This window comes from Peromyscus maniculatus, chromosome 8 (genome assembly GCF_049852395.1).
Source record: "Peromyscus maniculatus bairdii isolate BWxNUB_F1_BW_parent chromosome 8, HU_Pman_BW_mat_3.1, whole genome shotgun sequence".
NCBI lineage: Eukaryota > Metazoa > Chordata > Mammalia > Rodentia > Cricetidae > Peromyscus > Peromyscus maniculatus.
The window spans coordinates 28,502,432-28,624,327 of record NC_134859.1 but is presented as its reverse complement, the minus strand read 5'-3'; the positions used below and the strand labels follow the sequence as shown (position 1 = coordinate 28,624,327).

The 121,896-nt window shown below is 43.6% G+C and overlaps 3 protein-coding genes and 1 pseudogene across 11 annotated transcripts in view; 2 read left to right on the top strand and 2 right to left on the bottom strand.

Annotated features, from left to right (window-relative positions):
- Positions 1–1,648: 1,648 nt before the first annotated feature.
- On the bottom strand, positions 1,649–50,236 carry Rnf145 (ring finger protein 145). 5 transcript variants are annotated; one of them, XM_076578191.1, is made up of 11 exons: positions 50,102–50,236; positions 43,132–43,344; positions 35,704–35,812; positions 24,835–24,926; positions 18,314–18,549; positions 14,962–15,137; positions 11,949–12,089; positions 9,716–9,898; positions 7,240–7,387; positions 5,367–5,723; positions 1,649–3,283 (listed from the first exon to the last, which is right to left on the bottom strand). In XM_076578191.1, the coding sequence occupies exons 2-11, from the start codon at positions 43,313–43,315 to the stop codon at positions 2,918–2,920; spliced, it is 1,992 nt and encodes a 663-aa protein (XP_076434306.1). In that variant the 5' UTR covers positions 43,316–43,344; positions 50,102–50,236; the 3' UTR covers positions 1,649–2,917. The 5 variants fall into 5 exon arrangements, with proteins under 5 accessions (XP_076434306.1, XP_076434307.1, XP_006971663.1 ...); XM_076578192.1 differs by lacking the exon at positions 50,102–50,236 and adding an exon at positions 49,899–49,994; XM_006971601.3 differs by lacking the exon at positions 50,102–50,236 and adding an exon at positions 49,498–49,630.
- On the top strand, positions 49,618–101,715 carry LOC143274554 (uncharacterized). 3 transcript variants are annotated; one of them, XR_013053233.1, is made up of 4 exons: positions 49,618–49,934; positions 51,983–52,200; positions 59,667–59,768; positions 97,963–101,715. XR_013053233.1 is itself a non-coding variant. In XM_076578193.1 (2 exons), the coding sequence occupies exons 1-2, from the start codon at positions 49,618–49,620 to the stop codon at positions 52,038–52,040; spliced, it is 375 nt and encodes a 124-aa protein (XP_076434308.1). In that variant the 3' UTR covers positions 52,041–53,048. The 3 variants fall into 3 exon arrangements, 1 of the variants encoding a protein (XP_076434308.1); XR_013053232.1 differs by lacking the exon at positions 59,667–59,768; XM_076578193.1 differs by lacking the exons at positions 59,667–59,768; positions 97,963–101,715 and having other exon boundaries at positions 51,983–53,048.
- Positions 98,177–99,349, bottom strand: LOC102914580 (adenosine kinase pseudogene; annotated as a pseudogene).
- Positions 101,716–114,154: 12,439 nt separating the features above from the next.
- Ublcp1 (ubiquitin like domain containing CTD phosphatase 1) overlaps positions 114,155–121,896 on the top strand; it is a 17,290-nt gene continuing 9,548 nt past the window's right edge. Inside the window, exons 1-6 of one of the 3 annotated variants that reach the window (XM_006971602.4) lie at positions 114,155–114,290; positions 117,252–117,449; positions 118,234–118,325; positions 118,667–118,752; positions 118,831–118,946; positions 120,316–120,414. In XM_006971602.4, coding sequence (XP_006971664.1) covers positions 117,296–117,449; positions 118,234–118,325; positions 118,667–118,752; positions 118,831–118,946; positions 120,316–120,414 — 547 coding nt within the window. In that variant the 5' untranslated portion in view covers positions 114,155–114,290; positions 117,252–117,295. The remainder of the gene's footprint in view (positions 114,291–117,251; positions 117,450–118,233; positions 118,326–118,666; positions 118,753–118,830; positions 118,947–120,315; positions 120,415–121,896) is intronic. The other 2 variants (XM_042283862.2, XM_076578190.1) reach the window with 2 other exon arrangements.

Sequence of the window (121,896 nt, the reverse complement as noted above, 5' to 3'; positions counted from 1 at the left end):
TATTGCTGTGAAGAGACACCACGACCACGGCAACTCTTACCAAGGGAAACATTTCATTGGGGCTGGCTTACAGGTTCAGAGGTTTAGTCCATTATGGCCATGGTGGGAAGCATAGCAGTGTGCAGGCAGACATGATGCTAGTCGGGCAGGCAGCAGGAAGAGAGAGCCACTCAAGTTGACTTGAGCATCTGAAACCCCACAGTGCCACGCTTCCTCCAAGAAGGCCACGCCTCCCAATCTTGTCAAGTGGCACCACTCCCTAATGACCAAGCATTCAAATACATGAGCCTGTGGCGGTCATTCCTATTCAAACCACCAGAGTGACCCTGCCTGGGAGAAGAGTGCAACCGTAAAACCTTTCAGTCCTCCCCTTTGGTGGGACCATCAGGAAGGTTCAGGAGTTGCCATTCTAGCCAGCATCCTTGAGCTCTGCCAGCAACACAGATGCATGAGGGATAAGCAGTGTTTTATAACCACTGTAATGCTCAAGTTCGTCTTACTGCAACTCGAAGCAAAGGCTGCTGAAAGACTTATCAGACTTGGTACAGTGTGGTATATGAGCCTGACACTCAAGCCTTCCTTATGACAATGGGAGGTCCTTCAGGCAACACGTTTCGGCAAGTTGTCATAAAGGTACTCTGTGCGCACAGATAAGCAAGGTTGGCATGCCAGATATGACTTCAACTTGGGGCACCAGTATATCCCTGAACATGTATGTACCTTCCACAGAAACACTGAAAATCATTCAATTCCACACCAGCCTACCTACTTCAACAGAAACTTCACCACCACCACTAGGGGGAGCCATATGCTTTGCTGTCTAACATGCTCTCTCTCTAAAAAGATGGAAGAAACTCGAAATGTTGCTGGATTGAATGGCCTGGGAAATCGCCACTGCATCTTACATGCCTCCATGGCTGATTCAGTAGTTTTGAAGCAATGACAGCACTTTTTTGGGGGGGCTGGGGGGGGGCAGAAGTTGTCAGACTGTTGTTTTTTTCAAAAGCTCCCAAGTGCTTCTGATACACATCACTGAAGAGGGAGCAGGGAACATGTCCGCAACAGAGGGAGAGGAGGGGTGTGGTGAAATGCAGCCCCTAAATGTGAACTTAGTATGGTTGTGGTTACCTGCACAAGATGAAGCCAGCAAAACAGCCACCATTCCAACAGGCAGTGCTAACTAGACTCAGTGGGCTACAGGAAAAAATAGAGACCATGAAGGGGTGCAGGTTGGGAGTACCTGGGGGAGGAGGTAAGGGCTGGGATGCATGTGATCAAGATACACTGTTTGGATGTATGGAATTCACAGAATACTTAATGGGATATTAAAACTATTTCGCTGGTCATGGCACACACCTTTAACCCCAGCACTCGGGAGGCAGAGGCAGGTGGATCTTTCTGAGTTCAAGGGTAGATGTTCTACCCTTGACCTTGATCAAGTTCCAGGTCACCCAAGGATACATAGCAAAAAGCTGTCTGAAATCAACCAACCAACCAACTGGGTCTTCTCAAAGGATTCTGCCATCCACAGAGCATTTGTGGTGAGGGAACACATGAAGTCCAGTTAGTTCAGAAGAGGAACTCCGTGGAAGCGAATCTCACCAGAACACCAGCTACACAACTAACGTATCACAGGGACACAGCACAGTTATCTTCAAATTTAAATTTATTAAGACATTCAGCTATGTCTGTCAGTCTACATCCAAATTTGCTACTTAAAAAAAAACAAACAAAAAACAGAAAAAAAAAAACACATCCCACATTAGGAATACCAAGTCTGAAATACATTTTTTTGAGCCAAGCTTATTGTATAAATAAATGACGAGTTTCTTTTCATATCAAAATCCCATAAAAAAATTACATCCCCCCCTCCCCAGTTCTACCTGTAGCCATGATGAATGTAAAAATTTAAATATGACACATCCTTGTCAAAGAAAGGGTGCAAAGTCTATTAACAGCTTTAAAAGTGGCATTTGCAGGGTGGGATCATACAGTTCAGTACTCATTCCCAAAGTGCAAATGTTGCCATAATTTAACACTGCTTTTGATTCTGTTTCGAGAATTAAACATTACACAGGATTGAACGGTACACCCAGGGCCTTCATCAGTGCCCTAAAGCCCCTCCCACTTTGGCCTCCTTTTTCAAGTGGACTCCAAAGTGTTCATTAGAGTTTTAGTTTACTTCACACAGCCAACAAAGTATACGACATATTAACAAAAGTTCCATATACATCAAAATATGAAGACGACTCCAGCATCAAGTTCAAGAGTCTCAGGTGACATGAATGCCCCCAAAAGGCCCAGTGCCCACCCACCCCTTCTCTGAAGCACATGGTGACGGATGTGTGCCTCCATCTTGAATACAGTCAATGCTTCTACATCTTTGATTTCATTGCAGTGTCGTAGAAAACGCCAGAATCACTTGGTGGTTCCACTCAACTGGGGGAGAGAGGAGCGGAGGCAGGGCTGCTCATTACCCACACTTGATAATCAGAGTGCTCCTGTCCCACGGGAAAGGAAAGGCCAGTTCCACCTCAGCTGCACCTTTCCACGCTGACCTCCAGATCTTTGTCCTCTTAACCCCTTTCAAACACTCAAACCTGATTTCATTATCCCTCGCAAATCAGGGGCCACTCCTGAAGTTGCTGAGGTTGAATTTTCTTGGCAAACCTCTACAAAACATCAGCATAGAACATATAAATACATTTTGATTAGTGTACATTGCAAAATTTCTCCTACAACACCAAGTGCGGTGGGAAGCTGGTGGTGTCCACTGAGTACCCCTGGAATAGATAGATCCTTGGAATGTCAGGTCCCTGCCTGATCCTCTCCTATACTCACTCCTCAGATCTGAGCGTGAACTCCACCCTGGGCGGGCTCCTCCACAGGGCAGAGCTCCAAGCTTGCTTCTTCCCCTCTAGGCAGACTCAACAGGACACATGTCACCTTTTGCACTCTGAGGCTCCTCTCTAGGCTCCACAGCCCCTTCCTGGCTGACCGAGCTCCTGCTGACGTGCTCACTACTGTCCCCAGAACCTTCCTGTGTGCCGGTCCCCGGCGGACGCTCGTGGTCAGGGGGTTCAGGACCTTCCTGAAGTGCAATGTTCTGCTCAGCCCCTGCAGGAGGCTGTGGAGCCGGTTCTGTCCCCAATCCTGGAAGCTGGGAGGAGTTTTTGAGGTGGCAGTGACACAGAGGGCAGGTATCCTGGACATAGAGCCATTTCTTAAGACATCCTGCATGGAAGAAGTGACTGCAAGGCGTGATCACAGCAGATTTCATGTCCTAAAAGAGAGGTTGAGAGAGGTAGCTCAGAAATGGCAACCATTTAACCAACATCTCTTTGGTACAAACAGAAAACCTGCAGCCAAGGTCTTTGAGTCATCTGGCTTCACTGATAAGGCTGCAATCAGAGATGCCCTTCTACTGTAATAAGAGCCACTGTGGATACTAAAGCAAAAGGGAGTCAAAACCAAAGTGAGGAAGAAACTGTCTTCTAAACAAGAAACACAAAGGTTACACTATACAGTACGAAGATGTGGGCCATTGGTGTAAGACAAGAATAGTTACCACCTCAGAAAACTCTACCACAGACAGGACTTGTTCCACAATTATGCACCAATGCAGCTAGAGACTAGTCCACGATGAGACTATGTGCAAGGAGACAGAGTTCAGCCACGGAACACCAGAGTGTTGGCAAGGAAGCGGTAATTGTATCGGGGCTAATGCACAGACATTTAAAATTGCTCTGTGTAAACCAGCGCTCCTATTCTTGGACTGTCCCAGACCCACTCAGTTAGGAACTCTGAACCAGGATCCATAACTCTATACTTAGAATAAGTCCCTCATATGACTTTGAGGTGCTCAAGTTTGACACTCATAGGAACAGATGGTGACACCTATTTTTGGTATTAATATTCCCTGGGGAGGGAGGCCCTAAGACAGGAATTTAAAATCTGAGGATTTTTTTTTCCACTACTGTTTAATATCCACAAACAAGGAAGTGTGAACATCCCCCAAATTCCTTGCCAAGAGCTGGTAACACCCAGGAGTCAACTCAGAAGCAGGGAGCCATCCACACAAAAGCAGCCAGCCGGGAAGCTAAGCATGTTCTCCACTCTCATGTTCATGTATGAGCGGCAGGTAGTTCCAGCACCTCAAAAAAAGTGATGTGACAACAGAGGATACAAAAAGAGGACTCCTGGACCCCGACAAAGGAGCTTCAGACACTGGCTGCAGAAGTGACTGTGCCAAACTTGGTTGTTCTGTGCTTTGCTGAGGACAGTGGGGCTACAAGAGACATGGAGGTCACTTCAGAAACAAAGAATTATGGACCACGACTGGGCTCAGGACCACGCTCCTTCTCAGAGCACTCAAATGTTGGCTAGTATACAAAAAGATATTCTCAACACACTTTTAAAAAGTGGAAGCTTAATGTTATGATGAGAAAAATTCCTATCATTGGTAGATACTCACACACACCAACCCCTACCCACAGCATCTGAATTACAAGGCAGCCCTGGAGGACAATCCTTCTGCACACACACGGCCACTATCTATAGCTGTCTGCCACCAGCCTACACTCCCAGTGATGCTAGACCGAGTCTGGCCGCAGCAGTTGCCAGGTAATTTGGTCCACACCTCCAGCAGCTCAGCTTAATACTAAATGCTGCTACTCAGTCCTCCCACAGGTGACTGGGGACCAAACTCTAGGCTTTATACATTTCCAAGATGTATAAAATTATCTTTCATTTGCACTAAAGGGCAAGCATCATCTTGATATGAGGCAAGTGCTATGGATAGCAGGTCGTCCATCCATCCATCCTCAACCGTACTCTGATACTCTGCCTCTACCAATGCTCCGCAAGCCCCACAGGACTGCAATTCTCTGATGGAGAACAACACTCACTCTTCACCAGCATTACGTCCCGACACTTCTTTCCCACCCAGAAGATACTAGGAAAAGTCACAATTTTGGCACACCACTTTTCAGAAGTTGCTGACTACTGGTTACTAGAATATATTTAATCATACATATTTGTGAACACTGTGTCTCTGTGTGTATTCAATAGTAAATATAAAATACACTTAACCTGTTTTTCCTTTATTTATGGGTGAGCAATAATGTTGAAAACAACAATAATTAGAACTCGAAAGACTACATTAAAACTGAACTTAGAAGTTAAATGGATACATTTTATCAGGTCTTTAATACTCTAATCTATGAAACCCATTATTTTTTTCCAAATCTAGACGTTAATTGTGCCTGGACATTTTACGTTGAAAGTGGTTCATGCTGTAGTCCCCAAAAGTCCCCAAAGGCTACCCCACATCATCCACCCAGGCAGATTCCCACTGAGCAGGTCACCTGGTAGCAGATGGCACAGATATCATTGTGCTTCTCCAGCTGCTCTTTCGTAGCGATGGGGAGAGACTTAATCTTATTCACAGCATCCCTGCGGAGTAGGAAGCTCTTCCATCCTAGCTGGGCACGAAGCCACACATTGTAATAGGAATGGATGAAGATGATCATGGAGCCCATCACAGTCCACTCTCCAAAGATGGTCTCTGAGACACCGTAGGCCACCACACAAAGGGCCACAAGAAACTCCAGCAGGCGGTAAGTGCCATTCACATAGTAGATGACATCATCCATGTTTTCCACGGGCTCTTTGCGGAATTCTTCAACCATAAATAAGACATAAATAAAAAGTGTTCCAAGAACCTGGAAAAAATGAATGTATCTTGTTAGAACGTGATCATAAGAAAACAATTCTCCCCAAGTCTAAAGTAGTAACACACTCTTAGTTCTTTTGGGGTACCATATTTAAAATCTCAAGCGTACCCAGGGAAGACTAAAACATAAAAACACGGTCTAATGAGACAAAGGGGACATGTGGGTGATGGGCCCCAGGTACTGAGACAGCAGACGGCAGGCAGAGCGGCATTCTTAGAATGATTTGGGGAGTAACCAGTCTCCTCAGACTCCTCCATCAACCCTCCCTTGAAGACCTTCCTCCCTCATCCTTCTGCCCCTCTTCTCTCCAAACACTTCCCTTCTATAAGGAACAGCACCGAAGGGTCATTTCCAGGACCACATTTCCTTTTCCTTCTTAACTGACTGGGCAGCACAGTCCTCCGTAAGTCACGATAAGCTTGCCATGTCCGGGCAGTGCTACTCATATGTATGAACACCTGTCTCTGTGAGGTACACACATTAGCTATGAATGTTTATAGTATATATCACGTGTGCACACATGAGTTATATAGATATAGACTACAAGGGTATTTTTGAGTAGATGTTTACTTTGAAAAGCCAATCCTAAACAAGCTCCAAGACAGTTTAGTGATACAGTGTCTTAACAATTTAAGATTTGTATGACAACTCTGTATCACACCATTTTGAAAAGATAAACTGAAAGGCTTAATTACATTGGTTTTAAAAACAAAAACAAAAACAAAAAAACGTACTTTTGCCAAGACGGTACCGAAAACAAAGGAGGCCGCCCCTCCCAAAGCCAAAAGGAAGGCCCTGAAAGCCAAGAAAATAGACAGTGCTGGGCAGCCCCCACACCCTCACCAAGAGCTCGCCGCCCAAGAGAAACAGGCTGAACACTACGCCACTATAAAGTTCCCCTGATCACTGAGTCAGCCATGAAGAAGACGGAAGGCAGGGCATGGTACCCTTATATTCACTGGGATGTCAAGGCCGGCAAGTGCCAGAGCACACCAGCTGGGTAACCTCCGTGACTCTGATGTGGCCAAAGTCAGCACCCTGCTCAGTCTGGATTAAGGGAAGGCCAGTGTTCAGCTGACTCATGATTATGATGATCTGGATATTGCCAACAAAACTGGGATCACCTAAACTCAGTGCAGATGGCTAATTCTAAATATAATTTTATTTTCACCATGAAAAAAGCAAAGCAAAATGTTTGTATCATTACCACAAATGGAAAACCACATAGTTTAGGTAACATGCAGTAAAACAAGTATCTTCGTGGCATGTGAACTTCATGTCTGTAATCATAAAGAAATTTTTGCCCCCTCCTCAAAAAAACCCCAGCAGGACTCAGATGGGTCTATCTAGCATTTTCATAGCCAGCTTTGCCCATAAACACAAACTGCTCTCGTTAAGAGTGCGAAGTGATGGCCACCTGAACCCCCTCACTCATCTCGAAGAGGTCTGACTCCTTTGCTGGGAAGAGCAAGCAGCCAGGCGGTGCAGTCTGTCTGAATCTCACCTGCAGAGAGGTCAGGATGCTGCTGGAGATGATGATGAGGAGCCAAAAGTCCATGTGAAAGAATTGGCAGATCATGTAGGCCATGTATGCAGGGAACACGAGGAGGAACAGGCAGAGGCTCACAGCACGGAAGTGTTTCCACAAACTCCTGGACAAGACACAAGATTCCCTTATAGTCAAGGCATTCACCAGCTGCCTCTTCAGCACAGCGCTGGGCATACAATGGCCGCTCCTTAGTTCTGCGGTCACTTTCGGTGCGTTACAGTTCTCTCATGACTTTTCCCACTCACTGTAGCTACTGGCATCCTCTTACTACCATGGACCACTGGGGGTGGGGTCGGGGGAGGCCCAGAGCACTAGGCAGGCTTCTCCCCTAAGTTTCCTTTGCACTTGGTTCTGGTAGAGGAAGAAACAAGTGCGAGCCTGGTTCAGCATCTTGAAGGGATACAGAACCACACCGGCTAGTCAGTTCTTGTTGCAGTGCAATTAGGGGTCTTTTTCATCTTTTATAAACTTTCTATAGTAGTCCACCATTTCCATTAATATGCAAAATTAATGCAATCTTTAAAAGACACTGCAGAAACAACATAATATTGGCTGTAGCTAGGTCAAAGCACCCTGATTTTTAGCTGTGTGCAAAAAAAAAATTCATTTTAACCAAGCCCACCCTTAAATACCTGACAGAGCTTTATGGAGAAACCTTGAACTTCAAGATCAAATCTCCAGTAGCTGTAATTAATGATAATCACTAAGATTAACTGAGACCCAGCTGAGAACTCGAACACCGGCCGACTGACTTTTCAGCCACAGTACCTTTTAAGAGAATTTTACAAAATGTTTGTCCATGCAGATGATGGCGCACTTGAGCAAAGCTGACACACTGGAATTAAAATGCTCATCTGAATTGTTTTATAAATCTGCTCTCACAGTTCTACCTCCCAAGAGACTGGTTCCTCCGAGCAATAGATCCAAATGTAGTTCTAGAACCAATCATCAAAACGTGGATGGAAAAAATACTGACCCTGAATTTTAACCAGTCTTTTATGGAATTTCTTTGCATGAACCACAAACCATAATAGTATCTTTAGTTTTGTGATGCCAGATATTGAATTAAAGTCTCCAAACATTCTAAGTGAGTCCTCTACCACTAACCCAATACTCCCAGTATGCAGAATATGTCTTTGAAGAAAGAACAGTTTGGGTTTTAGGTTTTAAATACATTCGATGGCTGCAGCCACCGCTTCCTCAGCTCAGTTGTTAACGTGCTTGGCTAACAGCTATGAAAGGGCATGCTGGGGCCACATGTCTGCAATCTCAGCAGCAGAAGTGGAGACAAGAGGGGCTGGACAGCCAGGCAGTCTAGCCAATCAGTGAGCTACAGGTTCAGTAAGAGAGCCTGCCCCAACAGCAACCTCTGTCTCACACACAAGCACACAAGCACAAGCACGCGCACATGCACACACACACACACACACACACACACACACGCACGCACGCACACACACGCACGCACACACACACACACACGCACGCCCGCCCGCACGCACGCACGCACGCACGCACGCACGCACACGCAGACACACACGTGCGCACTTAGGTACACACACGCCCAGACACACTCAACACACACACACACACAGAGACACACACACACATACATACACGAAAGACACTGATCCGACATCAACCTCTAGCCTCTACACAAGTGAATGCGTACCTGCATATACTCCACACAAGAATAAACAATAATTTTTTAAAAAATAATAAAAATAAATATAATTTAAAAATTTTTTAGTACCAGATGTACACAGATCCAGCTACTAATTTTATTTGGTCCCATATGGCATCAAAAATCTCCATTAGACCGTCCCTCCATATGTTGCAACTTCTTAAAAGACCGTCAAAGATGGCTACAATTCTGTAGGGACCTGTGTTTATAAACCTTATCCTTTCTTCTCCCCTTGTATTCTCCCCTAATGCTTCATCTCCTTTAACTAGCATTATGTAGGATAAAACCACGTTATACATTTCCTGGGCACTCCTCTACACAGGTTGGGAGACAGCACAGTGGATAAGGCAGCGGCCTTGCAATGAGGACTCCAGTGCTGATTCCCAGGGAGGCAGCTGCCTGTAATCAGTGCTCAAGAGATGGAGACCGGATTCCCCAAGGCAAGCTGGCTGCTTAGACTAACTCAATCATCAAACTCTCATTCCGCCCTGTCAATTAGGCGGACAAGAACCTAGGAAGATACCTAGCATCCACCTCTGGCCTCAACATGTACAGGTGCACACACAGGCAAATACAAAACATGAACAACACACAAACACAGAGTCAAACCTTCCTATCAGGAAGTAAACACCAAGTGAATGGCACATTTCCATCCATGCTCCCCCTCTAAACACTCCTTTGATCTACAGGCATTATGTGGGAAGAGTATTCTATCAATAGAATTGAAGAGGATAGGGTGGTCCTTACTTGTCTCTGGATGCTCCCAGCGCCAGAACAATGGGATCCGCTATCTCTAGCATGGACTGCAGGATAGAGGCAACGACGATGAAGAGGATGATGCTGAGCAGGAACGCACGGTGAACCACCTGAAGTTCTATGAGGCCAGTCTGCACTGCCAGGATCAGCAGAGTGACTCCTTCTGTCATCCCCCTGATAGGCAGACATGTGCACAGGTCAATTCATAGTCCAACCATCATCTAATTCCAAGAAGACACTCCAAAGGCTGATTCCGTATTTTAAAATCTATTCTGACATTTCAGGCTAAAATCTTATCTGTATGCAATGGGACATGTAGTCACATTAATGTGGCAGTACACACTGATGTACACGCATCCTTACATGTTCAAAAGCATGCTGAGTTTACCATACAACGAAAGAAAAAAGAAATTTCTAAAACAAACAATTTCTAAGCAGACTGTCACTGAAACAGAGCCTTCTGCTACCAAGATGGAGTATGCAGATTAACAGCATCAGTTATATACTGCTCGTGCGCGCTCTCTCTCTCTCTCTCTCTCTCTCTCGCTCTCTCTCTCTCTCACACACACACACACTCACACACACACATACGCTAAACATAAAAGTATTTATTTAAAAAAATATTTGCTTCTTGGAGAAGAAAATATTCCTTTTAAAAAGACAAGAAGCAGTAGACAGCATAGATAAAGACTAATCTTTTGCAATTAATATTCATATGGAATAATATATATACCAAAAGTCTCACGACTTTATAATATTCTCTTCGTTTGGTTCATGAAAATGAAACAAAACAACCTCCTAGGAGAAATGATAGGCATCATTTTTAAAACTACGTGAGGAAATACTTCAAAATGTGCCGCCGCCGCTGCCGCCGCCGCCACCGCCGCCGACAGTGCACAGCACGGTGGAATGTGTGAGAAGGCGGGCACAACCATTTTGACAATATATACAGGTAAAATCTTAATGGAGAAAACTTGCTAAGAAATCAGTTCTTGAATACTGAAGTACAACATACAAACCTGCCAACTCAACAATCCTACTGGTAATAATTGACTTTAGAGATGGTCTACACAAAAATGAAAACCTATGATAAAAGAAAACAGTGAACACTGGGATATGCTAACACCACAGGAGCACCAAGCAAAACCAGGATTCTGAACCCATGAGCCAATGACCTGGTGTCTTCAACCAATGAAACACAGCAGGAAAATAACAACACCAGGAATCTAAACAGTAAGGAGGCTTAAAAATGGATCAGGCAAGTGTAACATGATCTTATTTGAATCTTAACTGAGCAAAATATTTAAAAAAAAAAAAATCCAGTAGAGGAATGTGAATAACTGGATATGATATCAAAGGCTCTTGTACCAGGAACGGTGATTTGACCCTAGCTATACCTTTGTGAAGACATTTACAGGTGGGGCTGGAGAGATGGCTCAGTGGTTAGGAGCACTGGCTGCTCTTCCAGAGGACCTGGGTTCAACTCCTAGGACCCACATGGCAGCTCACAACTATCTATTCTTTTTTTTTTTTTTTTTTTTTTTTTTGGTTTTTTCGAGACAGGGTTTCTCTGTGTAGCTTTGCGCCTTTCCTGGAACTCGCTTTGGAGACCAGGCTGGCCTCGAACTCACAGAGATCCTCCTGCCTCTGCCTCCCGAGTGCTGGGATTAAAGGCGTGCGCCACCACCGCCCGGCTAACTATCTATTCTTTTAGACCTAGGGAATCAGACACCCTCTTCTGCCCATTTTAGGGATTGGACATGTACATGGTACAGACTTGCATGCAGGCAAAACACACACACACACAAAACAGTAAACTCTTGGGTTAAAGTATCAAATGGAAATCAGATTTTAACAGGAGGATACATGCTTCAAATGGGAAAAAGCAAGCTTTCTGAATTCTCAAAATCTAATATTTCACTCAAAAGTGAAATATCCAAGTCATCATTATATATATATAAATATAAAATTAAATATTTTTATATTGTAATTTTGTTATTGTTTTTCATAGCACTCAATACCAATATTGCAACTAACTAGTCAAGAAAAAGAATCCTAGGGGGGAGGAGAGGGGAGAGCAAGGGAATCCGTGGCTGATATGTAAAATTAAATTAAATTATAAAATAAAAAAAGAATCCTAAAAACTCCATTTTCTCTCAAACTCAACAAAGACATTCATGATTATCACTACATCTATGATTAAGATCATACATGACCAGTTTACCTATTCATGGCAGGGTCGTTCATGAAGGCGCGATATCCCTGCAGGTAGAACTTGCAGAGTGTCAGAACACCCAAGGCAACAAAGGACACCGTGAAGACCAGGCCCAGAAGGGAGTAGGGTGTACTGCAGCACTCCGCGATGCTGGAAAACAGGAGATGGGCAGGCTGAGTTCTCTATCTGCAGTTCAGTCATCTTAAATCATCAGCAATCATCCAGGACTCAAATCTGAGGTAGTGTCACCCATCACTCCATTAAGAAGTCCGTTTTTCATGTTGCTTTTACTTATTTATTTACTGGGACAGGATTTCACTATGTAGCCCTAGCTACCTGGCTGCTTGGAACTCACTATGTAGACACGACTACCCTAAAACTCAGAGATCCACCCACCTCTGCCTACAATTAAAGGAGTGTACCACCACAACTGGCTACCACAAGTAATTTAAGCCATTTTATCACCTGCCATTCTAAACTATTAAGTCTTCTACCTCTTCAGCAAACATCCAGTACACAGTAACAGGTCTCAGCAAGGTCTGTTCTTCTATTACCTATCATCATCAAATGCAGTAAATACCAGAGTTTAAACTTTGTTCACACCTCCAGAACCATGTAATTCACATGATGGTAAATATTCCAAAGTAACCTGTGCTACATGCACTTTGTTATGGCGACTGTTGGCTGCTCAAAAGCTCAGACTGTACCCATCACATAGGTACTTGTCAGAACTCCCTACATGACCTTCTTACTACCCAGTAACCTCACCCAGTGAACAGCAGTATCAACCACACCATACCACCACTGCCTCAAATCTTAATTTTATTTGGGGATACAAAATAATGTAACTTTAAACAGCTACTTTACAACCATACCCAGGAAAACAGTTCAAGATCATTTAAAGACTGTTACAATTTTACAAATTAAAAATCAAACTTTGATTAGCATAAAAAGCATTGAGCTAATTTAATATTGAACCAGTTATTAAAATATATTTTTATAATAGTACATGTTTACAGAAACTACTTTTTTTCCTTTTTTTAAATTAAGAGATTTTCTATTCATTTTACATACCAACCACAGATTCCCCTGTCCTCCCTCCTCCCACCCCCCACTCTTCCCCCCAACCCACTCCCCATTCCCACCTCCTCCAAGGCAAGGTCTCCCTCCCATGGGGGGTCAGCAGAGCCTGGTACATTCAGGTGAGGCAGGTCCAAGGCCCTCCTCCCTGCACCAAGGCTGCACAGTGTCTCAGCACAGACCCCAGGCTCCAAAAAGCTGGCTCATGCACTAGGGATGGGTCCCAATCCCACTGCCTGGGGGCCCTCTAAACAGTTCAAGCTAAACAACTGTCTCACTTATCCAGAGGGCCTAGTCCAGTATCATGGGGGCTCCTCAGCTATTGGTTCACAGTTCATGTGTTTCCACTAGATACTATCTTACACCTGTCAGAATGGCTAAGATCAAAAACACTGAAGACAGATTATGTTGGAGAGGATGTGGAGCAAAGGGAACACTCCTCCACTGTTGGTGGGAATGCAAACTTGTACAGTCACTTTGGAAATCAGTATGGCAATTTCTCAGAAAACTGGGAATCAATCTCCCTCAAGACCCAGCTATACCACTCTTGGGCATATACCCAATGAATGCTCAATCATACCACAAGGATACATGCTCAACTATGTTCATTGCAGCATTATTTGTAATAGCCAGAACCTGGAAACAACCTAGATGCCCCTCAACTGAAGAATGGATAAAGAAAATGTGGTACATATACACAATGGAGTACTATTCAGCAGAGAAAAACAATGACATCATGAAATTTGCAGGCAAATGGATGGAACTAGAAAATATCATCCTGAGTGAAGTAACCCAGACTCAGAAGGACAGAAGCTACTTATAATTAAAACACTTTGTTTTTACTATGTACACTCAAGCATACATGTGAACACACCACACACTCATACACACACACACACACACACACAAAGCAAATAAACCTGGAACCTGTATGTATAGAGAGAACTGAGCATATCAAATTCACTCTCAGTGGAAATGACAAATGAGGACCCAACAGAAGCTCACAATAGACTCAAATGACACACAGGAATCAAAACAGAACAGAAACCCTAACGTAGGGCCAGAGTCAGCTCAGTGGATAGGAGTACTTGCTGCACACACGAGGACCTGAGTTCAGATCCCAGCACCCACCTAAAAAGCTGTGTGGCTGTATGCACCTGCAGCCCTAGCACTGAAGAGAGGTGGCAGGCGGAAACAGGAGGATGATCACTACGTCTTGCTAGCTACTAGCCTAGCTCTAAGTTCAGCAAGAGATCCTATCTCAGGGTAATAAGGCAGAGAATAATGAGGCCAGACACAGATAATAACGAGGCCAGTACCCTCCTCTGCATGTACACACTGACACACGTGTGCACACACTCCCACACCTATACAAACAACCTTAAACCCTGAAAAACAAGTGTTTGAATTACTTGGGGCTAAACAGAGAAGTGTTAGGATATACCCATTTTACCAATTATTTTCTCAGCACTGAAGCAAACCATGAAGAACATGAGGATCTGGTCCAAGTACACAGAACAGCCACAGGTGCTGAGCTGAGCTCTGACTTGAGTGGCAGCTGTGACTGTTGTCACAATGTCACCAGGGAGATGCTCTCCCGGAGTCTCCCCACTGTAAGTAGGAAATGGTGACCAAGGTCCCTGTCTCTCAAGGTTGCTGGAAAGACTAAATGGGAGGAAGGTGTTTAGCATGTGGCAGGTAGGAGAGACTCAACATGACCATCATTTTAGTACCATATCCACAAATCACTTGCTGTACCCTGGTCCCCAGAGCAGCCGAACACCCCCGGACTGCGCTTCAGTTCACATATCCCTTTACTACGAGATCGGGCCCCCTCCACTGAAAAGCCTCTCTGGATTAAATATAGTCCTGTGACACTGCTAAGAGAAACGGGCACACCTGACTTCCCAGAGCCAAGTTCTCTCTTTCGAGGGTGAATTACCTTGTCAGGAAAAGGAAGAGCAGCCTCTCTCGGGATGCGGGCTGATCGCGGGTGCTGAAGTAGGAGTAGATCTGAAGAGCAAATAGAACAAGCCAGAAGACCATGAAGAGCACAGGGACGACCAGCTGGTTCCACAGGGACATTCCCAAGGCCAGGAGGCCGTACACCTCCACGACCTAAAGAGGAGAGAGAGAAAGCTGCCTCAGAGCTCAAGGACTTCAAAACTAACCAGCTCTTTTTTCTCCCAGGGTTGTTCTCACTCATCTTTGTCAAAGGCGGACAGATGCACAGTAATCAGCACATTTTCCCATGTACTCAATTTCACATTCCTATTCACACATGACATGCGTGCACAGGCTGGCAATGGCATGTTGCCCCAGTAGTTCAGAGAGGTCGGATTCAAAACAGTGACCTCAATGGTGCTTTTGAAGATACCTGTTTTACATTCATGTCTAATGAAGATGATCAGAATAAGCATGAAAACCATATTGATTAAGGAAATGGGGGTGGGGTGGGGCTGGAGAGATGGTTCTGAGGTTAAAAGCACTAGCTGCTCTCCCAGAAGACCCAGGTTCAATTACTGGAACCACATGACAGCTCACAACTGTGTCCAGTTCTGAGGTTCTGATGCCCTCTTCTGGTCTGTAAGGGCAATGCACAAACGGGCGGTGCACAGCATACATGTCGGCACTCATATTCATAAAATAAAATTATTGGTATTTCGAGACAGGGTTTCTTTGTGTAGTCTTGGTTGCATTGGAACTCATTCTGTAGGTCAGGCTGGCCTCAAACTCACAAAGATCCACCTGCCTCAGCCTTCTGAGTGCTGGGATTAAGGGCATATGCCGCCACCACCTGGAAGTAAAAATTTGAAAAAAGGAATTGCTCAGGGTTTCCTCATGATTGTCACACTTGCAACAGAGAACTTCATCTCCATTGTCCTCACTACTGAGCAGCAGAGAACTTGGTAGCATGTCTTTCCTACAGACAAAATGATTCCTCTGGGTCTCCCATCAAGCACCATTTTCATTTTATTTGGGGTGCCAAATGCATTATCGCCAGGCAAAGGGTACACCTTTAAAAGCTACTAATCTCAGAACTCACAAAGTTTCTCAGTTTATAAACATCTCTCATAAACCTCATTAACTAACATGAATTATTAATTATTGATTATTAAATCTGAGATGACACACGTAACCCAGCTTCTAGAGCTCCTAAGTCAAGCATCAGACCCAGGTGAGCCAGCAGCACTCTATAGGTGGCCTACAAATCCTCAACCCGGCAGCCAGAGGAATCTATCCATGTGAAGGCGGGGCGTCTCAATGAAATACAAAAAGCTTGAGGTATGATGTTAAAATATACTCATTTGCACTTATTCTTTTTTCAGATTTTTTTTTTTTTTTTACCAAAAATGTATGTGTATGTGTGTGAGCTTACATGAGTAATGTGGGCCATTAAGAGGGCATCAGATTCCCTGAGCCACCATATGGGTGCTGGATTTGAACCTAGGTCTTCTGCAAGGGCAGTAAGCTGTTAACCAGAGCCATTGCTCCAGCCTCACATTTGTGATTTTTCTAAATTTAAATTTCTCATCAGTATAAAAAAATGCTTTTTCTACAACCCAGTCAAAATTAATCTCTATTTTTCCCATTTAGAAAATATTTAAGTAAGCCAAGCAGTGGTGGTGCAAGCCTTTGATCCTTTAAACTCAGGAGGCAGAGGCAGAGGCAGGTGATCTCTGTGAGTTTGAGGCCAGCCTGATCTACAGAGCGAGATCCAGGACAGCCAGTGCTACACACAGAGACATCCTGTCTTGAAAAACCAAAACAAAAGATTATTATTTTATTTTATGTGTATGAGTGTCGCCTACATGTATGTTGTGCACCACCTGTTCTGTTCGTAAGATGCCCTTGGAGACCAGAAGAGGGTGTCGGGTCCCCAGAACTGAGGCAGGAGGATCTCTGTGAGTTCCAGGTCAGCCAGGGCTATATAAAGAAATCCTGTCTCAAAAAAGCAAAAAAGAAAGAAAGGATTTAAGTAAACTGTTTAACTAGCTGTAACATTACTATTAGAGGCAAACTAGTTATCAAAAGTAGACAGTAGGGTGCCTCTTTTCCACTTAAGGACAGATGACTTGGACGTTTTCCATTTCTTGCTTATGTAATTCTGAAGTCATAAATTTTATAACCTGTAATTTATGCTCACCCATCTCATCCTAGTGACTTGTGAACCACATAGCAACCAATAGGTGACCATGACCTTGAGAAAGAGACGCTGTCTTATGGCCATTAAATATTTAATGTACTTAAACGTTTCCAAAATGGCCACTGTCTGTTATAAATTAGAATTGCTCCACACCACAAAGAACCAAAGATAAAATGCAGGTCTTGAATTGAACTCGCCCTTCTCATCCTGAATACAAACACAGCCTTTTCCCATAAGGCAGCTCTACACCGAGTGTGTACAAATCTCTCTTTAAGTTCTACTTCTGGGAGACCACCCAGGTTAATCACTGTATGAGGAAAGAAGGCAGAATCAAGTTAAGGTCCAGAGCTTAGGGAATAGTACTCAAAGTTCTGCTGGCAGATCACAACACACCACCTCTCCAGCAGGGGTAGGAATCAGGTCCATCTGAGGGTTTCCTGAATGTCAAAGTCACACACAGTCAAGAGATAGAAGAGAAAACAGACCAACACTGTTTATGTACAACGAAGCTGATTAATTAGATCCAACAGAGGCCCTTCTCTTCCAAATGTCTAACCTGAGAATCATCAGTCTTAGAGCAAAGGCCAAGAAGAAGAGAAAGACAACTACAAGCAGCAGGCTTTGTGTGCCAGCCTCCGACACTACTTCTAAATGAGACCCAATCACACTGCAACCCCAGTTTAGGGAAACAAAGGGAAGAAACTGTAGACACAGTAGGACTAGAGTCAGAAGGAAGGTCAAGGGCGGCCCGCCAGCTACTTGCTTTTCCTTATTTCTGCCTTCGGTATAATAAATAGATAATCATTGGAAAGGCACAGAGCTCATCTGAATCTCACAGCTACTTTACGAGGTGAGTACAGTGTTTCAATGGTATCAGCTCCATTTTACAGAAAAGGGAGAGAGGTGATTACACCAAGGTCATTTAGGTGTTCAAGAGCAGCCTCAAGGTATGAACCCCAACGCTCTGCACCCAGAGAGCCGCTCTGCCACAGAAGAACTTCCTAGGACAAACTGGATGCTCCTCACAGGGCTGGAAGAGGGGCTTCTTCTAAGCTGTGAGGAAGTGTCACCATGGTCAGAGCTTGAACGCCAATGAACGGATCTTCACACAGAAACTTATCAAACTGCATGTGCCCAGCAGGCTTACCTGAACTAACTCCCTGTATGCAGACTTAGCGAGGTTATATGGTACCAAGAGATTAGATCCGAGAAAATACAGGACTTCCAACCCTGTAAAAATCATAGCGAATTTGTTGATGATGACGATGGTCTCCAGAGGGACGAGGCAGAGGCGTGCCAGCAGAGGAAGCATGTGCGCCGAGAAGAGCCAGATCTGCTTCGTTTTCATGACACAGGAGCATAAGGTACACACCACTAGCTGACCTGAAATGGGAAACAGATGGCATTTAACCCTGAGCATCTGGATCCACAGAGAAACATGATCATGATGACAATGATGATGATGATGCTATAGGGCCAGCCTTGTTGTCAAGCTTGATGACCTAAGTTAGCTGGACCATCATGGTAGAAAGAAAGAACTCCCAAAGCAAATCGTCCTTTGACATCAATGTGCCCACATATATTACACACACACACACACACACACACACACACACACACACACACACAGAGAGAGAGAGAGAGAGAGAGAGAGAGAGAGAGAGAGAGAGAGAGAGAGAGAGCAAAAAAAAAAAATAAAGCGAAGCTTCTGAAGAAGTCTAAAGACTCTTCAACAATATTTTTGTTGTTCAAGACAGACAGGGTTTCTCTGCATAGCCTTGGCTGTCAGGAACTTGATCTGTAGACCAGGCTGACCTTCAGGCTAGCCTTGAACTCACAGAGATCTACCGCCTCTACCTCCTGAGTGCTGGGATTAAAGGTGTGCACCATCACCACCCGGCTCTTGAATGATATTTTAAATCAGATTTTAATTTCATCTGGATATAACCACATATTTGAACATCCCATGAACTTGGAATATTTATCCCCTGAAGCTAATTTGGAAAAAAATAAAATAACTCTTTACAATTCTTGGTCACATTTGTGATGGCTTGAGCAACAGAGAAAAGACTTTTTTTTTCCTTTTTGGTTATTTGAGACAGGGTTCTTCTGTGTAGCCCTGGCTGTCCTGGAACTCACTCTGTAGACCAGGCTGGCTTTGAACTCAGAGATCCACCAGCCTCTGCCTCTCGAGTGCTGGGATTAAAGGCATGCATCACCACTGCCCTCGAGAGAAAGCATTTTTAAATGTCTATTTTAGAATCACAATAATTCATCCGCTGCTATTTACACTGTTTCTTTTTCAAAGATATTCAATACTGAGCAGCCTGCACTACACACGAAGTCCAAGATAATGGCTGCCTGCCCATCACCGGACTGTGCCAAGACGCCATCTCTTCTGAGCCTCTTAATCTCTAGCTGAACCATGTGAACCTCCCAAGTGACTCAATCCCGAGAGTAAAAGCTGAAAAGTGCATCCTTCATTCTCAAAGAGGGCTAAAGATCACCACAATCACAAAAGAAAGAAGAGCGGAGAACCAGGATGAGAGCTTTCAGTCTCTTCTGCTCCCGCCACTCACCGGCAGCTCCCCAGCCACAAACGTTAAGTGGAATGTGAAGCCCACTGTGAGACAGCTGCTGGCGTTACTCATTACCCATCCAGATGTATTCTGTATATGAGCAGATGTTAATATTTGGGGTTTTGTTTTTAAAATATTTTTATTATACTCTATTATTTATGTGTGTAATGTATATGTCTGCATGTGAACATACATGTGTGTGCCTGAGAGGGCAAGAAAAAGGAGTCAGAACCCCTACAGCTAGAGCTGGACTCAAAAGATAGTAGTAAGCAGCAAGATGTGGGTGTTGGGAATTGAACCTGGGTCCTCTGCAAGAGCAGCAAGTGCTCTGAACCACTAAACCATCATCTCTCCAGCCCCTGACTAGACAACATTTTATATAATGATCACAGTGCACAAACTGTTTTGCAATCAACTTTCTCCACTTCGTACACTGTTAGCACTCTTGTACATTATTGCAATTATTGTTATTATTTGTGAGGTTCATTATGTTGAATGTATTTGGCAAACCATTAGCATTTAGCCTTTTCTCAGTATCACATAACTATAAAGTACTTGTAGAAATATGCATATACTTTTGTGACAACCTTGCACTTTTATGATATACTTAAGTAAGCTTAAACGGAGCATGTTTCCTAATATTTGCTTACACTATATCCTCAAAGTGAATCAGACAATCTCACTGTCACCCAGGCTGGTTTCAAATTCAGGATTCTCCTGCCTCCATCCCATCCCATCTCCCACCCACCCCCCCCAAGGACTACAGTTGTATGCTAGAAGTCTGGTATAAAAAAAAATTAGGGACTTTGACATACAACTTTAGATAAACCTTTAGAACCAAGCCTTCCTCCAAAAAGATAGATGATGCATCTGAGAAACAAACAGAAAAAAGGTAAGGAGAGAGCCAGTCAATGAAAACAAGTCTCAGATAGCAAGAACACAGAACAAAAATTAATTGCAAAACAGGCTGGAGACAGAGCTGATGAAACAAAGTTAAACAAAAGCACAGCTCTCTTCAAAGACAAGAACGAGAAGATTGGGGTGGGGGGATGGAAAGGAGAAGACAAACGTGAGAAGCTGGACTTCCAGAAGGCAGAGCACTCAGAGCACTCAGCGGGGAAGGAAGGGGTCATCAGGAACTGAGAGAGGCCTGGGGATGACGGGGCATCCGGAGTAGATGCAGGAGGAAGTTCATCCTCATCATAAAATTAGCCTATCTGATGATGGGAACAGTGCACTTTTACTAAAATGAGGGCAGAAAAACAAAGACCGGGAGGAAGTGCCTGGTGGCAGGGATGAGACATTTTTCACTGTTTACCTTCAGCGTTGTGATGTCTACAGTTCCCTGGTCAGCATGATGTGAACTCCCCCTCACTCCCAGCTCTGAAATTCCCCTAAGTCCAGGCCAACACAGGCAGAGCATTGTAGACACTTCCTCTATCTTCTTTGAGAGAGACCATGACTCAGAAGGCATTTTCTCTTTGAGACTCTTTATCCTGCTTCTGTGAGGAAGTCACAGTGGGAACCCCCTGCAGCTCCAGGGGTGAGCTGTTTGCTCTGTGAGATGCCTACTCCAGTGGGTAAGGCTGAGTAAAGCAAAATCACCTTGTACTCTAAACTCTCTGGATTCAGGGCTCCACAATTAGAAATAACTCCAGGAAGGTTGCAACCTCTACGAAATCACGTCACATTTCAACGGCTTTGTTTCCTGTAAGAGCACACCATTGCTGCTTCTGTATGTATCTGTCAGTTCCCTTTTGTAGTGCTGGGAACAGAGTTCTACCAGAGAGCTAAATTTCCAACCCAAACGCTGACTATTACTGAAACAGGAGTGGGAATTTACTTTAAAATCAATGTGAGAAGAAAAATACTCTTTAGTATAGCATGGATATCATTTTATTCCCTTAGCAACCAGACCTTAGGTAAGCTACCAATAGTAATAGAACCAGGCCAGCCTGGACCAGCGTAGAGTCTGCTTCAAATAAGCAAACAAATGAAACAGAAAAAGAGGAAGAGGAGGGAGGAAGAGAAGGGTAGGAAGATGAGAAAGTGGGGTAAGGAGGGGGAAAAGGAGGGGTAGGAAGGAAGGGAAGGCAGCACAGCCGAGCCCCCCTCTTTTGCTAAGACAGATAACCTACACTTGGCAGAGCAGAGCGTGGTGGCTCCTCCCTCCTTGACTCAGCAGCATGGGGGTGGGGGGTAGTGGGTCAACTCCTGTTTGGCTGAGCTCATGATTTTGTGTTTTGGTGCCCTTTGGACTGGACAAGCCAAACTGGTCTTCCTCTTGGGGACAAATGTGTGTGCCTCCAAGACCACCCCCATCACGGGGAGGCCCTCAAGCACCCCTGCTGCCTGACAAGGACGAGCCACCGGCCACTTCTGACACCGAGAATCTGAAGTTCAGGAGAAAATCCTTACAGGTTTTTGACACCCTTCCTCGGGCTTCAGCAAACTCATCCTTTGCCTTCATAATTCAGAAGATGCAGGGGAAACCCTGTAAGGAATTTTCACTGCACACTCAAAAGTTCAACAGACCCATCGCTGGCCTCGGATGTTACATCAGAACAAGTTTTGTCAAAAGGAGTCTTTTTTCCCTAGGAGTCTCATTTCAAAGAGCAAAAGAAAGGAGGGAAATTCAGGTAACAGTACACTTTTGTGGTGATATTTTAATTGTGCTGAAATGTGATTTTATTTGTATGTTAATAAATAAAGTTTGCCTGGAGATCAGAGGTCACAGAACGAGGTCACATAGACATAAGCACAGTCAGGCGGTGGTAGCACACGCCCTTAACCCAATCACATGGCAGGCAGAGTCTCTGTGTGGTCAAGGACACAGCCAAGTGTGGTGACAGGAGCCTTTAATCCCAGTACCAACCATAGAGACCTGAAGGTCTGTATAGACAGGAAGTGATTGATGATGAAGTCATGTGGCTGGGCTTAGAGCCAATGAAAAGGCAGAACAGGAAAGCAATAAAAGCAGTTTAGGCAGGAAGAAGCTCTCCTGTGTGGGAAACTACAGCTTGGTGGTAAGCTAAAGGGTAGTCAGTGGTTCTTCGCTAATTCTCAGATCTCTTCAGCTATTACCCCTGTATTTGGCTCTGTGTTTCTTATTTACTAAGACTGTTTTGAATTTTGTCTACACACTTTATATAACCAAATATACCCCAAGTCCTACCAGAATGCATTGGAGATTAAAAGACATTTTACACCCTTTTGCACAAGGTAAAACTTTGAGTGTGTGTTCTGCACACACTACACATTATGATGGGGAAGACTGACATTTCAAGTGCTGGACAACGCAGCCTTCATTTGTCCAGACGAGATCAGTCCCCAGACACACAACTCTCCTCAGGGTCCCCCCAGTCTTCTCTGTGTAAAGGTCTGGGCCATTGGCTCAGAAGCCAGCTGCTCTGAAGGCCTTTTCCTTCCCCTTCAGGCTGTCTTAGGAGGCTGGGCTTCAGTCGGTTCCCTCACTTCCGGTCTGGGATCTCCGGCACGGCAGGGCGGGTGGCTCACTTTGGACTCGATCTATTTGCTCTGAAGCCAGCACTTTTTATTTTTAACATTCTGCTTCAATCAAGTGCAGGACTTATTTCTGACAACAGGATGCTCACGCTCACTTTTACCAGCCGTAAGTAAATCTGAGACATTATCTAACTCACTTTAGTCTTTCAAAGTAATGACTAGCTCTTTAAAAATTAATCTCCCCAGATATTTAAAAACTCTAAGAACTACAAGTCTCGATGAACTATTTTTGATATGATTATCAATTCAAAAAATAGGAAACATCTATGTGAAAAACTCAATGACCTGTGTTGGAGGCCCGAGACCCACACGATGGAAGGAGAAACCAACTCCTGCGAGCTCTCCTCCGATGTACACACACATCAAAGCAGGAGAGCACAACACACACGCATGCACACACATACAATAACCGTGGGAAGGAAGGAGGGGGGAGGGAGGGAGAGGAGGAAGTGGGAGGAGGAAGGAAGTGGGAGGAAGGAAGGGAACGTGTAGGCTGAGGAAGGAAAGGTGGGCTGAGGAAGGAAAGGTTAGTTGATAGAGCGCTCACTCGTGTGTGAGAGAGAGAGGTGAGGGGTGGGTTTTTGTTTTCTACAAAGGTAGTCTGCCCAGTAAGGCCTTAAATTCCAGGAATGGCCAACCTATTATGCTAACCTTTTCATCTCTCCCCGTGACAGGACTTGTTTACTGAAAAGGCCTGGCTGAATTCCCTGAATCCTGACCCCTCGCCCTTTCCTACACGCCCCTTCGCACTGACTCTTTTAAAAGCAGCCGATTTCGAAAGACCATGAGTCAGACCCCAGCCAATGGGGGAAAGACAGTCAGCACCTGAGTTAGAGTCAAACCCAAGTGAACGAAGTTTCTGCCCCAGTGCGCTCAGGCTTGGCAGCCAGCTGTGATTTCTGCCCCACCCTTCTTCAAAAAGAACTGCTTGTCCAGCTCCTTTCATTCACTTCACATGTTCCTTTGTGCACCACAATTCTTCTTGGTTTCTCTCATAACATAAATCTCCAGGTTCAATCCCCAGCACTGCATAAAAACCCCAGCCCTCAGGAGGAGGACCAGCTGCTCAAGGTCATCCTTGGCTACATGGTGAGTTCAAAGCCGGCCTGGGCCACAGAGGTGCTGTCAGAAATAAAGGAGGGAGGGGGAGGAGGAAAGAAAGGGAAGGAGGGAAGGAAAGGGGAGGGAGGGAGGGAGGGAGGGAGAGGGAGGGAGAAGAGAATTTGAGAGGCCAAAGATAAGATCAAATTGGGATGCAGCACCACTCGCCTATGAAAACAGAATCAGGGAAGCAGAAGGAAGAGGTCAGGAGTCTGAGGGAAGTGGAGGGACAGGTTTGAAGCCCCCTGGGTTACACAGCAAGACTGAGTCTCAAACAACCAAACCAAAACAAGTGAGTAAAACCCCGTCAATACAAACAAACAAAAACCCCAAACAAAACAGGAGAGCAATAAACAAATTTGAATTTTTAAATTGTTTTAAATGACCATGAATCAATATTTTCTCATAAGATGGTAAAACCAATCAGTTCCTATCTATACCTTTAATTCTTAACAATACTTACCTATTAAGGCTGTGGTAAAGCGATTCAGGGAGAGAGGTTCTAAATACATTGGTCCTTCATAGGCAGACTCCAGTTCACTCCTGACATAGTCCCTGAAGAAAAACAGTAAGAAGGTACTGCATGAGGGAGAGGCAGTCCAGTCCCCAACTCTCAGAAAACCCAGGTGACCGCTTCTCTTTCGACATACAAGACAGACTTAAAGATACAGAATTACATACAGGTGTACCCTTTATCGCATCTTTCATGCAGTGGGAACAGACTCTGCAGAGGTGAATGAACCTGACTCTACTGAGATGGGTCCTGAAGATGTATTTTGTAGGAGTTCTCTTTTTCCCATCACCTTACTCAATTTTTGACACCCAGTTTAAAAAAAAAAACAAAAACAAAAAACAAAAAACAATGGAGACATCCTCTCTCAAAACTAAGAAACAGAAAACGTCTAATGACAGAAAGTCCAGGCAATTCTACATCACCTCGCTTCCGTCAGTACCTCTGTCTTAATTCCTCCAAGGTCTGCCCCCAACTATTCCATTAGCTATACAGAAAACAACAAACTAGCTAGCTAGAAAGCTGCTTCCCAGCAAGAAAATCCTTCACAGCCTTTCTTTCAAATCTACAACGGATCTATGATAAGAAATGTAACACCCAAGAAAAATATCTAAGAAGAGAAAAATGTAATACCTACATTTTAAAGGGTTTTCTTTTTATCTATGTGTGGGTTTGTGGACACTGAGTGCAGTGCCTGTGGAGGCCAGAAGATGGCATCAGACCCTCTGGAGCTAGAGTTAAAGGTAGGGGTGAGACACCCAATGTGGGTCACCAGCAAGAGTGCCCAATCGTAATGGTTGAGCCATCTCTCCAGCCCCAGCACCAACATTTCTAAAGAAGTACCACATCGTATCAAACCCACCTGTCCAAATGTAATCCCTCAGTATGGGACAAATAACAAGCTTTTCACTCATGTGAGAACTGTTTACACTTGGAAAATATAGGCTGGAAGCACAAAAGGGGAGCACCTTAACCATCGGGAAAGCCAAGTGGGGCTGTGTCAAGAGAGCCAGCCAGAATTTTTATATTGAAGAAGGAAAGTTTGTGGGAAAATAATTCTTCCCTGTTTTCCCAACTGTTGAATACCTTATTTACTGTACTTTAAAATACTTTCAATGTTTTTAATATTTTTGAACACACTCAAACTCTGTATTTACTTTTTCCATGAAATTACTTCTTGTTAGGCACTTGAGTTGAATTCCTTCAGCACAGCATAGTCAGCTCGGAATGAGCTTTACATAACCACGTAGTACAGGGCTGACAAAAACTCAAAATCTAAAACTTTTTTTTTTTTTTTTTTTTTTTTTAAAGAATAGGAACAGTTTAGGGAATATTTAAAAAGGCATCACCTAAATGTGCAGGCCGTGAAGCAACTGACCCTTCTCGCCTTCTGATGACTGTCTCTAACACGACTCCTCACATTTACAGAAGCAAACCAGAGTCTCAAGAGAGAAGCTCTTAGTCAGCGTTTGTCAACCAGGAACAACTGTCTAAGGGGACACTTGTCATGCTGGCTTTCCCACCTGGGGAGGGAGGAGAGGGCAGGCCTGGTGCCTGCTGGGTCAAGACAAAGTAGCATTCTACAGTGTGAGTGAGCGTCCATTTTGATGTAAACAGGCACAGATGGGATCTTTGCAAATAACACACACAGTTCTGACTGCTATGGCTGACCATCAAGGTGACAACTTTATACAGTTCATCAACACTCACAGCGCCTCTGAAACGACACTAAAGCAACCATTCTATCTAAAAGAGAAACAACTGAGTCTTGGCACTGCCAGGTCCTCTAAAGCCCAACTCTCTCCTTGTGGCCACAGCAGTCTGTACACAGGTCCAGTTTAACAGGGGACAGGGAAACCCCACAGACAGAAAGCAGACTACGAGTTACCAAGGCCTGGGGAAGTGGGGTAGAGCAGGGGCGAGTGTAGGGATATGAACGTAACTGCCCATAGTTTTAAAGGACAATTTGTCACGGTCTAGAATCACCTAAAATGGCAGTCTCAATTAAGGACTTGTCTAGAACAGACTGGCCTGTGGGCATGTCTGTGGGAGACTGTCCCGACAGATGACTGGGAAGACCCATCCTGGACGAGGCAGCAGCATTTCAGGGGCGGCTGGGTCAGGAAGGAAGCGAGCAAGGGTCCATGAGTTTGTCCTCTCTGCTCGGGTGGGGATGCCGTGTTTTGTGCTGCGGCCCGGACTTCCCCACGACAGGACTATAGGCTAGCAAAGCAACCCCCTTCCCTCCGAGGGCTTTTTATCAGGATATTGTAACACGGCAAGAAAAATGGAAGGAGGGCACTGCCTGAGGAATCCTGGGTTTATGTTGAGGTAATGAAAATGTCTGGGGATTACGTAAGGTAAGGAGGCACATGGGTGCCTTCTGCCACGTGACTGTCACATCAACAGAAAGGCAGTGTCAGCACACGAGGCTCCCAGGGCCAGGGTCCCAGGAGCTCAAATCCAGGAGGCTGTGGAGTCTGTGGAACGGAGAGCCCTGTAGGATTTGTCACTGCATCGCCCACATTTTATAGTACAACTGCAGACTCAACATCAGCTTCCAGAATCTTTAGAACATCTGACTGCGCTGTCCCGGAATGTCAGGGGCTCAGCACTACCTGAAAGCTTTCTTTTAGTTTGCCCTCTTAAAAGCTTCGCTTTGTCTTTGACGTTTCGCATCTTAAATTCTAATACTGTATGACAAAACCTCTAAGGAGACACTGGGACACAACTCAGCAGTAGAATGTTTGTCTAGGCAGCTCAGAAAATCTGTAACCCAAACGGAAACCATTGTATCCGTAGGCTTCCAGGACCCTGCTGGGCTGTAAGCAACACCACTCTCACAATTAGTTATCACGACTGTCCGAAATGCTGTCGTAACAATGCAAATGCTGTGACCACTTCAAACTTCGGGCTCTATAAAAATGACCTCTTTCACCTCTACACCACCCGGTTCCTTTCCTTCTAAGCGATTCTGTCTGCCTTTACCTCAGCGTAAGTAACACTTGTTACTCCTCTCTTTACAAGGTATTAACTATAAAAGCCAATTCCATACTACACTCCTTGCGTCTTAACCTTTTCTTCTAGACCTTTTCATTACTTTCCTTCTTTCTCATGCTCTGCAGGTGCATTACTCCACACAGCTAAGGCCTCTAAGGGAGGTCTTTATCCCAGGAGACAATCAGCCTTAGGGTCACCACAACACCCTGACCAAGTCCCCCCGCGGGTGACCACTCTACCATCTTCTAGGACCCTGTGCATGTCTCTCTCCAAATGCTGCCATCTTCACTGTTCCAACCTAATCCCTAATCTCAGCCACCCTCCTCCAGGAACCAGCATCCTTCCTAGTCCCTCTGCCTCCCTTCACCTTTATCACTCTGTCTTCTGAGGACAGGCCTTCAGCATCCATCTAAGAGGCCACCTCAGTAAGACAGGCCAGGCCCAGAAGCAGGCAGACTCCTTTGGAGGACCAGCTGAACTAAGCTGAGCTTGTCAGAAGTGAAACTGACTGACGAGAGGCCGCACTTCACAGGAAACCACTATGCAGATACTCTTCTGCTAGATCAGCCCTGCACCCCAAGTGCAGGACTAAAACAAGGATTCGGGCTAACAAACATCTCCAAGGCCAACACACACGTGCCCAGGAGTTCTAGTTTACACTCTGTGACCATCTGAAGATGCTCAGATGAGCTGGTCAGGAGGGACATTACCACGTTCCAATATGGAAAGTGTAAGATGACAAGGCACTAAGCCAGCCAGATGCCAGCACTCCCACCATCCTTCCGGGAAGCCAAGAGTCTTTTCCTCCATTGACCTTTTAGATTTCTGTAACGTGTGCAATGCTAAGAGTGAACCTAAGTACTACAAAACCAAACCCTGGGACAATGTTCTCTAGTCCTCTGTGGGAGCCTCTTCACTTTCAACTGCAACTTTTTTTTTGGGGGGGGGGAGACAAAGAATGTGTGAGATGCACAAGGAAGCCCTCAAAGACACCTTGAAATTAGGAAAAATCTTGCTATAAAGTAGTATGTAAGCCATTAAAAATAAATGAACAGTAACAACCAAAACTAACAAATCCAGGAAGCTTAGCACTCTGGCTAGTGACTAAATCCTTTATGGTACAGCCTCTTAAGCAGTCTGACGTGGTACTTGAACATCTCGGGAACAATCTGTACACTCTGGCCACTTACAGGAAGCTTTCAAAAGATGCTCATTTCATAGAACAAGGCAGGGAGCTCCAAGTCCTTGCAATAACAAATAAAAAGTTCCCATACAAGAGCTCCCACTCAGGTATTCAAGCACCTGCATTTAAGCACCTAATACACACACACACACACACACACACACACACACACACACACACACACGACTGCAGTGTCAGCACTGGGCTAGTGACTGAGTTGTTCATGTGCCCAGGTGAATTTTAACTGTTTTGATTCCTGCTTTTCTCTCTGCTCCTTTCTGCCCTCCTAGATAGATACTCAGTGCTTGGGTTTAGTAATGAGGGAGAAAATGCCAAAAGCTGGCCAAGTTTATTACTGTCAACACTTCTTGTGTATCTACAACAAAGTTCTACTTCACAATCCCTTCACAGAACAGCTCTCAGGTAAGGGCAGTTCAGGTCCCAGGAGGCTCATGGTGACGTCTAGGGACACATTTTGGCTGTGAGAGTGCTTGGGAGGAGGTGCTACTTGCATCTAGTGGGTAGAGACCCAGGACAGTCTCCACAACAGAGATTGAACATGTCTAAAGTGCTACTATTCCCAGGACAGACACGCCCTGACCTACCTTTCGAATTAGAGAGCTCTGCGTAGAATATTTGTGTTTTACATATAGTTTTTTGTATCTTACATATATATTCTTGGGACTGTTTTATATTTGAAAGCAAACCTCTATACCTATGCAGCCAGGACAAAAATCATATATTTTCCCTCTTTTGAAAACCCTTTCTAGTGGGGACTTAATTAAGGTCACATATAAAATCAGTGTGTTGCCGGGCGGTGGTGGCGCACGCCTTTAATCCCAGCACTCGGGAGGCAGAGCCAGGTGGATCTCTGTGAGTTCGAGGCCAGCCTGGGCTACCAAGTGAGTTCCAGGAAAGGCGCAAAGCTACACAGAGAAACCCTGTCTCAAAATAAAATAAAATAAAATCAGTGTGTTAATTCATAAACCTAACAATAAACCTGAAATTAAGAATACTAAAGTTTAACTTTTTTTTAGAAAAGCACATAATTATAGATATGAATCATGACCACAAGCTTACAGGAACATGCATGGTTTAGTGCTAGACTGTCTCTATTTTAAAGTGGTAATGATTCTGGGATATATATTAACTACATCATTGCATGTGAAAAGGAGAGTTGAATAATTTTTAAAATCAAGAAAGATGGTATTTTAAAATTTTAAATAAACTATTACCAAGAAATATTTTTTATTACACTCAGGACTGCTGAGATGGCTCAGTGGGTAAAGGTACTTGCCACCAAGCTTGACGATCCGAGTTCAAATCCAGATGGTGAAAGGGGAGAATCAATTCCCAAAGTTATCCTCTGACTTCTACATGTATATCATGGTGAATCACAGACACACAGACATATACATACACATACACATACACACACATACACACACACACACAGCGTAAATAAATGGCAAGATTTTTAATTATTTGTATTGTACTGAGTGATATGATGGAGTTTTGAATATTTAATTTTTCTATACTACAAACTGTGTCTACAGTCAAATTTCAAACAAGTTTCGACTCACAGACACTCATTAGCATGATATAAATAATTAAAAATAAACAGAAATCCAGCTTTCCAAGTGTTTATAAAATTTTCAAGTTAGAAAATTAATATTGATAAATATCTTCTACAGCCGGTTTCTGAAGTAGCAATTTAATTATCGAGATTAAGGACACTGTGTCATGTCCTTCTGGGTGGGAGCCTTAACCTTGAATGGCTAAGCCATCTCTCCAGCCCAGATACTGTGTCTTATATAGCAGTGAAGGAGATGATTTATCTACAAAAATGTCTGGTAAGGAACTTATACCCAGAATATATACAGAGTTCCCACAACTCAGTAACAGTAAAAACAATCCAATCAAACAATTGGCAAAGGACCTGAGTAAACATTTTTCCAGATAAGATTTATAAATGGTAAATGAAAAGACTCTCAGCATCATTAGCCAAGAGAGAAATGAAAAGCCAAAGACTAATGAACTGTCAGCTCACACACACAGTGGAGGCTCCACAATGAAGTGTCTGTTGGCAAGGGTGTGGGGAAACTGAGACTCGTGCTGCTGGCAGAAATGCAGGACAGTGCAGTCACTTGAAAAAGCCAGCTCTGCAGTTCTCAAAACGGCGAAATTGGGAGACTGTACAGCCTAGCAATCCTACTCTGAGCTCTGTGCCCAAGAGAAATAAAAACCAGCACACACATACAGATGTTCACGGGGTAAGAGGCCCCAAGTAGAATGACCTAGTGCCCATGTATGGGCAGTGACAGAACTGGAACCACAGTTCATTGGTAGAGGGTGCATCCAAAGTCCTGGGTTAGATGCCCATCATTGCACCACCATCCCCCAAAAAGGACAGGAAGCGGGGAGAGACAGGTAAGGAGGAGGAAAAGGAGGTGCCGAAATACTGCAATATGAATCAACTTGCTAAAATCAAAGAAAACTTGGCACCAAAGACCATGCTTGTACAGTTCAGGATAAATTAATCAAAAGAGACAAAATAAGGGCTAAGGAGATAAGATCACTTGCAGCAAAAGCCTGGGAATCAGAATTGGAATCTCCAGCACCCACATATAAATGAAGACATGGCTGTGAATGTCCTGTAATCCTAGCATTACAGGGATAGAGACAAGCTGTTCCCAGCTTACCAGCCAGGTAGACCAGGACACCTAATGCCTTGGTCTCTGCTCATACACGAGAGAGAGAGAGAGAGAGAGAGAGAGAGAGAGAGAGAGAGAGAGAGAGAGAGAGAGAGAGAGAGAGAGAGGGGAGGAGGGGAGGGGAGAGAGGAGAGAGGAGAGAGGAGGAGGGGAGAGGAGAGAGGAGAGAGGGAGAGAGGGGGAGAGGGGGAGAGAGAGAGAGAGAGAGAGAGGGGGAGAGAGAGGGGGGGGGGGGAGGGGAGGGGAGAGGGGAGAGAGGAGAGAGGAGAGAGGAGAAGGAGAGAGGAGAGAGGAGAGAGGAGAGAGGAGAGAGGGAGAGAGGGAGAGAGGGAGGGGGGGGGAGAGAGAGAGAGAGAGAGAGAGAGAGAGAGAGAGAGAGAGGGAGAGAGGGAGAGAGGGAGAGAGGGAGAGAGGGAGAGAGGGAGAGAGGGAGAGAGGGAGAGAGGGAGAGAGGGAGAGGGAGAGAGGGAGAGAGGGAGAGAGGGAGAGAGGGAGAGAGGGAGAGAGGGAGAGAGGGAGAGAGGGAGAGAGAGAGAGAGAGAGAGAGAGAGAGAGAGAGAGAGAGAGAGAGAGAGAGAGAGAGAGAGAGAGAGAGGTGAGTTTTGTATAATAAGGCCTAAGGATGAAGGTCCAGGGGTTTATGGAAAATGAGGAGTACCAAGATCTCTTAGGGGGACAGGAAAAGTCTAACATCCATTGTGGCCATGTCGTACCCCCCACCACTTATATAACAGTTTCGCATAACTCTGCAAAAGCATCATGAGCTACTGAACTGAGCTGCAGACCTTAAAGGGATGTGTGAACACTGTGTGAAGCCACAGGTGAACCAAAATGTAAAACCATTTTTTTAATTTGGTTATTAAGATGACATTGTAATACTGGAAAGTAGTAAATGAAGTGACCTGCAATTTTAATGTGTCACTATTTTTAAAGTAGAGACATGAAGACTGTATCTTAAAATACAGTATATTCAGACATCAGTATTTATTAAATGTGACATGTCACAGGCAGTTTGAGGGCGGCACATCTTTGCTAACCTTTTATGAGGAAGGAGCAGACAGTGAATTACACTGAAGGAAAACACTGGAATATGTCCTATCTTCAAAGTCACTCGACAGAACAAAACAAAAACAAAAAACAAGGAGCCCTCTACGACAGGCACTGTCTGTTGCTTCAAAGCATTAGCTTGCCACAGCAGCACACTCACTGAGCCCACGAACTTGACCATCACAGTTTTCTTCCTATTAATCATGTGCCTCCCTACGAGAAGCAAGGCAAGTCTGGACCACCCCTCCCTGAGGTCTGCGGGCCCAAGATTCCATCTGCAGGTCCCCAAGTGACCCAGGAAGATAAATTGCTCTTGCCCACTATAAAATGTTCAAAATTTTTTTAGTATTTGGTATGTTTTAACTTTCTAATGATGAAAACAAACACTAAACGTTGAAAATAAAAAACCCTTATGCTAAAACTAAATACTTGCCATTGTCACACCCTAAAAGGGCTTTTTCTTATACCCTCGAATCTGTTCTGGGTATGTTGTCCCTCCCACCACTTATATAACAGGATTTTGCCCCATTTAGGAATGGGTGGATTGGTAATACTGAAGATAAAAATAGAATTACATGTTTTGGGCCATCACTACACCATTAAACCATGTGCAAATACTCATGATTTTTACCCAAGATTACGACTATAATAAAAACAACAGTTTTGATAGGTCTACCCTGAATTTTGAGATCTTCTGGACTGCCCTCTCTAAAGGCCAGAATGTACCACAGATTGCGCTACCATTTAAAGAGTCACTTTAAAATACTAATAGCACAAGAAAATCCTCACAAAACACAACATGGCCAATCTTAAAAGAATGGTAGTTGAACTTTGGTGAGCCTTCACTGTCTGCCAGAATTGTGCCAAGAAATCCAGACACTTCACTTGACTCTTATCACTGTCCTTTAAGATTGTCATCACACTTCCTTAGGTGTGGAAACTAAGGCTTATCTTTCCAGTGACACACCAGTTTCAAAGTAGTGAAGTAAGCTGCAATTTAAATGTATCTATGCATCTAGCCACCCAGCCTTCCACCTAAGAATGAACTACACGCCTGCAGGTGTCGAGGCATTCATTTGTACACTGAAATGGTGACTCCAGAGCCCTGGATGGGACTCTTGTTTACTAAAATTCTTTGCTTGGTATTTTATTGTTTAGAATGAGTAGTGAAAAATCTCCACCCTGAGCATGAACCAACGCCATGAACAGGATGTAGCTTGAGGCTGACAGTGCTGTGTGAGGTCACCATGTTGCTCTCCCTGCTACAGGAAATAACTGGAAGCTGTTTCCACAGAATGCCTGGGAACATGATGCAGGGCCCAAAGTGACCAAGGTGACTCTATCCACTTGAGGAACCAAGCTGGGACCAGACTTTAAGTTCCAGATTGTATGATTGGACACCACAGGGCAGTAAAAGTGACAGAAGTAAGATGAGCACAAGCCCTCCAGGGGCCACTCTGTCTAAGCAGGGAGGGACAGGGAAGACAACCGGCAGAGGAGGGTGAAGAAACAACCTGAGGGATGTGAGGAGTAGATACTGCTGACGAGGGCAAAGACGCTGCATTCTCCAGGAGGGGCAGAAGCAAGCGGCAGCTCAGCTATTTATTACTCTGACTCCTTTGTATCCAGAGAACCACAGGGAAAGCTGGGCAACCAGCTGACAGAGCTATGTCATTTCAGGTAACTGTCACTGCCTGAAACTTTCTGCATTTCCATAAAATTTGTCTACAATGAACACTGCAATTTTATAACCAGAAAAAAATTATAACTTTTACTATTTATAAAAATCAATTCAGTTTTAGCCATGTAACATGAGATTTCTAGATTCAACTTCAAGCCTCCATTAAAATGTGTTGGGCCTGCATTATACCGAAGACCACTGCCAAATCTCCTTAGAATTCAGAGTATTTCCTTGCAGTAAGTACATGTCAACAAAAAGTTGTAAAATTTAAGTTTCAAAAGAAATTATACCTCAAAATATGCTTCAGGTTCAACTACATTTTAACATTTTTATCCAAAGGCAGGAAGCTTATATACTACGGCAGACTGCAGCTTTAACACTTTAGTCTCGAAGACACAATGAGTCCCAAGTCACTGATGGATTCTACACTTCTGCAGCTTAACACTGATTCTCAATGAAGACAGGGCTGGCCAAGAAGAAGGGCTGGCCAAGAAGAGGAGAATTAATCTGCTTCTCACGGTCTGAAGAAATCCTGTTCTTGGGTAATACAGAGAAGTTCATCTTTCAATATAACTGGAAGGCCTGTTTCCTGTTGTCTTTTTTTTTTTTTTTCCAAAACCAGAATCCCAAAATAATTCCAGCTATTAATCCTGAATGATAATATCTACAGAAAAAACAACTATCATAAAATCTGATTTTGAAACCAACTGTGATGGTTATCTTGGCTGTCCATTGCTTTCTTGATCAGATTATTTGAAGTGGAAAGAGCCACCCTAAAAATGGGCCATACCTTCTGCAAGCCCAGATACAAGGACATGGAAGAAGAAATGTTGCTTTTTGCCCATTTCCCCTCATGCCTGCAAGTCCATCTGTCCTGCAGCTCCAGCACCCTCCACAGATATCAGAGCCAACTTTTGGGGGCTTTCAATGTAGACTGAAAACCAGCAGCCATTGTTGGACTACCTCGCTGCATCCTGTGTAAGCCAATCTAACAAATTTCCTTTATTACAAAAACTCATTCTATCAGCTCTGTTCCTTTAACAGGTCTTGACTAATAATCTACTAAAGCCATAGCTTTGTAACAGTATTCATGAGAAAACACTGTATTGACATTTAAAAACAGAAAAAACAACTTTCAACTCAATCTTACATTCCAAACCGGGGTGGGGGTGGGGTGGGGGTTGTTGCAGCCTTACCTGGATATCTGATGTCCAGCATAGAGGAGCAGGGCAGTCAAAAAATATAAATAAAGCTGAACCAGATGCTGCCTGGGCAAGGTGAGTAGCACAACACTTAAGATGTAACCTGCAGCAGAGACATGAATACAAATCATTGCACTTTGGTCTCCCAGTTAGTTATTCTAGAGATAAGTTGAAATAAATTATTTTCTAAGTAGCTATCAACGAATGGGGTTTTCTTTTTAATTTCACTACCAAGGTTCATTCAGTTCAAAAATATCACTGTAGATTTTTACAACTGGAAATAGCATCTGTAACCTCTTACATCATCTTTCTACTAATAATTAGATGCAGCACACAAGGGTACAACGTGACCCCTCTCATTGCCCCTTTCTTCCACGCCTCCTTCCCCGTTTTATACCAATCCTCTCATCATCTCTCTGGACTCGTAGGAGCTGCCCCTTCAGACTTCTCCACCTACAGAAGCCCCCGTCTCTCCAACATCTTCCCATCCATCAGTTCACCTACCCAACAAAGGTCCTCAAAACACATTCAAGGGCTCCTCCCCATCCCGAAGGGAAAACCCATGTTTCTCTTCACAGCAATCCCTGTTGTAGAATATTCCTTTACATTGTGTGAATATGTGTCCCTATGATTGGTTTAATAAAGAGCTGAATGGCCAATAGCTAGACAGGAAGAGGTTAGGTGGGACTTCTGGGGACAGAGAGGTCTTAGGGAAGAAGAAAGGCAGAGTCGTCAGCCAGACACAGAGGAAGCAGGACATTCAGGAGGAGAGGTAAAAGCCATGTGACAGCACATAGATTAATAGAAATGGGTTCATTTAAGTTATAAGAGCTAGTTAAAAACAAACCTAAGCTAAGGCCAAGCTTTCATAATAAGTCTCTATGTCATGATTTGGGGGCTGGTGGTTTAAATTTCCCCTTGTCGATTAACTTTTCACTCCATTTGTACCCAACGCTTTTCTTTCTTTCTTTCTTTCTTTCTTTCTTTCTTTCTTTCTTTCTTTCTTTCTTTCTTTCTTTCTTTCTTTCTCTCTCTCTCTCTCTCTCTCTCTCTCTCTCTCTCTCTCTCTTTCTTGTTTTGTTTTTGTTTTTGTTTTTGTTTTTGTTTTTGTTTTTCCGAGACAGGGTTTCTCTGTGTAGCTTTGTGCCTTTCCTGGAACTCACTTGGTAGCCCAGGCTAGCCTCGAACTCACAGAGATCCGCCTGGCTCTGCCTCCCGAGTGCTGGGATTATTTTCTAATCATCTATTTATCCCTTTCTCTGCTATAAAATCATTTTTTACCTTTCTCCTCTATAACTGAGAAGCCAATCAGCATCCAAGACAGAACCTTTGGCTATCCTGTCATCTTTTATCTGAGACACTGATCTCCTCTTGACCTCTCATTTCCCTTCCGTTTTTTCTTTCACCTTCTTCAGTGAATGTTGGAAATGTGGTCCCTAAACAACCGTTCTCTCTATGGAACTATAAAAGGATTTGGCACAAAGCAGTAACTTTTGCTTTGAATATTGATACCCCTTTCCAGATAAAATACCCACAAATAATTCCCCGACTCCTTCTGTGTATGGAAACAAACAACAACCACCAAAAACCCACTTCTTATTCCAAATGGACATCCAACATCACAGAAAGCTTGAGATGGAGCCCATTTATGTGTTCACATAATCAGCTCTTCGCCTGCTCCTGACCAGGTAGCACAACCTCTTCCAATCTGGAAACCCTAGTCACTAAACTTACAACTTGGTTTTGAGTAAACATGCTTCAGAACTATTAATTCTGTGAAATTAACCAAACAACTTTAACTAAGGTTGATAACAATGAAGCTGAGCCAATGATAATTTATAATTAAGCAAACTGACAGCATTTAAAAAACGATGACCCACTTAAAGCATTACTGCCTGGGGCTGGAGAGACAGATCGGCACTTAGGAGCGCTTGTTCTTGTAGGGGACCCAGGTTTGACTCCCAGCACACCACTGCCTGTAATTTCAGTCCCAGGAGATCAGATGCCTTCCTCTGGCCTCCATGGGCATCAGGCATTCATGGCATGCGCAGACATCCAGGCAGACAAAATACTCATATACATAAAGTAGAATTAAAAACCATGTTACTGGTGAACCTACTGATTTATTATTAGAGAGATGGTAGGACTGGGGGAGAACTGGGGGCCTGATCAGAGCAGTGGCTTAGGGTACCGAGATGCAGTGAGATCCATATTTAAACAGAGCTAAGTGCTGCTCTCTGCATGAGTGGGTGAAAACAAGGAAATGGAAGTGGTTGTGAACTTTCTGGCTTGGGTAATCAAGAGGATGGTTCTGCTATTGAAACAGTAAACACAAGAGGAAGCGGAAGTTGGCCATGACGTCAAGGTGCTGAGTGCAGTGACTGGCGGCAAGGCAGGTGTCCAGGATGGTCAAGTGCAGACATCTCGCAGGTGGTTAGGGATGCGTTCCCTGAAGATTACATACCAGCTAGAATACAGAGATAACAGACAGCCCCGCGTGACCCAAAAGGTACTTAGGATCTCTAGAACAGAGACCTAACCTTCACAACACGGCACAGCAACACGGCTCACAGTGGAAGAACACTAACCCCACACAAAGGAGGTAAAGGCAGTGGACAACGGTTACAGGTTTGCAGGAAAAACCATGAGAGATCACCCAAACAAACCAAAGGCGAAAACGGACACAGATCCTGAGCAACATCATCACCAAAGGAGTCTGAATTCTGAGCACGGTGGTGCAAGACTACATAGCTGAGGATTGAGAGGTCAAGGCCAACCTGGGCTACATAGCAAGTAGCCACCTGTATATATCAAGATCCTGTCTGATGCAAAGAAAGGGAGGGAGGGGAGGGAGAGAGGGAAGGAGGGAGAGGAAGAAGAGGAGGAGGAAGGAGAAGGAGGAGTTATAAGGAATAAAGGAATAAGTCAGACAAAGAGGGGGGCAGGGGAGACACACTTGTCAGTTTTTATTGTCAACTTGACAGAACTTAGATGGAACCTCAACTGAGGAACTGCCTGGATCCAGTTCGCCTGGGGCCACTTCTGTGAGATAATCTTGACTGAAGGCTGATGTGGAAGGCCCAGCCCACTATGAGTGACACTGTCCCTGGGCAGGTGAGCCTGGCTGTATGAGAAAGCTAGCTGAGCATAAGCCAGTGGGCAAGGCCGCAGCAAGCGGTGTTCCCCCATGGTCTGGACTTCAGTTCCAGCCCTGACTTGCCTCAGTGACAGACTGTGACTCAACGATGGACTGTGACCTGAAGTATAAGCCAAAATACACACTTTCATCTCTCAATTTGTTTTTGGTCAGTGTTCTATCACAGCAACAGAAAGCAAACCAGGGCAAAAAGGAAACACTTGCCCTGTGAGCAGGAGGACCTGATTCTCAGACCCCCGACCCAGGGCAAAACAAACAGCTGGGCATGGTGCATGCTTAAACTGCAGTGTTGGGGAGACAGCAACAAGGAGACCCCGGGGTTCAGAGACCAGCCAGTCTATCCTATTACCCAGTTTGAGGCCACTGAGAAACCAAAAGACGTGAAGATAGACAAGCTGCCTAGGGTCTCACAGAAAAGAACATCCTTATGCTACCTCTTCACACTAACAATAGGATGGCAGTAAAACTTCCACAGGGCTGTAGTGGGTATTCGCTCTGCCCAGGACTTTGGGCTGTCTGGCCTGACAGAGGCGGTGTTTCTTGCCTGCCCACCTGACATCTTAAAAGGGAGGGAGGCGGGGGTTTCGAGCTCTCTCTTGGACATGGAAGGTTTCCTGACACACAGTTCGGGGACCTGCTCTGGAGCATTCCCCATCTTTCCCTGGGAGACAAAGAGGTGACAGCATCGCTTCACTGTGTATCAGTGAGACTGTTCTCCCCATAAGACCCCTTAATAAATTGATATACACAGACCACTGAGGCTCTCGTGACAGGGTGTTTTGTCTGAGGAATGAAACTAGGTAATTAAACGCTCACAGAAAACCAACAAAAGCTACATAATTTTGAATCTTGATGAGAACAGGATTGATGATTATTTCAAATTATGTCCTGCCTTTTGGGAAAAAATGATTTTATAAAATTAATTTTTAAAAGACTTCTCCTCAGAAAGAAAGGAAGGAAGGGAGAGAGGGAGAGAGGGAGGGAGGGAGGGAGGGAGGGAGGGAGGGAGGGAGGGAGGGAGGGAGAGCAGGGAAAGTAATAATAAAAGCACTAAGAAAGAAGGAACTGTCTTAGGCAATAAAATATCTAAGCCCTGAGTAAACAGAAGACAGTGTGTTAACAGGACACAAGCCCACAAGGCTAAAAGAACAGGACGATGCTGGAATGGACCAGAGCAAACACAAAAATTCACCGCATAAAAGAGAACTAAATTAATAGACTGGCACTAGAGTTGTCGAGGAGAAATTACTCAACACCACACCGTGACCTGCATATGCAGATAAATTCCAAACACAGCAAAGAGTTCACTGTAAGAAAGAAACCACAAAATCAATGAAACACAATACAACACAACTCTTTCTTTTTTCTCTCTCAGTTTTTTTGAAATGGGGGTCTCCTTAAGTAGTTCGGGCTGGCATCAAACTCGGGCTCCTCCTTCCTCAGCCCACCAAGCACTGGGATTCTGGGCATGTACCATCATACTCAGCTCCAAACTCTTGAGAGTGAAACTGACCCAAAAAAAACCCTAACACTTGGGGGGAGAAGGGCATTTCAGTAGAATCTTACAACCTAGCAGTCTAGAGAATGCGCCAACATTAAAAAAAAAAAAAAAAAAGCACAAAACTATATTCCTGGGTGTGGCAGACACCTGTGCATCTGGTAAGGAGATCAATTGGGAGGTTGGGACAGAGCTTTGATAGTGAAGCTGGGATAGCCTGGACTACATAGAATAACTATGTCTCAACCAAAAAATAAACATGAGCATGTAAGTACAGTAGAGACGTTTCCACATAAACAAGGCAGGCCAAAGCTTCTGAGTCAGGCCCACTACGGGCTTCTATCACAGAGAAAAGGGAACACATGGATTCATAGTGACTGCACCCACAGACAACACCTAGAATTCTACAGGAGGAAATAAAAGCTACTCTGACTATAACCAAGAACAGACAGGGAGAACACTTTAACATACACCTTTTAATGTTCTGACTTCTGAACATAAATGCAATACTTTGACATTTGAGCAGTTTTACAATGTATTCTGTAAACAGAAACATTAGATTACACAACACTCTGACAAAGCCTTCCGCCCCCCAAACAAACAACAAAACACTATGGCTGTGCTTACCCTACTGTGGACCTACCTAATCACAGTATTTGAGAAAGTTCAGCTCAGCTGGGCAGTGGTGGCGCACTCCCGTAATCCCAGCACTCAGGAGGCAGAGGCATGCAGATCTGAGTTAGAGGCCAGCCTGGTCTACAAGGCAAGTTCCAGGACAGCCAAAGCTGTTATACAGAGAAACCCTGTCTTGAAAAACCAGGGGAAAAAAAAAAAAAAAAACACAAAGAAAAAAAGCTCAACTGAGTTGGTGAAGTTATAAACCAGAGTAGATGTCAATTGTATCAGAACCTATTCAATTTCTGAAATTAATGCTTCTATTTATTAGACAACTGTTTTAGAGTAACTTCCAACATTTTAGAAATAATATATGATAAAGGCATTTTTTAAAGCCACAGTGTGAATACTTACCAGATAAAGCTAAAAACATCTAAGCCTTGTCTCTGTTCAACAGCTGACTGGAAGCGCTTTCCATAACTGGTTAACATAGAAAGCCTAAGGCTGAACATTCATTCTAGTGTCTGTAACATAACCCTCATGTCATACATTTTCTCAAGGAAGGTGTCATATGGGAAAGATGAGTTCACCAAACCTACCCTGCCTCACTTCTTCCCACAAGGACAGACCTGGTACACTCTTACAGGCTTCTAAGGGCTAAGTGTTGGAGCTCAGAAAAGCCTTCTACAGATAAAATGTCGTAAAGACAGGACAATTGTCCACAATTTTATAAAAGATATACTTTGCTGCTTTATAAATTTAATAACAAAATTGTTTTTTTTGTATAATAATGCACCATTTAATCTATGTTTGGAGCCAGACAACAGAGATGGTAACTAAAAGCATGTCATTTGTTCCTAAGCTAAATGTTATTTTGAGTACATTTTGTTTCAGGCCTGAGTATCTTCACTTTCTTTAACCTCAAAGCACACTAAGTTTAATTTTAGGGTTATCTTTTTCCAAGGAAGAAAATACTACACTATAAAATTTCAGTTAGTTGAAAGAAGTATTATATTTGCAAGTGATATAATGCTTTGACTCACGAAAATAGTAAGAAAGGCTGGGGAGGTGGCTCCCCCAGTTAAGAGAACTGTCTCCTCTTCCAGGGGACCCTGGCTTGGTTCCCAGAGCCTATGTGGCTGCTTATAACCATCTGTAACTCCAGTTCCAAGGGATTCAATGCCCTCTTCTGGCCTCTGTAGGCACTGCATGGATGTGTTACACTTACATATAGGCAAACCCTCATACACATATAAAAGAAAAAAAAATTTAATAAGAAGAAATATTGCATTTTATAAAGCTTACTTTGGCAATTACTACTTAACTCCAAATTAGAAGATGCTGTGGGATGTTCTATATGGCAAATGTGTTGCTCTGATTGGTCAATAAATAAAACACTGATTGGCCAGTGGCTAGGCAGGAAGTATAGGTGGGACTAACAGAGAGAGAAAAGAAAGAACAGGAAGGCAGGAGTCACTGCCAGTCGCCGCCAGAACAAACAGAATGTGAAGATGCCGGTAAGCCACGAGCCATGTGGCAAGGTATAGATTTATGGAAATGGATTAATTTAAGCTATAAGAACAGTTAGCAAGAAGCCTGCCACGGCCATACAGTTTGTAAGCAATATAAGTCTCTGTGTTTACTTGGTTGGGTCTGAGCAGCTGTGAGACTGGCAGATAACAAAGATTTGTCCTGACTGTGGGCCAGGCAGGAAAACTCTAGCTACAAGAAGAGGCCAAATTCCAGGAAAAATATCTCTCGTTATTTACATTTCATCACATTAAAAGCAAAAATGTTTACCCGTGCCTTCTAATTTTATTCTTGAAAACATAAATCCTGCTCCCCTCTAGTTCTAGCAATTCCTATACCATGCTAAAACAAAACTATAAACAAAACTGCAGACACAGCCATTAGTACAGTCAATTCCATGTACTGGAGGTTCATTTGATCCAGATTTTAAAAAACGGATGTAATGGCAATTAATGAAAAAAAATTATGAGTATGGAAAGAAACAAGGAGGAGTACATGGGAGGGTTTGGAAGGAGGAAGGAGAAAATGATATAATTCTAGTATAATCAGAAGGAAGAATTTTTTTAACATATAAATGGATACGAACTCATCATAAAGCCAAAAAATGCGTGCAGACACTTACCTACATAATGCATATTAAGAGCCAAATATTTGTACTGGAAAAGGGGGTTGTTGTTGAGGCTACTTCTTTGGATCTGCTGGAAAAAGGAGCTGACGTCCCATCTGTACAGGACATCCAGGAGCATGATGCTTGGTACCCTCAAGGCCACGTTCAACACTGCCTCCAGTTTCTCCTTTGCAGCCATGGTTTTGTTTTTGTTTTCTTGGAGCAGACCTAAAAGTCAGAAGACACAATATGTAAAGAAAAGTCAACAGAGACCACCTTTCAAGAGCCTCTCAAGAATCTAATGGGTTGTCCCGGAAAAATCTCTACTGTTTCCATATTTAAATTACATCAAAATGCTCTCACTTTCAGATATACCCCAACATGATTCAGACTAAACATTCACACTTCCAAACTTCAAGAAGCCACTACCTCCAAATTGCCTGACTTAGCAGCAAAAGCACTCCGTGAGAATGCTTTAATTTGAAAAAAATACCCTCCTTATGTAGTTGAGACTGAGGAGAGAAGATGTTAAAAAATATCTACTAAATGAAAAAGCCTAAAGTACTAATGAAAGTGTGGCAGGTTCAGTTCTCTGCATCTTACCTAGGTACCTAGGTGCGTCCTTACCCTTAATGGTTCACAGTCAAAACTGAAGCACTAAGTGTATTCCCTTTGTTCCTTTTTACAGTGCTGGAGAGCAAACCTGTGGCCTTGTATCTGTGACGCAAACTTATACCAAGTAACAGTCCCGGCTGGCTGCATCGGAACAGACAATGTAGAGAATATTCAGGGAAGACACAAAGAAACATAACTGGCGACACTGTTTCCTTTTCTACACTTATTTGGAATTCCAACAGTCTCTCCTCAGAGAAGGCAAATGAGGCTCACCCAATGAGTGGTAGCAGAGTCCGTAAGGTCTTTGCTTACACAATGAGAAGCACAGAGAGAATGGAGATAAAAAGGAAGACAGGAAGGAACTGGAAAGCAGTTATCAGGATCTCAAAAGTCAATGAAATAGCTACAAATTAATCCAAGGAATGTACACATGGCAACCCAAGTGGAGAAAGAAGAGCTTCAAGAGTAAGGAGAATTCTGGACTCTTGGCTCTGACCATATCCTTTTAAGAATTCTGCTGAGAAAGCTAAACACATTTCTAACTTTGGCAGTAATTTCAGACATTACAGGAGAAATGAAAACATTTATTTTTGAAGGAGATTATCGTGACAGCTTGCTGTGCTACAGTTAAGTGTTTGTCACTGTCCCATCATCCTCTGGAACTGCTGTGAACTCCTAGCTCTGACACTTTGAACTCAAAGGAACTAGGCTTAGCACATCAGTCAGAGGTTTCTAACGAGCCTATGTCAATCATTCCCATAATGACAATGTTGTCACACATATACACATGCTGCCGATAATGTTACCATTTGCTTAGTAAATAAACTGTGATTCTGATGACTTGAAATGAGTAAGAGCTTTTAATCATGTTCCCATACACAAAAATATACCGTGGAACTCAAACAACAGATCTCTGTTCTAAGAAGAAAACTACCAGGAAAAATAAAATCTCTATAACCAGTCATAACTGCAAACCACACCGTAGTTCTCAATCTCTCTAACATTGTGACCCTTTAATACAGTTCCTCGTGTTGTAGTGAGCCCATAACAACAAAATTATTTTGTTGCTACTTCATAACTATAATTTTGCTATGAATACTGTTATGAATTGTAATACAAATATCTGATATGCAGGACATCATATCCAAGGGGGTCACGACCCACATGTTGAGAACCACCGACTTAAGGGAAGCTCTTGCTCCTACAGTCAACCCTGCATATCCACAGGTTCTGCATCTGTGCAGGCAATACTCTCAGCTTGAAAATACTGAAATGTTTGCTTTGCATATAGTCAGACCTTTTCTCAGCACTGTTCCCTAAGGAATAGGGTATAAACACTACCTACCTAGTTCACAGACGGTATTAGGTATTGTAAGTCATCTGGAGATGGTCTGAACATGGCATGGGTGCACTTGAGTAGGCTCAGCAAGCAGAGAGTGCTTGCTGCCAAGGCTGACAACCTGAGTTCGAGCCCCGGAAGCTACATGATCAAAGGAAAGCACCAACTCCCACAAGCTGTCCTAGGACCCACCCCAAGACCACTCCCCAGTGAAGAGGAATACAACTTAATAAAAGCATACAAGAGGCTGTTCATAAGATGTATGCCATTTATGAAAGGGATCTGAGCTCATGCGGGTTTGGTATCTAAGGGATGTCCTATAACCTAGAGGGGAACAGAAGAAGCACTATATAATGACATTATTATACTGGAAAAGTGACCATGCCTGTATATTCTAGAATCTGGTGTAAACCACTACTGCCGTCTGTGTAACAAACAGAAGAGGGCATTACTGAGTTGGTATTTACGGTCAGTACTCATCTAATCTGGTGCCTTCCTCTGTGTCTAATGTTACTTATAAATTGATCGTATTTCCCATTTATTATAACTCTAAAAGAGAAAATTTAAGCACATACTCCTATTGTGGAAATCTAGATCTGAATATGGATAGAAAAAAAAAAAGTGCTGCCTAATCCTTCAGGGATAATCTATTAAAAAAAAAAAGAAGAAAGAAAGAAATCCATTAGCCGAAAGGTCGTTTCCTAAAAATTCCCACCTATAGCTCCTATCTTAGAAATGTAACAAACAAACTAATAAAAACAAACCTTGGGTCCCTACAGCTATCAGTTTAGAAGAATATCCAAGAAACAAAGATCAGCACGATTAACTCAAGAGCCAAACATCTAAGAAACTGGAGTAGATAAAGTCAGACCGCATAAGAAGAAACCTATTACTTATTCAATGTTTCCTTCATTTCTGGAGCTGTTGTAAGTCATTAGTGAGATGCCACATTGAAGTACATGGGAGAAACATGTAAAACATGAAAGACCAACCCCATCTCTCAGAACTGTATCATTCTGAACTTTTCTGAAGTAGGCATACATAGGAACAGGTGGGAACCATCATAAATAAAAATCAATGCTCTGCAGTCTAGCCCCACACACTAAATCAGTGGTTCTCAACCTTCCTAATGCTGTGACCCTTTAATACAGTCCTCATGCTGTGGTGACCTCCAACCATAAAATTATTTTCTTCACTGTTTCATAACTAATTTTGCTGTTATGAATCATAATGTAAATATTTTTGGGAAATAAAAGGCTGCCCAAGGGGCCGCACCCCACAGGTTGAGAAACACTGCACTCAATAAACCAACATCCAGAAAAAATTCAGAGATATATGCCATGTTTGTAGAAGCTTAAGATTATTTACACCTTCCAAACTGCTATATTATAAGGACACGAGGTGGCCGGGCGGTGGTGGCGCACTCCTTTAATCCCAGCACTCAGGAGGCAGAGGCAGGCGGATCTCTGTGAGTTCGAGGCCAGGCTGGTCTCCAAAGAGAGTTCCAGGAAAGGCGCAAAGCTACACAGAGAAACCCTGTCTTGAAAAACCAAAAAAAAAAAAAAAAAAAAAACAAAACAAAACAAAAAGGACACAAGGTAAAAATGCAGCCACCTGGGCCAGCAAGATGGTTCAGAGCTTCAGATGTTTTCAAACAAGCCTAACGACCTGAGTTCAATCCCTGGGACCCACAGGGCTGAAGGTGAGAACTGACTCTCAAGTTGTCCTCTGACCTCCACAGTACCAGCACAGAGATATGCACACCTGCCCACACAGAGACACTAAATAAATAATAGAAATTATATATCCTTAATGATTGGTTCAAACCTAATATATTTTCCTAGGTCTAGTGTCAAACAAGGCTAATGAGCATTTACAAAATTGGAGCTCATTCTCTTAAGACAGAAACACCAGCTGGGTGTGGTAGCACAAGCCTTTAATCCCAACACTTGGAGGAAAAGGCAGGCAGATCTCCTTGAGTTCAAGGCCAGCCTAGTCTACAGAGTGAGTTTCAGGACAGACAGAGATAGAGAAACCAAAAACAAAAAACTCAGGAACACCAAAACCAAACAGTTTGTTTGACACACCCAGATACAAAAATATAAACTTTCTGCACTATCTTCCTGCAAGATCCTAAAACTTTCTTGAGTTATGGAAAGAACTGGAAATGAACTCTCCATCATAATGTTTCTACAAGCATCACAAACTAAAGATGACTCAAACCTACTTTATACAGCACAGCAACTAAAAAATTGAAATTTTTCTTCCCAGAAACCAAAAACTTTTCTTCCCAGAAAAAGAAAGGACGGTTCTCAAGAAATGCCTTTCCAAAGCTTGGAAACAGCAACGTCTTGTATAATGTGCATAGTTTATCATTGGATTGTGGGTTAGGAAACACAGGGCAGTCTTCATTTTCCTAAAACTGCCATATTTAGTTTTGAATAGGAAGAAATCAAATAAATCATCCTTAATAAGAAATATGTAATGGCTGAGCTCTACTGAAAAACCATCTTAAATTAAAAAAAAAAAAGAAAATGTGGTATTATAAAAAAATAAAATAAAGGAATCCCACATCTCCTTAACTCCCCTTTTAAAAAGACAACGCAAAAAAAGAATAATACATAACACAATGTAAAATTACTGATGACTTAAATTGATAATATAGGTAATTTAGGGCCAAAAGTTACACCTCTTTCGTTCACCTGAAAGAGGGTAAACAAAACCATCACCATTAACCTTCTTTCTTTACCCTCAGCAATTACAGAAAACCTCTAAATCAACTAAAACTGATGGTAAGCAGATTGGGGGAGGGGGGGCGGAAAGCTGTCCATCTGTCGGGGATGCTAAGACCTTCAAAAAAAAAAAAAAGCGAGAGGGCGAAACCGGACCCTAAAATCCGAAGTAACGCCGCCCAGAAAGGAGAAAGCAGGAAAGAGAAAGAACTTCCTTACATAAGCGTTGGCACACGTTTTAAATATAGCTAGTCCTCCCCACTCCCACCGTGCTGCTTGCTAACTTTGTATGTACTTGGTTTCCACAGAAACTACTAGCAACCCTGTGATTCCACCTCATCTCCGAAACCACCTCGATGAGAGTCCTCACTCAAGCGCAAGAGCGGTCGTTCAACGTTAAGGGGTGGACAGAGAGGAAAACAATGCTACCTCTGCCATTGGACGCTCAGCCTGGGTCACGACTGCAGCACCCACAGCTCATCCTTTTGGGCCTGGTTCAAGATTCGCAGAACTGCACACTCGGTATTTTAGAAAATACAGACACACACAGTCCCCTCCTTTCCTTTCAGACTAGTTTCCTGTTTACTGCAGACAGCGATGCAAAGCCATCCATTAATCTTTGATGCCTTCCCACTGCAAAGGCCCCCTTCCCCCGCCCCAGCTCGCTCTCCCCGCCCCCCGCCGCTCCCCCCCCTTCCCACCCCACGCCTGCTTCTCTCGGATGCATTTGAACTGTAGTAACCCCAAGCCAGCTCCCGGCGAGCAGGCAGCACAGCACAGCAGAGAAGCAGCAGCAGCGCGGCGGGGACGCAGCAGCCCCAAGGCTAGGGGATTACGTGGAGCAGAAACTCTGCCAGGGAGAGGCCCGGGTGCTCCCCTGTCACGCCAAGGGTGCTGCTGGCTCTGCCGCGCCACACACCGAAAGGCGTGCTTAGAAGAGTCAAGCCAAGTTCCTAACCCCCAGATAGAATGGGGAACCCATTCCACAGAGAGCATGAGTCCTAGGGTGGAAAAGCAGAGCTGGAGAGGGGGAGCCGAGGGATGGCAAGCGGGAAAAGGAACCAAGGCACAGTAAAGGGAGAGATGAGCAGCTCGTGACAGTGAAGAGTCTGACACATTGCCCGCTGAGCCAGAGGTCCCCCTACTCAATGAGCTTAGCAGGTATTTCTGAACCCCGCAACCACGCACCGCCTGCACATGGTTAGGCTGAGTTTAGGGGCAGCGAGGAGGGGAGACGCCAGTAAAGAGGGAGAGAAGCTTGGAAGCAAAGTGGACCAAAAAAGCAAAAGAGGGGAAGTTGGAAACGCAAACCTGAGCAAAGGAGCCCGGACTGGGCACCTCTGCGAGAGAGACCGGGAAAGGCCTGGCAACCGGGGTACTGGAAAGAAGAGAGGGGTGAGCCCGAGTGAGGGCATCTCAGGAATGTGAGGGTTCTCTCCCTCTCCAGGCGCGGGAGAGGAGGGATGATGGGGAGAAGGCAGCCGAGGCCCCGGGAGCTAGTACGGGGCTCTGCGAGGAGGTAACAGGAGACCGATCGCTGCTCGGGGGTGGGCGGGAGGGCGCAGTGCGGAGGGGGACCAGGCCCCGGCCAAGATCCGGAGGAGGAGGGGGGCGCGGCGGGGAGGAGCGAGGATGGGGGAGGGGAAGCGCAGTGGGCAGCAGGCCTGCGGGATGCTCTGAGCTGACCGCAGTCACCTGGAGCCGCAGCCTCCCTGCCTGCGGGGCGGCACTGGGGATGGCGGTGTCCGCTGCTGCCCGGTTCCGTCGCCCGCCCCTCCGGTGAGATCTTCGGCTGCGACGGCGGGGGGGCCCGGTATGCGCGGCTCACAGCGGCGGCTCTCCCGCGTCCGGCCTCGGCTGCGGCGTCTCGGGAGGCGGCGGCAGCGGCAGCGGCCCGAGCCGCGAGGTCACCATCGTCCTCGGCGACAAAGGCGCTCCCGGGCCGAGCGCCAGCACCAGCGCCCGGCGGCCGCCATGGCCTGGTCCCCGCGCTCCGGCTCCGCCCCCCGCGCTCTGCGGCGACCGCCGGCTCGCGCGCTCTGCGCCTGCGCGCGAGCTTGCCATCGCCCGGCCCCCGTGCGCCCACGCTCACTCACTATCGCTCACGGCGGGATCTGCTCGCACCGCCTCCGGTGAGTGGGCCCCAGACGCCGGCTTCTCTCGGGTGCCGGCCCGGGGGACTATGCCGAGGCAGGGTGAGGCTACACCCGGGCAAGCACTGTGACCCCAGCCATTCTGACACGTGTTCGCGCTCACCCCGCCGACACCACGAGCCGCACGCGCCCACACCCACACTCACCTGCTGGGACCACGTGGGACAATGTGAAAGGCTGGTCCCTGCCGCGTGCAAACGCTAGAGCAATTTTTAACTCCCTCCTTGACTGGGCTAAGGCTGTCGCCTCCAGGGCATCAGGGACTACATACGGTAAAAGGTTGGAAGCTGGATGAGTGAATGGTTCGGAGTTGCTCCCAAAGACTATTCTGACTACTTGGTTTGGTGCAAATAATTAACTACCGTATGAAAATAAATGCTGTTAATGGGTTTGTCGTTCCTTTTGGTTCAAAGTTCAAAACACGTTACTGTGCACACACCCTCTTCCCGACCTCCAGGAGTCCCCTTTATTCTGCTCTAGTACTGTGACACATTCCTACCTTATTTTAAATGTCAAAGCTTATAGAGCAGGAACTGTTCCCAATAGCATAAGGCCCCAGGCTTGCTGTGAGTATTACTCATCCGAGGACTTTAGCTGGACTTTGCAGAGATCTATTACTACGTTCATCTATATTACCTTGCTTCGCCATTAACCTGCAGTTTGCTCTGCTGCTCCTTGCTTTTGGTTTAGTCCCTAGAGAACCAGTTGCCACTAGAAACTAGTGTGGCCTTTCATTAGGCAATGCCTAGGTAACAGAAGATGAACACCTCGTAATTTGTAAGGTGCTGCCACCATGCCGGCTCATTCTGAACTTGCCAAGAGGCTCTACCTTATACCTGTACAAGACAAAATAAGTATTCTTGATGTTTGTGTCCACTGCTTAAGACACACACACAATTCTAACCTCTGTGTCTCCCTTGCTACAAGTGTAAACACAACCTCTACTTTTAAGCAATGCCATCCTAGCTGGAGAGATGGCTCAGCTGTTAAGAGCACTTTCTGTTCTCCAGAGAACACCACCCACCCACTCACCCCCACCGGGGGGTTCATTTCCCAGCACTCAGGTGGCAGCCCTGGCTATAACAACAGTCCCAGGGGATCTGATGCCCTCTTCTGGTCTCCATGGGCACTACAAACACGTGTTGCACAGACACACATGCAGATAAAGCATCCATAAAATAAGTAATATGTAAACAATGCCATCTTGGGAGACATCAGTAAAATTCACAGAAACATATCTTCCCTTCCGTTGTGTCCTAGCTTATTTTCCTGTGGCTGTGATAAAACCCAGGCAGAATTTATGGGAGAATGGATTTATTTCAGCTTGCTGTTTAATGTACAGTCCATGATGGGGGAAGTTAAGGCAGCAGGAACTTGGAACAGCTTGTCACTTTGCGTCTCTGGTCAAGAAGCAGAGAGGGATGCATGCTAGTGCTCAGTGTCTGGTTCTCCTCGCTCTTAAGCGGTCCAGGATACCTTACTCAAGGAATGGCATCCCAATAATCAAGATAACCCTCCACAGACATGTTCCCATGTGACTCTAATTTTGTCAAATCAATGATTAACAGTAACTGTCATATATACCGATGTCATGGCATGGTGTAGACGTTTCTGGGAATTCTGTTCATAGCTCTTTATAACCACTTTTGTTCGGGTTCCTTAGGCCACTCTGGACTAAACATTAAGCCTGTCACATCACAGGGCAGTGGGCTCATGAGTCTCTGCATACAGCCTACTAAGTAAGAAACTGCACTGGGTAATGGGTGCAATTGGAAGCCGCCTATGCTAGCAAGACATTCTCTCAGCTTTCACTCTCAAAGTTCTACTACTGGCTGCGTCGAGAAAACATGAGGCCAAAAATATATAACAAAGAAGTCAAAATGCATAGAACATTAATTTGGATCGGTTGCCTTGATTCTCCTCAGATAAACTGCAGAATCTTGACAATACTGTTCCATTAGATTTGGGCTTTGCCTAAGTGGAAGGGAGGCCTGCCTCAACCCTTGCCTTTCTTTGTCTTTTTAAAGGAGAAAGAAAATGACTTCAAAGCTTAAGAACTTCACCATGACTTCGCTGGACGTGTAAAAACAAGGACAAGTCACATGCCCTTTTACCTTTGAGTTTTACAGGAGTGGCCTGTAAATGCTGAAGTTCAAAACAGCTTGTGAAGAAAATTACTCTGGTAATGAAAGGGTTACTGCAGGAACCTTGCTGCTAATCCAGTTTGGGGAGGCTCCAGAAGCAGGTAAGTAAATCAAACTGAAAAGAAAAACCCAAAGGAAAAAAGAATCCAACTGGGATTGGAAAGAAGGTCACAAATAAAAGAGAAGGGTCACAATGTAAGTACTTCCTGGAAAGAGACACTCAGCCACCCAAAGCAGGAAAAACCAGGAACTACATTTATTGGAACAGACTTAAGGAAATGCCCCAATGCCACAGCTTCATCATAAAAGGAACAGCCTGGGAGCTGAAAGGGAAAAGGTGATGGATTATGACTGGGGACTGACAGAACATGCAGGGTTCCAAAGTTATCTTCCTTTCTTCATAAATACATCCGATGGCCAGGCGAAAGTCAGTGCAGTGTTGCGAGCTGGGCACGTTTGCTGCAGGTCTAGTCATTCTGAATGACTACCTCCCAAATTCCTTATAAAGCCAACTGTTGCCAACAACCAAATAGAACTAGGCTTCTGTGGTAAATCTGCATATAACTGATGGCCAGTTCAGGCCAGAGTTGAGATATCAGCGTAGATTTCACATGATTAAATCAACCTCCAAAGAGCTTGAGTAGCCGACACTGAGAATTTAAGGGGGAGGGAGGAGATTTTCATGTGTTCATTTATTCTTATGCTATTTTTTCTGAGTATCTAGACATTTTTTTCTACCCAGTTAAAAATATTGGGCAGTCAACATTGAGAATTTGAGGGGGCTGGGGAGACAGTTCAGTGAGTAAGAGGCTTGTTCTGCAAGCATAAGGATCTGAATTTGAATTCTCCAGCACCCACATAAAAAGCCAGGCCTAGCTGAACATGGATACCCATATCCTAGCATTGAGGGGTCGAGAGAGGTGAATCCCAAGAGCTTGCTGCTCAACCGACCTGGACAAGTGCCTGGCTTCTGATTAAAAGAAAGACCCTGCCGGGCGGTGGTGGCGCACGCCTTTAATCCCAGCACTCGGGAGGCAGAGCCAGGCGGATCTCTGTGAGTTTGAGGCCAGCCTGGGCTACCAAGTGAGTTCCAGGAAAGGCACAAAGCTACACAGAGAAACCCTGTCTCGAAAAACCAAAAAAAAAAAGAAAAAAAAAAAAAAAAAGAAAGACCCTGTCTCAACAATAAGGCTGAGAGATAGAGAGGAGGAACTCCTGACGAACTTCTCTGATGTCTGCATGCTCACTCCCATGTGCTCAGACAAGCATACTCACATGTATGCAATTCACATATTACTTACACACACACACACACACACACACACTCAATAATCAACTGTCTAAATGAAAAGAGTCTACAGGAATCCCATTCTACCTAACTATCCTCATGGTTTCATTCTGAAAGTTAATTCTGTAAAGAAAATGATACATCATTAGGCAACATAGTCCACTAACGGGAGTGTGGTGGTGTGAGTGAGAGCATCCTCCCCGAGTAGGCTCATAGACTTGAATGCTTGGTCACCAGGGAGTGGCACTATTTGAAATGATCAGGAGGTGTGGTCCTGTTGAAGGGGTTGGGCTTTGGGATTTCAAAAGCCCATGTGAGGCCCAGTGTCTTCTCTCTGCCCAAGAATCAAAATATAAAACTCTCAGCTACTGCTCCAGGATCTGCCTGTGTGCCTCGATGCTCCCTGCCATGATGAAAATGGACTAACCCTCTAAAACTGTAAGCCAGCCTGCAGTTAAATGTTTCATAAGAGTTGCGTTGGTCATGGTGCCTCTTCACAGCAAGAGAACACTGACTAAGACAGGGAGATTATTTTCTTTTTTCTTATACATGTAACAGCTGGATTCACACACAATTGAATCTACTTAAATGTTCTCATTCAGTGCTTTTTAAAAAATTATTCTAAGTTATACAACCATCACTACAATCAGTTTTAGAACATTTAATCATAACCTTGTGAGGCACATCATTAACAGTCACTCTAAGGCCTTCTCCTCAGCTCTGAGCAATAGCAAATCCCCTGTCTTCACCTGTTCTCTGCATCACCCAGCAGTGGTATCATATGCTACACAGTGGGAGAAGTATTTGGTGGGGCACAGGTCTGGCTTATTTAGCACAGTATTTTCAAAGAAATGGGGGGAGGGCACAGAAATTTGTCCTTTCCAAGTAGGAGCCCCCTAGTTAATTATCCAATACCAAGTGGTCAGCCCTGAAGACATGTACATACAAGCAACACTAAATGGAATCATCAGGTTGCATTTGTGTCTTTATGCACTAATATATATAAAACAAAAAAGAGGCCATGAATTTGAGGGAGAGGGGATATGAGAAGAGCTGGAAGGGAAGGGGGTAAACAATGTGATTATGTTTTAATTTTAAAATCATGAACAAACAGCAACAGAGCAGCTGGGCATGGATATGCTTATAGTCCCCGCACTGCAGAGACAGGGACAGTCAAACCCCTTCCTGTGGGGCGTTTACCCACAAACCCCACAGTTCTCCAGAGTTTTCTTGAGTGTGAGCAGCAGGAAATATTAGATAGAAGGATTTATATTGTGGAGAATATTGCGGAGATAAACAGATAGAAAATAAAGGATAGCCTCGAGAGGGCCTGGAACCTATTCCAATGGGCCCTGACTGTCTCTGCCTCAGTGTATTTATAGAGACGCCAAGGGTTGGAGCAAAAGACACGCCCCTCCCCCAGCCCAGCCAAGTGCAGACCATCTCAGACACCTGCACTCAAGCCCGTGGTCCAATCATCCTCTATGCGGACCTGCTGGGTAAAGCCACGAGGAACCTGAAAACGGGCTCCCACACCAGGCCCACTGGCCAGTGAATCTAGCCTACTTGGAAGATTCCATGCCAAATAAATAGGGATTGCACATGAGGAAGAAGCACCTGGGATTTTTCTGGCCCAGACACGTGTGCTCTTGTATACCTGAACACACAACTAAATCTACACATGCACAGACACACACACCAAATGAAATTATAACACCCTATTAACAGAGATGTAGACACATAGTTGGTAGTACATAAGTGCTTTTCCTATTTAGTTGGGAAAGCAATACATCTTGCATTATTTTAATACCAAAACAAGCTTAAGTCTCTTTTATGGAACTAATCTGAGACTTGAGAAGAAGACAGCAGAAAAATAAAGCAAGTTTGGTGGTTGCTATTGTGTGTGTGTGTGTGTGTGTGTGTGTGTGTGTGTGTGTGTGTGTGTTGATTTTGTTGTTTACTTTGGATTTGACAGAGTTTCCTGAAAATTTCCCAACATGCCATTTGTGGGAGAATTGAGAGAATATTCTGATCACCACCCGTATACGCATTGTCTAGACTCAATTGTCAATGTCATTTGTATGTAACTTCTCTCTGTGTGTGTGCCACTGATCCATTTAAGGGTAGGCTGCAGACACCAACACCAACACCCTTAAGTACTCTAAGCCTGCCACTACTACTTTCTTCAAAATTACTGATTGCCATTGGCTCAACTAAGCAAAGGAAAGGTACTGCTGGGCATCGGTGGCATAGGCCTTTAATCCCAGCACTAGGGAGACAGAGGCAGGCAGATCTCTGTGAGTTCAAGGCCAGCCTGGGCTACAGAGTGAGTTCCAGGTGAGGCTCCAAAGCTACACAGAGAAATTCTGTCTCAAAAATAAATAGGTAGATAGATAGATAGATAGATAGATAGATGAAAAGGAAAGGTACTTCTAATTCTACTATCCAGCCAATAGATTGCCCCAATTACCACCAAAATGTCAGCACTTTTTCCAGTGAGGGTCCCATCAAGTTGAACGCACTACTTTGGTTCTTCCAAACGACAAGCCAGATTTACTTTTTCCTTCTTAACAAAGCTATTGACTTACTGTGCTGGAGATCAAAAGCATAGCCTTGTACATGCTAAGCAGATAGTCTGCCACTGAGCCGAATTCCTACTCCTCTTCTCCCAGACTGACTTTTAATCAACCTGAACATTTGTGACTATCTTAAATTTCTAATGGCAGCAGAAAAAAAAAAATTTTATTGTTGCTTTCAAACCTCAGCTTAGCTGGTGTATCCCTATTTACCCGGCTATTTTCTCTGTGTTTGTTCTGATTCCATCTGCAGTAGGGGGTGGTATGAACTTGTGTGCCATTTTCCAAGTACGATAAGATTAACCAGATAGGATGGAGACCAATGGTCCTGGTCACGTGTTAGATGCTTCCCTGCTCATGTCCTTCTTTCTCTTATTCCAATACCACCTTGAACTAGACTAGCTGTGTGGCCTGCTGGCCGATTGCCATGGACAGAAGAATTGAGATAATATTTATCTTCGTTCTTAATGAACAATTCAAGGATCATGACCCATGAGGCTAATCAGAATGGAGGTAATAAACACTAGGGCTTTTGATTGATTGAACTGTCGGGAAGGAAAACTTCCTATTGAACTTGAGAAAGGAAGCCTGGACAGATGTTCCTCTTCTTACAGTGGGGTTTATATACTGATAAACTCTGAATAGAAAATGTTGTAGTTCAAAGTCTGTTGAATACACTTGACCTGCCAATCACCCTAGCTTAGCAACACAGTGCACTGCAGTGTTGGTTGTTCAAGCTAGAGAGGGTGGGGCTGAGTGGCTGCCCAGCTACAGGAAAGCATCATATGACATACTACTAGCTCAAGGAAAAATAAAAGTAAAAAACTAGCCGGTCATGGTGGGACACAACTTTAATCCCAGCACTCTAGGGGTAGACGTAGATGCAGGAGCATCTCTGTGAGTTTGAGGGCAGTCTAGTCTACATAGTGAATTCCAGGACAGGCAGGGATACATAGAGAGACCATGTCCCAAACAAAGTTAAAAACTAGAGCCATGGTTTCTATCCATAATTGCTACCACACGCTTGTAAAGTAAAATTTTAAAGAGCTAGCCATGGTGATGCATGCATGCAAGCCCTTTACCTAGAAGGTAAAGGTGGGCGGATTAGGAGTTCAAAATCGTACTCAGCTATAAGGCAAATTCGAATTCAGGCTGAACTACATGAAACCCTGCCTCAAATAAAAGTACCCCGACAGGGAACTGGAGATATGGCTTGGTGGTACAGAGCACATATGACTCTTGTAGAAGACTCCAGTTCGGTTCCTAGGACCCACTTCAGACAGCTCACAACCTTCTTCATGGAAATTCAACACCTCTGGCCTCTGAGATTACCTGCACGCATGAGCACATACCCACAAAGATGCTCAGGCATGCATGTGCACACACATGTACACATTAAAATAAATGAGTAAAAATCTTAAAAGTACTGCAGCAACAAAGCAACCACACACATGAAACCATTGTAACTCAGAGACTGCCTCTAATACTGAGACATAAAAACAACCAAGACCAAGTCCGAGGGTATGAGACCCAGCTAAGCCTGTCTAACAACATGCCTATACCCGACTCTCCTACTGAATTTGCCAATCAAGTACCCTGTATGCTTATGCCAATCAAGGTGGTACTCTCTGTTATATGCAGCTTAGAGTCCTGAGCTGTTTGACCTTCCAATTTGACACCCACTCTTGAATATGATGTGTGTTAAGACAAAGGAGCAACACCATACCACATAGGAAAGAGTAATAGCTTCAGGTGTCTGGTGGCCTGTACAAAAAAAGGTAAATAGACTGGCAGAGGGACCCAGCAGTAAGAAACTGGAGGTAAAATCTGGGTGACATGTGGCGATTTGTGACAGATGAATCCTCCCACGTCACAGCTACTAGTGTTAAGAATCATCAGACAATCCACAGAGAGCCACCCACTTCTTGCCACGGTTGATTAGTTATTAAAAAAAAAAAGACACCCATTGAGCTGTCAAGAACAGTTCCAATTCTATGAAACATCTACTGTGTATTACGTGTTCTGCAGTGTTCTACAGTGCAGAGGCAGCTGAGGGGCTGGCCCCTCTGAGTCAATGCATGGAAACTGTTTGACGAAACAATGAGAGATTCAGTGACTTTATGGGCTCTCTTTTACCAACGAGGTGACTTTAAGCTGTGTATCTACATATCCTTTTCAATCAATTGCTGTTAAAAAAAAAAAAAAAAAGATGATGTTAACCAAGAAAGAGCCAAGGTTAGCTACCTGCTGGATTTGAAGAACTTGAAGGCCACTGATTCCACTAACATCTACCCACCCATGGAATCTGATACATAAACTCATATGCATATGGAGAGATATGAAGATGGAGAGAGAGCAGAAACCAGCTGGGGTCTTCACAGACAGAAATAACTTTTGCTTTTTATATCCCCTTTCAAGACAGGGTCTTACTGTTTAGCCCTGCTTGGTCTAGAAACCAATAGAGATTGGTTTTGGAATAGAGATTGAGGCATTTAATTAACATTTTGATTTATGCAGTATATTCTAATCACCAAACCAAGACTGAGGTTTACATCTTAAAGTCTGTCTAGTCTGGCTATATTGGACCCTTTCCATTTCCTTTGCCTTGTCCCAATAATTCAATAACCCCAATCCAGTGTCTAGTAGTTATGCATGGGAGTCTAGGGCCCTGTAGCTAAGTTTTGTAATATTCATCTGCTATCAGAGGCTGACTGCTGGGTAACAAAATAGGTTCCCAGGGCAATCCATCCATCAGGAGGACCAGGGTTGATGCTCGAATACTGTCTTCTATATTACCTTTGCATCTGTGTGGCCAATATACCTGAGGATGGCTTAAAGGAAAGCCTTACTTATTTTGGTTCATCATCTCAAAGGTGTTGATGCATCAGAGGTGGGGAGGTATAGTAGAACACAGTGATGTCATTCACTGTGAGCCAGGAAACACAGAGGGGGAAAAAAAGGCATACAACAAGAGGCCAAGGAAAGTTATAGCCACTAAATACATGTCCCTTCCCAATGCCCACCTCGTACCTTGTGTCATCTTGAAATAATGCTGTCATAATGATGAATCTATCAAGGGATTAACCAGCTCATTACAGCAGTGTCCTCAAGACTTAGATGTCTGTAAGGTGCCCTCACGGACACGCCCAGAGGTGTACTTTATTAATCTCTTAGACAGTTCTTAAATGAGCTACCACACCGTCTCTGAAATAATGCTAAGCTTTCCTCAGGCCCTGCTATAACCTTCTAGATGTTGTCATAGTTTACGTGCAATCCAACACACCATTTGATGCCTTCTAAGAAGCAGGTTATCATGTGGTCTCCCTAACCCACTTCTCTGATAATGACAGGCAGGCTGCTGGGTGGGGCCCAGCAGCTGGGGATATTGATTAGGCTGCCAGGCTGCCTAACGGTTGGCAAAGGCTCCGGCCTCAGTCCCGATAATAGTGCTTTTCTTCTTGGGTATAGTAAGTGAATAGAATCATGTGACATACAGCCTGGGTGACATCTCATGAGAGCTGCATTTCTGGAGTTCCAATTTGCAGGCGACTCCACCAGTGGAGAGTCTTCTCCCCGCCCAAGCAGCTGTCTGCTGCCTTCATAACCCTGTGGGTGGAGCTTGTGACTCTCGGAACTGTCCGACCTTCCTGACCCTTGTGAATTTCATGAGCTTCTTCAGCTTCCCTCTTCCTTCCCTCAACAGTTGTTCACTATGATAAGTTCACTCACATCTCAGAGACCGGAAAGGCGAAGGGAAAATAAATAAAGCAGTTATTAAAGAAATCAATGAAGAACAGTGGCAATGGTAAGTGCCTGATAAGGCCTTCAGAACAGGAGGGCATTTTTTTTCCTTTTATTTTATTTTACAATACCATTCAGTTCTACATATCAGCCACGGGTTCCCCTGTTCTCCCTCCTCCCACCCCCTCCCCTTATTCCCAGCCTATCCCCCATTCCCACCTCCTCCAGGGCAAAGCCTCCCCCGAGGACTGCGATCAACCTTGTAGACTCAGTCCAGGCAGGTCCAGTCCCCTCCTCCCAGGCCAAGCCAAGCAACCCTGCAACTCATGCAATGAGCACAGGACTCAGTCCCACTGCCTAGTTGACTCCCAAACAGATCAAGCCAATCAACTGTCCAGGAGGGCATTTTTATTTGGGCGGAATGGGCAGTGAGCTTTGAGCAATGACTAGTTATGAAGTACTTTGTAGCAGGGTAATGGAGACTTCTAGGGAAGGCATCAGGAAAGAAGCAAAATGGCTCCTGTTTTGCCCCCTGACACAGACTGAAGAGAAAAGAGAAGAACTGACTGAGCAAGAAGGAACTTGAAGACTTCTTGCTCAGAGACATATAGAATGAGCAATTGAATCCATTGCTGAGGAAGGATGTCAGAGTGTAGAATGTCAAGCTGGACAGAAGGCTCAATAGTTAAGAGCACTTGCTGCACAATTGTGAGGACCAGAGTTCAGATCCCAGCACCCATGTACAAGCCAAGTGTCTCATAAACGCCTACAACAGCTCAGAGACATTCATTGCCGTCTTTGGGGCTCCACACGCACCTGCATACATATGTGTACAGATATTCACTCAGACACAAACACATGAAATAAATATTTTTAGATAATTAACTCCATGCAAGACTTCTCTGAACACTGAAACGATCAAGAAGTTGCTGCAAGAAGGAAGTTGTAGTGAAGTAGACACCACAAGCAGGTTGCTAATGAGTGAGGGTGTATCTGTAAAGGTGAAAGAAGAGTTGGGGTACATGAGGCCCTGCCTTCCATTCCCAGAGACTGGGAATGAACTTAAGCACTCCAAGCTCCTCGCTGCTTGTGAGGGTCTATGGCTACAGCTTGGGAACTGCTGCAGTGCTTGGCATTTTGGGGACCCTGTTTCTGAGCTTTAGCCAATGAGTACTCTGTCCCTGACGCATCAGGACCGAGTACAGCTGCCAGAAATCTCCCTTCCATCTTGACTATCTTAGCAGCTGCCGTGGTCCCTAAGAGGTATCTGAGATGGTATGGAACAGTCAAGGCACAGCCGGCTGGACAAAGCCAACATCTTTCTCCCTGGGCTCACGGAGGGGTCCAGCCAAGTATCAGACACAGGAAAGGGGGTGGTGTGTGCGTTGGGGCGGGGGTTCATTAGAGGCTCACTGGGCCATCCAGGCTGTTGCTCTCTGTGAACACCATGTCTGATGCTGTCTGAGAGCACAGGATCCACAGTCCAGGCGGTGTGTGTGTGTGTGTGTGTGTGTGTGTGTGTGTGTGTGTGTGTGTGATGGTAGACGGTAGAGTCAGAGAATGGCTCTATACATTGGGAAGGAAACATAATGAAAGCTTGATGTGTTTTTAAGATCAGCTAATGGGTAAAAGGGAGATTTGGGACTAGAACCATAAATTTAAGCACGATGGGAGAAGTCACAAGGATGGAGAATGGTGGTTTTGCCCTGCACCCTATGTTGTTGGATGGGATTTTTCCTGTAGTCAGCAGAAGGACCTAAGGCCACTCTTTGCTGCTGCACTTGCTCTTTCGTGGGAGTCTTAAGGGGTGATGGAGCACCGTAATCTCATTTCACTGCTCCACCCCATGTCTGCAGCACATTAACTCCAATCTGAGAAAGACCAGACATGCAGCCATAAGACAACTGACCAATTCCTCGTAACTTCCTGGCTGGGTTGCCAAGGCTGCTGCCAACCAGTGAGGAGCTGCAGAGGACTTAGGGATAGAGAGAGACTTCACATTGAACGTTCCCAGCTTTGTGTCAGCCCCAGAGCAAGAATTTGGAAACAAGATAAAAAATTAGGAGAAAACTTTTCTTATAAAATCAAAGTAGGCACTCAGGGGTTCTCGTAGGTGACCTCGGGGTGAGTCCCATATGCACAGATTAGACTATACTCATGGGAAAAATCTAACAGATGGGGAGAATAATTAGTGCACTAAGGCAGGGGAAGGGTGGGGTAATTTCCAGAATGGCAGGAATTTTCCAAAACATGGAGTTTACTGCCCCTTTCTGTCATATGGGATTTCCGATGTGGTATGTATGATATCACATGCATAATGGGATCAAAGGTATGATGTTAGAAATATGGAAATGCTGTTGCAAGCAGTGGATGGCCTTTGGCATCCTCTTGGTGGGTCATATGGTCTGCAGAGTATTCTGATGAGGTCTCGTGTTTTCACTGAGCACTCACATGACATCTTGCTGTCCAGTGCTGCTTTGCTGTTGCATACCTTAGCCACCATACAAACTGCTGCCTTCTTTAGGCCCATAGGTTGGTTGGTGCTGTTCTTAGTCTTTGTTGGAGAAGCTTCTTTTTTCTGTACGTGGTGTTAACACAGACACCCATACCTGGTCAAAGTGCAGAGAGTAAGTGACTGTGGAGTGCTCAGGCCTAAGCTAGACGCTGTATCACCCCACCCCTGAGTCAGCTCATGTTGCGGGCCACAGGAATATATCATAAGAACTCAGCTGGTTATGGCAAAGTCACTACCTGGAAGGATCATGGAATTCCTCCAGAGGAAGCCAAATCCCAAGGAGTTTTTGGTGTTACTTGGCTTGTTATATATCAGCTGTCTTCTGTTATGAAAATCATGTGCGCCTTCATAGTTTTCCCAATTGACTTTCCCCTAAGAAAGGCTAACAGTGTGGACTGATCACTCTCTGGACATACACATTCCAGGTATTTGGAGAACAGCCTCAGGAAAGGCTTTCTCTGGAATCAGATATCTCCCTTGGCCACTTTCAAGGACTACAGGAAACACCACCCAGGTGGGCGCCCATTGTTAGTCCCAGGTGGACTAACAATGATAACAACCCACAAGCGAGTCTCCTGACTTAAGGTAATTCCACAAGGGGACACCGCCTAGGTCAGGTAGACATTAAGTAATAGCTTTACACAATTTAGCTCAGACCCCTCCTTTCTTACAGCCTTACTAACTTTATAGACCTCTAACTACTTACCTAACCACTTCTAGGAATTTTTAGATAACCTTCTGTGCTAACAGCTATGCTCAGCCAGAACTCCCAGTTCAAGTCTCCCTGTAATTATCATTATTGGTAGCATCTGGCCAGGTCCATCACCGGATGGAGGAAAGTAACTTATCAGAGATACCTCTGTACTCTCTAAGAACAGACTTAAGCATCCAGGTTACCTGTTTGAGAAGGCCTGGTGGATGTGTCAATTAAGCCTATTCTTATCACCCCTCCATTTGACCCTGGAAGCCTGGCTTTGCACTGCTAAGGAAATACTGCTTGTAAGTATATATATATACCAGAACTCCCAGGGCAGGAGAGGACGGAGAAGAGAAAAGAGAATGGAAGAACTAAATGGGTAAGGACTTGAGAGGAACGAGCTGAGATGGGAAAGAACTAGATTGAAGAGCTAAAAGAGAGGACTAGAGGAACGAGATGGAAGATGAGGAAGAGCCAGATGGGGAAGAACAAGATGAGGAAGAGCCAGATGAGAGAGAAGGAGATGGGAGAGAAGCTGATGGGGGAAAGAACTAGATAGATGAGAACCTAGAAGGGACAGAACTAGATGAAGGAATTAAGATAGAACCTAGAGGGGACAGTAGATAAATATAGAGAGAAATCAGGCAAGAAAGGAGCTAGATATGAGAACAGAACTGAAGCTGTGTATAAAGGATGTTATGCCAGAAGAATTAAAGCGAATGGACCAAAGAACTCTGCGTGCGTAGACTGATTTACCGACCCTAAAGAATAGATCCTCAGCTGGTTGATAGAGCCTTCCGCGGACCCTGGGAGGGGACTATCGAGGGGCTGGACCCCCATAGTCCTCGATAAGCTCAGAAGACACAGTGGAAAGAATGTGAGATCCAAAGGTTGGAGAGAAGTTCTGTGACACAGTGTCTTCTGAACACAATAAAGCCATTGCATTCTGTACTCATGAATTCACAGCAGCTATCATTGCCTGTAAAACCAAACAAAACACATCTTTACATGATTGGCCCCATTACCATTTCAATATACAGGGGGTGGGGTGGGGGTGGGGCTCACGAGGCTCCACCTCTCACTGAGGGTTCCTGGGAAAAACAAAAGATATCAAAGTAAGAGGAGGATAGTTGGGAAGAAAAAGGGTTTCAGTGGGGCCAGGGGGTGCAAATTTCTCTAATTCAGTATATACACATATGAAAAGTCAAAGACTAAAATAAAAATAGATAAATAAATCTTTCCCCAGACAGGAGGGTTTGGAACATTTACCAGTACATCAGTACTTCCAGCTCTTTTTGAAATTTCAACATATGAATACTATTTAAAGAAACACTGCACGGAGCTTGGTATGATGGGGTAGAACATTCACAAGACTGTTAAAATTAACATGAGCAGAGAGGGACAGTGAGAAGCCCTGGAAGAAAGTATCTGTAAGACTTGGTAGTGCTTCAAAAATGGTGGCAATAGGCATGGAGCAGCAGACTGTGTTTTCTCCCTGGAAAGAAGAGTCAGTTTACAGCACACCTCTAATGATCCCAGAGAACATTTCAATCTGAGTCCCTGTCACATGGATTTCAGATGTCCCAGCTTCAGCTGTCAAGGACTTCAAGTGCCTTCAGAATTTTTTCCATATTAGTGTAGCTCAGATTTCTGAATTCTGTCACTATTTACGGGTGAAGCTACATGAATGAAATAATCATTGAATCTATCTCGATGAAACAAGAGCTCGGGGGAGATTTGCAGAGACCTGATTTAGACCTCAGAAATGTCTTCTGTCCTGTGAATGTTGCAGGACATTGGTCTCAATGTGGAGACCAATGCAGCATTAAAAGACATGTAGAAAGTTCACAGGAGGGCACCAGAAAAGACATGGAAAGAGACACTAAGGGCACGCTCCAAATATATCTTCATGCAACTGAGTGTTTTGTGAAATTTAAAGCTTATGTCCCACCCAACACAGCTCTGTCATCAGCTCCTACGGTTGGGACAAATACAGATGTTCTCTGGCTTAAGAGAACTGGTCTTCACAATGGTGCAACATGACACGCATTCAACAGAAATGGCGTTTTGGTTTTTGAACTTTAGTTCTTTCCTGGGCTAGGGATATATGTTGAGGTCCTCACTTGTGACACTGGGCAGTGACAGTGAGCTGCGATTTCCAACTAATGGCAGCATTTTCTGAGGTTCTGTGGCTAACACCGGATGTTCAGTAGGTTACATGTGTTAAACACATTTTGGACATACTGTTTTTAATTTCAGTAGCGCTTACAGGATGTTAATTCTACCATAAGTCAGAGACCAATTATGTTTTCTGAAATCACAGGGTACAAACGTGAGAAAGACCACTTTGAACACAATAATTGGGTGTGAAAGTCATCCACAGAATATATAGAGTGCAGTGTGGCCAATGCAGGACTTCTAGACTCAGCTTTGGGTAAGGAGAGGTTGTGTTTCAGCTGAATCTTTTTTTTTTTTTTTTTTTTTTTTTTTTTTTTTTTTTTAATAGTTCCTTTTTATTGTGACATTCTTATTTTTTTTTTTTTGTGTGTGATATATATTTTTTATTTTACAATACCATTCAGTTCTACATATCAGCCATGGGTTCCCCTATTCTCCCCCCTCCCACGTCCTCCCCTTACCCCCAGCCCACCCTCCATTCCCACCTCCTCCAGGACAAGTCCTCCCCCGAGGACTGTGATCAACTTGGTAGACTCAGTCCAGGGAGGTCCAGTCCCTTCTTCCCAGACTAAGCCAAGTGTCCCTGCATAAGTTCCTGGTTTCAAACAGCCAACTCATGGAATGAGCACAGGACTTGGTCCCACTGCCTAGATGCCTCCCAAACTGATCAAGCCAATCAACTGTCTCACCTATTCAGAGGGCCTGATCCAGCTGGGAGCCCCTCAGCCTTTGGTTCATAGTTCATGTGTTTCCATTCATTTGGCTATTTTTTTTTCAATAATTGAGTAAAACTGAAATTTATTATATGCCACAGTCGTCCTAGGGACCTCCATGCTATATATATAGCCTCTATGGTTCTATGGGTTGTGGTCTGATTGTTCATTTTATATCTAGAATCCACCAATGAGTGAGTACATACCATAACTGTCTTTCTGGGTTTGGGTTACCTCACTCAGGATGATTTTTTCTAGTTCCATCCATTTGCCTGCAAATTTCATGCTTTCATTGTTTTTCTCTGCTGAGTAGTACTCCATTGTGTATATGTACCACATTTTTTTCACCCATTCTTCCGTTGATGGGCATCTAGGTTGTTTCCAGGTTCTGGCTATTACAAATAGTGCTGCTATGAACATAGCTGAGCATGTATCTTTATGGTATGTATCAGCATTCTTTGGGTATATGCCCAAGAGTGGGATGGCTGGGTCTTGAGGTAGTTCGATTCCTAATTTTCTGAGAAACCGCCATACTGATTTCCACAGTGGTTGTACAAGTTTACATTCCCACCAACAGTGGAGGAGTGTTCCCTTTGCTCCACATCCTCTCCAACATTCGTTGTCATTGGTGTTTTTGATCTTAGCCATTCTAACAGGTGTAAGATGGTATCTCAGAGTCGTTTTGATTTGCATTTCTCTGATGATTAAGGATGTTGAGCATTTCTTTAAATGTCTTTCAGCCATTTGTAGTTCTTGTTTTGTGAATTCTCTGTTTAGCTCTTTAGCCCATTTTTTAATTGGACTGTTCAGTGCTTTGATGTCTAGTTTCTTGAGTTCTTTATATATTGTGGAGATCAATCCTCTGTCAGATGTGGGGTTGGTGAAGATCTTTTCCCAATCTGTTGGCTGTCTTTTTGTCTTATTGACTGTGTCTTTTGCCCTGCAAAAGCTTCTCAGTTTTGAGAGGTCCCATTTATTAATGGTTGTGCTCAGGGTCTGTGCTGTCGGTGTTTTATTTAGGAAATGGTCTCCAGTGCCAATGCGTTCAAGAGTGCTTCCTATCTTCTTTTCTATTAAGTTTAGTGTAACTGGATTTATGTTTAGGTCTTTGATCCACTTGGACTTGAGTTTTGTGCATGGTGACAGATATGGATCTATTTGTAATCTTTTACATATTGACACCCAGTTATGCCAGCACCATTTGTTGAAGATACTTTCTTTGTTCCATTGTATAGTTTTGGCTCCTTTGTCAAAAACCAGGTGTTCATATGTGCATGGATTAATGTCAGGGTCTTCAATTCGATTCCATTGGTCCGTATGTCGGTTTTTATACCAGTACCAAGCTGTTTTTATTACTATAGCTCTATAGTAGAGTTTGAGGTCCGGGATGGTGATGCCTCCAAGGGTTGCTTTATCGTATAGGATTCTTTTAGCTATCCTGGCTCTTTTGTTTTTCCATATAAAGTTGAGTATTTTTCTTTCCAAGTCTGTGAAGAATTGTGTTGGGATTTTGATGGGGATTGCATTGAATCTGTAGATTGCTTTTGGTAAGATTGCCATTTTTACTATGTTAATCCTACCTATCCATGAGCATGGGAGATCCTTCCATTTTCTGATATCTTCTTCAATTTCTTTCTTTAGAGATTTAAAGTTCTTATCAAAAAGGTCTTTCACTTGTTTAGTTAGTGTTATCCCAAGGTATTTTATATTATTTGTGGCTATTGTAAAGGGTGATGTTTCTCTGACTTCTTTCTCAGCCCTTTTATCATTTGTGTATAGGAGGGCTACTGATTTTTTTGAGTTGATCTTGTATCCTGCCACTTTACTGAAGGAGTTTATCAGCTGTAGAAGTTCCCTGGTAGAGTTTTTGGGGTCACTTATGTATACTATCATATCATCTGCAAATAGTGAAAGTTTGACTTCTTCCTTGCCAATTTGTATCCCTTTGATCTCCTTTTGTTGTCTTATTGCTCTAGCTAGAACTTCTAGTACTATATTGAATAAATATGGGGAGAGTGGACAGCCTTGTCTTGTTCCTGAATTTAGTGGTATCGCTTTGAGTTTCTCTCCATTTAATTTGATGTTTGCTGTTGGCTTGCTATAAATTGCTTTTATTATGTTTAGAAATGTTCCTTGTATTCCTATTCTTTCTAAGACCTTTATCATGAAGGGGTGTTGGATTTTGTCAAAGGCTTTTTCAGCATCTAGGGAGATGATCATGTGGTTTTTTTCTTTCAGTTTGTTTATATGGTGTATTACATTGACTGATTTCCGTATGTTGAACCATCCTTGCATCCCTGGGATGAATCCTACTTGGTCGTGATGGATGATTGTTTTGATGTATTCTTGGATTCGGTTTGCCAATATTTTGTTGAGTATTTTTGCATCAATGTTCATGAGGGAGATTGGTCTGTAGTTCTCTTTCTTTGTTGCATCTTTGTGTGGTTTGGGTATCAGGGTAATTGTAGCCTCATAAAAAGAGTTTGGTAGTGTTCCTTCTGTTTCTATTGTGTGGAACACTTTGAAGAGGATTGGTATTAGTTCTTCTTTGAAAGTCTGGTAGAATTCTGCACTGAAACCATCTGGTCCTGGGCTTTTTTTAGTTGGGAGACTTTTGATGACTGTTTCTATTTCTTTAGGGGTTATTGGTCTATTTAAATGGTTTATCTGGTCTTGATTTAATTTTGGTATTTGGTATTTATCCAGAAAATTGTCCATTTCTTCCTGGTTTTCCATTTTTGTGGAGTACAGGTTTTTGAAGTATGATCTGATGATTCTCTGGATTTCCTCATTGTCTGTTGTTATGTCTCCCTTTTCATTTCTGATTTTGTGAATTTGGGTGTTCTCTCTTTGCCTTTTGGTTAATTTGGCTAGTGGTTTGTCTATCTTGTTGATTTTTTCAAAGAACCAACTCTTTGTTTCATTGATTTTTTGTATTGTCCTCTTGTTTTCTATTTCGTTGATTTCAGCCCTCAATTTGATTATTTCCTGGCGTCTATTTCTCCTGGGTGAGTTTGTTTCTTTTTGTTCTAGAGCTTTCAGTTGTGCTGTTAATTCATTGGTATGGGATTGCTCCATCTTCTTTATGTGTGCATTTAGAGCTATGAATTTTCCTCTTAGCACTGCTTTCATAGTGTCCCATAAGTTTGGGTATGTTGTACTTTCATTTTCATTGAATTCTAGGAACTCTTTAATTTCTGTCTTTATTTCTTCCTTGACCCATTGATGTTTCAGGTGGGTATTATTCAGTTTCCATGAGTTTGTGGGTTTTCTATAATTTTTGTTGTTATTGAGTTCTAACTTTAAGGCATGGTGGTCTGATAAAATACAGGAGGTTATTCCAATTTTTTTGTATCTGTTGAGATTTGTTTTGTGTCCAAGCATGTGGTCAATTTTTGAGAAGGTTCCATGGGGTGCTGAGAAGAAGGTATATTCTTTTGTGTTAGGATGGAATATTCTGTAGATATCTGTTAGGTCCATTTGAGTCATAACATCTGTTAGGTCCTTTATTTCTTTGTTAAGTTTCAGTCTGGTAGATCTATCTTTTGGTGAGAGTGGTGTGTTAAAATCTCCCACTACTAATGTGTGGGGTTTGATGTGCGTTTTAAACTTTAGTAGTGTTTCTTTTATGAATGTGGGTGCTTTTGTATTTGGAGCATAAATGTTTAGAATCGAGACTTCATCTTGGTGGATTTTTCCTGTGATGAATATGTAATGTCCATCCTGGTCTCTTTTGATTGATTTTAGTTTGAAGTCTATTTTATTAGATATTAGGATAGCTACACCAGCTTGTTTCTTAGGTCCATTTGCTTGGAAAACCTTTTCCCAGCCCTTTACTCGAAGGTAGTGTCTGTCTTTGGAGTTAAGGTGTGTTTCTTGTATGCAGCATATGGATGGGTCCTGTTTTCTAATCCATTCTGTTAGCCTGTGTCTTTTTATAGGTGAGTTGAGACCATTGATATTGATGGATATTAATGACCAGTGATTGTTAATTCCTGTTATTTTTTTGGTTGTGTTGTGTTGTCCTTCTGTGGTGTATGTTGGTGTAGGATTATCTATTGCTTGATTTTTCATGGATGTGTTTAGCTTCTTTGGGTTGGATTTTCCCTTCTAGTGCTTTCTGTAGGGCTGGGTTTGTGGACAGGTATTGATTAAATCTGGTTTTATCCTGGAATACTTTGTTTACTCCGCCTATGGTGATTAAGAGTTTTGCTGGGTATAATAGTCTGGGTTGGCATCCATGGTCTCTTAGTGTCTGCATGAGGTTTGTCCATGATCTTCTATCTTTCATAGTCTCTATTGAGTAGTCTGGTGTTATTCTGATGGGTTTGCCTTTATATGTTACTTGGTCCTTTTCCTTTGCAGCTCTTAATATTTTTTCTTTATTCTGTGTGTTTAGTGTTTTGATTATTATGTGGCGAGGGGACTTTTTTTTTGGATCCAGCCTATTCGGTGTTCTGTAAGCTTCTTGTATCTTCATAGGTATTTCTTTCTTTAGGTTAGGAAAGTTTTCTTCTATGATTTTGTTGAATATATTTTCTGTGCCTTTGAGTTGGTATTCTTCTCCTTCTTCTATCCCTATTATTCTTAGGTTTGGTCTTTTCATGGTGTCCCAAATTTCCTGGACGTTTTGTGTTAGGACTTTTTTGTCTTTATTGTTTTCTTTGACTGACGAATCTATTTTCTCTATCGTGTCTTCAGTGTCAGAGATTCTCTGTTCCATCTCTTGCAATCGGTTGGTTATGCTTGTTTCTGTAGTTCCTGTTCGTTTAGTCAGGATTTCTATTTCCAGCATTCCCTCAGCATGTGTTTTCTTTATTGTCTCAAATTCATTTTTCAGATCTTGGAATGTTTCTTTCATCTGTTTAATTGCTTTTTCTTGGCTTTCTTTGATTTCTTCCCATTTTTTGTTCGTTTTTTCTTCCATTTCTTTAAGGGAGTTTTTTATTTCCTCTTTAATGGAGTTTTTCATTTCCTCTTTAAGGGAAGTTTTTATTTCCTCTTTAAGGGAGTTTTTTATTTCCTCTTTAAGGAAAGTTTTTATTTCCTCTTTAAGGTAGTTTTTCAATTCCTCTTTAAGGAAAGTTTTTATTTCCTCATTGAGGGAATGTTTTATTTCTTCTTTAAGGGCCTCTATCATCTTCTTAATGTCATTTTTAGGGTTGATTTCTTCTGTTTCTTCTGTCATGGTATGTTTAGGTCTTGCAGGTGTAGAATCACGAGGTTCTGATGTTGCCATATAGGTCTTTATGTTGTTGCCTGTATTTTTGCACTGGCGTCTACTCATCTTTTCCTCTGTGAGGTGCAGGTGGTGTCTGTGTCTGAGAGTGCCTCTCTTGTTCTAATTTTTAGTCTTGGTTTAGTAGTGGTTCTTGGTTAAATTGGTGCTATTGGGCTATTTCTTCAGGGTCAGCTGATTTCGATCAGTGAATTATATACTTATGATTCTGGTGATCTGGTTTGGTGTCTGGGTAGCGCCTTCTTCTGTGTTCTCAGGTCACTTTTTGTTCATTTGTCAACTCCTCAGCTGATCTTGTTTCTTCAGACTTTAAACTTTAGGCATCTGAATCCTCTCCCAGATGGGTTTCAGCTGAGCAGGGTAGTCTCACCAACACCTCCAAGTTGTTGGGTTTCACAGGATCAGCAGCTGGGCCCTGGGTTGTCCTCAGATGGAGTGTTCAGATTCGTTCTGATTCTGACCCACGGAGATAGCTTCTTCCCCAGATGTTGGGGTTAGGGGCGTCCCTGTTCCAAGCTGCGTCTGCTTGTCTCCGTCCCTGGTCTGTTTACCTCTGCGGTCCGCCGCCGGGCCTGTATGTCCCTATCAGCTGCCGCTGGGTCTGTCTGCCTCTGGGGGCCGCCACCGGGCCTGAATGGCCGCTGCCGCCGGGCACGTCTACCTCAGCGGGCTGCCGCTGGGCCTGTCTACCTCCACAGGCCGCTGCCACAGGCCTACCTGCGTCTGCTTGTCTCCACCGCTGGGCCTGTCTACCTCTGTGGACCGCCGCTGGGCCTGAATGTCTCTGCCGGCTGCCGCTGGGCCTGAATGTCCCTGTCGGCTGCCGCCGCTGGGCCCGTCTACCTCCACGGGTCCCCGCCGCAGGCCTACCTGCGTCTGCTTGTCTCTGCCGCCGGGCCTGTCTACCTCTGTGGGCCGCCGCTGGGCCTGAATGTCTCTGCCGGCTGCCGCCGGGTCTGAATATCCCTGTCGGCTGCCGCCGCTGGGCCCGTCTACCTCCGCGGGCCGCCGCCGCAGGCCTACCTGCGTCTGCTTGTCTCTGCCGCCGGGCCTGTCTACCTCTGTGGGCCGCCGCTGGGTCCGTCTACCTCTGTGGGCCGCCGCTGGGCCTGAATGTCTCTGCCGGCTGCCGCCGGGTCTGAATATCCCTGTCGGCTGCCGCCGCTGGGCCCGTCTACCTCCACGGGCCCCCGCCGCAGGCCTACCTGAGTCTGCTTGTCTCTGCCGCCGGGCCTGTCTACCTCTGTGGGCCGCCGCTGGGCCTGAATGTCTCTGCCAGCTGCCGCCGGGCCTGAATGTCCCTGTCGGCCGCTGCCGCCGGGCCCGTTTACCTCAGCGGGCCGCCTCTGGGCCCGTCTACTTCTGTGGGCCGCCGCTGGGCCTGAATGTCTCTGCCGGCTGCCGCCGGGTCTGAATATCCCTGTCGGCTGCGGCCGCTGGGCCCGTCTACCTCCACGGGTCCCCGCCGCAGGCCTACCTGAGTCTGCTTGTCTCTGCCGCCGGGCCTGTCTACCTCTGTGGGCCGCCGCTGGGCCTGAATGTCTCTGCCGGCTGCCGCCGGGCCTGAATGTCCCTGTTGGCCGCTGCCACCGGGCCCGTTTACCTCAGCGGGCCGCCGCTGGGTCCGTCTACCTCTGTGGGCCGCCGCTGGGCCTGAATGTCTCTGCCGGCTGCCGCCGGGTCTGAATATCCCTGTCGGCTGCCGCCGCTGGGCCCGTCTACCTCCACGGGCCCCCGCCGCAGGCCTACCTGAGTCTGCTTGTCTCTGCCGCCGGGCCTGTCTACCTCTGTGGGCCGCCGCTGGGCCTGAATGTCTCTGCCAGCTGCCGCCGGGCCTGAATGTCCCTGTCGGCCGCTGCCGCCGGGCCCGTTTACCTCAGCGGGCCGCCTCTGGGCCCGTCTACTTCTGTGGGCCGCCGCTGGGCCTGAATGTCTCTGCCGGCTGCCCTCAGCTGAATCTTGAGGTAAACCAAATAAAATGGGTGAATGGGGTAGGAAAAACTCAAGGTACAAAGGAAAAGCATTAGACTAGACAAGACACAGCAGTCAGAAACCACAGCCATTTGGCTTTAGACTCTTCCCTGAATGGGCATAAGGGATGAGTTTGGAGGTATGCATATTTTTTTCAATGACATATGAAAGAAGTAGGCAGCAGAAGAGGAATGCCTTGGTACAAGCAAATGAAGGATGAATTATCTATAGAGTATATAAAAACAATAAAAAAAAGTCTATACATGGACAGATATACCACAAATAAACTTTTCTCAAAGGTTTTAAATGTGAAAGTAGTGGAGATAAGATTCATAGGCCCTGTTTTAGGGTTATGATTGCTGTGATGAAACATCATAACCAAAGCAACTTGGGGAGGAAAGAGTTTATTTGTCTTACATTTCCACATCACTGTTCATCACTGAAGGAGGTCAGAACAGGAACTCAAACAGGGCAGGAACCTGAAGGCAGGAAGCTGATGAGAGGCCACGGAGGGTTGCTGCTTACTGGCTTGCTCCTGATGGCACACTCAGCCTGCTTTCTTACAGAACCCAGGACCACTGGCCCAGGCCTAGGCCCTCCCACATCAACCACAAATTAAGAAAATGCCCTACAGGCTTGTCTGCAGCCACATCTTATGGAGGTACTTTCTCAATTGAGGTTCACATTTCTCAAATGACTCTAGCTTGTGTCAAATTGACATAAAACTAGCCAGCACAGGTCATGATAAGGCTCATGCATTTGAACACTTGGTATTCAGTTGGTGACTGTTTGGGGAGGTTATGAGACCTTTACGGGATGCAGATTTGCTTGAGGAAGTACATTGCTGGGGAGAGAGTTTGGGGGTTTATATCTTTGTTTCTGTTTGAAAATGAAAATGTGATCTCTCGGGTTCCTTCTCCTGCTGCTGTGCCATTCCCACCACAATGAACTCAGTTCACTCTGGAACAATGTGCTGGCTAGTTTTATGCCAACTTGACACAAGTTAAAGTCATCTGAGAGGAGGAAACCTCAACTGAGAAAAGGCCTCCATAAGATCAGGTGGTAGGCAGGCCTGTAAGGTATTCTTTTAGTGATTCTCCAGACAGGGCCCAGATCATTGTGAATGGGGCTACCCATGGGCTGGTGGTCCTGAGTGCTATGTGAAAGCAGGCTAAACAAGCCAGGAGGAGCAAGCCAATAAGCAGCACCACTCCATGGACTCTGCATAAACTTCCTGCCTCCCAGTTCCTGCCCAGTTTGAGTTCCTACCTTGGCTTTAATGGACTGTGACTCTGGATATGTAAGCCAAACAATCCTTTTGCTCCCCAAGTTGCTTTTGGTCATGGTGTTTCATCACAGCAATAGTAATCCTAACTAGGACAAACTGTAAGCTAAAATAAGTCCTTTCTTTCTTAAGCTGACTTTGGTCAGATTATTTTTCACAGCAACAGAAAACTAACTAATATAGACATTGACTATGGCAATATTTAAATGAGAGAACTCTTCCCTGTACCCCTAACCCCTGTTCTAGATAGGTGAAGAGCAAATCCACTCAACATAGTCGGCAGTGAGCATTTTTCTCAATCATCTGATCAGCTTCAAGAGACAGAAATAGTACAGGAGAAAGAATAGATTTCAAGGCTTGTAGATTTGGAGGCAAGGTAGGTTTTTATTGGGTTCACAGGAACAACCAGGCAACATTTATTATTGGAATTATAGATTCATTAGCATAGAAAAGGGGGTTCATTCCTTGGAAGTAGAAGAGATAACTTGGGAAAGTAGATAGTGGGCCAAAGATGGGATGCTGAATTTCTAGTCAGAGTGTTCAAAAATCTTTGTTTTAATGTCTATGTGTGTGGTGTGCATGCATTTATCTATGTAAATGTGTTGGCTCACATATGTGTGCTAATGTGCATGCACATGTGTACATATCAACATGGAGGCCAGAGGCGGATGACTGGTGTCTTCCTTGATTGTGCTCCACTTTCTATTCTAAGGCAGGGTCTCTCACTCGAATCCACTGCTTGTTGACTCCAGCTACTCTAGCTAGCCAGCGTGTCCAGGGATCCCTGTGTCTGCTTCTGCCATGCTGGGATCGCAGTGTGCACACTGGATGTTGAGGATCTACACTCCAGTCTTCAGGCTTACACAGCAGGTGTGGAGCCATCTCCCCAACCCGTCCACTGCCAAATCGCTTTAAAAGAACCTCATAGGGCTCAGAAATACTCTTCTAGTGCCTCTTCTCTCACCCACAGTCCTCTCATAGCCCACATTGCTTTGGAGCCTGCTAGTCACAACGGCCTCCTCAAAAGTTTTTCCTTTACAATATTCACTGCTATTTTGATTTCTAAATTCTTTCATCCTTTTATTCCAATTCTTTTTAAAAAATCAAGTTGGTTTTCCTTTCTTCCTTTACTGCTCGCTCTCCCTCCCTCTCTGTCCCTCCCTCCCTCCCTCCCTCCCTCCCTCCCTCCCTCCCTCCCTCTCTCTCTCTCTCTCTCTCTCCCTCTCCCTCTCCCTCTCCCTCTCTCCTTGGTATTGGGAAACCAAGCAGACAGCCTTTCTGAGGGGATAAAGAAGAGTGGAAAATAAGAAGAGGTTCCTTTTAAATATGGAGAACTAGACAGGTGGCTCAGAGCTGAGTTCATTCCCAGCACCTGGGTTGGAAGATCGTAGCCGCACGGTAACCCTGGCTCTAAGGGATCCGATGGCCCCTTCTGGCCTTCACAAGCACACCTGTGGCATGTACTCAGACATGTATACACATAAAAATAAGTTTAAGGTAAAATAAATCTTCAAGAAAATATGGATGAACAAAAAACAGTAAAATGTAAATTACCAGAAATTCTATTATTGTATATTGATTTATTTTCAGATAGTTCCTATGCATTTATAGCACACATAAATGTGAATTGCAAAATATCCTTAGGGGCTGAAGAGATGGTTCAGCAGTTAAGAGCATGATATAGTAGTCTGGCAATGGTCTTGAGTGCTCATGCCCACCCCACCCCCCATATACACATACACACATATACATATGTTATTTTATAAAAATAACAAAACACATATTGGTGATATGCATTCTTTCATAGTTTCTTTCTTTCTTTTTCTTTTTGGTTTTTGGAGACAGGGTTTCTCTGTGTAGCCCTGGCTGTCCTGGGGCTCGCTCTGCAAACCAAGCTGGCCTCAAATTCATAGCTCAGCTTGCCTCTGCCTCCGAAGTACCGAGACTAAAGGCATGCACCACTATTACCTGGCACATAGTTTCTTTTAAATAATTTTATATTGTTGCCAAGTCTCCAGAATGGAATCTTTTAGAAATGGAAGCAAGTAGTATTGACAGAGGAAAATAGCATCAGTGAGTGGTTTCTGAGTATTGCCCATAGGCACCTTAGTAGAATCCAGGAACTGCTGGGTGTAGAGCTGGCCAGGGGATGGGTCAAGGGTCAGACTTGCTGACTCTGAAGCACTGTGGAACACGACATTTATCTGATCAGTAGCTATATATGTGGATCTGGAGTTTAGAAAAGACACAAAGCTCTGAGTCATCATCACCATGTGGAAGCCGAGACTCCTGGGGATGGATGAAATCACCCAGTAACATGAGCTGTAAAGAACACCAAGTATAAATTCCTAGGATCTCCATTACTTAAAGGGAGTCAGAGGGCATGAGCTCACTTGTGTGACATAATTAGGCCTGTGACTCAGGACGATGGCTCTGGCAGCAATGTTATGAAATACCCAGAACTGGAACCAAAGAGGAGACATATCCCATGTGCCCCCAGAGAAAAGAGAGAGCCTCAGTAACTCTGAAGCAGCTGTATGTCCATTTCTTTCCTCATGTTCCCCCCATCCCCCTTATTCCCTGTGTAGTGACAGTAAGTAGACAAGTTTGGGCCCCATCCTCTCTCAGTCTTGAGAGTGCTGTTTGTCCTCTTTAGGATGTATCTCGGCCCAAAGATCCTCACATTAGACTCTCCAGCTTCCAGAGTTGTGAGGCAGATAGGCCTGTGTTTGTCAAGCGCCCAGTCTGTGGTATTATCAAACAATCAGTAGTAGGAATGACTGCACCGCTCAGTGAGGTCGAGGATGCACAACGCATGCACCAAGCAATTTCATCCCTAAAAAACTTGTCTTCACTCAGGTTCTGCCCCAGATACTGGTAAGAAACCCATTATGCCAGAGCCCATAACCGTTCAAAAGAGGCCCAGAAAGTGACACAGATGACATTTCTATTATTGTTCAAGTAGATTCTAAAATCACGACCTCTCTGTACCACAGAACTTTTAACTCCGTGAAAAAGAACACAGCTTCACAGACAAACAGATGGGTCCCAGATCGTGAAGGAAAGCCGCAGAAAGCCCACCCCTGACATGATGTCACTGTAGTTTTTTCTTTTTTAAGACAAAACCAAACTATATGCAGTTTGGAACTATGACACATGTGGTGGGAGCCAGAGAAAACAAGGGCTGACTTAACGCCACGTTAGGGATAATGGCTACCTCTGGGGAAAGACAGGCATGTGATTACAAACCATAACGAGTCTTTGAAGGGAAGAGCCGGGCTTCCCTGGAGGTCATAATTAAGGACTTGTCTTGAGGTATCCTGAGTAGAGGGTACTCCGTCTGATGTGTGAAGCATGAGAGAATGGACTAGGACCATGCTTCTTGAACTTTAAATACCACTAAGTGTTTGGACACAATGGGATGCTCCGTCATCCTGGGGCATCTGGTTATCTCCCAAATCCAAGACTGGACGTTGAAGTTCCTGCCTTCCTGGAAGGAAAGAAAGAAAAATGTAGTGTTTTTACAAACTTCATCCAGATATAATCAGATTTCAGTGTGTGTGTGTGTGTGTGTGTGTGTGTGTGTGTGTGTGTGTACAAAGTTGTGCACCCATTGAGGCCATTGAAGACACCAGGTGCCTTGGCCTATCGTCCCCTGCTTTATTCTCCTGAGGCAGGGTTTCTCACTGCCCCCGGGGCCGCCTAGTTTTCAGTTGGGCTCAGTCAGGCAGCACTGGTTTCCAGTGTTGTTCCAGACATGAGAGTCCACACACAGCAGGCACTTTTAACCACTAAGCCACCCCCACCCCAATTTCAGTTATTTTTTTTAAGAAAGGCAGCCTAAGATCAAATGATACTAAATACAAAAATAGCTGGTTATTAACAATAATCTGAAAATATTCTATTCTGTACCATGGGGTTAAATGACAGATTTTTTTTTTTAGATTTAACTTTTTTGAGAATTTCATACATGCGCACTTATTTACATAATTTCCACCACTCCCTCTTGCCTCTCCAATTCCTTCAATACCTCATTCACTTCCTCTCAAATTAATGGTCTCTTCTTTAATTATTACTGTTCCATGTACATACATAAATGTACATATAACCTGCTGAGTCCATTTAGTGTTGCTTGTATGTATATGTGTTCGAGGGCTGAGCACTCAGGATTGGATAATTTACTAGAAAGCTTGTCCCTGGAGAGGATTAATGCCCTCCTCAGAAGCCCATTGTTTTCCTGTAGTTTACAAGACAGGTTTTTGGGAGAAATCTGAACGTTCAGAACCAGTTGAGCTGAGAATGACAGAAAAGGAGAGATCTGGTCATTGGAAAATACAAGGGAAATACAAGTACAAGAAGCTGCAACTGAAATCATCCTAAAATCAACAAATGGGGCAACTGCATGGAGCCATAGGAGGTGGCTTGGGCAAGAGCCTGCCTGTCTTCAGGTAAACACAACTCTGCATTCACAAGAAGGTAAAGGAAAGGAAGAGAATGAACAGGGGAGCTTAAAACGTCCAGGGAGTTTGAGATTAGGCTGCTGTTCTTGGCTAACAGATCTGTAAATGGGAGCTCACTCACTTAGCAGACAGGGATGATTGCCCCGCAGACTAATAAAATGGAGGTTTTGTTGAAGTGAAATACATGAAGCACAAATTCACCCTTTTCTTTTAAAAAGTATTTAAAAGGATACCTTTAAGTATGTTCACAGTGTCATACAACAATTGCTACTCTGGTTTCAGGCCATTTTTGTCAACTCAAAAGAAATGTATTCTTGGAGAGCCCAAGTTACTGACATTCTGTTCAGGGCACTGGGCTTCTTCCTCTAGGCTCCTTCAAAGTGATAAAGCCATCAGGCTTCCTAAGCTAAGAAAAGACAGCCTGGTTTCCTGTTCCCCCAATTCTGCCTTCCCAGGGTCCTTCTCCCCAGGCCCTTCCTCTTTATTTCTCAAGCATTGGAGGGCTTTGAAAGGCATGCCTGTGAGTGATGAGACATAACTGAAGTGGGACCTCAAGGGGCTTGGTGGTCACAGTTAGCTCTCAGACAACTGAACCCTGCTGGGACTTCTTAGTGTGGCCTATGACATTGAGAGACAGGCTGGTTCCGGCTTTTTCATGAATAATGTTGACTTCTAGAAGAGGCTGGGAGTGGACTGCTGCCGAGGCTATTCCCTCCAGGGGTACATGCAGATCATTGAGAGCCCAGCTGCCAATCTGGTCTTGGGGAAAGCCCTGGGGGGTGAGGATCAGGAGCATGGTACTAAGGACCAAACCTTTGGGTAAGATTCCAAGAAGAGGCCCAGGATAGACCTTGAGGAAAGAGCAGCCTCCCCAACTCAACACCTGGAAACTGAGTTTCCTGAGAATCCACCATCACCACCACCGCTAGTACTAGCACCAGAACCACCAGCACCAGAACCACCTACACCAGAACCACCACCACCACCAGAAGCCCCACCACCAACACCATCACCACTATCAGCCCCCTCCCAGCACCATCAGCACTACTACCAGCACCACTAACAGAAGCAATACCATTGTTCATCACCACTATCAACAGCACCAGCATTACCACCAGCACCACTATCACCACCACCATTAGTACCAGCATCAGAACCAGAACTACCAACACCAGGAACCATCAGCACCAGAACTACTACCACCACCACCAGCCCCACCATCAGACCCCACCACAAGCACCACCAACACCACCAGCAGCAGCACTACCATCACCACCACCACCAAGCAGTACCAGCACCATCATTTTCAGAAAATGTAGTTGCCTTCTTCATACTCCATGGTTTATTAATGGAGAAAGGTGCATGTGTGATGTTGGCAAAGGAGTTTAAGAAGAAGTGAAAAGCAGAATGCTGTGGGATATCCTGTATGCTGGGAATATATGTTGCTATGATTGATTGATAAATAAAACAATGATTGGCCAGAAGCCAGGCAGGAAGTATAGGCGGGACAAGCAGAGAGGAGAATTCTGGGAACAGGAAGGCTGAATCAGGAGACGCTGCCAGCTGCCGCCATGACAGGCAACATGTAAAGATACTGGTAAGCCACAAGCCATGTGGCAACTTATAGATTGGTAGAAATGGGTTAATTTAAGATATAAGAACAGATAGCAAGAAGCCTGTCATGGCCATACAGTTTCTAAGTTATATAAGTCTCTGTGTGTTTACTTGCGGGACACGAGTGAGAGAGATTTGTCCTGACTGTGAGCCAGGCAGGATCAGGAAAACTTCAGCTACAGCAGAAAGCTATGTACCTGGCTTTGGCCATTTTCTTGTCTGTCCTCCCATCTGACCCCACCCCACCCCCCAACTTCCACCACTTGAATCCTGTCTGGGGTGGATGGGGTTTAGTTGCAGCTCTACCCAGAGCAGTGGGACATGGGAAGAAAGGTACTTTTCTCCTAATTTACATATCAATATGTACAAGTGTTTGTACTTTTTGAACTGTAAACACCCTATTCTTTTGGTCTTGGGATGTTGGGTGAACCTCCTCAAATTCTTAAGCAGACTTGAAATTCTTTTAGCATTGGACCCTGGGGAAGAAAAAATAATGACAAAAAAACTCCAAACTGTAAAAAGCTGCTTCCCATTTCTGCCTTGAGTAATGATGAGTACTCATCTCTAGGTACTTGTCACACACAATGGTGAGGCCGGAACCCACTCACAGTGGGCATTAAGGGAGAAGGCTCCACAGTGAGAACTGCTCTTTTACTCACATATGTTGCAGGTTAAACACAGGTCGAGGTTAAAAGGAAGATTGCGGGTTAAAATGGCAGAGTCAGAAGTACTAAAAAAACAAACAACCAAAAAAAAAAAAAAGAAGAAGAAGAAGAAGAATGGGTAAGAGGCTATATCTCGCATGAGGGGGCCACTTCAGTCTGCTGTGGACATCGCTCTGTATAAATAAAGTGTTGATTGGCCAGTAGCCAGGCAGGAAGCATAGGTGGGACAAGCAGAGAAGAGAATTCTGGGAAGTGGAAGACTGAGTCAGGAGACGCTGCCAGCTGCCGCCATGACAAGCAACATGTAAAGATACCGGTAAGCCACAAGCCATGTGGCAACTTATAGATTAATAGAAATGGGTTAATTTAAGATATAAGAACAGATAGCAAGAAGCCTGTCACGGCCATACAGTTTGTAAGCAATATAAGTCTCTGTGTGTTTACTCGGTTGGGTCTGAGCAGCTGCGGGACTGGTGGGTGAGAGAGATTTGTCCTGACCGTGGGCCAGGCAGGTTTGGAGAAAACTTCAGCTACACCAGTCAGATAGGAGGAGGAACAATGCCCGGGGTCAATGATAACAGGATAGTGTCCCCACACCTAGAAGTCCTAGACTCTAGGACCTAGAGAAACATATGTAAGGCACTACTGACCTTTCACATATCCTTGCTTCTAAGGAAACTAATTGTAAGACTTAATTGTAAGGAAGGAAGGCTCCTCAAGCCAAGCTTCTACTTAGGAGCCCACTCAGACCACTCTATAGGCAAGAAACTAAATACTAGGTAACCAACAAAGTCAACAGCTATGTCTTGGTGGCCGTGACAAATACCTCTGTCAGATAAAGCTACAAGTTGATTGTGTAAGTGTGAGAACACACAACAATTGATACACACACTAACTAATGGCAGCTAACAGTTCAGGCCAAGACTAACAAAGCCAGAGTGAGAGATGGGAGACAGGGAATTCCATGCTCCCAACTTGGCGGGCAGCATATGAGCAGTGCATGACCATCTCTCTGATTGGGTCAGGGGAACAGACACAAAGTGTGTGGGGCCTTCATTGACTCCAACCACCACAGCCCAATGAATTAGCCAATCTCAGTAGTGGTTACATCAGTCTCTGTACCATTTCTGCCAATGACGGTAAAGTGCTTAGACAAAGAGAGCCCTATAGCTTCTTCCTCCTCTGGGAACCCTTTCCTCCCTTGGGAATTTTCTCACATTCTGTAATAAATAAGAAAACCTGGTTCTGCTTTGCATACTCCCATGGGAGTCCACATCATTAACCTTTGGTGTGAAACAAGAAACTTCAAGCCACTGTCCCCAGTCAGTCATCCATGACCATAGGTGTTTGACTTTGGCCTCTTAGGTCCATGGGCCATGCACAACAGGACAATTAAAGGTCCTGTTGCACTGAAGGATTCTCATTGTGTGGCTTTTGTTTTCAAGGTGTATGGCATTGCATGTAGTAAATCTTATACTCCTTTCCATTCATGGCTGAGTAGCATTGCCCTTCCACAGTCCTCCATGCATATGCATTTGGCTCGTTTCAATTTTTTGCCTATTAAAATAACACTTTTTTTTAAACCCTCATGTATGGTTTTGCATAAAGATGCTTTCAGTCCTCTTGGGTACAGCCTTAGGAGTGGAATTACTGAGTCCTGTGGCAGCTCTGGCCTCAATGTTTTGAGGACACAAAACACTGAGGACACAACTCCTTTCTACAACGACTGCATTATTTAACATTCCCACCGGTGGACTCTATTTGTTCATCCCCTTGCTAATATTTGCCGTGTTTCACTATCTAAAGTAATGCCTGTTAAGCCATCACAGTGGGCATAAGGCAGTCTTACTGAGGTTTAGATTTGCATTTCCCCAATGACATCTGAGAGGAGGATCTTTTTCTGTGTTTACTGGCCATTCATATACTATCTTTAGAGACATGTTTCATCATCTCCTTGCTTACCTCCAAAGGTCATCTTTGTGCTATTCAGTTGTAATGGGGATTTGACTCCTCTGGCATTAGACCATTAATAGCTAGCTATATGCTGATTTGTCACCTTTCTCCCCGCCCTGCAGGTCATCCTTTCCTTTCGTTAGTAGTATCCTTCAATGTGCACATGTTTCTACTTTTGACAAAGACCTACTTATCGTTTTTCTTCTGTTGCTTCTGTCCCCCATGTATCGAATTTAAGAAAGCAGTCCCAAAACCATGCCCATGAAGATTTAAATCTCAGTTATTAAAATGGTGTTCTTTTGTTTTTAAATTATTTATTTTATAGGTATGGGTATTTTGCCTGCCTGTATGTGTACCACATGCATGCAGTGCCCATGGAGGCAGGAAGAGGGCGTCACATCTCCTGGGACTGGAGTTAGAAGGCTGTGTGTGAGCTGTTGTGTCAATGCTGGGAATTGAACCCAGGTCCTCTGGAAGAGCAGCCAGCGCTCTTCACTGCTGAGCCATCTCTCCAGCCTCCTGAAGTAGAGCTTCAGTGAAATTAGTGGCTGAGGTAACTGCATCTTAAAAAAAAAAAAACACCTGGGTGGTGGTGGGGAGACAAAATATACACTAAATTATTGAAGAATTCATAATAACAAATGAACTTATGGATAACATAAAGAGTCTCAAAAATACACTAGCTTTGTTGCAGTCAGGAAAACCCAGTTTGAAAGTGAGATCCCAGAGCATTATCAGAACTCAGTTACTACTAACCTCCATCAATCAAGCAAAGTGATCACATTGTACTCTAAAATGATTTACAATGGAAAAAGATGATTCCTAAATATATAAAAGAGTTGTGTATGCATATGAAGAGCTGACATCTTCAGAAAAATGAGAAAAAGATCATTTTGGTTTAGATTCATTAACACACACACACACACACACTCACACACACACACAATTAGTTGAGAATTTCACTGGCCAAAAAAAACTTTGACCCCTCAAGGAGATAAAATTCATACTTGAGAAGTGATTAAGGAGAACTTACATTTCCACTCCTTAGAAACACCATCATTATGCCAGTCATATTCCAAAAGGACATTTGGCAAAGCTTTCAGAGGTACTGGAATCCCAAGCAAGAGGAACCTGCGATGGGGATGGCTTCAGGATCCCACATTGCATTTGGTGTAGACCAGATGCTTTGGTCAGGACCTCTCCATCCTTCCCATTCAGTACCTGTATGGTGACAAGACAGAGCTTCTCCAGGGGCTCCTGGAACTTGTCAGGTCAGGACCTTGTTTTGAGAATATTGAAAGCACACTTCTTCAGAATGGAGGTCACCAGGAGCATCACAGGAGATCCTTGGGCATCGGAACATAACAGATTCAATTCTCCCACCGGAAAAGGAGGCGGCTTCCCTGGCTCTGTCATTCTTTAGTCTCCTGCTAGAGATCAAATGTTGTCGATCTGTCCTGGAGAAGGTTCCGGACAGAGGCCCTCCTGTTATGTCCTAACAAGCCAATATAGATCACCCCCAAATGTCTTTCCACAGCACACCTTTTGCAGGTACTGGATTTTGTTCCCCTGGTTTGCACAATATGAAAAGAGGAGCTGTGCAGCTTCCAAGCTGATCCAACCTTTGGTGGGTCCATTTCTGAAGATCAGAACATGTTTCTTTCCCTCCCCTCTAATGTAATTCTGACATTCTATCATAGTTTGTCATGAAGTGAGCACTCCTTGCTTGAAAGGAAATGTAGATGGAATAGAAATTCTGAAGATACTGTTTTGTAGCAGTCAATTACTTAAATGTAAAATTTCCAGAGTAAATTGTTACCATTTCATTCCACTTTGAGGTAGGACAATTACAATACTTTTATTTTTGCTATTGAAAACAACAAAACAACTTGATGTGTTCACTAAAATAATCTAGAAGCAAGATTCTTTTGCTTTCCTAAATAAGTGTCAACATTTCCTCCTGGCTTCACTGCTTCCATCTAAGTGATCAGGCAAGGGCTCGGATGGAAACACAGCAGAGTGAATTGTAATTATAGATCTCAGGGTAGAGTTTCACAAATACACATTTTATAAGTGAGGTTTTTATCAGTAAATTGATTCCATTTCATTTAGTTTCTACGCAAAATGTAGTATTTTGGTGCTGCTGCTTAACAAGACTCTATTGTATTGATTCAGAAAATGGCAATAATTTTTACCTCCTGGAGTGTTTTGCAGTTTTTCATCTTCAGCTTTCCTGGAGTGGTTATTTGATTACACAATTGCTCAAATGGGCGATCAATAGAACTAAAAGTTTTAGGAGAGCATTCAGAGATGAGCCTAAATTAATTTCCCTTGATCTCTAGATCACATAAGGATGGGGCTTCAATTGTTGGCATTTAACAAGGCCACAGTAACAAAAACAGCAGCTGAATTCCAAATTTTATACAAGCAGTTGTAACACGTGCAGGGATTTAAAGTTAATCGTTCATTTCACCATGGCTTTCCTTATCAATAAACTCACTGTAAGTCAAAAGTGCATTTAATACACACTGGGCATCACAGCTTAGCCAACAGTCAGCGGCAGACGATATGTTTCCTCTCCTGATGGCATGGCTGGCCAGCAGCTTTGGCTCGCTCTCCTATCCTGCATCACAAGACCGCCTTTCACTAGACCTGGAGGAAAAATAAAAATTCAAAAAGTTACGAAGTCAAAAGCCAGTGAGATGGCTCAGGGGATAAAAGCACTTCACTGTGCAAACCCGGCACCCTGAGTTTGATCCCTGGAAGCCATGTAGAGGTGAGAGGAGACCCCTCCTCCACATTCGGGGGTGGGGTGGGGAGGGGAGCTACCCACACTCACATGTACACACCATGTGCCCACCCATCCACACACAATAATGGCACACTTAAGTTTTTCTCTTAAAGTTGGAAAAATTGTAAGTCAAACTATCATTAATTTGGAGATCTCACTTCCTCTTTAAGAGACGAGGTCTTTGTCTAGCTCCTGGCAACTAGTACAATTTGTACCACTTAGCATGTCAACTAATGCTGAGAAAGCGCGCACACAGACACCGTGTTAGTTACATTTTCATCGCTGTGACAAAATCCACAACTAAGAAGAAATTAAGGAAGCAAGGATGTATTCCGGTTCGTATTAGAGGAAACAGCCCATTGTTGTAGGGAAGACATGGGGGCGGGGGACTGGAGTCTGAGGCAGCTGTCACATTGCATCTGCAGTCAGGAAGGGACCTGTCGCTGAGGAGGGAAGACCAAACCTTAATGTGAGTGCACCATTCTGTGGGCTGACGTCCCAGACTGAATAAAAATGGAAAAGGGAAGCAGTGAATTGAGTACCAACATTCATCTCTTTCTGCTTCCTGACTGCAGCTGCAATGTGACTAGTTGCCTCACACCCCATTCCCCTCAGCTGGAGCCGATGGACTGCCTGTTTGGGGCCAGTCTTTCTTCCTCTGTTAAACCTACCCTCTAAGGCCCACTCAGACTCTCTCCGGGGTGTGTCTCCTAGGAGATTCCAAATCCAGTCTGACTAACAGTGAACATTAAACAGCAACTGAGCTACTCATTAACAGATTTTTTTTTTAAGATAAAAATATACTAATGACAAAGACATACTAATTTCTTCACAAATGAAGTATGATTCTGATGTTAGTTTTCTGAGAGTTTGGAGTGCTTGAATCTATCCTTTTGTGTAACATAATTTAAATCTTTTCCAGGGTCATGATATGAATTATTTCTTTAAAGATTTATGTCCGAGGCCAGCCTGGGCTACCAAGTGAGTCCCAGGAAAGGCACAAAGCTACACAGAGAAACCCTGTCTCGAAAAACCAAAAAAAAAAAAAAAAGATTTATTTTTATTAGTTTTAAGTGTATGTGTGTGTGTGTGTGTGTGTGTGTGCGCGCGCGCATGCGTGCACACAGGTGAGTACAGGTGCCCATGGAGGCTAGAGGTGTCTGATCCTCCTGAGGTGAAGTTACAGGCACTTGTGAGCCACCAGACATGGGTGCTGGGAATCAAGCTTGGGTCCTCTGCAAGAACGCTGTCATCTTAACTGCTGGGCTATCTTTGTAGCTCCCAGTGACTTATTTCAATTCCATTGTTGCATATATAATTTGGAGAAGTTAAAGAAATATAAAATAATCATAATGGAGGAATATATAAGCTAGGAAAAGTAACAGGAGGAAGGTAAGTCTTTAAAGAGTGTTGTAGAGTTATACTGTTCAGAACAGTAGTCACCAGCCACATGTGCTATGGAGAACTTGAAATGTGGCCAATATGAACTAAAAAAGCTTTGAGTGTGATGTGCGCAATAGAGTCAGTATAACTTAGTAAGAAGAAAACTATCTGGACTCTCTCCTCTCCTTCGAAGTTGCCTCTACTTTTGCATTCCCAGATGCAGGATTGCCTCATGCTTTGAGCATGTTGGGAGCAGGATCTTGGCAAGACCTGAATGAATGTGAGCACTGCCAGAAAGGTCATTCAGGAAGGTCTAAGAAGAAGGTGATGAACGATAGCACAAACCTTCTGTCTTCAAGAAGGAATAAAGAGCAGGTGCTGGGGCAGCAGCCTGCACTTTAAGCGACTCCCCATTCTCAACTTTCCGTGGCTGAAGTTTTCCTGGACTCATGCACTGTCATATAATTACTGGAAATTATTCCATTTGGAGGACTTTTTTTTTCTTTCAGAAAAATGGTTGTCATGACATTTGAGCATGCTTAATTCCCCCTTCATGTACTTACCTGAAAGATAATCTATAGCATTTTATTCAATTAGTGGTAGGTGTAGAGGGCTGCTTTATAAATCATTGTAAAATAGACACATTGAAAAGACAGTATTTACCCAGCAGTCACCACATGGATTAGTCTGGGAGATAAATACCATTTTTCAGTTTTACTTATTTGAGAACTAAAGCAAAAAGAGCTGAAGTAATATGTCCAAAGGAATATCTTAGAAAGTAGGGAAGCTATGGCATGGTACACAAATGATTCTTCCATGTGCCTCTAATCTTCAGTCTTTGAAAGATAGTTTCAGATATGCAAATGTCTTCATTTTATTTTATGCCCACCATGTAGAAACTCAGGACAGTTGGCCATTCATCTTGTAGGCTCCCCACCCGCCCCCAGAGAAATTCAGTCCATTCCAGTACTGGGAGAAAGCATCAAGGTTCAGTTTGTTGATATCTGGAAAGGATCGCAGCTGTGGGAGCTATAGAACACGCAGACCACAAAACAGAAACAAGTCTCATGTGATTGTAAGGGTGGTGCTCCCATCATGCTCCAGGTCTATGTACTGCCAGGGAAAAAGAACCTTTGTGAGGCTGTGCTCTGGGGCAAACTGCTTACATGTGCAAGCATGGGGACCTGATTGATACCTACAGAACCCATGTTTTAAAAAAAGCTGTTTGTGTTGGCACATGCTTGTAATCTCACTGCTGGGAAGGTAGATTTCTGGGGCTCACTGGTCAACTAGCCTAGTATAAATAGCAAGCTCCCAGCCAGTGAGAGACCCTGTCTCCAAAAAAAGGTGACGTGGATAGCACCTGAAGGATGACACCCAAGGTTTAACCTCTGGCCTCTGACATGCATAGACATGGATGTTTAAATATACCTGTATATACATGTGCACCTCTGTGTGTGTACACATGAGTGCATGTGTGAATGTGTGTTTGTGTGTGTGTGTGTGTGTAATTGCCCCAATGCCCAGAATCAAGAAAAGAAGGACTTCACACAATTCACACAATACTGAGCTTTTCATAGCAGAGCTAGGATGCCTGGCCCCCCATGTTTGAGATATCATTACTGGTTTTACTCATTCATTTATGTTAATTTTATTATTTTATGTGTATGAGTATTATGTCTGGATGTATGTATATATGTGTACTACATATACCTCCACATGCCTGGTACCCACAGAAGCCAGGAGAGAATGTTGGATCTCCTGGAACTGGAGTTACAAATGGCAGTGAGCCACCATGTGGGTGCTGGGAATCAAACCCTGGTCCTATGGAAGAGCAGCCAGTGGCTTTAACTGCAGAGGCATCTCTCCAGTCCCGTATTTCTGGTTTTAAATAACAGAAATTTACCCAGGCTAGCTTGAGTGCAGAAGTGTGGCTGGAAGGTTCAGAGAGGTATTAGAAGACACAGCAATCACCTCAGGGTATTAGTTGACCACTGTCTAGATGCATCAAGATTATTTGTCTGTTGCCGACTGAAGGACATTTTGACTCCTTTCAAAATGTATAATGAAGCTCCTGTACTTTTGTGATGAGATCCTTTGTTAGTTAGGTGTCTGATATGGACAGATCAGGTTGGGGCAGAAGAGTGGATGTGCAGGTCAGGTTGGGCCCAGAGGCTGGATATGGCTTAGATGAAATGAAGTCAGGTGGACACAACAGATTGGGATGTGCTTCCTGGTCCAAGCCTGGAGTGTAGGGGTAGATATGGGTATTGGGAAGGGCTTCTGGAAGGGGGACCAGGCAGACTCCTCCAGCTAGACTCTGGAGAAGCCTGTGCAAGTATCTGGCTGATGGACAGGTTGAATGCAGCATGGGAGGGGCCTGTGGGTCCCAAGTCCCTATAAATATCCATGATGCAGATTCTTGTGTAGACATGTTTTTAACTCCACTGGATAAACACTAACGAGATTGCTACATCATACAGCAAGAATAGATTTAGCTTCATATGAATCACATTCATTTCTATATTAATCAGATACTGACATGTTTTAGATACTTTGGCTTGAATAGCATATCTTTTTTTTTTTTTTTTTTTTTTTTTTTTGGTTTTTTGAGACAGGGTTTCTCTGTGTAGCTTTGCGCCTTTCCTGGAGCTCACTTGGTAGCCCAGGCTGGCCTCAAACTCACAGAGATCCGCCTGCCTCTGCCTCCTGAGTGCTGGGATTAAAGGCATGCACCACCACCGCCCGGCTTGAATAGCATATCTTATTAATCTCTTCTGTTACTGTTTACTCAGGGTTGGCTACTGGAAAACTTGATATTATACATTTATTATTCTGTTGGAAGAATGCTGTTTTAAAACCAAACTACTGGAGTTCATATATAATCCTCCACTGGCTTAAGGTATAGCCTTAAGCACTTAACATATGATATCTTAGTTTTGTTATCTGCTTAGAGGGTGTAGTGATAATATTCAATCTGAATGAAAGTATTTATTTTGCATATATTGATCTTGGCAAGTGTTAGGTAATCACTAACTTAATAGTAAGATAACCAGTGGAATGATCAAAGAGTAAGTTCATTCTTAGAGTGCACAGGTTTGGAAATGAGATATGTACTGTGTAGTTTTTATTGTCAACTTGACACAAACTAGAACCCCTGGGAAGAGGGACTCTCCATTGAGGAGCTGCCTGCATCAGATTGGCCTGTGCATGTGTCTGTGGGGTGTTTTCTTTCTTTCTTTCCTTTTTTTTAAATTTTTTTTTTTTGAGACAGGGTTTCTCTGTGTAACAACAGTCCTAGCTGTCCTGGAACTCACTGTGTAGACCAGGCTGGCTTCGAACTTACAGAGAACCGCCTGCCTCTGCCTCCCGAGTGCTGGGATTAAAGACACGCACCACCACTGCCTGGCCAAGGTATTTTCTTGATTGCTAACTGATTTATGAAGGATCAGCCCACTATGGGTGGTACCGTCCCTATGCCTGTGGGTATGAGCTATATAAGAAAGGTAGCTGGCCAGGTGGTGGTGGCACAGGCCTTTAATCCCAGCACTCGGGAGGCAGAGCCAGGTGGATCTCTGTGAGTTTGAGGCCCTCCTGGTCTCCAAAGTGAGTTCCAGGAAAGGCACAAAGCTACACAGAGAAACCCTGTCTCGGAAAAGAAAAAAAAAAAAAAGAAAAGAAAAGAAAGGTAGCTGAGAATGAGGTAGCTGAGAATGAACCAGTGAGCTAGAGGGTAAGCCAATAAGCACATTCCTCGATGGTTCCTGCCTTGACTTCCCCCAGTGATGGATTGTGACCTAGAAGTGTAAGCCAAAGTAAACCTTTTCTTCCCCAAATTTCTTTTGGTCACGTTGTTTTATCTTAGCAACAGGAAGCAAACTAGAACAGGATATAACTAAAAAAAAAAAAAAAAAAAAAAAAAAAAAAAAAAAAAAAAAAAAAAAAAAAAAAAGGAAGGCCCGTTAGAGCAGTTTATTGCCCCCTCCTCTCTTTATCTCCGTTTCTCCACCCTCTGCAGTGAAAATCAAGCAGGCTGCTGGTGAATGTTTGGAGGTTTCTTCCTCTTGGCCATGCCTATCACTACAGAGAAAATATGCTACAGATAGTAGCAGATACCACATATGGTAAACTTTGCTTGGCAACAAAGATTAACACATCTATGATTTGGGGTTGATTTATGCAATGTGGTGTTGTTGAGGTGTGGGTCCCCAGGAAGTAGAGGCTAGTGGATATGTTCTTGGAAGGGACTTGGGAACGAGGTCTCTCCCCGACTTTCCGTTAGTCTGATGCTCTGAACACTTGCTCCTGAACGTGCTCTCACTCTTGCCATGACGTGCTGCAGCTTAGAGGCCTCTTACCAGCACTGAGCCACTACAGGCATCATGCCATTCATTGTGTCGCATTTCTCAATCTGTGGCTCGAAACCCCCGTGGGGTCAAACAGCCCTTTCACGGGCATCACTGAAGACCATCTGCATATCAGATATTTACATTACAACTCATAACAGTAGCAGAATTAAGGTTATGAAGCAGCAACAAAAATAATTTTATGGTCGGGGGTCACCAAGGCATGAGGAACTGTATCAGAAGGCGGGAGCATTAGGAAGGTTGAGAACCACTGTCATAAACCCCCTTTCTTTGTAGTTTACCATTTCTTGGGTACTCTGTTGTAGTCATAGAAACTAACATAACATTCACCAAGGAAGGATGGTAACACATCTGTGGCTATTAACTGGCCTTTACGGCTTCCTTTCTCAGCATTATTGAGGATGCAGAAACTAAATCAAATCAAACTCAGAGGCAACAAATTCTTATTTTAAAGAGACAGCTATAAGTCTTAGGGTGGTCTCAAACCTCAAGCAAAATCCTGAATATACAGTTTGCCCATCACTTTTCCTTTGAGACAATTAAAATGATTTTGTTACCTATAAAATGGTTGTTAAGAATTGAGTGAAGGGACTGGAGAGGTGGCTCAGAGATTAAGATCACTTGCTGCTCTTTCAGAGGACACGGATTCCCAGCACCCACATGGAATGGTTCAAAACCTCCATAACTCTGCTTCCAGGGAAGCTGACTCACTCTTCTAACCTCCAGAGGTATCTGCATCTCAAATATTGTTATAGGACCAGCCTTAATAATATTCTTCCCAGGGGCCCAGAAGAGAAACTATGAACAGTGAGAATTGTTTTTAAGAAAAGAATGTAGGTACACCAAGCTCTTTGTCCATTTACTTTATTCCTCTTTGACAAAATTCTATCTACACAGCTTCAGTTCCATCTTCACATTCAGTTCCTCTCTCTCTGTGCCTATTTTTCCTGTTCTCATAGTTTTAGTAAGCTCCTATGCTTTTGACCTGATCTTCATCCTCTGTTCCTTCATCCTCCATCTCTCCTTCCTAGCTCCTTACTCCTGGCTCTCAGAAAACTCTACAAGAGATCTGCCTTACCCTCTACAGAATCCCTGTCTTCCTCTCTTCTCTCTGGCCATTCTGTCTCTCAGGAATCTCGTTCCACCTTTCACTCTACCTTCTTTGTTCTCAGTCAGTTGCTCTGGAATGCCACTGGGCCTGAAGGAAAGGGATGGTCTCAGCTATTCTGTTCACCACTAGTCCTGCAATGCTTTGTTTGGAGCTGGCCCTAGCTAAAGGGGAAGTTTGCAAAAGGCAGATACCCAATTCAAATCCTAAAAAGGGAGCAGGGAGCTCAGGGCCAGAAGACTGTGCCTACATGACCTTATCCAAGCAGAATGCTCACACATACACGTGCTATGGGAATTAATAATCACAAGAAATTCATGGCGAGGAGCAGCTGAATATTAAAGCTGAATAACACCAAATATTCCATGATAAATGGCTTCCCACTTAAAGGACTCTTGGTTGGTCAAGGTATAGCTTATTATATACAACTGATAGACCCAAGGCCTAGGGTACTACCTTCTCGAGGGGGCACCCCAAGAACCCAGACTCTGATCCAGTTGATGCAACAGCAAGAGGTGTTTATTAATGCGGCTCCTCTGCTCCAAAGAGCAAAAGTCGTGCCTATTGCAATCACATGGGTACTTTTAAAGGAAAAACCCACAAAAGCCATAAGATTACAATGCCCATACAATTTCATGGCCTGATCACAGGGTGATCACAGAGTGGATACAGTTACGTCTGCATGCACATTCTTCCCGAAACCTCAAGGGGGGTATCAGGGCAGAAGTGGAGTTTATACAAAGGTCACAGTGGTCCTTCCTGGAACACTTGCAATCCCAGTCACAGTTGAGCGCATCTCTTAACAGAGATCTCTTTACATTATTACATTGTGGCAGGGGTGGTTGAATAATGGCTGAGTCAGGTTGCCCTTGGAACTAGTTTTCTTTTTAGTTCCTTATTTTCCTGGGGCTTGGGAGTGTAAGCCTGAAGGGTTAGGGTCTTCCAGGCTCCCTATATCATATTCTTGTGGCTTGCCACACCTGCACATGTGGTGCACATACAGATAACTACACACACACACACACACACACACACACACACACACACACACATACATAAATATTTTTAAATACTCGAATGAAATGTTGTATCTGTGGTATTAGTGCTTATGAATATTAATGTATAATATTATGAGGGAGTGACAAAGAGAAGAGTTATAGATTTGATTCGCCATGTCAAAAAGAGAGTAACTGTGAGCCATGTCAAAATTGGAATTATTAAAATGTATCAAATTTGGAGGAAGCAATTCTAAGAAGAAATTAATGTGGGTAGCTATGCTAATTTAAAATGTGAAACACTTCATGATTTGAGAACCATGAATAATTTGGAATTCTTTGATACTTCTTATGTATCCATGAAATGGTGATGCCTGAAAATACATTTTCAAGAGGAAGAACTTAAAATTTATGCAAATCCTAAGACCTGAGATATAGAGAAAGAAAATTATTTGCTTATGGATAAAATGTGACAACTATTATAGAATGGATGAATGAATAGTGAATTAATTAGAAGGCAAAGGAAAAAAATAAATACTGGAACCTATTAGGAAAAGAATTAACACTGTAATTGTACCTAGCTGTGTAGTCAGAGTGGCTATTCAGCCTTCAAATAAGCCCCCATCCCTGAGAGATGTTGGTTCCCTCGGTCAATTGATTGGTTTAGAAATAGACATGTGATGAGTTAGGTCAATAAGAATTAAGGCTTTGGAGCTAAGTACCACAGAGACATGGAGCCAGAGTTATATAGACAGTAGGATCCTAGGGATCAGATCTGTGGATTTATTATTGAGGACCTTGAACTTGCCTTGGTTCTTTTTTTTTTTTTTTTTTGGTTTTTAACGAGACAGGGTTTCTCTGTGTAGCTTTGGTGCCTATCCTGGATCTCGCTCTGTAGACCAGGCTGGCCTTGAACTCACAGAGATCCGCTGGTCTCTGCCACCCAAGTGCTGGGATTAAAGGCGTGTACCACCACCGCCCAGCAGGCCTTGGTTCTTACATCAATGATATTCAGCTAACGCCCTGTGGCAAGTACTATGCCAGGCTAATATCTCTCTATATCCTTCACCCACACCTTTCATGCTCAACCTAGCCTGATTTTTTAGTTTCTGATTTTAAAACTAGAAATAATATTTAGAGCTCCTTATTCTAGCTCAAAGAACCTAGCATTATGGGAAGTCCTTTCTTTTTCTCCCTGGGCCATCATGGTAGCTGCTACTGATTGAGGAACATCTCATTCCATAAACTACTGGGTGGCTTTGTGTGCCAACTTGATACAAACTAGAGTCATCAGAGGAAGCAGCCTTAGCTGAGGAAATGCCTCCTTGGGATCCAACTGTAAGGCATTTTCTTTTTTCCTGATCAATAGGGAATGGCCCAGCCCATGGTGGGTAGTGCCATCCCTGAGCACTATAAGTCCTGAGTTCTATAAGAAGGTGGGCTTAGCAAGCCAGGGGAAGCAAGCCACTGAGAAGCTCCATCAGCAGCTCCCCTCTGTGGCCTCTGTATCAGCCCCCGCCTCTGGGATCCTGCCATGTTTACGCTCCTGCCCTGACTTCCTTGAGTGATGAACAGCAATGCTGAAATGTAAGCTGAATAAATCCTTTCCTCCCCAACTTGCATTTTGGTCATGGCGTTTTGTTGAAGCAATAGAAACCCTAACTAAGATACTAAGACAGATAGATAGCAACAAAAAAGATCAAACTGTTCATTGGATTCAGTCAGCTCCAGGCTCCAACTGGTTATGAAAAGTAGGGAGAAAAAAAGCAGGGCATGCTGGCATACCCCTGTAATTCTAGCACAGAAGGGGCTGAGGCAGGGAGTTCTCAAGCTGTATGCAAAACCTTGTCTCAACAACAAAATCCATGGGAAGTGCACCCAGGGTCAGAGCATACTCTAAAGAGGATCGTACAGAGCAAGGAGGTCCAATTAACCATCCTTCTTAGCAACAGTATGACTGTAAGGAAATGAGAAATATTGTATAATGCCGGGTTAGTCCCAGTGTGTCCATCAAACGGTGCCGTTAATATTGAACTGGGAAAAGTTTGCAAAACACCAGAGTGTTCTGATAGCATTGGAAGCATGCCAGAATGGACTGGTAATAAGTGAATAAAGCAAAAGTTGTTGTTGTTTTAAACAGTCACCAGAGCTTGGGCTCTAATATGCCTTTATGAGGGAGGTTGTTTTGTTCTGTTTGATGGAGGGTCTCACATAACCCAGGATGGTCTTAAACTTACTAAGTAGCTGAAGCTGACTTACTACCTAAGTGCTGGGATTTATAGGCGTGTGTCACCACACTGAGCTCAGAGCTTGCTTTTATTTAAAATAGAAATTCACTTGGTCTGGAGTTATGGCTCAGCTGTTAAAGACTGGGCTCAAAACCAAAATGTTAAAAAAAAAAAAGAACCCCCCAAAACTACTATACACAATATTTACAAAATATCAAGATAAGTGTTACCACACTGGAGTTATCAATAAAATTCTAAGTGATAAACCTAAATTCTCTGGTCAGTATGTAGTTTATTTCAATATGAAGTTTACTTCCATACTTCAAGGGTTCTTATATATTTTTTCCATTTAGCAAGTGAAAATTTGATGGAAGTGTTATCAGAAGCTGGCCCATGATCACAGGCTGTTATCCGAGAGCTACTTAAACACTGTGGCTCTGAAAGATAGACTTTAAAAAAAACTTTTTGTTATGCAGTACGTTCGCTTTAACAAACAGGGTAGTGGAGGTCAGGGGAAATTGATTTTTTTTTTCCAGGTCAGGAGGATAATTTTAGACAAAACTGCTTCTCAACATTTCAGGTTCTTTGAAAATAAGCACATTGTTAAAGAAAGGTCTCCTGTAGGCCATAATGAATAGAGCAATTGATAGCTCATCCATTACTCAGGCTGACTGGTGATCAAACTTGCTTGTCCTGTTGTGAACGCTTAGACTAGAATTGTCTAGACATTTCATCAATATTTACTGAAGCATGGGAGACATTCATTTATCCACTTCTGAGTCACTGCAGATAGGAAAAGCAAATAAATTAAATTGCTCTCATAATGGGAAATACCGCCACACCATAACAATTTGATGTTCACGATCTCCAATTGGTTGTTGATTAGGCACTGATATATTATGATAAAATTTATCTCGGTTTCATTAGTCTAGAATTTATGGGTAGGCATATCTGAAATGATTACTCCCATGATTAGGAAGACACGATCTCCCGGGCACATGGTTGTAGATGGAAGCAAGACTCCATATTTTACTGTTCTAACACTGTTCATGGGAAATAGCCTAGCAAAGGGTGGGGCCCATGCTGCAACTAGACTTCAACCACAGGGAATTTTCTACTCTTCTTCTCCACTGCTTTATGACGTTTTTATTTGTGTCAAATTACAGAGTACCATAAGCAAGTGCCAGATTATGATTGTAATATGGTAATATAATGGATAATTGCTTGATTACCCAAAGTTCTCCATTTCTGAATGCACATTGAGAGGTGTATTTAAAATAATTTGGCAGGACAAACACTTTTGTATCTTATTTGAACAATCATCAGGTGTATGAATATGTAGTCAAATTTCTAAACAGTCTTATTAAATAAGAAACAAAGGTAATAGCCAAAGAGATCAGAGAACTAGCGAAGAGCCAAGACTACCTTATCTTACCACCTCACCGCCGGTGCTTCCCCAGAAAGAGCTTCTTCCTGTCTGACTTATGTTTTTATTGCCTTTCTGTTCTGCCTTCTCATTGGCTCTAAGCCCAGCCACATGACTTCCTCATCACTGCCTGTCTATACAGATTTCCAGGTCTCTATGGTTGGTACTGGGATTAAAGGCTCATGTCACCACACTTGGCTATGTCCTTGATCATACAGAGACTCTGCCTGCCATGTGATCAGATTAAGGGCGTGGGCTACCACCTCCTGACTTCTGCTTTTGACTCGATATATGACCTCGCTATGTGACCTCTGATCTCCAGGCAAACTTTATTTATTAACACACAAATAAAATCACATTTTAGCACAATTAAAATATCACCACATGAATATATATGTAACTTACCAATGTGTGTGTACATATACCTGTAAATTAAATATACTTATATAAAATGCTAAATATTGATGCATTATGCTTAATCCCTTTAAAAAGTCTTACATTAAATTGCTACTGCATTTAAAGCAGAAATATAAAAAAATTGACCAGTTTACTAAATACAGATGAATCCACAAAGGAATCAAAAATGAAATAAAAATTTCTATTGAAATGTTATATTCCTGATTGACATTTAAGAGGCACTACCAAACTGGAAATAAATATCTTTTTACAGGTTTTGGAGAGACCGAAGATTCTGGGAGCAGTTCTGAGGCCTCTGAACTAAGAATGGAATTACAGCGAGGAAGGATGGCAAATGATTTCCTTCTCTTGGACTGTGGGAACTGTCAGGAGGAGGTGGGCACAGCAGTGTCTGTGTTTCCCAGCCGGAGTTCTCTGTTCTTTCAGCATCGGAGGCCTGGCTCCTCAGGAAACATACAGTCAGTCATCTATGATGCTTGCTGTGCGTAGTGCCCAGCACAGATGCATCGTTAAGTCAGGGGCTTGTCAGAGAACAGCGGAGAGAGAAACTGCCCCACAAATACATCTCTGGCTTCATCCACATCAACAACTTCTTTCTGGGTTTAAGTCAAGACAGCAAAAAGCAGTGAGTTTTGTGTAGCCATTAGAGTGCCATGAGTGTAGATCACCATTCCCTGCCTCTTGGAGTTCACCTTTGGGAGAGCTTGTGTATTTCTATCCCTTTCAAGTCTGCAGCCTCAAACCCTTGCTCTCGAGCAAAACTGTCAGCTTCCATTTCCAAAAAGGTTAAGCACACAAGGCCTAACTTTCATCAAGGATCCCATGCAGGACTGGCTCCTCCCTGGTGCAGACAGATTTAGAATGGAGAGCCTGTTGTTCTTATTAGCATAGTAAGCCACCTTCAACACTGTCTTTTGGAAGATTACAAGAAAAAAAAATCCTGCTGTATTAATAAACTCTTGTTTTTCCTACCAAAATCCAGATTTTCCCTAAATCTACATGCTTTTCATTTTGATGACTATAACATGAATCTTAAAAGGTCTTGTTAATAAAAACAAACCCGGAGCCAGGTATTAGGGTGAATGCTGGAAGGCCAGAGAAGCAGAACAAGCCACAGCCACCTCACCTTGCCAATTCCTCAGTTGACCCTGTTTCCTCAGAATGGATCTCAGCTCAACTGCTGCTCAAAAGCCTAGAAACTTAACCAACTAAAAGCTTCTAGTTTCTGGTCCTCCCACCCTATATACCTTTCTGCTTCCTGCCATCACTTCCTGGGATTAAAGGTGTGAGTCACCATGCCTGGCTGTTTCCAATATGGTTTTTAACTCATGGAGATCCAGACAGATCTCTGCCTTCAGAATGTTAGGATTAGAGGCGTGTGTGCCACCATTTTCTGACCTCTATATCTAGTGGCAGTTCTGTGCTCTGACCCCAGATAAGTTTATTAGGGTGCACAACATTTTGGGGAACACAATATTACCACAGATGACAATTGGGAGCAGTAAGGTTAGCTATGAGACGTGTTGCCACCAGTGACTTGTGCAGCACAAGTTCCTGATGGCTGCTCCTTCTCCATAGTATGGAGCATCCACAGGGGCCCTGGCAGCTTTCCTCTTGAGGATTTCCATGAATCCATCCATCCTGATGCAGTCAAAGAATGCTGTTGCTGTGTGTCTGCTGAGTCCTCCACCAACCTCACTCACTTTCAAGCCACCAGCATGATACTCAACTTGCAATTTTGTTTTCACAAGTTTCTCAACAAAGTTCCGTGTGCTCACACTCAGCCAAGATTTTGTCATTTGGTTTCAGAGAATACATGTCAAGGCAATCTTTGCCCACTATGGCTGAGCCATCGAGAATAGAGCTCCCTATCCCAAAGAGGGTCTTTTCACGCCACTTTCGACACTTCGGGCTTCGGCTCCTTTTCAGCTGCTACCGTTTTTACTTCTCTTCTCAATACACAATCCAACAGTGAGACTGAGTGAGTGTAGATCGTCTACTCTGCTATCATATTAACTTTGAAATTTTCAGTTCATTTACACACACACACACACACACACACACACACACACACACACACACACCCCGCCCTGGAATGTTAAGCCAGAAAAGTGAACTCATTTTTTTATAATGAAGTATTTTTTTGTAGATCTAGGGAAAATGTATTTCTTTAGAATAAGTAACTTTTGACCCTATATTTGCACATGTGTTTATATACTAATATGTATGTTTCATATTCATTTTGAAGTCCTGTTTGCAAGGTTGGTCCTTTGTTGATACCTGAAATGGAACTTTCCCTTAATGGTAAGAGGGACTTACCATGCCGGCCTTGGCAAACAGTGCTCCTTATATGGCACACCTGTGTTCTTTTTGAGAGTTTGGAATTTGGGGCATGTGGTAGTCAGTGTATGACCTATGTCTCGGTTAGCTTTTCAATTGCCGTAATAAACATCATGGCCAAAAGTAACTCGGGTAGGAAAGGGTTGTTTGACTTACACTTCCATGAGACAGTGTATCATTGAGGGAAGACATGACAGGAACTCAAGAGAGACCCTGGAGGCAGGAACTAAAGCAGAGAGGATGGAGGAATGCTGCTCACTAACTTGCTCTCCATGGCTTGCCCAGCTTACTTTCTTATATACCCTAGGACCACCTGCTCAGGAGTGGTACTGTCCACAGTGGGCTAGGCCCTCCCATATCAATCATCAGTCAAGACTGATGCCCTACAACCTTGTCTACAGGCCAACCTGATGGAAGCATTTTCTCATTTGAGGTTTCTATTTCAAGTTTGTATCAAGTTGGCAAACAAACAATAGCAACAACAAACTAGTCAGGATTACCTACTCTTCCCCAAGCCCTTTGGGTAGGAGTCTCTAACAAACTTCCTGGTAGACACACCCTGTACCTGCTGTAACTAGAAGAAATGAACTTCTCATATGGCTCCATTGCCATAGCCTCAATAGGAGATGCTCCCCACAGGATATCTGGAAATGCTTGGTCCCCAGCTGGCAGTGGTGTTTTGGGAGGTTCTGGAGCTTTTAAGAGTGGGAGCCTGGCTGGAGCAGAGCACTGGAGATGTGTGCCTTTTGAGGTTATACCTGTTAACTTGTGTACCATTCTATCTCTCTGCTTCTTCTCTGAGGAGCTTCTGCTACATGCTCTCTGCCATGATGCTTTATCCTGCCATTGGCTCTCAATTCAATAGGGCTGAAGACTACAGGTGGAATCCCATGAAACTGTAGGCCCACAGAAATCCATCCTTCCTTAGATTGCTTATGTCTGGTACTTTGTCACTGTTAGGGTCCTGGAGAAGTCCCACAAAAGACCACCATCCATGTATGCAATCAGCAAGGGTGTTCTTTATTCCAGTGTGCTGGGGCTGGCCATCCCACACAAAGGTGAAATGGCAATCACCCTGAGAGGAATTCACAGGCTCCTTTTAAGTATAGCCAAGGGGAGTTCCTAAGGCAGTTAGGTCACTTTCGATATGATTGGCTTAAGCAAGTAGTAATGGTATTAGTGCATTCTAATTGACCAGGGCTAGTAGGGGTTGGTTAAGGCTACAGTTTTCCATTTTGGGGCAGGCCTGGACAAGTCCCAGGCTTTGTCCTTATTTGGTTATCACCTCGAGCTTGCTGACTGTGGCTCAAGCCTGGCCTAGTCTGATATTGCACATACCAGGCCTCCTTGTCCTTGTTGTTGGGGGTGTTGGAGATTGATTGTCCTTTGTTTGTGGCTCTTTCAGAAACTGCCTGCTCAGTTCCAAGAAGCAGGGACTGAGGCCTAGTTCTTAACTGAGTTATTAGGGCAGGCTGTCATGATATTTGCTTGGCCCTTTCATCACAGTGATGAAAGCAACTAAGAGAGAGTCCTTAGAGTCTTGGGCTTGGTCACCTTGTATTTCATGAGTATTTTCCTTTTACTGATTTTATTTGTAACCTTTTACTGGGATAAATATTATTTATGAGTACACTGAGTCTAAGTGGGTCCTTAGAAAACAACTCAACATGGGAGTGTTCTTGGAACTGTGGCACACAGTCACACTCCAGCCATCACAGTGAAGGCAGTGAGCTGTCCTGTCCCTACCATGTCAGTATATGTTAAGAGGGGAAGGCTAGCCATTCATATATATAGGCTTTAAGGTGCCCAATCCTCTGTCTCCAGCATGGTTTCAGAGAAGGTCAAATGGGAAGTCAGAATCTCACCAATATTCCACTGCTGTGTAATGTCTTTCTGTATGCTGTGAATATGTGTTTCTCTGATTGGTTGATAAATAAAGCTACATTGGCCTATGGCAGGGCAGAACCTGGATTGTCCATGGAGACAGTCATAGTATAGCATCTGCCTTTGCCTACCAACTCAGTGTCATAGAAAAAATAAGATCCATACCTGCTTCAGTATGATCCAGAGTCTCCAAAATGTTCAGGCTATAAGAGGATGGGATTCAGCACCTAGCAATTTGGATAATTTCCCCATGAATGAAGCAACAGCAACAACAACAAAACCCAAATAATCAGTAGATGTTGTGGAGTTTGAACAATAAATATCCCCAACACGACAGTGTATTTCAACACTTGATCCCAGTGGGTGGGGTTGTCTAGAGAAGTTATGGAACCTTGAGGCCCAAAAGAATCTTTCACAGATTTTTTACAAAGACTGGCTTCAGCAGTAAAGAGAATGGTCCCGGATTCAGAAGCTAGTCAGGTAATAATTGAATCTTTGGCTTTTGAGAATGCAAATGCAGCATGCAAAAGAATAATCAGGGGGGCTGGAGAGATGGCTCAGAGGTTAAGAGCACCGACTGCGCTTCCAGAGGTCCTGAGTTCAATTCCCAGCAACCACATGGTGGCTTACAACCATCTGTAATCAGATCTGGCACCCTCTTCTGTATACATGATAAATAAATAAATCTTTAAAAAAAAAAGAAAAAAAAGAATAATCAGGTCTTTAAAGGCAAGATCCACACCTTTGGAAGATTGGATTAGAGACACTGTTAATATTGAGGCTTATGACCATGATGATATGTGGGTAGGAGAAGCAATTTCAAAAGGTTTGAGGAATGTTAGATGTTTTGGATGTGGAAAGCAAGGACATTTGAAACGGGACTGTAAACAGGTCATAGAAACAATGTTTCTTCAAGGAACAATGGCAACAGAATGCCCCTTCCTTCTGGCATATGCAGAAGGTGTGGTAAGGGAAAACACTGGACCAACGAATGTAGATCAACAAGGGACAGGCAAGGTAATCCTTTGCCTCAGTCTTCGGAAACTCCCAGAGGGGCCTCATGCAGGCCCCCATAGCAAATCCACTTCAAACCTTTCCTGCAGTCATAGAAGAAACCCCTACTCAGAACAATTAAATAACCAAATGCCTATTGGAATAAATCATGCTGGTCAGGATGATGAAACAGAGAGAACAGAAAATTCAGGAGAAAACACAAAGAAAATTTTTTGGCAAACTTCTATTAATGAACAAAGACCAAAATTAACAATAAAAATAAATGGTGTTTTGTTGTCTGGTCTGGTAGACACAGGTGCGGACATTACTATAATTGCACCAGAATTTTGGCATCCAACTTGGCCTCTTCAGGAGGTAAACATTCAACTGTTAGGAATTGGGACATTATCTGGAGTGAAACAGAGTGCAAGATGGCTCGAATGTATAGTTCCAGAAGGACAGAAAGGAAAATTAAAACCATATGTGGCTAACATAACTATGAACCTGTGGGGTCGAGACTTGTTGCAACAATGGAATATTGAGATTAACATCCCTCCAATCTCAGAAACAAATCATAAACTAGTACATGTTTCTGAGAGAAATATTAGAAGATATTATTCTAATGAGTGCTCACCAGCCATCCATGTCATACAAGAACAGGGCACAACAACTGATAATTTTCCAAAAACACCAACAGCTCTACCTTTAAAATGGACAACAGACAAGTCTGTATGGGTTCAGCAATGGCCTTTAACAACAGAGAAACTCCAGGCTTTAGAAGAACTGGTTGAAGAACAGTTAAATGCTCAGCATATTGAAGAATCAACCAGCCCTTGGAATTCTCCCAGATTTCTTTTTAATAACAAATATAGGAGAATTCCAAGGGCTGGTTGATTCTTCAATATGCTGAGCATTTAACTGTTCTTCAACCAGTTCTTCTAAAGCCTGGAGTTTCTCTGTTGTTAAAGGCCATTGCTGAACCCATACAGACTTGTCTATATTTGTTATTAAAAAGAAATCTTGGCCGGGCGGTGGTGGCGCACGCCTTTAATCCCAGCACTCGGGAGGCAGAGGCAGGCGGATCTCCGTGAGTTCGAGGCCAGCCTGGTCTCCAAAGTGAGTTCCAGGAAAGGCGCAAAGCTACACAGAGAAACCCTGTCTCGAAAAACTAAAAAAAAAAAAGAAATCTGGTAAATGGAGAATGGTAACAGATCTTAGAGCAATTAACAAAGTAATTCAGCCAATGGCCTCTCTACAATCTGGAATTCCTTTGCCTACTCTGTTACCAAAAGGATGGCCTCTCATAGTTATTGATTTAAAAGACTGTTTCTTTTCAATACCCTTACAAGAAAAAGACAGAGAAAGATTTGCTTTCACAGTGCCTACTTATAATAATTTCACAAATGAGTCTGTCAGATATGTTAAGCCTATAGGCTGAAGATGATGCCCCAACACTGCGGAGAAACCTCAGATGACTGTCCAAGCAGCTGGCTGTTTCTGTCAACTCACAATTTTTTGGAAGTTGCTTGCATGTACTTCCTGTTTTTATTTTTGTTAGCTGTGGGAGCCCATTTTCGGGTTCCTCGTGGCTTTACCCAGCAGGTCCGCATAGAGGATGATCAGGACCACGGGCCTGAGTGCAGGTGTCTGAGATGGTCTGCACTTGGCTGTGCTGGGGGAGGAGGTCTTTTGCTCCACCCCTTGGCATCTCTATAAAAACCCTGGGGCAGAGACAGTCAGGGCCTGTTGGAATAGGTTCCAGGCCCCCTCAAGGCTATCCTTTATTTTCTATCTGTTTATCTCCGCAATATTCTCTGCAATAAATCCTTCTATCTAATATTTCCTGCTGCTCGAACTCAAGAAAACTCTGGGGAACTGTGGGGGTGGTGGGTAAACACCCCACAGTTAGCTAATATTATTTCCTTCTTGGGTCTCTGAGGGAGTTGAAGATTAGTTAGTTATAGTTGAAGATTAATTAGGATAGAAAGTGAATTAGATACAATAGGATAGATAATGGAATTATCTTCTCTGAATTTGTCAAATACAAATGAACTAGACATTGTTTAGGTATTTATTACTTGTATATATTGTATATAGTTATTGTACTTCTGTATTTAGTTTTTCTTATGTTAGTTATAAGCTTTTTCCTTTTTTCCTTTTTATTAAAATAGAAAAGGGGAAATATGGTGATATTTTATTTGTATTAAATTGTTATTTGTATGTTAATAAATAAAGTTGCCCGGGGGTCAGAGTTATTAGAGACATAGGAAAGCAGGGCAGTGGGGGCGTACGCTTGTAATCCCACACTTGGTAGGCAGAGCTAGGTAAGTCTCTGTGTGTTCAAAGATACAGCCAGCATTGGATACACCACCTTTAATCTCAATACCAACCATAGAAGACCTGGAGGTCTATACATACAGGCTGTGATGAGGCGGTCATGTGGTTGGGTTTACAACCAATGAGAAGGCAGAACAGAAACTCTATATAAAGACTTTAACACAGGAAGTAGCTCTGGTTCGGAGAGGTAGGACCACCACAGGAGGAAGGGTAAGGTTTTAGCTCTTAGCTCTGACCTCTTGGCTTTCTTCTTTGCATTGGTTCTGTGTTTCTTATTTAATGAGACAGTTGGTTACATCTACAGTGACGTCCAGGCCCGATCTGCAGCCAAGGGCTATTTCTGAGTCAGTGGCCCTACTGCAGCCAGGTTCTGTGATGGTGTCCATGGCCAGTGTTACCACCCAAAGCCGTGTGGATGCCTGGGATCTGGGCTGCCACCTGAGGCCACATTGGTGTACAAGGACTATGCTGCCACTAGGCCATACTAATTGAGTGGGCTGCATTGAAACCCAGGGCCATGGTGATGTCCAGGCCTGATCTGCAGCCAAAGGCCATGTCTGGGCCTGTGGTCTTACCAAGCTTGGGTCTGTGTTGATGTGTGTGGCTCTAGTGGCCTGGACACTGGAGAGCTGGTTCCACTCCTTGCCAGCTGCCTTAGCGGGAGAGCTGCCTGCCCCCAACCTCAGAGAACTGGCTCCAGTGGCGTGGGTGCAGGAGAGTTGACTCCCACCCCTGATGGCCCTGGGAGAACTGCCCTGAGCTGCCCTCCCCCCAGCTTCAACAGGAGAGATGTCCCTGACCCTTGCCTGAGGTGGGGGTGGTCCTGGTGCAGATCCAGACTGACCAACTCAGCTACAACCTATGCCCATATGCAGGCCTTTGAGTTGACCCAACCCAGCATCTACCCCATCTACAATCTCTGGGACATATGAAGGGACTGGTCTTTGTCGAACTATAGCTGCAGGATCTCCATGACTCGGGACAACAGCAGGATATTGATGTTTCGGTGAGTGTCCAGTATTGATGGTGTACCAGAAGCCAGAGGCCTTGAACCAGAACAAAAGCTCATTGCAATGAACATTTGCAAGTAAAGCTGTTTGGACAAGAGGGTATACTGCATGACACACCACAGCTCGCCACTGCAAAAAAAAAAAAATGAATATGTAATAAAGAGGCAGAAAAGACAGAGGAGTGAAGTGTGGTTTCTTAAATTATTTTTATTATTTTTTAATTTTCTCTGATGGTGGAGGCTACGAGGGTGGAGGGCAGACATGGGAGGACTTGGAAATGAGTGCTGTTGGGGTGCATGATATGAAATTCCCGAAGGATCAATAAAAGAATCGTGTTAATAAAAAAAAAAAGAGAAAGTAAGTAAGTAAGGAGATAAAGAGAATCCTGAACATTGGAAGTGAAGAAAAAAATAAGGGAAAGAGCAAAACGTGAATAGATACAATAGACTTCTCTGGAAATTTCTAAATTTTGTGTGGTGATAGAAGCCAGGATCATAGCACCGTCCCATATCGTTACTGATGCACATAAAAGAGACAGTTTTAATGGCTGCAAATCGGGGAGAGTAAAGAAACTCAAAGAGAGCTCAGGTTCTTAGGCTTCATTTGTACCAGTATAATAATCTTGTCACTGTGGTGAGTCATGTACATGCAACACTAGAGTAGCAGCTGTAAAAATGTATGTACACAGCAGGGCAATGGTTTGCACATGCCTTTAATCCCAGAACTTGGGAGGCAGAGGCTGGTGGATCTCCATGAGTTCAAAGTCAGCCTTGTCTATAGAGCTAGTTCTAGGACAAAGAAACTCTGTCTTGAATAACCAAAAACAAACAAAACCCAACAGAACAACAAAAAACTCCAAACAAAAAATTTATATATGTACACTAGAAAATGTACACCAACATTCAAATGCTCCATGAACAAATCACAGTGAAATCCCAAACAACATTTAAATAAAAAACAGAAAGATAAGGGAAAAAACCACAAACAACAGAGGCCGAAAAGAATATGAGCAATTAATCCTTAACATATCAACAATCACATCCAAATGTTCCACTTCTAAAAGCCACACGACTGGAAATAACCAAAATTTCCAATGAGGAATGGTTAAATCGTTCAATTGTGATAAATCTTTACAAGGGGTTCACTGTTTACAATGGATCTCAAGATCTTATGTGTAATAAAAATGACTTTTTGCATGGACTATCCAGCAGAGAAGACTATTCAGACCTGATTTTAAGTCAGGAGTCTTTTTTAGCCCACCCTCAACTACAGTAGGTGTTTGGGATCCCAGTGTAGTACTGAACCTTTCTCAGGGTGAGCTCTTAAGCATAAAAAAAAAAACCCAAAAAACCCACATCCTGGGTTGACACACTTCGGTTAGCAAGAACAGTTAGCTAGAAGCAGAACTGTAAAGGCCCCCAAGCAAAGTTAGTACATTTGGAGACTTTCCCAGAACAATGGACTTTGATGAATTAGGTCTTTGTTTTTTGTTTTGGTAGGTGGTACTGTCTACATGCTGAGTCTTATGGCCTGAATAGAACTTCCATAATGATACCAGTTTTGTTAAGGTCTGATACCTACTAAGGTCTTGGACCCTGTTACAGTTTCAGAAGACTTATATTGGATGCTTTCTTTGTCTGAACATTCCAGCCAGGGATTCAGAAGGAATGAAGGTGGCTTCAAGGGTAAAGGACTAGCACAGATGACATGGATGATGATGGGACTCCGGATCTTGACTCATGTTGTGGCTGTATAACCCTACATGGGATAAAACGATAGAGAACTATATGCATAAACAATGGACTACATGTAGAGTAGATGTAATTAGTAAGAAAAAAAAGTAAGGAATGCACCTGACCTTTTTTGCAACCTCTTGTAAGTATATTATTATCTGTTTTTAAAATGTACACAGACATGATGGTACATGCCTGTAATTGCAGCCCTTAGGAGGTGGGGCAGGAAGTTCATATGATCCAGGACAGCCTGATATACATAGTGAGATCTTATCTAAAACAAAACAAACCTTTGTTCTTTTTTTATAATTTTTTATTTTATAATTTAATTTAATTTTACATATAAGCCACGGATTTCCTTGTCCTCCCCCTCCCCCTGCCTTGCCCCCAGCCCACCCCCCATTCCTATCTCCTCCAGGGCAAAGATTCCCCTGAGGATTGAATTCAACCTGGTAGATTCAGCAAACCTTTGTTCTTAAAAACAGCATGTACAAACTGTATATACGTACACATATTATATGAAGCATATAAGATATTTTCAGACATACTCACTAAAGGTAACTGTGCTAAGAACCTATCTGTGTGACTTTAATATGTTTTATAAAGGCTGCTAGTTTGGATCTAGAAAGTCAACCCCCAGGTTATGTGAAGTTTATTTTATGTGAAGTTTTTCTCTCCACAGCCTCTGGCACTACAGGAAGGTCATAGAAACTCAGAAGGTGAGGCCACATTGGAGGAAATCAGGTTATTAGAGATGTACCCTTGAAAGAAATATTAAGACCTTTATTCCTTCCAGCCTTTTTTTACGTCTTCCACCAGGTGAAGAGAACACCTTCTCTTACGCCCTGTGTGCTACTAGTGCTCAAATCAATGGGGACAAGCCATCATGCAGTGAACCTCTAAAACTGAACACCACACCAATGAACCTTTCCTGTTTTCAAATTGATTGTCTTGTAATGGAAAACTAAATCACATAAATGCTAGAACCTGCCAGCATCATATTTTAGAACATTCCAAACGCTGAGTCTTATAACTCCTTTAATCATTAATTGACATACAGTATTACATGCTTATGTATTATTATATACATTGTTGTTTAACATTTGTTATTCACTAGTTCATCATATAGGGAGCCTCGATTTCACCAACATCACACTAGACTCTAAGACTAAAATTGTAAATAAACAGAGCATCGTCTGTTTCCCCACAAAGCTTAGGTACAGTGGGTGAAGCTGTTACTTTAATAATGTCCCAAAGAAATGCTCAAGAGTAGGTTACACTTAGTAATGAGTGTTAAACCAGTGCTTTGAAGTACTAACCTGTGACATAAAGGCTGGTAATGATGATGGCAAGACTCTGAGACATACTGATCACTGAAGGGAAACAGCCTATAAGAGAAGTTAAAAATATGGTGAAGGGGGACACTTCATTCACAGAAGTTTTCCTGAGAAGGATGGAGCCAGAACACAAGAACGAGGGCTGGCTTTGGGTAGAAGGGATCTGTCTCAATTCATTCAGAAGCAGAAGAAGTGAAGATGAAGGCAGGCAGAGCTTAGTTTATAGATTCCAAAAGGTTTGAAGAGGAACTCCAAAACATCTGGGACAATGCCACCTGCCTAGAACAAGGGAGTAATTGAAGGTCTGAAGTCTGAGGGGAATGGAAGTTTTAAGTGGTTGTTTTGGGAAAGCAAGCAGAAAAGAAAAGAGATGTAATTTGCCAGGCTTGGATGAAAGTCTGTAGAATCTGTTCTGTAGGGAAGATTCTAGCCATTTTTTTTAGCATGGTGATTGAAGGCAAAAAAAGGGGGGGGGGCAAGGAGGCAGGTATACCTTTCTCTGTCTCTGTCTCTCTCTCCCTTCTCCTCCTCCTCCTCCTCCTCCTCCTCCTCCTCCTCCTCCTCCTCCTCCTCTTCTTCTTCTTCTTCTTCTTCTTCTCTCTCTCTCTCTCTCTCTCTCTCTCTCTCTCTCTCTCTCTCTCTCTCTCTGTGTGTGTGTTTTCCAGAGCCTTATGAGGGAAGAGAAGGCAGTCACTGAAGAAAGAAAATTGGCTTTAGAGGGAAAAGGTCATCAATTTTTTCTTAGAAAAGGCTGAGATAAACCAGGATAGCAATGATACTGGATTTAGGAAATGTTCTTTGGTCTTCCAAAATAATTATGGCCATGTGATATCTACAACTTAGCATCTAATTTTGTTAAATTGGCTATTCCTTTTAAGGCTTTTAGACCTGGAAGCCCACCATCTACCAGGACTTCTACAGACCTTTTATTACTGCAAAGACACTAGGAGGGAACAAGAATCACTTTACTCTGTGTTAGGAGAGGCCAAGAATCACTTACTCTCTGTGTTAGGAAGGCTCCAGGGAGCGGTAACGGATAGTCTCTCTTCTTGGCTGTTATAAGCTGCTGTGAGCCCTTTTCTGGGTCTATTCTGCAGTCATTCCTGGTCACCAAGAGTTCAATTCCTTTATTACGATAAAGGAATAATAATGCATTTCAATCCACAGCAAGTGTTTTAAAAAAGTGTTTTTATTAATTAATTTTGTGGTGTGTGAGGGCATAACTCTCTCTCTCACACACAGGAGTGGAGGTCAGAGGACTTGCAGGGTTTGGTTCTCTCCACCATATAGGACACAGGGATGGAATTCAGGTTGTCAGGATTGGTGGCAGCCTCCTTGATCCCTGAGCTGTCTGGCTGGCCCTCCATTTCTTTTAACTTTATTATTATTATTATTATTATTATTATTATTATTATTATTATTATTTTATTTCATGAAGGTTTAGTTAAATAGAAATAAACTTGGATGGCCTGCCATATTGATGTGTGTCTGTAATCCAAGAACTTGGAAGGCCAAGGCAAAAGAATGAAGAGTTTCAGGCCAGCAGGGTTACACACATGGAGCTCCTATCTCAAACTAAGGGTTGTTCCGAGGTAGAGCACTTGATTAGCCTATGTAATGTTCTGAGTTTGATACCCACCTCCAGAAAAACAAACAAACAACAACAGCAAAAACAAGAAAGAAAACAGGCAAAAGATGAATTGAAGTAATCTTTTAGATTGCCCAAAAACTGTTCTGCTACAATTCTTTTTGAGAAATACCATTAAACACTTGACTACTATTATTTATATTCTGGTAATAGCTAAGTTATTAGATCTCTTGTAACATGAGTTTTTCTAACATCAAAACAAGAGCCTCTTTACAAAGTGTTGCTATGGCAATGGTAGTGTAGCTTTCTTGTATTTTAGTTGATCTTGATTAACAAACTCATCTACTTGTGGTGGTGAAAATAGCACCAGGCCATGCCAAGCATCTACAGAGTGGGTGAACAAAGCAAGGACGAGATGTTGGGTTAAAACCCTTGAGATGGGACTGGAGCCATGACTCTTGCAGAAGACCCAGGTTTGGTTCCTAGCATTCATTTGAGAAGTCACCACCATCCTTAAACCCAGTTCTTGGGGATGTGAAATCCTCTTCTTACTAGGCACGAGTGTGGTGAGCATACATACACAAAAGCAAATCACTTAGACACATAAAAAAAAAAAAAACCTTTTAAAGAATTGCCGAGACAAGAAAATTTAGTTGTTTTATTTCTAAGTCCAAGCAATGAAAAAAATTACATCTCTATTGATTAAAAGGAAAGACACACATGGGACCAGCATTATTTTTTAATCCCTCTCCCCCCTTTAAAGAAACTGGTTCAAAAAACATTTTGGTTTTATGTTTTTATAATTTTAAGATTACATTAATTTTGGTGTGTGTGACATGGCACATGAAGTCAGAGGACAACTTTTGATAGTTGGCTCTACCTTGTGGGTCTCTGGGATGGACTTCAAAATTGAAGTTTTATAAAGTGTCGTATATACCAATCTAGGTACCAATGATTTAAACATTCTTCAATTTATTTTTTAAGTTTTTTTTCTTTTTGGTTGTTGTTGTTTTGTTTTGTTCTTGTTGTTTGTTTAACAGGTGATACTGGGAAGTTCTTGAATGGACCAGAAGGGTTCTGCTCTGTTGAGGCTTCTTGCTGTGGGCCACAGGAATATATCATAAGAACTCAGCTGGTTATGGCAAAGTCACTACCTGGAGGAATCAGGGAATTCCTCCAGAGGAAGCCAAATCCCAAGGAGTTTTTGGTGTTACTTGGCTTGTTATATATCAGCTGTCTTCTGTTATGAAAATCATGTGTGCCTTCATAGTTTTTCCAATTGACTTTCCCCTAAGAAGGACTAACAGTGTAGACTGATCACTCTCTGGACATACACATTCCAGGTATTTGGAGAACAGCCTCAGGAAAGGCTTTCTCTGGAATCAGATTATCTATCTCCCTTGGCCACTTTCAAGGACTACAGGAAACACCACCCAGGTGGACTAACAATGGTAACAGCCCACGTGCAAGTCTCCTGACTTATGGTAAATTCCACAAGGGGACACCGCCTAGGAGAGGTAGACATTAATAGCTTTACACAATTTAGCTCGGACCCTCCCTTTTATATACCGGGACTTCCAGGGCACGAGAAAAGAAGAGAAAAGAGAATGGAAGAACTAGATGGGTAAGAACTTGAGAGGAACAAACTGAGATGGGGAAGAAGTAGATTGAAGGGCTACAGGAGAGTACTAGAGGAACAAGATGGAAGATGAGAAAGAGCCAGATGGGGAAGAACAAGATGAAGTAGAACGAGAAGAGGAGAGAGGAGACGGGAGGGGAGATGATATGGGAAGGAACAAAGTGGATGAGAACCTAGAAGGGGCAGAACTAGATGAAGAAATTAAGATAGAACCTAGAGGGGATCACAGACAAGTGTAGAGAGAAATCAGGCTAAAGATGACCTAAATATGAGAGCAGAATATAAGCTTATAGCTGTCACAGAATAATAAAGTATATGGACTAAGGAGTTTCGTGTACATAGATTCATTTCTTTTCATCAAAGATTAATTATCAGCTGTTGTAGATTCTTCCCGGACCCTGGGAGGGGACTATCGAGGGGCTGGACCCCCATAGTCCCCGATAGCTTCTGCCCTGTTGAGGTTTCTCTGTCTGAGGCAGTTTCATTTTGTACCCCAGGGCTGGAACTAGAATTTTCTATGCTCAGGCTGGCTTCAAATTTAAAGACTAATCTATTGCCTCAGCCTCCCAAATACTGGGATTACAGGCATGAGCCACCTGCAGGACCTCAGACTACTTTGTATATGGAGGCTAAGGAAAACAGTCTTTTAAGGGAGGCACCCATTCTAAATTCCTAGAAGATAGGCTCCTAGCAACCCTGACTCCTTGCCCCCTCCCCAGACTTGTAAAACTGCTATGAAATGATTAACCGCTTGCTCTGGTTTCTGTAAACTCGGCTTATCATTAGGACCACGGGGAGTGAGGCAGTTCCTCATAGAGCTGTACATTCCGCAGGAATGAAGTCATTATAACCTGCTTTTAAAGTTCCCTTTTAGCTCACAGGTCGTAAGGACAGCAGCAGCTTAAAAATAAACATTCGGCTAAGTATAATTTAAATCCAGTCTGGTCTCTCGGTGTTTTCGAACTCGGAGAACATGTCTTTTGTAAAGGGAATCAGCTTTTCTTTCATTGAAGGAAGAGGCAAAGCAGTTAGGAGTGGGCGGGGTTCTGAGACAATGCACCAATCTGGACCACAGGTGTCTGTGTCTGGAACACTGACATTTGCTCCTTGAGTGTCTGGGTCACTCTGGCCTGCCCTTCCCCTTTCCAGACACTGTTTTCCTCTCGAGCGGGTAACATCCGAAGGGACCGAAATTGTTATGACTGGCTCCTCGCGTCTATGGAGGTCTCGTCCTCAGTCCTCAGTCCTCAAGGGCCTCCTGCTCGTCTTCCTTCGGGACATGACACCGTCGCACGGCCCACAGACGCGTGAGTACGAGACACCTCCGCACGAACGGAACCGTCAGCGCCCCACGCGCCCCACAGCTCGGTTTGGGCGAAAAAGAATACGTCATGAGGCCAAGAGCCCACCGCGGACTCGGAGCATGCGCAGAATGGCCGAGGGCCACCCGGGAACCGGGGGTCCCTTTTACAGAGGTCACAGTCTGGAAAAGACTCGGCTTTCTCGTCACTCCGTGGAGAGAGCTTGGCCGCTGCTCCCCGAGCTCGGCATTTGAAGAGAAACCACACTGTTGCCATGTCCCCCTGCAGCACATTTCCGGTTCCAACCACACACTTCCGGTCCGCTCGCCGGTTCCGGCCCCGCCCCTTACTTCCGGTCTCCTTAGGTTCCGCTGCGGCCGGCTTTTGCGTCCGCTGTGGCTGGTTCCGCCGCGCTCCAGGTGAGGGGGCGCGGGATTCGCCGGCACGCCTGCCCGTGAAGGCGACGCTGCGGCTGGGGGATGCCACTGAACTGCATGCGCCTCGTGGTTTGTTGCGCTGCGGGCCGCGCGGGCTGGAACCGCGGCTGTCCCGCCCGGCACCCAGAGGCCCCTGTCCCGGCGCGCTGCGGGTCGTGGCCGCCGCCTTCGTATCCGGCCTTCTCACCTGATCCCAAGGCTTCCCACATCCTAGAATGTTCTGCGTCCCCCAGGCCCTTTTTCTCCCTCTTGCGGAGTCTGTCTCGCCCTCCCCTCAAGGTGGTTGTTGAAGGCATCCCAGGCAGCTCGTGTCTGGGTCTCTGCCTACCTTGGGATGCTCTCCCGGGCCAGTCCCAGCTACACCCTGCGGGGCTGCTGCTGGCTGGTTCCCGGGCCCGGAGGCCACCACCGCACACTCACTTTTGCCAGGCTTAATGAAAAGTTCACACTGTTACTTTTGAAATTGCCGCCTTTAAGCTGCTTTTAGTTATGCGGTGCTGGGCGAGTCGCTGTGACTGACTTTGCAGGTTTCTAATCTGTGCAGTGAGGTCAGTTGTTAGCTCAGGATTGCGAAGATGAATTGAGATAATCACGATGCTTAGCATGCTCTTCTCTCACCTCTGAAGTTCATGTAGCTCCTTGCACCTTACATAGCGCTTTCAGGTGTTATCGCTTGTCAAAACATGGAATTTCGAATTGACTCATCTTAGGGTTTAGCAGGCTGAGGGCCAGAGGTAAGAATTGACTAGGCAAAGCCAACACAGGATGTTAGGCAGAACTCCAATTGAAATTAAAAAGTATGTTCTTGACATATTTCATAAAATTGTGCTTCTGAGTTTGATTGCCATCACCCACCCCCATTTGGGGGGGAACTTATGTAATAAACTATTAGAATTGTATAAGAAAAAAGTAAAAAATGTTCGTGCTTTTATGTCCTGCTCGAGTCTCAGTAGTGATTGAAATAAGATTAAAAAGTTTTAAGGACTTAAGCGGTAAAAGTTTGTATAGCCTTTATTTTTATTTTTATTTTTTTTCTATTCCCGGCTTTTTAGGGCATTTACCAACTTGTAGTTACCATTTGTGGGAGAAGTTCTCTATGAAGTATTGCTCTGTTTTGTTAAACATATGGAGCCAATGCCATCTACAGATTTTTTTCTAAAGCAGGTAACATGGAAGAGCCTAGAGGAACGGCATGCTCAGACGTCAGCATGCTTCCATGCTTCTGAGATGGAAGAATAAGACTGGTTAAAATGTTCATTATTTGGTCCCTTTCCTTTACTTCTGATGACACTTCCAAGAAGTCTTACAGTTAGGTCCGTGCTCTTGCTTGGGAACCGCTAGTCGAGAACACTCTCAGGGTCTTGAAGCTCCGCTCTGCCCATCACAGCACAAATCAGCGCTAGATGCCTTCCTAACTCTTAGGAACAGTCTTTCCCATTTCTGTGCAGTACAGAAAAATAACGTGTAACTATTTCAGTTTGACCCACATGCCTTTTTATTCATGGTCATAACACTTTTGGGGGGTAGATTCTGCCTAAAGTGGCATTTATTGCTCCAATTAGTAGGCTTGCTACAAATTTACATTATTAATGTACGAGTAAATATAAATGTGATTATAAAGGGAAACACGTAAAGCCAGTGTGAGTAGGGATTTGTTAATGGTTTATCATGAGCACAATGACAGACTTTCCAAGTTTGGTTTTTGCAGATTTTTTTTTTGGTTTTTCGAGACAGGGTTTCTCTGTGTAGCTTTGCGCCTTTCCTGGAACTTGCTTTATAGACCAGGCTAGCCTCAAACTCACAGAGATCTGCGCGCCTCTGCCTCCTGAGTGCTGGGATTAAAGGCGTGCACCACCACCGCCCGGCTGGTTTTTGCAGATTGTCACTTAAATTTTACCTTCTCTAGCAATTGGTGGTGATGATTGCATGAATAGTGAAATCAAATGCTTCATCATGTATGTGAAAGCTTTGCAAAATGCCAATATTCTGAGATTAGGAAACTCCATTCTCTGACCTATGAAGGAAATGTTTATAAATGTTGAAAGCTTCATGGGACAAGAGATCTGCATTTATAAAGTTGGAGAGAATAGCTGCCATGAGCAGGTTTGTTTTAACTGAAATTTGATGTTTAACTCCTGTAGATCCACTTTGACATAGACAGTTTTGATATAATGTGTATAGAATGTGTAGAGATTTAGTCAAAACTCACACCAATTAGATGCTCATGGGTAGAGTATGTAACTATTTCCTTAATGGAAAGTGGGGATATTTTTATCAGACACTTTCATTAGATGAGACGATCTTTGTACATCTGGTCAATTCATAAAATATAAAACACATAATGGTATATTACCTGGGGCTGCCTGAAATAATAAACTTTTGACTTTAAATTTATTTAACTAAGACTTACATAGTGCTTACCAGGACCTGTGCGAGTTAGAAATGTTCACTGATTTAATCATCATAAGAACCCTTAAGATGCAAATAGTATTCCTCTGTTCTCCAGATGAGGAAAGGTATGTGCTAAGCAAGATAACTGCAGGAGTCAAATAGGAAGTGGGAAATCTAGGGTCCGAGCCCAGGTGATTTGTTCTGGGTTCAGTGCTCCCAATGAATGCCTCTCTAACATTGAATAAATATGGATATCTGTTGTGGAGGGGCTTGCCTCTCCTGCATAAACCCAGCCAAACAAAGCAGGATGGGTAGGCAGCTCATGATTCTTCTCTAGTTGAACAAGAGGTAGAATCTGAAAGAGTGTAGGAAATACTAACTCTAAGCCAAAACAAGTAAGAAAATTGTAACTTGTGGGATTCTGGGAGTAGCTTTCTGAGGAGGCACACTCATCTCTACCGTTAGGCTGTACAGTAGAGTTCAGGCTGCAAGCACTTACTATTTTTATCTGTCAATTTTAATTTCTTCCATTTGCATGTGCCTGTCTCCTAGGTGTTTTGTTCTGACAGAAAGCTACCACTTCATATGCTTGAAGAATGGCACTCCCCATCATTGTGAAATGGGGTGGGCAGGAGTATTCAGTGACCACGCTTTCAGAAGATGATACTGTGCTGGATCTCAAGCAGTTCCTCAAGACTCTTACGGGAGTGCTCCCAGAGCGCCAGAAATTACTGGGGCTCAAAGTTAAAGGTGATCTCCCCACTTCAGCGTTTCTCCACTGGTGGTTATGGGTTTTCATATTTGCTATTATGGGTTTTTTTTTGGGGGGGGGGCTTCCGAGATGGGGTTTCTCTGTGTAGTTTTGCGCCTTTCCTGGATCTCGCTCTGTAGACCAGGCCAGCCTCGAACTCACGAAGGTCTGCCTGCCTCTGCCTCCCGAGTGCTGTGATTAAAGGTGTGCCCTTTTTTTTTTTTTTTTTTTGAGTCTCTTAAACTTGTTTCAGTGATAAAAATAAGAATAATGAACAGTTACTTGAAAATACCACTACTGTTTGGATGACTTTGTTCCCCTGACAGTTGGTATTTACTTGTTAAGGCTTTGTCATAGAAATCCCAGGCGAGAGTCATTTATTGCTGGCATCTGTGATGTACCTTTCATTATTTCTTGGGCCTTGTTTTCTTCTCAAATTGCCTCATTTCAGAAGTGGAGATTATACTTAGTTTATTGGCACTGTTCCTTTTTAGCTTACTTGTATCTCTTATGCCATTGATCAGTGAGTTTGAAGGAATAGAGAACTGTCATTTAGTCTTGGGCTTTAAGACTTATAGAGCAGTGTCATTTTTCTTTTGAGCATGAGTTGGTTTAGTGGGGGTAGTCCACTGCCAGGCCAGATTGTACTCGGGGACAACCCTTTTTCTGTGAGAAAGAAACTCCCAGACTACCAGAGCTGTTGATGTTTGGCTGTTATGTGATGGGAGAGTGGAACCAGCACCTGAACTTTAGTGAGAAAACAGTCATTTGCTTGTATTGTAGGCAAACCTGCAGAAAATGATGTTAAGCTTGGAGCTCTCAAACTGAAACCAAATACTAAAATCATGATGATGGGAACTCGTGAGGAGAGCTTGGTAAATGTTTACTTTTGTTACCATATGTCCCTTTGAAGGTGTTATGATACACACTGTACTGTTATAGCATAGTTTTAATTGTGGTAAAACTTTCAGTCTAATGATCAGTGAAAAATAACTGCACGATGAATGTGGTATTAACTCAACAGAGCCAAGTAATGGGGACCTTTTTAGTATAGAGTTAGTTTTAAGTATAATGTAGCCTATGTAGTAAAATTTAACATGTCAGATATGCCCAGGGGACAGTAATTAACAGGGGAGCTTTTCCCATGGTGTGTGTTTGAGCTCAGATTGCCCACATGTGTTTGTTACGATGAAACACCACTTTCCTGTCTTAATAGGAAGATGTCTTATGTCCTCCGCCTGACAATGATGATGTCATCAATGACTTTGACATTGAGGATGAAATAGTTGAAGTAGAAAATAGGTAAGTGTTCTTGGCCTTCAAAGATGTGGTCATGTGAGAAGAGAGGGGATTTTCATCTTATCTCACCTTTTCTATTAGGGAAGAAAACTTACTGAAGATCTCTCGCAGAGTCAAGGAGTATAAAGTGGAAGTACTGAACCCTCCCAGGGAAGGGAAGAAGCTTCTGGTGCTGGATGTCGATTATACATTATTTGGTGAGTCTGTTAAGGTACTCTGCTGGTCTTTGACTTGTAACAGTTTCCACTCACCCCTCCCCCACCCAGCAACTCCGTGTTTAACATGAAGTACTTGAAAGCTTTTATTGTTACAAAAATAAGTCATTCATTTAGGAAATATAGATAAGCAAATGAAGGCATTACCTATAATTTTGAGAACCAAAGGTGACCACTTTTAATGTTTTGATTTTTTTTTTGTAGTGTTTCTGTGTATCTCCTTTTTTTTTGTTGTTGTTATTTGCTATGAATTAAATATATATTGTGCTGGCTAGTTTATGCCAACTTGACTCAAGCCAGGATTATCTGGGAGAAAGGAATCTTAATTAAAAAAAAAATGCCTCCATACAACAACTGGCCTGTAGGCAGCCCTGTGGTTGGTGCATTTTCTTGATGGATGATTGATATGGAAGGGCCTGGTTTACTGTGAGTGGTGCCTTCCCTGGGCTGGTGGTCCTGGGTGCTATAACAGGCAGGCTGAATAAGCCACAGGAGCAAGGCAGTAGGTAGTCTTCCATGGCTTCTGCCTCACTTCCTGCCTTGAGTCCCTGCCCTGACTTCTCTGCGTATCGGACTGTGTGACCTCAGAGCTGGAAAAGCTTTTTGGTCAGAGTGGTTTATCACAGCAATAGAAACCCCAACCAAGCAACATACCTAAAAATATTTGTAGGAGCATGGAATGTAAGTTATTTGTGGGGGCATAGAATGTGAATGTATCATAATTTAACCAACTCAACCCTGATTGACACTTTTATGAGGACTATTTTTAAAATAGTGTTTTATATTTTACCCTTGTTTTCTGAATAAATATATTCAGGCACCTTTCTTATATTTAAAATTAGTCATGTCAATTGAAAAAGGAAGACATTCATTTCATCTTCTAGTATTGGCAATAAATAAATACTTTCTGCTAGTAAAGTTTTCTTGCTTGTAATCCTAAACGATGAATGTGTTATAACTTAATGTATACTTTGCTGAAGAATTAATGAACTAATTGTACTTGTACAGTGAAGTTGATTTTTCTCAGAATGATGGGTATATGTGAGTATGGGGACCTTATTTACTCTTCATTATTGTGAATAATATTCAAACTAGATGAGAAAAAAGTATACAGTGGTCCATGTAAGCCTGAATTTTTAGTGTTGCTCTTTGTATGTTACACAGAATTGATCCACTGAAACTGCAGTTCAAGGGCATTAAATGCTATGCTTTGCAGAACATCCGCTCATCCTCAGTGTCCTTCAGTCTCAAGCTGTTTGCAGTTGGTTGCTTTTTATAATGGCTTCATTCTACCCAGTACTTGTCCCTGATAATAAACTAATAATTGTTTTTATGATCCATTTTCTTTTAGATCATAGGTCTTGTGCAGAGACTGGGGTAGAGTTAATGAGACCATATCTTCATGAATTTCTAACATCTGCATATGAAGATTATGACATTGTTATTTGGTGTAAGCTTACTTTTTTTTAAATCAGATTTCCATGGAAATAAGGTTGTTATTTATATTATTCTACTGTACAAAGCAAGACTTAAAAAGACCTGTTTAAATGTGAAAGCATTTCTAAAATGATGTTTGACTTTCTTAACGTCATTATATGAAGTACATGTATATTTTCTTAATAGTAAGAGGATAGTTGAATATAGGACAAGAATAGACCACAGTGTTAGAATAAAAGTTCTTATTTATTGGTTTTTGCAGTGCTGGGAACTGAAGTAGGGACCTTGTGCGGGCTAGAGACACACTCTGCCACTGAGCTATATCTCCAACCCTTAATCCTTAATACCGCTCCCTTTTTTCCTCACTCTAGATTTTGGATAGATATTTGGAGACAGCCTTTAAAAAAAAAATCTTAGCAATGTAACTGGACAGAAATAACAGTGTGAGTTGCTTAAGGAAAAATTAATGCACGTCAGAAACAGTGCTCCTGATGCTGAGGTCTGTGGCCTTCGACGGCCGTGTAGACCTGTGATAGATGATGACTTTGCTGCAGAGTAGAAACTTGCTGTCTCAGGTCACTCTTTGAGTTCGCCTGACATTTGTCTCCCCTTTTCTTGATAAGTGAGGCAATGCATTGATTGACCTCCCATCCCCCTTGCGGACATTTGAAGTTACTTCTTGGCAATTTTCTAACAGAGTTACCATGAATGGAGTAAGATCCCCTCAAGTATAAAGGTTTGCCATGTAATTTTAGTAGTATTTGATGAGAAGCCAGAGAGTTGGTTGCGGTCTGTAAGTTTCCTTTGTACTTTGCTTCTGATTCACAGTGTATCCCTTGTTCACTGACACTGAACATGGTGCAAGTATGGTCATTGCAGTGTTCAGCTTGGGAGAAGAGAGCTCACTGAAGCAAAGTTTTCGTTCAGCACCTCTGACATGACATCCGAGGAAAGAAAAATCCTCTAAATGTTACTAAGTTTTAACTAAACATTTAGAGAACCTTTAGAGTTACATATTTAAAATAAGTTATTGGTAAATTATTTTATGGTTGTAAGTTGAAAAGGGATACTTACTTTAGAGCTAAATACACTAGGATATTGTGTTCTTTGTGAAATCAGGCAGGTCATTCAATCTCTATGAACCTTCCTCTCTTCACCTAGAAGTAGTAACTTGACCTATATTTTAGGTTGAGATAAGAATAGATGTACCAGTATAGTAACTAGCACCAATGCTAACGTACGATCATGCCTTAACAATGAACAACTGTTTCACTCTATGTGTCTTCTTGTTCTTCTTCTGGAAATTACATGTACAGAACAGGTACTTAGTTAACTTCTTTCTTACGATTGTTTCATTGTAAATACGACACTCTAAACTTCTAGTTATATGGACCAATTCTGCATGTAAAGTATAAGTTGAAACCAGGAAGAGCATGTAAAGATGAGGATTGAATTTTGTGTCAGTGATTGCGTCGGCTAATGTCTTTTGGCGCAG

What these genes read in the sequence shown, in the direction of transcription:
- Rnf145 (XM_076578191.1), bottom strand. Translation starts at nt 43,315, where the DNA reads ATGGCTGCAAAGGAGAAACTGGAGGCAGTGTTGAACGTGGCCTTGAGG. An exon ending in GCTGGACATCAGATATCCAG is followed by an intron (nt 24,927 to 35,703) that starts GTAAGGCTGCAA and finishes GTTTTTCTTCAG; the next exon opens with GGACTATGTCAGGAGTGAAC. An exon ending in AACGACCCTGCCATGAATAG is followed by an intron (nt 9,899 to 11,948) that starts GTAAACTGGTCA and finishes TCTGCCTATCAG; the next exon opens with GGGGATGACAGAAGGAGTCA.
- LOC143274554 (XM_076578193.1), top strand. Translation starts at nt 49,618, where the DNA reads ATGCGCGGCTCACAGCGGCGGCTCTCCCGCGTCCGGCCTCGGCTGCGG. An exon ending in ATCTGCTCGCACCGCCTCCG is followed by an intron (nt 49,935 to 51,982) that starts GTGAGTGGGCCC and finishes GTCTTTTTAAAG; the next exon opens with GAGAAAGAAAATGACTTCAA.